At 38.4% G+C, this 115,394-nt stretch overlaps 14 protein-coding genes, 1 long non-coding RNA gene, 1 other non-coding gene and 2 pseudogenes across 19 annotated transcripts; 8 read left to right on the top strand and 10 right to left on the bottom strand.

Annotated features, from left to right (window-relative positions):
• Positions 1–677: 677 nt before the first annotated feature.
• Positions 678–3,764, bottom strand: LOC112182241 (receptor-like protein kinase FERONIA). The gene has a single exon (XM_024320682.2). It carries the CDS (start codon positions 3,532–3,534, stop codon positions 847–849), a length of 2,688 nt encoding a protein of 895 aa, XP_024176450.1. The 5' UTR covers positions 3,535–3,764; the 3' UTR covers positions 678–846.
• A 13,236-nt stretch (positions 3,765–17,000) lies between these two features.
• On the bottom strand, positions 17,001–24,505 carry LOC112182239 (dihydrolipoyllysine-residue acetyltransferase component 1 of pyruvate dehydrogenase complex, mitochondrial). Its single transcript, XM_024320680.2, has 23 exons — positions 24,253–24,505; positions 23,844–23,894; positions 23,380–23,434; positions 23,265–23,298; positions 23,110–23,156; positions 22,967–23,011; positions 22,682–22,755; positions 22,236–22,305; positions 21,646–21,825; positions 21,508–21,552; positions 21,327–21,400; positions 20,500–20,569; positions 19,849–20,244; positions 19,314–19,374; positions 19,189–19,233; positions 19,012–19,095; positions 18,751–18,827; positions 18,616–18,678; positions 18,276–18,346; positions 18,127–18,187; positions 17,753–17,813; positions 17,585–17,665; positions 17,001–17,410 (listed from the first exon to the last, which is right to left on the bottom strand). The coding sequence occupies exons 1-23, from the start codon at positions 24,345–24,347 to the stop codon at positions 17,352–17,354; spliced, it is 1,899 nt and encodes a 632-aa protein (XP_024176448.1). The 5' UTR covers positions 24,348–24,505; the 3' UTR covers positions 17,001–17,351.
• A 3,236-nt stretch (positions 24,506–27,741) lies between these two features.
• On the bottom strand, positions 27,742–29,092 carry LOC121049638 (putative disease resistance protein RGA1). The gene is made up of 2 exons (XM_040507481.1): positions 28,796–29,092; positions 27,742–28,566 (listed from the first exon to the last, which is right to left on the bottom strand). Exons 1-2 carry the CDS (start codon positions 29,090–29,092, stop codon positions 27,742–27,744), a joined length of 1,122 nt encoding a protein of 373 aa, XP_040363415.1.
• Positions 29,093–34,909: 5,817 nt separating this feature from the next.
• On the bottom strand, positions 34,910–35,974 carry LOC112169703 (annotated as a pseudogene).
• Positions 35,975–37,252: 1,278 nt separating this feature from the next.
• On the top strand, positions 37,253–39,357 carry LOC112173120 (annotated as a pseudogene).
• An 84-nt stretch (positions 39,358–39,441) lies between these two features.
• On the bottom strand, positions 39,442–41,219 carry LOC112178490 (bark storage protein A). Its single transcript, XM_024316632.2, has 6 exons — positions 40,877–41,219; positions 40,704–40,771; positions 40,393–40,548; positions 40,097–40,303; positions 39,806–39,985; positions 39,442–39,728 (listed from the first exon to the last, which is right to left on the bottom strand). Exons 1-6 carry the CDS (start codon positions 41,118–41,120, stop codon positions 39,558–39,560), a joined length of 1,026 nt encoding a protein of 341 aa, XP_024172400.1. The 5' UTR covers positions 41,121–41,219; the 3' UTR covers positions 39,442–39,557.
• A 453-nt stretch (positions 41,220–41,672) lies between these two features.
• Positions 41,673–46,512, bottom strand: LOC112182237 (3-phosphoinositide-dependent protein kinase 2). The gene is made up of 11 exons (XM_024320679.2): positions 45,862–46,512; positions 44,659–44,839; positions 44,481–44,533; positions 43,995–44,096; positions 43,809–43,917; positions 43,656–43,734; positions 43,278–43,443; positions 42,867–43,001; positions 42,606–42,766; positions 42,258–42,480; positions 41,673–42,088 (listed from the first exon to the last, which is right to left on the bottom strand). The coding sequence occupies exons 1-11, from the start codon at positions 46,060–46,062 to the stop codon at positions 42,005–42,007; spliced, it is 1,494 nt and encodes a 497-aa protein (XP_024176447.1). The 5' UTR covers positions 46,063–46,512; the 3' UTR covers positions 41,673–42,004.
• A 933-nt stretch (positions 46,513–47,445) lies between these two features.
• LOC112182236 (transcription factor 25) lies at positions 47,446–51,006 on the bottom strand. The gene is made up of 4 exons (XM_024320678.2): positions 50,719–51,006; positions 49,951–50,459; positions 48,163–49,074; positions 47,446–47,981 (listed from the first exon to the last, which is right to left on the bottom strand). Exons 1-4 carry the CDS (start codon positions 50,893–50,895, stop codon positions 47,696–47,698), a joined length of 1,884 nt encoding a protein of 627 aa, XP_024176446.1. The 5' UTR covers positions 50,896–51,006; the 3' UTR covers positions 47,446–47,695.
• Positions 51,007–56,627: 5,621 nt separating this feature from the next.
• Positions 56,628–58,137, top strand: LOC112182488 (uncharacterized protein C594.04c). Its single transcript, XM_024320979.2, has 3 exons — positions 56,628–56,981; positions 57,075–57,338; positions 57,449–58,137. Exons 1-3 carry the CDS (start codon positions 56,751–56,753, stop codon positions 57,926–57,928), a joined length of 975 nt encoding a protein of 324 aa, XP_024176747.1. The 5' UTR covers positions 56,628–56,750; the 3' UTR covers positions 57,929–58,137.
• Positions 58,138–58,695: 558 nt separating this feature from the next.
• Positions 58,696–61,858, top strand: LOC112182487 (uncharacterized protein C594.04c). The gene is made up of 3 exons (XM_024320978.2): positions 58,696–60,780; positions 60,873–61,136; positions 61,244–61,858. Exons 1-3 carry the CDS (start codon positions 60,526–60,528, stop codon positions 61,721–61,723), a joined length of 999 nt encoding a protein of 332 aa, XP_024176746.1. The 5' UTR covers positions 58,696–60,525; the 3' UTR covers positions 61,724–61,858.
• A 4,021-nt stretch (positions 61,859–65,879) lies between these two features.
• Positions 65,880–69,029, top strand: LOC112182234 (probable inactive purple acid phosphatase 29). The gene is made up of 4 exons (XM_024320677.2): positions 65,880–66,357; positions 66,980–67,374; positions 67,530–67,980; positions 68,709–69,029. The coding sequence occupies exons 1-4, from the start codon at positions 66,078–66,080 to the stop codon at positions 68,741–68,743; spliced, it is 1,161 nt and encodes a 386-aa protein (XP_024176445.1). The 5' UTR covers positions 65,880–66,077; the 3' UTR covers positions 68,744–69,029.
• A 96-nt stretch (positions 69,030–69,125) lies between these two features.
• LOC112182233 (pentatricopeptide repeat-containing protein At4g01570) lies at positions 69,126–71,899 on the bottom strand. The gene has a single exon (XM_024320676.2). It carries the CDS (start codon positions 71,696–71,698, stop codon positions 69,320–69,322), a length of 2,379 nt encoding a protein of 792 aa, XP_024176444.1. The 5' UTR covers positions 71,699–71,899; the 3' UTR covers positions 69,126–69,319.
• A 12,509-nt stretch (positions 71,900–84,408) lies between these two features.
• Positions 84,409–85,520, bottom strand: LOC112169692. Its single transcript, XR_005810565.1, has 3 exons — positions 85,450–85,520; positions 85,177–85,308; positions 84,409–84,690 (listed from the first exon to the last, which is right to left on the bottom strand). It is a non-coding gene; the product is annotated as an uncharacterized LOC112169692 (transcript).
• Positions 85,521–91,865: 6,345 nt separating this feature from the next.
• LOC121051113 lies at positions 91,866–94,361 on the top strand. The gene is made up of 2 exons (XR_005805177.1): positions 91,866–93,192; positions 93,891–94,361. It is a non-coding gene; the product is annotated as an uncharacterized LOC121051113 (long non-coding RNA).
• Positions 94,362–96,116: 1,755 nt separating this feature from the next.
• Positions 96,117–98,532, top strand: LOC112169683 (WAT1-related protein At3g30340-like). The gene is made up of 6 exons (XM_040507480.1): positions 96,117–96,325; positions 96,708–96,770; positions 96,865–96,981; positions 97,135–97,552; positions 97,645–97,910; positions 98,409–98,532. The coding sequence occupies exons 3-6, from the start codon at positions 96,941–96,943 to the stop codon at positions 98,530–98,532; spliced, it is 849 nt and encodes a 282-aa protein (XP_040363414.1). The 5' UTR covers positions 96,117–96,325; positions 96,708–96,770; positions 96,865–96,940.
• A 3,761-nt stretch (positions 98,533–102,293) lies between these two features.
• Positions 102,294–104,745, top strand: LOC112182901 (WAT1-related protein At3g30340). 4 transcript variants are annotated; one of them, XM_040507687.1, is made up of 7 exons: positions 102,294–102,508; positions 102,746–102,811; positions 102,923–103,039; positions 103,206–103,623; positions 103,708–103,859; positions 104,355–104,461; positions 104,552–104,745. In XM_040507687.1, the coding sequence occupies exons 1-7, from the start codon at positions 102,327–102,329 to the stop codon at positions 104,563–104,565; spliced, it is 1,056 nt and encodes a 351-aa protein (XP_040363621.1). In that variant the 5' UTR covers positions 102,294–102,326; the 3' UTR covers positions 104,566–104,745. The 4 variants fall into 4 exon arrangements, with proteins under 4 accessions (XP_040363621.1, XP_024177226.1, XP_024177225.1 ...); XM_024321458.2 differs by having other exon boundaries at positions 102,749–102,811; positions 104,355–104,745; XM_024321457.2 differs by having other exon boundaries at positions 104,355–104,745.
• Positions 104,746–106,908: 2,163 nt separating this feature from the next.
• LOC112182767 (ribosome production factor 1) lies at positions 106,909–109,894 on the top strand. The gene is made up of 11 exons (XM_024321309.2): positions 106,909–107,276; positions 107,429–107,509; positions 107,611–107,706; positions 107,819–107,902; positions 108,004–108,073; positions 108,195–108,277; positions 108,523–108,602; positions 108,804–108,902; positions 109,025–109,133; positions 109,387–109,476; positions 109,603–109,894. Exons 1-11 carry the CDS (start codon positions 107,049–107,051, stop codon positions 109,639–109,641), a joined length of 1,059 nt encoding a protein of 352 aa, XP_024177077.1. The 5' UTR covers positions 106,909–107,048; the 3' UTR covers positions 109,642–109,894.
• On the bottom strand, positions 109,832–110,905 carry LOC112182768. The gene is made up of 2 exons (XM_024321310.2): positions 110,771–110,905; positions 109,832–110,613 (listed from the first exon to the last, which is right to left on the bottom strand). The coding sequence occupies exons 1-2, from the start codon at positions 110,832–110,834 to the stop codon at positions 109,892–109,894; spliced, it is 786 nt and encodes a 261-aa protein (XP_024177078.1). The 5' UTR covers positions 110,835–110,905; the 3' UTR covers positions 109,832–109,891.
• Positions 110,906–115,394: the final 4,489 nt, after the last annotated feature.

The following is a 115,394-nucleotide window of genomic DNA, read 5'->3' as shown; positions in this document are numbered from 1 at the left end:
TTTGAGAGCTAAGTATATGTAGAAAGAGCACATTCCCAAATACATCCACGGACTCGGTTTAACGTGCTCTACAATTTTCATGAGGGAAATTAAATTGTTATCCTATAAAAAGTCAACTCTTAGGAACCCTAATCGGGAAAACAAAATCGAGGAAAGTAAAACTTAGAGTAATTAACTTGTATATTGTAACAGGGTAAATCTGATACGGGACGTATCACTACTGGTTTGTTGGTTGTTTGTATTTTCTTTTTAGTTGATCAGTTGGTTCATTTGGAGAAATGAAGCTTCTACTGTTTATGCTGAAATTTATTAATTTAATTTAGAACCACACTGAGAATAAGTAGGTCATCATCCTTTAAATCAATAGATCGTATGTAGAAATTTTTTTATCAACGTACAGGACAATTTCAATCGTACGTTGTAAAAGACCTACATAAGTTGGGGTAACAATGGGTATGTGCAAGTTGGGGTAACAATGGGTATGTGCAACTTGACAAAGCAATGAGATAATGAAGAGGGTCCAGCAATAAACATCCCATAAAGCCAAAAACTCAAAGAGACATCACTGAGATCCATCAACAACAAAAAACTGAACATTGTGTACAACATAATCTTCAAAATTACTTGCAAAATTGGAAGAATTCCTTTGAAATGGCAAAAGGAGACTAGGGTTCTGATAGGTGCACAAAAAGTAGGAGCAAATGATATATCCTTGTTCAAAATTACATCATCACACTACTCACTTGGATTGAAGCACACAACATATATAGTTACAAACTGAGGTGAGATCATTAAACACAAATGCACAACATTTACAATTTCACTGAACGATTATATATGATTGAATCATCTTCCATTGGAATCGATCTCAGAGAAGACTGTACCTGACAACCCTTTAATGGAATCACTAGCACTGGAATTTTGGTAACTACTACTAGTTTTGCTCACCTTGCTATTCTTCGAACTTGACGAGTCTTCCCATGTGCCACTAAACCCTGCATCACTATCATTCACCAGTGAAGCCTCATCTTCACGCTTTTTTCCAGCATTGAAATCCAAATCCGAACCCTCTGCGGTCTGTTGAAGTTTTAATGCACACTCAAGCGCCCATATAACATCCTTCATGGACGGTCGTTCACTCCTATTATCATGCATGCAACTAATTGCAATTTCAACAAACTTGTTCAAGCACTCATTTACAATCTCACCCCTCAAATTCGGGTCAATGATTTGGTCAAGCGCTCCGTTTCCATGACAGGTCTTAAACCATGCAGCTAGGTTCATTTGCTTCTTGTCCGCTGTACGGATCAAAGCCGGTCTAGCACACAACACCTCACACAATACTACGCCGAACGAGTACACATCAGACTTCTCAGTCAACTGTTGACGACGGTAGTACTCCGGGTCGAGATAGCCGAAACTGCCTTTGACCATGGTGCTAATGTGGGTCTTGGACATGGTGGTCGTGCCCATTTTCGACAACCCGAAATCGGCGACCTTGGCCACCCATTTATCGTCCAGCAAGATGTTCGTGCTCTTCACGTCTCGGTGGATGATCATACACTTGACACCAGTGTGAAGGTAGTGCAACCCACGCGCCGCGCCAATACAAACTTGAAGCCTTTGTTCCCAAGGAAGAGGTGGATTTTCGGAGTCGTACAAATGATCGCGTAGGGTCCCATTTTCCATATAGTCATACACCAAAATCATCTCACCGTTGTCGTCACAGTACCCGACCAGAGACACGAGATGGACGTGACGGAGTTGGGAGAGCAATTCGATCTCCGTCTTGAACTCAAGGGCACCCTGTGACGACTCCGCTTTCAGCCGTTTGATCGCAAAGGGGCTGGACGCACCGTTGATGGTACCTTTGTACACGTTACCAAACCCGCCAACCCCAATAACGTTCGAATCATCAAAGTTTTGCGTGGCGGCTCTGATCTCCGGGAATGAAAAGCGATGACACAGCTCGGACGGCAGAGATGAACCGTAAGACGTGGTGGACTTAGTAGTCGTTGGAAAAGAAAGCAGACCCCACTTTACTTGACCTGAGCTATAGTCCTTGGCCTTTCTCCCTCGCCGGAAAACAAAAAATCCGAGAAGAGAGAGCATAAGTAACCCCGAAACTACACCTGCAATAATAGCTGCCATAGGGGTAGACTTCTTCTTCGGTTGTACCTTTGCTGCGTCCACCGGGAGCGGGTCGGGGTTGGGTCCGGCAAGATTCCCACTCGAGTCGTTGAGCTTGAAGATTTCTAGCCCGTTCAAGATGGCATCGTTGTAAGTAGTATGCGAATCTCTCTTGAGCGCTGAGAGTACTAGAGAGAGGTTAACTTTCTTCTCGCTTCCAACCGGAGACGTGAACATGCTCACAACGTAGTCTCTGTAAACTGGATTCCCATTTGCTCCGCTCTCCGCGACAACATCAAAAATATTTTCTGCGATTTGATTGGCCATGAAGATTTGAAACGCTCGATCTCTGGACTCGGTAATATCAGATTCAAACTCACAGAAATGGAGTCTCACCAGGTAATAAAACTGGGGATCCAAGGGAAATACCCATGTGAGGTTATAGCGCTTGTTGATATTTTTGTACATCCCCATTGACCGACCTGTTATGTAAACTGGTTTCGGGGCAGAGTATTTTGGAACTTTGACAAAGTTGAGCTCGATTGTATCGTTCTGTGGTAGCTCGCTCAATTTTTTACTTAAATTATCCAAATAAATTTCGTCGGCGGTGTCCCAATTCCGGTACATTCCGGTGTCTTCTTCCGGCGAGATGGGGCCTCCGCCGACGTTGATTCGGTACACCATCTCCAGAGCTGTGTTGTTTCCGATCGGATATGTGCTTGCGCTGGTGTCGACGAAATGGGCTGAATTTGTATAGTAAAAACCGGTGGGCATGGACACGATTTCGATTCCGTTGATGAAAGCGTACGCATCTTTGCTTGGTATGAAGGTGATCTCGAGTCTCTGTCCTGTCTTGATGTTTACACAGAATTCTCTGACCAGCGGGGACCTGCGGGAAGCGTCGGCGGTGACGGAGGCGTTGAAGTCTTTGAGGAGAGTGAAGCCGGCGGCGGTGACGGAGAAGAGGGAATTGGAGCGTCGGAAGTTCGGGTTGTATGTATCTGGATTGAAATGCAAGCGGATGAATTTTTGGCCGGGAGAGAGGGGAATTCTGTAAGTGAATCGGGAGCGAGAGAGCCGAGCTTTGGTGTAAGGGACTTGGCTAGGGGTGGACGATCGCGGTGCATCGATGGATTGGGATGCGTTACCTATTGGGGTGAATTCTGAGTCGATATCTCCACTCCACTTTCTGAGGCCATTGGAGCTCGATTGGCCGGAACTGCCGCAGGCGAGGGTGATATTGTCGACCGGAATGTATGGTGGCGACTGACCGGTGACGAAGAGAGTGAGGATGTGGAGGAACAAGTAGAGGTAGAGACGAGTGATGATTGGTTTCATCGTAGGGAGAGAGATGATCGAGAGGGTAAGGATGAAGTTGGAAACAGGGGAAGTTACTCTGCTCATAGAATCATGAGCATAACAGTAATGTGTGTGTTTAGTTTTCTGATTCAAAATTTGGACTTTGGAAAGTCGAAGGTTGGAGGAGGATAATTAAGCTTAAAAGACTTTACAGGCGCTATGAAACAAGTTATAAGCACCGTATTTCATTAGAACTCCTAGATAAAGCTTGCATTAAACAAAAGAAAAGAATGACTGAGTTCTAGGATGGGTTGTTGTATGATTTTTTTGTCCAGCGTCAACGGCAGCGATTTTGGTCTTGGAAAGTTCAGAACTTTATTTTGTATAGTGTGTTCTATTATTGATGATGTGTTTTTCTTTGTTTGCTTTAGTTGTCCAGAACATTGTTTTAGTGGAGGTTTCCTTTTTTCTTTTGATGAATGAGACTAAAGCTCCTGGCCAAAGTAGGACGTAAACGTGAAAAAGTTACTTGGCAATGCAAGAAGTTTGTTGTTGTTCTAAATTGAAACTTTTCTTCTCAACAGTTTTCGAGCACAGGTGTGATTAGTGACTAAATTGACTTAAAGCTTTTGTTGTGTTGCACGCAGAGACTTGAATTTCTACATCAGAAAGGAAAATCTGTTGAATGGCACTTGGCTTCCCGTGGAGGACAACGGTGGTGCTTTCTCGACTTGGGATCTACTATCAACTGCTTCGGGGAAAAACTGAGTTGATGTCTCCCGTCCAAGTTGGAAAATCATAATTACTGACCGTGTTGCCGGAAAAGCCACAGTTAAGTGTGATATTATTGATTGGAGACTAGATAGGTGCGGGCTCTCCAGCCACCAGCAGGGTGACGAGTTTGCTCAAAGCTGGAAAGGTTAAGAGGAATGAAAATGGGTTTCATATAGGGTAATGATATATCAGCACTGCATAGAGCTGTGTATAGACGTAAATCCGCAATTGTTGGTTGGGTTCTTTAAGTTATATAGGCAGCAGAATTATAGAGAGAAGACAAATTAATTAATAGGGGTTGATATAATGTTGTAGAAAATCAAGTCTCTATTAGCTTGCATAGCTTTAAATCTTCTCTTGTACTGTTTGAAGCGACAAATTATAGTAGACTTTTGCTTTTTCCCTGACTTTCACCTTACCTTTTTTTCCCCTTCTAATGGCACGTTTACTTACTTGGAATGGAAAATAATCATGAATCGAAAACAAGTGGAATGTGAGAAGAAAGGAATCGGTATTGATTCCGGATGAATGATTCCTAAACCCATCTCCCCCATTCGTAATCGAATTCCTGAGTATTCAAGAATCGATTCCTGATAAGGAGGTGGGACTTACATCCATTCCGATTCCTTCATGTGTTAGTAAACACAGGAATTCTTTTACCCGGAATCATTCCTATTCCTTTATGTGTTAGTAAACGCAGGAATGTTTTTACCCCATAATCATTCCCTTTCCTTCCAAGTAAGTAAACGTGCCCTAATACTATTTATTGTAATTATCTGTACTCCAACTTATCTCTTAATAAAACTTCTTCCATATTGAAATCTTGTTCTTTGGAATTTTATTTTATAAGTTTAGTTTCTAATTAAATTTTTTTGAGATATTGCTTGTATGTGTTACTGTTATATAGGCTAAATACTAGTTAGCACCTTGTGGTTTAGGTCCAAAATCAATTTAGTCCCTGAACTTCTAATTTCATCAAAAACACTCCTGCATTTTCAATTTTGATCTAATAGGTCTAATTTGTTAATATTCTGTTATGGGTTCAAGTTATAGTTGGATTATTTGTTGAAAAACTATTTATTTTTAATAGTATGACTCACGCTTAAATTGACTATGCAGACCACCTCGACACCACATAATAAAACATAGGCCATATATGAGCCACATTAACAAGTTAAATAACTCAATTGTCGGAAAACTAACAAATTGAACCTATTAGATCAAAATTGAAAGTGCAGTGGTGTTTTTGATGAAATTAGAAGTTCAGGGACTGAATTGCTTTTGGACCTAAACCACAGGGTAGTAATTTATATTTAGCCCTTGTTATATATATGAGTGTTTACTCGTGACATTTACTCGGACTTCTCTCGTCTCATGATGCAAGACTTGGGTGCCAAATCCAGCGCAAAAATAGTAGTTAGTAACGGTGTCGTTTCCTCGCTGGTTTGGCGCGAAAATTGAAGTTGGTTAACGACGTGGTTCGCTACTTCGCTCGTATTCGCGAAGCCAAATTACCAAAAGCGACCCACCCTAGCTAGTATGCTCATCCTTCAGCCTTTTCGCTTCGCCCAAATCAAAACCCCCAATTCACAGCATCACATCGAAACGGCACCGTTTTGCACTCCAACGTTTGCTTGCCGAGACGAAATCGGAAAATGGGTAATCTGGGAGGAGTGCTGTGGTGTTCTCAGGAACTCAAAGTTTGTAGCTTTATTGGGTATCATCACTTCAGGGATATGCAGGTGAATCCCTGTAATTTCGATTTAAAATGCAAATTGGAAAAGCAGAAAATTAATCCTCTTTGCTTTTCTTAGAATTGAAATTATGATATGCATGGCGCTTTTCTGTATTTCATTACGATTTTAGCTTGCTGTGAAGTAGCTGCATTTTTGGGATTGCAAACATTATGCTGGTAATTGCAACAAGTGGATGCCAATTATCAAAGAAGTTGATTTGTTTGATTTATATTTATATGATGCTCTGTTGTGGTGTTATCTTTGATGTAAGATACATCCTTTTCCACAGATAAACGATTGATGATTTGATGAGCAGATTGTCAAGCACTACTATCTCTTGTTACTGCAACTGATATGTTTCTTGTTGCGTTTTCTCCTGTATCACTAATTCACTATTAAACCTTTCCATTACATTGTTCAAAAGTTTCATTATTCAATTTCAAGTTGGCCATTTGATAACTTAATTCTCGTTTCCAGGGCATATTGCAAGAGTTATCAGCGCCATTCAACTGAACTGTCTCGGGGAATGGGAAACACCACCGGTGTGTTAGTTTAGACCACCCTCTTTATTATGAATCATAGATTGGAGGTTGTAAAATTGTAACAGTTATAACTATATCCTATTATTTTTTTAACAACTTTCCTGATAACTTTTCTTATGTTACCAAACAACGGAATTAAAACTTCTAAGGAATTTTTTTTTTTTTTTTTGACTTTGTTAAGGGAAACCCAAAAACTTCCTAGGCTCAAGATAAACATCTTCGGCGCATGTGAAATGCTCCAATTGAACTTCTAAGGAAATTTCATTTCCTTTCCAATGGGAAAAATAAATGAATTACTTTTCTTTCCGCAAACCAAAGGAAGCCTACCAATAAAGACTTGTAAGTCAAAATTTGACAGCACGTAATAGTCTCTCAATTATAATTAAAGATTATTGGCTTTATGCCCTTCGCACTGGCCCAAGATTCTCAATCCACATCAATCTATCATTTCCTCTATGGATGACTTGACAAAATTTGCTATAGTCTTTGGCATTTGGCTCGACTCAACTTTTTCTTTTTTAGCTTGACCCTTTTAGGTCTTCTTCTTGTTCTTTCTTCCTTTCTTTTGGTCAACTAAATGGAAAGGGGATTCTTTTTATTTGAGTTAATTTGATTTAAGTTCAAAATTCACACCCCATATTGGATGTAGTCCTGATGAATTTTTTTAGGATTAAATTCAGTTTACCCTTCTGAACTTTGAGCCTAAAATCAGACAGGTCCTTAAACTTTTTTTTTAATCAAACTGGTCCCTATACTCTCAAACGACATCACCTGAGTCCAAATTTTGAATTTGCTTCCAAATGTGACGTCACTATAGCAGTTGGAGCCGACAAGAGGGCCCACATTTCATATTTTTAAACCCATAAGGAGGGCAGAATGGACATTTCCAATTTAATATAATTTCTATTTTTATTTTTATTTTTTCTCAAAACTCTCTCTCTCAACCTCCCTCTCAACGCTGCGTTTCACCTTCATCTTCTTCCTCTTGAATCTTAGACCGCCCTTCTTCTTTTTTCACTGAACTGTCCATCTTCCTCGTCAATTTACATGTAGTTAACGCAAATGCCATTTCAACTCCATAACTCAAAACACTAATACACTCACAATTGCTCATCATTCGAACCCATTCAATTCTTGCTTTCCAACTCAATTTCTCCATTTCTATCCCAAATAATCTGTGACTCCAATACAAAATTAATATAATCAACAACAATGACTTCACGAACAACAGTTCAAACCAATTTACTCTGTTTTGGGTGTTGTTACTTGATCGGAAACGGAAACAAGAGCCATGAAAACGCAGTAGCCACAAAACCCAAAACTCCAATTCTCCAAATTTAACCAAAACTGGAATTCAGTTATAATCAACAATAAGAATCACGATCTCATGTTCATATATATATAGTCGGAAATAGACCAACAAATATCAACAGACAATCTTGAACACTGAAACCCGAAATGAACAGTAACCTCAATTTTCAAAACATGAACTTGAAGTGAAATCCGGAGTAATAGACGGGTAGAGGTCGATAATTAAAAAAAAAAAAAATCATTCAATTCCCTTTCCTTCTTCTTCTTCTTGTTCTTCCGAACCCATCAACACCCAAACTCAAACCCAATTGCTATCAAATTCAAATCCAAAACCCAATTGCTATCAAATTCAAAACCAAAAACCAAACTCAAATCCAGTTGCATGCTATCAAATTCAAATCCACTGTCTTCATTCTCACCTTTGATGGCCATGAGCAGAGAGGGAGAGGATGGAAGAGAGAGAAGGCGAAGAAGAGAGAGAGACGGAGCCGAAGAAGAAGAAGCGGGCCCTGGTGGCCCAAGTCTCCGACGCCATAACCCGGCTCAGGAAGTTGGTGATGATGTCCAACGCGGGTCGGATAGGTGAGAGCTCCGGTGCAGACGGTGTCCTACAGGTCGGCGGTGAGGCACGTGGATCGGATCCGGAGTTGGAGGATCTCTTAGAGGATTTGGGATCGAATCAGAGACGTTGCAGCCTTCACCATGAGGACTGCGCGGTGGAGAGAGAGAAGGGAGGGGGAGAGAGAGAGATATAGAGAAAAAATAAAAACTATATTAAATAGGAAATGTCCATTCTGCCCTCCTTCAGGGTTTAAAAATCTTGAGGACTAATTTGATTTTAGGCCCAAATTCAGGGGAGTAAACTGAATTTTTTCTATTTTTTTATTAATCGTGGTCATTTGACTGAGCTGCCACGTTGGATTTGTTTCCTTTTCTATCTTACTGACTCAACACCTAAATTTTCCATTCCTAACATACCCTTATTTAATATATTCTACACAATAAACAGTAAAAATCAATATATTAATTGTAATCCTAAGTTATTGCAATCTTGTTAATGTAAAATTAACAATTTTAATATATTGACTTAATTAACATTATGAGATCCTTGATTGAATTCAGAAGAGGGATCATTATATATTAAGACATTATTTTTCCTTGCTATTGCCTATTACATATTGTCTCCGTCTCCTTCTCCTTCTCCTTCTCCTTCTCCTTCTTCTTCTTCTTCTTCTTCTTATTCTTATTCTTTTCTACCGACTCATCTTTCTTTTCTTCCATACATATCTTCTTTCTAACACATACTTCTTATGTTTTTCGTTTATTTGTTTTTCTCTCATATTTGTATTTTTTTGTGTGGCTTCTCCCTTCTTAATTCGTTTTTAGGTCTTACTAACATGATTTATTCAATTCGCATATACCTTTATTATAAACTTGGTAAGAAGTTTTCGTTTACGTTTGATATAGAATCGATTATGGTGTTATAGGTAATATTTGTCATAGAATTTGATCAGATATTTTTATTTCACATTTACATGCCTTATTTATAGGTAAGATTTCACAATTTTAAAAAAATTTCAAGTTTCTCTATATCTCTATATCTATGGTTCTCTCATTATCTCTCACTTTCTCTTTCATACCTTTATCTTTTAATTAGGTATAGGTTTTATATGTATATATTTGTATCTTTTGATTAGATTTGTAATATATTCTATGTTTCTTTTCCTGCTTCGTATGTCTAGGTATGTCAAATCTCTACTATACAACTTTAAATACCTACTATATAGATACAATTGAAGAAATAATGTTTGAATTGTTCTAATGTTTTTCATCCTATAATGTAGGTATATAAGTATTCGATACCGACATCTTAGGTATATTGATTTCATAGGAATGCATTTAATCTTATATGTCTGAAAATTATTCATTGATGAATTCTATATTTTGGAATTCGAATTTGAAATTTAAAATTGAGCTAAAATTTTGATTTAATAAGTGAATTTGAAATTATTGGGGCCGCGACCACTTACCCAATTTCAGCTTAAAAATTGTCCACTTGCTCCACTAAGAGTTTTCTAACCCCATTTACCCAATTCAATATCTACTGACAGTTTTGCCCCTATTAATCAAATTGAAACTCACAGATCTCTCTCTCTCTCTCTCTCTCTCTCTCTCTCTCTCTCTCTCTCTCTCTCTCTCTCTCTCTCTCTCTCTCTCTCTCTCTCTCTCTCTCTCTCTCTCTCTCTCTCTAGCCGGCAGTGGCGACCACGACTTCAACACCTTCTTCATCGACCTCTAGCCCGGTGCCCGCTAGCACATCCCAAGCCCCATCTTCGTCGACCTCAAGCCCACCGTCAATCGCCGATCACCGTTCTGGTGCCAATCACAAATCTAGTGCCAATCATTGATCTGGTGCCAACCACCCTCAATCACTGATCACTGATTTGAAACTCCCATCTCGCTGCGGTGCCGGAACCTCACCACACTGAAGCTCCGCACATGCCGCGATTTGACCGATGCAGGCATGCTGTTGTCCACAAAGAACTCCAAGGTTTGAAGAAGCTATCCTGTGGATCGTGCACCTTCGGAGCCAAGGGAATGAACACCGTGCTGGAAAATTGCTCGGCTCTGGAAGAGTATAGGTGAAGCAGCTCCGGTCGATCTAATCTGGTGCCCAGAGCACTTTTTTTTTTTTTTTTGGTGGTATACCTTGAGCTTCGAGAATGGGGAAGGACCATGTACAATTGAACATATAAATTAATCAATTGTGTCTGTAATATATTCATTTTGGTTTTGGGAGTTTATGCAATTCACTTGAGGGCAATAATATGATTATTGAAGGGTAATAATATGATTATCGGGGGCAATAATATGGTTATTGGGAGGCAATAATATGATTATTAGGTGGCAATAATAAGATTATTTATTTGAATAAACCTACAAAACCTTCAAAATTATAAACATCTTCATTGTTTATTAATTATTGATCCTTAATAAACTTGTTTCTAGGGGCAATAATATGTTCATTGGGGGATAATAATATCAGACGCCGAAATCCGATCACCAGTCCGGTAGTCTGATTCCGGTCACTAGACGAAGGACTCCGGTCACTGGGCGCCGGAGTCCGCTGCCGGCCATTGGTCACCGGAGCACATCAAGGTGGAGGATGACTTCTCTCTCTAAGTGAGAAAGAATGAGAGGGCAAAAAATTCCCAAAAATAAACAAAAAGAATAAAAATAATAATTAATTAGGTATTAGGGAAATAATCTCTTAGAGTGTTTTGGGTAAATGGGGTTAAAAAACTGTTAGTGGAGCAAGTGACAGTTTTTAAGCTGAAATTGGGTAAATGATCATTTCCCTGAAATTATTTACCTTATTTGGATCTAAGGGTAAAATAGACTATTAAAAAGAGCAAATAAACTGTAATTAACAAGAAAAGATGCGTAGACTACATCTAACTTTTATATAACAAAAAGGACTTGGATCTAAAAACGTCTTTTTTTAAATTTATTTATTTGTTTTAAAAAGAAAGCAATCAGCCCCCTACTATATTAAAAAGATAAAAGTAGTACAGGGACAGATAACCTTACCTCCTAAAATGATAAAGGGATTCGAGCACTCACAAAATGATCTTGTGCTATTTAAATTGTACCAAAGAGAGAGGGGGAAAAAAGATGTGTGAGTGTTTTGTAAGAATTATATGTGAACGCATCATTGCCATTAAGTTAAATAACACCGACTTCCAAATGTGGCTCATTCGATGGTCGCCGGTACCTGTGTCAATGCTGCTGTCGGATGGGTGGCTTCTATGACTTATCCTTTTGGATAGCTTGACCCAATGGCTGAACGAAAGAGCGTCGATTTTTTTCTGATCTGAACATCGCTATGGATGGAGCATTCATCATCATCATTGGTCAATGCAGATTGCAGGCGGCAAAGACGCAGATTGCAACAGCGGAGGCAATAGGACACCACCTATCGGGTCAGCGACGGCTTGAAGGCAGGAGGTTCGCACTTGGTTTTTGGGTTTGGGTTTCCATCTGTTTTTTCGAGTCATAGTCTTGCCTTATATGAGGCGGCGAGCTGTGGCGGTGAGCGTTGTGCTACTTGTCAAGCGGCAGCATTTGGGTGACTTGATGGACGACAATCGCGACGTGGTTGGCAGTAGTGTCCTCAATATATGGTGGTGCGGGACGTGAACTCCATGGGTGTGAAGATTGGATTAAGGCTGGGCCATGGTTTTGGGCCTAGTGTTTGGTTAACCTTGGGTCTGGGCTTCTACTTTGGGCTGGGGTTTTTTTGCTCTGGGCCAAAACTCTATGTTTTTTAGTATGTCTAATTACAATAATTTCCTTGTATAAGGAAGCTAAGCATTTGTGCACACTCAATGTTTCTCTAGCACCTCTGGACTAGTACCAAAGGAGGATTACCACTATGTATACATACATGAATATCTAATGATTAGGTCTATTTCTATGTACCACTGTGGGTACTGCCAGTATCTTCTTGTTTGTCTGTAGAGGGCAGCGGAAGGGTATGTAATGACCTTTTCTGGCTCTAGATGAATATATTGGCACCCGGATTTGAGTACAATGGGGTTGTATTGTGAATCAAATCTGGTAGTTCAACATGTAATCTGGAATGTTGAATATTTGAGAATCGTATAGCTATTTACTTGTGATAAGTAGTTTATGATATATGCAATAAGAAAATCTATAGAGAATATATTGCTTAGATATATTTTATGGGAGATATCTTCTGCAAAGTTTCTATATAAGAGCTTTGGTCCCTGCTTTCACTATAACCTGAGTACATAGAACCTTGACCTATAGAGAGGAACTCCATCTTAGTGAAAAGTAGAAGACCTCAACCACCACTTTATCGACAACATGAACTTTGAAGGTTAGTCATTTTCTTCTAATATGTTTGTCATTCAGGATAACATTTATTTGTATCTAAATATTTTGTGATTAATCCTTGTGTTCAGGGCCGATCCTGAATTTTCAAAGACCGAGAGCAAAAATCTAAATGAGGCCTTACTATTTATAACATTATGAAAAGAAATACACACAATAAGTAAGACTACGATTGTAGAGGAGAGTTTTAAGGTGCTAGGGTTTTTGTTCGCTCTGCTAGGGTTTCTTCGCATCTTCTTCTCTCGGCATCCTCCGTTCTTCCTACATGGTTGATCACGTTACTGCTCGTCTGGCAGCAGCTTTGGCGATCTCCGAAGATGGTCGGACATCCTTTGGTCCGGCTGGTGCTGCTGCTGTGTCTTCTCATCACTTTGCGGTGGGGAGACTCTTCTCTATCACGGCCAAGCGTTGGGCTGATCCCAAGGCTTTCTTGGGGACTATGACCTCCTTATAGGGGCTTGGAAATCGTCTCTCTGCACGTGCAGTCAAGGATCGGTTTGTTTTTCAATTTACAAAACCAGAGGATCGTCTGAGGACGGTCGAGGGAGGGCCGTGGTTTTTTGGTAAGTGGGTGCTAGCTATGGCTGAGTTCGATGGTTTGAAGGATCCGGTGCAAGTGTCGATCTCTTCTTTTCCAGTGTGGGTGGAGATTATAGGTCTCCCATCGGCCCTAGTTATTGAGGGTGCTGTGGCGCTTATTGGAGCTACTTTAGGGGAGATCGTGCATATGGATAAGGCTGGTATTCGCAAGAGTACGGTGGCACGGGTTCGTATCCGCCACCTTCTGTCGGCTCCACTTTTGATTTCACCTCTGGGGCATCTGCGATGATAAGGTTCCACTATGAGAGACTGGTCGGGTTCTGTCGGGTCTGTGGTATGATGGAACACCAGCGGTCGGGTTGTGCTGGTCCTCTGGAAGCATTGCAGGTCTCTATCGCCGCCAACCCTAACCCTAGCTTGGTTGGGTCTGTTGCTCCGAGTCTTGCGGAGGTTTTGGCTTAGTCCACAGTACTCAAACTCTTTACTTCCGTGGCTAAGTCGTCATTAGGTTTACTCCAAGGTTTCTCGGCATTGGCTATAGCGACCCAACTGGCCGACATCCCATCTCCGGTTCAGGGGGCTAGTGCGCCCATGCAAGCTGCTGCAGCTGTCCCATCTCTCAGTGGGAAGAAGAGAACTGCCTCTGCGGCCCTCATGCAGTATTCTAAATGTAAGAAGACAGTTGAGGAGGTAACTCAGGTGGAGGCCGTTGATCTTGGGTTTGAGCCTGAATTGGCCCTAAAAAGCAAGAATGGGGTTATCTTAGTTTCCCCAGCAAAGAAGGTTAAGTTGGGACGTCCTCTTGGGTGCAAGAATAATCCGAAACCCATGGGTCTGAAACCTAAGAAGCTGATTTCTAAAGATCCAAAACCTCGGAGGAAGAGGAGTTTTAAGGCAGTGGCATATCCTTCCTCTGGTGAAGGCAGCTCGGGTCTGGCTGCAGGAATACCAACCCTTACTGGTGGGGAGGTTCACATGTCTTCTGGCAAAGGTTCTAAGTTTGAAGAATGCACTCACATGGGTGCCCTCGAATAGGAAACGTCGAAGGGAACAAGAATAAATTGGGATGGTCTTTTGTCTTTTGTCGGGGACCATCCTAGTAGTGTCGAACTTTGTTTCTATAGCACTTGAGCTTCATCTCATGGATTCATTATGTTTGATTAGTCTAGGTTTGTCTTAGATTTTTCATTCATGACTCTTTCTGTCGTTGCCCGGAGTCCAGGTGAGTTATCTCTTGTAATGTTTCCTACTTTACTTCAATGGACTGACACCCCCCGCGTTAAAAAAAAAAAAAACATTATGACAAGAATGTATTAAAAAAAGAGTTAATTAGATCTAAGTCCAAAACTCACAGCCTATATTAGATGCAATCCAGATGAATTTTTTTATTAATCGCAGTTCTGTGACTCAGCTGTCACATTGGATTTATTTCTTTTTTTATCTTGCTGACTCAACACCTAAATTTTTCATTCCTAACATACCCTTGTTTATGTAAAATTAGCAAATTTAATGTATTGACTTTAATTTATATTATTAGTTTCTTGATTGAATTCAAAAGATGAATCTATATATATTAAGATATTATTCTTCCTTGATCTTGCCTATCACATATTGTCTTCTTCTTCCTCCTTTTTTTTCTACCGAATCATCGTTTTTTCCCTCTTCTTGTTCCATGCATATCCTATTTCCAACACAAAAATGAGAAGTATCTGTTTATTTCTAGCTTTTTCTTTCACATTAGTATTTTTTTTTTTGTGGCTTCTCCCTTCTTAGATCATCTTTATGTCTTACTAACATGACATCTTCAATTCGTAGCTACCTTTATTATAGATTTGGTAAGAAGTTTTTGCTTACCTTTAATATAGAATCGATTATGGTGTTATAGGTAAGATTTGTCCTAGAATTTGATTAGACATTTTTATTTCACATTTACATGTCTTATTTATAGGTAAGATTTCACAAGTTTAAAAAAAAAAATCAAGTTTCTCTATATCTCTATATCTAAGGTTCTCTCATTATCTCACATTTTCTCTTTCATACATTTTATCTTTTAATTAGGTATACGTTCTATATATCATATTTGTACCTTTTGATTAGATTGGGAATATATTCTTTTTTTTTTTTCTTGCTTCGTATGTCTAGGTAGATTAAATCTCTACGATACAACTTTAAATACCTATTATATAGATACAAATGAAGCAATAATGTTTGAATTTTTGTTCTAATATTTTTCATCCTATAATGTAGGTATATAAGTATTAGACCTACATCTTAGGTATATTGAGTTTATATGAATGCATTTAGTCTTCTTTGTCTAAAAATTATTTATTGATGAATTGTAAATTTTGGAATTTGAATTTAAAATTAAAATTTAAAATTGAGCTAAAATTGTGATCTAATTAGTGAATTTGAAATTATTTACCTTATTTGGTTCTAAGGGCAAATTGAACTATTAAAAAAAGCAAATGGACTGCAATTAACAAGAAAATATGTGCGGACTAGATCTAATTTTTATATAACAAAAAAGACTTGAATCGAATTAACTCTTAAAAGAACTTAGCCATATTGATATAATAAAATATATATTTAACTCTTTTAAATAGAAAATTTCATGAAGTTCAAAATATCGAGGAGAAGAGAAAATGTTGAAATGAAATAAGAATAAAAAGGAAATATAGGAATGAAAAATATATGATTATGTAATAATCAAGATTGAATAAGGGTGCGGCTATTGCCACCCTACGATTTTCTTGATTTTTTTAGTTCACCCTACAAACACTTGAATTATTAAAAGACTATATAATCCAAGTGCAAAATAACTAACAAATACACTTAACTTACTAATGTTTTAACATGGATTGAAATAGACAAATATTTAAATTGAAAGAAAAATTAAAAAAATAGAAGTAAATCAGATTATAACTTTATTAGGAAACTGTAATATATTTTAGTTTCTTTATTAGTATACATTCAATGAGAAATTTGCATTAATTTTTTTTTAATTGGATTATTTCATATAAGGATATTTTTGAAAAAAAAAATAGGTTAGATAACAACTAAAATTAAAATGTAGGATGTAATAAGCAAGTAGGGTATGAATAAAATGGGAGGATGACAATAACCTCACCCTTGAATAAAAAAACAAATGAAAAGGCATGAATAAAAAAAAGGGAATATAGAAGATGATAAAAATGAACAGAACAGAAATAAAAGAAAAGAAACTAAGATTCCAACGGAAGTAGAGATCGAACCCATGTCCTAAGAAGCAAAAAGATAACTAAACCAACTGCGCTACTCTGTAATGACTGACTGTTCGACATTTTTTAATTACACATGCCTACTATTGATAAAAAAAAATGAAGTGGATGGGATTACCATTATTTTACACCTAAACAAGAGCTGAATAGCGACAATGACAGAGAAAGTAGGTTATTAAACACTAAACCCAGTCTAATCACATTCAGACAGATTATCATACTTCAATAATCAATCAAATGGTACACAATGTTTCAAAGAACAATCATCAGTATTAAAGTTCTGTTCCGTTCCTTCAAATGGCGGATAAAATTGCCAGCTGGTGCCATTTGCGAATTGTAATCACATTTTACCCATTTTTCATCTTCAGTATTAGGAGCTAAGACTCTACTTTGGAATTCCCTTGGTCAAATTTGTCAACGGAGATTGCACATTGCAAGTGAGGACTGTGTGGTAGAGTTAAATTGGAAAATACATAGAGGCAAAAAGAACCAAATTCTGCACATTGCAAAGGAAACTTTATTGATGAAAAATCGTGATTTTTTCGTGCCAAGTTTGTACATTATTCCCTTTATTAAAGGGAAGAAAATTTTTAGAATCAGATGGTAAGCAATGCAAAATCTTGCACCAATTGGTACCTCAACTATATTGCTGTCACAAAACAGAAAATTGAATTTGAAGTGACAGCAACAGTTCTGCAAACCAAAAGATGGCACAACAAATGCGAATGTGCAGGGAATGGATATCCCTGGGAACAAAATATTGTGATTTTTGAAAGAGAGTCACCATCATGGCTATTTCTGGGAAATCCCATAGCTTAAGTTAAGGCTTTATCTCACTTTGTCATTTACAAAAGAAGTCTTCGGATGTCACTGAAGTTTGATTGTAAAGCTGAGAGGAATGTACCTGCAAAATGGATTGGCATATATATCTCATAAGCAAGTAAAAAAAAAAAAAGGAGCAAACAGTGGTGCTCATCAGCCCATTGACCTCTTTCTCTAGTGAAGTATCTCTTTGAACACTTAAATTGGCCTTTTTTTCTCGAGTGCAATTTGGAATAAAGATTGTAGCATCGTGTACCTCCAACTTTGCCATCAAAAACACGATGATCCGCCGATAACGTCAAGTTCATTTTTGTGACAACTGCTGGCCTTTCAATTCCTATGGGAAACAGATGTTCACTTTATTAGCCTACTCAATAAGAGCATGAATACTTAAAACTGTAAAGTTGAATAAGCAATATTTTACCATCACTTCCAATTACTGGTTCAACAACTTTGTTGCCTCTGCCTACAGCAAGGATACTGGCCTGAAGAAGTAAAGATAAATATACATAAGATATCGAACTATCTACTCATTTTCAAAACCGAGATCCCACGCAAAAATAAGCAACATCCAGCATAGAACAGTTCAAGATCAGTAATAAGAAAGTTTGTTGTAACTTGATCATTAACAAATTTGTTGTGCCATTTTCAAGTTCTCAGTATGTAACATTAATCAGAGTACGCAACAAAACAATTTACAAAAAGCAAGATAAGAAACCGAAAAATAACTAAAGATAATGATCTAATATATATATATATATATATATATAGAGAGAGAGAGAGAGAGAGAGAGAGAACCTGAGGTGGATTTATAATTGCACAGAAATGATCCACCGGAAACATCCCCAAGTTTGAAATGCTGAAAAAGAAATAGCGACATAGTTTGTACCTACTTACTTAACAAAAGAAACATGGGGAAAAGCAACTAGGATTAGAAATAAGTTCACCTGAAAGTCCCTCCTTGGAATTCACTTGGCTTAAGCTTTCCTGCCCGTGCCTTCTCAGCTAGTTCCTTGACCTGACAAACAAAGAGCATAAAATATATTGAACTACGGAAAAATAATAATACGACTATTTTTCAAATAAAATTTTTGAGAAAACATTAAAGGATGGCCTCCCTAGACCAAGTTTGGTTGTCAATCTCATACATAAGATGGGCATATCAAGCCAGTGAACATTATATTAAGTAACTTATGTACCATAACTGAGCACTGTCTTTATCAGAAAGATAAAAGGAAAATAAAAGGATGGAAGCAATTCACAAGAAACAACTAAAATTCCTAATACCTCTGAGGAGATTGCTGATATTGTTTTCTGATCCGCATTTTTCACAATTGGAGTCATCAGACCCTGTATCAAAACCCTATCTTGTCAATGGGTGCTGTAAAATACTTTCTTGAAAGCTAAAAACCAGCCACTTACCTTGTCGGTAGCGACAGCAATTGATATATCAACAGAATCACAAAGAATCACTTCTCCCTTTTCAGCATCCCAGTAAGCTGTTGGGAAAGGAAATGTAACTTATCAGAAGATTATTTGACAGGACCAGTTTGATTCCAAATGAATACACCTTTGTACAACAGCTATTTTTCTCGTAGCCCTCATGCCCACTCCTACCCCCAATAAATTCTACGGTCAGTAACAAATTTGTTTGAACCAGAATGACTGTTCAAATGTCATTACCATTTGCTTCCGGTACATTTCTCAGTGCAATAGCTACAGCTCTAATGACAATGTCATTCACTGAAACTTTAACATTATGCTGCTCTGCAATTCAGGAACCCACCAAAAGAAATGATTAGATCCAAACAATCCTGAAGGGCAAGAATAAGAAGTAAATTTTGAAGTGCTTCTTTATACCTTTAAGATCCTTTCTAAGAGAAAGAAGAGGATCCAGGATAACATCTGAAAGACAGCAGGAACAAATTTTAGATAAGGATTACGTTGTAGCAACAAGTGAAGGTTTCACCAAATAGTTACATGACCTGAGGATAAATACAAGTGTGGTATGTTTTGTTTTGATTCCAGCAACCTACTAGCTATCACCTGCAAAACAGATTGTGAACACTTCAACAACATCTTGAGCAAAATGACATATTAGCAATATTAATATCCCAGCCAAAATGTTTGAAGAATTAGACAATATGCAACAGCTTAAAAGAATATTGGAAAACCAATATACAGGATGATACAATTACATAAGACAACCTAAGTTTAATTTTACCCCAAACAATAAATCAGTAATGATCATCTCATTGTTTTGGCATGCACTAAGTTGCACTAGTTAGCAACTGTAAGATTCAAAAATTCCATCATTTTGGCATCCGCATGTAAAACGTCTAACATCCCTTGTAATTCATGTTGGTTTAAGCATGGCTGGCTTTAGATGTTGTGCACCTAATTCTATAGTTTGATAAGTAGTCATCAATTATATAGATCCTCGAGGCTAGACAAATTAGTGCAAAACTGAAAGGATAAACCTTATTTCCCAAACCTACTAATCCTGTCAATGAAACCTACCTTGCGAATTTGACTGTTGGGAAACTCTTCAAAATCTGTCTGCTGTAAAGACCTTGACTCTGGAGATGCTGGAGCTATCTTTATATGTGCTTGAGAAGATGAAGGTGCCTTCTCTTTAGAAGATGAAACTTTTGAAGATCCAGTTCCTGACTTGATTGCCGCTAAAACATCCCCTTTCAGTAGCGTACCATGAGCACCTGATGCCCTCAATGACGATGTATCTAATCCGTGTTCTAGAATTAGATTCTTAGCTGCTGGACTGATCCTTTTGACACTGGTTGTTTTTACTGCTCCACTTTCATGTTTAGTATCATGATGAATTGGTTTTTCCTTTTTGACACTTGAACCAACACTGACACCATTCTTTACAGTTTCCAAATCAGCTGCATCCTCAACCTTGCCAAACAACAAGAATTAGCATTCTTGTAAATTAGTGTTGTTATATGTCTTAAGACACCAAAAATTTGTTTGACATCATGAAATCAGTAGTATATTTCATCAGTTAACTGGCTGAAATAACTAAACTAGTTCGCTACTTAATTAATTGACTGATTTGAAGAAGCTCTTCATATTATAAGGGCTTTAGACACAAACTTCCTCAAGGATGAGTAAAAGGCAGATTATACAGTCCTACAAGATTTTTGCACTTACTGTTACTGCAATTGGTTGGCCAACAGCCACATCCTTTGAACCTTCAGGTGCTAGTATTTTAGCCAAGTATCTACAACCAGAATCCATTAAAATAAATTATCAAGATTACCTGGAAAGAGTTATTCATTAAAAACTATGTATGCACTTTTTCTCAACTATTCACCAAAGCATAAAAGAAGAATGATTGTAAGAAAATAATTGAAAGGAGTAGAACCAGGATTTTTAAAGCTGCAAACGATCCCAAAACAACCAAGGGGAAAACATAGCAATAGACCAGTTGACATGTTTAACCAGCAGTAATTACCTAAATTATAGGCAAAATTAGTAGCTGACTATATGGTGTAATTTAACTGTATACCTTCCTAGTCTTCCACTCAAAGTACCCTTTAAATTTCCTTTGCCTCTAGTATTCTTAAAAGCTATCTAGAACGAAAATAAAAGTCAACATTCCTCATGTTCTCTTGGTTAAAATTTTAGAGTTACTGTTCCAACTCAACATGGTTTATAAAACAATGATTCCTAAATTCTATTTATCATGCTGAACACATGGTACAACATGGTTTATAAAACAATGATTCCTAAATTCTATTTATCATGCTGAACACATGGTACATGCTAATCAGACATTCCATCCACACAGCCACGGTTACAAACTTTTAGTACATGTCAACTGCATAAAAAAAATGTACTACTATCAAATTCTTCAATTGCGATCTACATAACAACCAAATAGATAATGCACTAAAAACACAGTGACACTAACATAACCCAAAGTTCATGTGCTCTACAACAGAAAACTCAGCATGAGTACAGATTGTAAATGTTACCCCTCTTCAAGGCATTCAAATTCAAGGGTGGCTTTGTCCGTCTCTATCTCACACAACACATCACCAACTTCTATCTGTTAATATATATTCAAGAAAATAAGTCATTTTCATTGGTTAATGACATATTCAGTTCAAAAATGTGCTGCTTGGCAATCAAAATCTTACATTAAATATAACTAACCTTATCTCCTTCTTTCTTTCTCCACACAGCAATGTTTCCTTGGCTCTGAACAGGAACACATGAAAAGCAAACATAAGCTCTACATGATAGAATTCAGCCTGATAATCTTGGCACAAAGTACAAATGAAGCTTCCTTACCATTGTTGGAGACAAAGCTGGCATTTCAACAACAATGTGAGGAGGAAGGTCTGCCGTGTTTATCCCCACAGAACTTGTATCTTGTGCCTCATCTTTCTGATGTTGTGGTATGTCCTCTTTCACCTCAGATCCACCCACAATATTAGCAGGGATGTTTTCGATTTCATCTTTATCCTCGACCTTGTGAATGCAAAAAATTTAGTGTCTACAATAACTAATTGCTTGAGTAGTAATCAAAGTAATTCTTAATAATAAAAAATAAGAAATAAAAAAAAAATTAAAATCTGAATGATGCAGACTAGCAGTACAAAAGATATGAAACATTATGAAGAAGTAATAATTATCAAATAGAGAAGAAGTGAACTTGGCACTAAATTGGCTTTTTAGATAACATAACGATTTTCTCTTAACTTCAGCTTATGTGTGTTTTTGTGTGCATGGGTAAGTGATACGCCAGTTAGCACAGGTCTTCATGAATAAGAGAAATAAGGCAATCAATCAAGGATAAAGATTATTAGTGGCTAAGCACAGGTCTTCATGAATAAGAGAAATAAAGCAATCAATCAAGGATAAAGATTATTAGTGGCTACCGTTACTGCAATAGGTTGTCCCACAGGCACATCCTTTGAACCTTCAGGTACCAGTATCTTGGCTAGAAACCTGCAAGAGAAAGTATAAATAAATATAAAATATATACTAAGATAGTGTAATAGGGATTATAAAATTTGTCAGAATCGCATGATTTCAAATGGTTCTTTTTCCTCTTTAAAATCCTCTCCAACGATAATAATAATGAAATACAAATACCGACATCAGAGATGAAAAATACTAATAATGGTAATATCAATAATGAATTGATGATAATTAAAACAAAGAAAAAGATAAACACTTCAATTGTCTGAGACTAAGTCAAACTACCTGAACAGCAGATTTGAACCAGATAAAGTATTACTCAAAAGCAAATGTAAACCATGCATTATTTCCTAACCAAATCGAACATATTATTATGCAAAGATACAAAAAGAATAAGACTTACCCTTCTTCAAGACTTTCAAATTCAAGAGTAGCTTTGTCAGTTTCAATTTCACATAGTACATCACCCACTTCAATCTGTTAGATTTAACCAGCAGTCAGAAAACGGAATTTACTGATGAAACAAACAAAGTCTTATTCAAAAAAAAAAAATATATATATATATATATATATGTATATATATTGTCATTATCTTTATCCTAAGAAAGATAGGATATGTCTTCTGCATGTATATATCAGCTCACATGAAACCTAGAACCTCAGTTTATGAACGTTTTGCATAACTAACCTTATCTCCCTCTTTCTTCCTCCATTTCGCAATGTTACCTTGACTCTACCAAATAAAATGGTATGTCAGTAATAAACATGAGAGAGACATTAAACTACTAATTAAGATGTTAAGAAGTAAAGCTATTCCCTGCTGAGGCTTACCATTGTAGGAGACAAAGCAGGCATATCAAGGACAGCATACAAAGGATCTGAAATAACAATCAACGTGGTCAAAATGGAGTTAACTATACTACTAAGAACCCAAACGCCTTAAGTTTATAATAAAAGAGATATGTAACTAAATGGTAAAGCCATACCGGCAGTTGAGTAATGCTTGACACCCGTCCAAGGCTGAAAATGATAACAGCATCAGCATTTTATTATACATGGATAGGTATGTACTATCTACTAATAGACATTTCAAACACTAACCTTGAGGTATGAAAATTTATACTGGACTCCGGTGAGCATGGACAAAGATGCAGGCCTGATCCATTTCATTGTCAGTAAAATGCCAGCACACACAAACACAGAGGATAAAGTACTACTGAAGCAAGCTATAACCCAACCCAACTAGACCTAGCTTGAATAAGTATTACTTGGGTGTACGAGAAACACAGAAAAATAGCATATGTTTAGACGAATCAGGAAGGATCTATGATGCCATTGTTGATTCCAGGATTTTAAGTTTTAACCAAAAGTGCTAACATGTGACCCTGACACTATTAATATGGTAGTGGAGACAACGAGAATCAAAATAACCCTCCTCTGGTTGTTAAATGATAAACCACTATTCCTCAAATAAATGACAAAAACTAAATGCAGTAAGAACAATTATCATGGTAACAAAGTAACCAGAACTCAATTTCGCAAGTGAAAAGTCGACAACTACATACCTTAAAAGAGCACTATCACCTCCCACAGTCAAATTCTGCACACTGGAACTTCTGCATCATCAAGCAAGAACAGAAATCACATCGCAAAACCACCAAAAACCCATTGCCATATCATGAACAGTGAACACACATTTCACTATTTACTCCCAAACAAAAACTCCCACATACCAATCCTCAATCCACAATCCCAAAACCATGCTCTCTTAGCTCAAAGAACCAAGCTTTACAAAACCAAAGCCACTCTAACACACACCCGCCAATACCCGACACCCCAAAACCCAAAATTCTCATCATCCCAAGCTCAATTCAATCAAACACCCACTAACCCAGAACACAGAATTCAGTGACGCAATCAAAGACCCTTCCTTTAAAGTTGATCAAAATGAGCCAATGGAATCGAGAACCATACCGAGTGAGTGATCTGGTGGACGAGGAGAGAAGGCGAGCTCGGAAGAGAGAAGGGGCGCGTGAGATCACAGGGTGTCGAAGCCGTGAGAGCGCCATGTTTATTTTTCTCTATACACACAGAAAGAAAGAGCCTTTCTTTGTCTCTGTTCTTTTCCTCTTTGTATCCTTTTGGCTCAATCAAACAGAAAGGTGCATATGTGAAATTCGTGATTGAATTAAACACATAGTTATTTTTGGTGGGCTGCGCTAGTTTGACCCAAGAAACCAACCAAAATATAATTAAGGAAGGTCAGATTCGCAAGTGTTGGCGAGCTCCTCCTAGTACGCCTTCTTTCGACGACTCACTTCTCTACCTAACCTTGTGTCTTTACACTTGTATATTTTTAGCGTTGCACATTGCCAACTATGTTGTTCTGATATTTGAATAATAACGTGTTGTGAACTTGTGATGGTAACCTATCATTGTGTCACGTGCGTGTATACATGTAGGTTTTGTCTTTATTGTGTAAATTGTGTCATTAGGGAGATACTTATATGGAAGATTGGTATTTTGTTCGACTTTCGATCTTATAAGTTGTGTCTTGATTGTTGATTTTATTTTAGGGAGGGGACCTTAATCTCAATTATTTCTCTGTTATTGCCTTAAAATCTAAAGGATTGGATAGTGAAGAGGGTAAAGACCTAATGCGGTGTGGTGGTTGTTGGGTGAGGTGATGTTTAGTATGCAAAGGTTGTAAGCCTCGAGGTTAAATATTGGCATTCAAGATCTGCTAAGAGTGGATTCTAGGTTGATCATTGCTTGGCTCAATCAGGCTGTAATCAAGAATTGTTGCTTCATGGCAAATGTGGAGGATCCGATTACAGAAAAACAAAATATTAGAGAAAGATTTCATTTTGGGTAAAAAAAAAAAAAAAAAATCTATCATTATATTCTCAAAGCAGATTTTGGATGCTCTCCAACATTTTTTTAAATTTAAATTCTAAGTAAATTTGCGAAAATTTATAATTTTCACAGTATATATGTAGCTCTTTTTCTAATCTCCAAATAAGTAATATGTGGATGGATGAATGATTTTTAATAGTTGACACTTTAATCTTTCTTATCTATAGTTGTAATCATAATGCTTTGCAGTTACCTGTATCTTGGAGAAAGCAAGCCCCTGTTGGATCAATCTTTAGATTGTTGACAGTTTGACATGTTGAATGCTTAATTCTTGAGTCCTGGCCTTGTGCTCTCCAACATTTACATCCATTAATCTTTCTTCACTTGCAACAGTCTCTGCTTGAAGATGGATTCTTTGAGAAAGAACCTCAGACGCATTGATCCCTACAAATATAATGGTAGGACCGGGCATTGAAGTCTGATTTCTCAGGAGCCCAAGTATGAAATACCCAATTAAATCTGAAAATGAATTTTGATGGGGCTTGTGATGTGAAGAAAGGAGTGTGTGGGCTGGGAGTGGTGTTCAGGGACCACCTTGGGAGGTTGAAGGGTGCTCTTGCAGTTCCACAACTGGGTAATCTTCCTCCCGGGTCAGTAGAAGCTTTAGCTCTTTTACATGGACTCCGGTTTGCAGCGCATGTGGGCTTCTCCAACCTTGAGGTTGAAGGTGATGCTCTCTCTGTCATCAATACTTTGCATGATAGTTCGGATGATTTAAGTTTGGAAGGTCACATCATCGATGAAGTTAAGTCTTTAGTCAAGTCTTTTCTTTTTTGTAGTTGTCATTTTGTGAAACGGGAAGGCAATAAAGTTGCCCACCGGTTAGCAAAAGAGGCGTTAAACATTAGTCAGCCTTTGCTTTGTTTGGAGTCTGGGCCTTATTGGCTTCATCAGTCTGTCAGGATGGATTTTAAATGCGAAGTCTAGTTGGGTCAATTATCCTGTCATGGTTGTCAAGTCGGTGAACTGTTACAGATTATTGCTACACAACCCGTTGTAATCTTTTTCATTATTAATGAAGTTCCCTTTCATCAGAAAAAAAAAATTAAGTAACAGTAACTATGAAATATTATTGAAGGTGCAATATATACAAACCTTTTCAATCTTCAGGGTTCTTCTTGGTGTATCTAAACATTGATGGTTGGGATGTGAGAAATCTTAGCCCACTGCTCACCTATTCCTTGTTTGTATAGTTTCTGGAGAATTCTAGATCGGCTGATGTGCAATTTCTGAAGTGGTGTCTTCCACAAGAATTCCGGCAGTGCTTTTAGCTTATCGCACCTAGAAATTGTCAACTCAGAAAGGCATGGCATTATTATTGCCATCTTGTCAGAATCCTCCTTCACTCCTTCCCACTCTTTCCAGTCATACATGTTATTGAAGGTGAGTTGCTTCAATTTCGGGAATGACGTTTGCATGCTCCAACTAGTTTCTGATTGATCATGATCATGTATTCCCAAAAACTCAACTCCTACCTTACTCACATACATGTCCCTAATATTCAATGACTCAAGGGATGCCAGATTTCCTAAAGAAGGCAAAAAGTCACAAAATGAAACTTTAAGCAGTCTCAGGCTGTGTAAAGACGACCACCAATCGGTCGACAAGATGCATCCATCAGTACTCGAAGACTCCAAACTTGAACGTGGTTGTAGGGCCTTCAGATCCCATTGGCCATCGAATCCAACAGCAAGGACCAAATGAAGGAGGTTTGCCTTATTAACAATGACCGCTGCATCTCCCTCTCCCACTTTCTCTCCTCCCATATATGTAATAGTAAGACGTCCTTGAAGCTCGTTCAAGTTTTTCAGATGTTCCAACTTGTTTCCTTCATCACCAGCTTGGACATAAAACTGATCTAACGTTTGCAGATTTGTTAGTCTCTCTATACCCTTTAGCTTTAGCTTGTCACAGTCGCGGACACAAGATGCCTCAAGTTAATTAGCCTTCCCAAATCTACTCTCTTGAGCCGATAACTATTAACAAGTCGCAAAGTTTGCAGATTGCGTAAGCTACCCATGGTGTCCGGTAATTCCTCCAACCTCCAGTTTTCCGATAAATCAAGATACCTCAAATGGATCAATCCAGTTATCTCCTTTGGAATTGCCTCAATTCCAGTTCTCAACCAAGTTAATGTCCTAACGTATTTCAACTGCACAATCTCTCTTTGACCAATGGAAAAATCAGAACCATGACTATAATCCAAAACTACGAGGGTACGCAAATTTTCACAGCTGCGAAAATTATCCAAAATGTCGGAATGATCGAAATTGATTAGAGTCAAATGACGAATCTTTTCGTTCAAATGACGAACCTCTTCATTTACACTCGGGAGGAAAGGTTGCCCAACATTCACAATCAAAAATTCATTTTTCGTCATGAACAACATAAAGTCATGTATAATATCATGTATTTTACACTCTGTTTTCCCATATTCATCCACCTCAACTTCTTGGAAAAAAATCGCATTTCTAATTTATCAAAATACTTTTGACCAAGTCTTTTTATTTCTTTACTTGCTTCCACATTCAAATAATTTTGCGACATTCACAGCTCAACCAAATTATCTCTATCATACACATAATCTTTTGGAAAGATAACACAATACAAAAGACAATTTCTGATTTCTTGGGTCAAATCATTATAACTCAATAATAGTGGTCGAAAAACTTGTTTTTCAATATCTTCAAGCTCCCACAATTTACTATTTAAAACATCTTCCCACTCTTTAAATGTTTTTTTCTCGCGCATGAGGCTACCTAATATCTTTGCAGCAAGAGCCAAGCCATTGCACTTTTTCACAATTTTTTCACCAACATCTTGTAACATTTTAGACTCACCACCTATGTCTATGCCCGCATTGTAATAAAACAATGACGAACAAAATTCTTCACTCAATTGCTTAATATGGATCACATGAACAGTTGCTTTCATCAGAGTAGCAACTTCCTCATTTCGAGTAGTCACTAGTACTCTACTACCCATTGCACCATCACGAAAAGGTTTAACTAATTCTTCCCATTGAGTGTGGTCTGGGTTCCACACATCATCTAAGACAAGTAGAAACTTTTTTCCTTGAATCAATGTATGTATACATTGCATCAAAATTTGCAAGCTATTTGAAGTTTTTGAGGTATTATCTTTGTCTAGACCTTCGACAATAGCTCTAGCAATCTTGACCTCGTTAAAAGGGTCTGACACACAAACCCATATTCTCTTATCAAAATGGGCTTTCACTTTTTCGTCATTATAGACGAGTTGGGAAAGAGTTGTTTTCCCCATTCCCCCCATCCCTACAATAGGGATGATAAGAGGGACCTCACAATCTTGACTACTCTCACTTAGCAACTTGCTTAGTATAATGTTATTTTCCTTTTCTCGACCAAATATCTTATCACTGGGAAAAGATGTAGTTTCTTTTCGAGGTATTTTAGGGCCTCTTGTTGTGTTGTTTTGAAAGTTAAATCTTTGTTTTTCCTTATCAATCAAAGCTAATTTTTCATCTAGCTTTTTTATCCTCACAGCAATATCACGACGATTATTCAACCGATCGACTGACTTGGCCAAATCTAAAGCAAGATGAAAAAGAGGGGCAACATACCTTCTTCACATTTTCACCCTCCATTTTTTGCTTTAGGACTTGGGTGCTCCACTCATCCAACACATTATCCATCTCGTGGGAAACTTCTTTTAGTTCATTCAGCCAATGTCCAACGTCGGCCTCCACTGCTTGTCTCGCCTCTGCGTTCTTGAGCACAGCTTGAATTGCTTTGAGATTGCGGGTAAGAGTTGTGACTGCTTCCTCAACTCCAGTGACCATTTTTAACTCTCCTAGGAACTTGTCCATGGTGATGGTAGCCAAACGTTCTAGGAGAACGCTAACTAGTGCTTCAGCCATGTTCTTAAAGTAGGCTTTGAAAGCAATAGAGAATGAAAACCGAAAAGAGAGAAATGTAGGATAGTGGGTGTGCTATCGTCTTTGTTCCCCCCACTCTATATAGTAGCTTGATTGATTGTCTCAGCTGTTAATTGATACCCACTCCAGTTTAAATTAGTCGAAACATGACTTAGTGGACAAGGCAAAGATGATACAAAACCTCCCTCACGAAGATGCCCCACATAAATTAGGCATCAAGTACAGGTAATTGAAAAGAGAAGACGGTATGGAAAAAGTTCGTAATTGTAAGATTAATTAACAGTTTAAAAGCGCGCATTAATAAATAGTAATTAATTAATGTTTGTTCGGTTAGATCCCAGCCGTGCATATTTGGGCCGGTTGATGCGTTGCGTTTTGTAGGGGTGGGCGCGGTGCGGTTCGGTTCGGTTTGAGGCCCAAACCGCAACCAAACCATTGTTTCCGGTTGGCCTATATATCAAACCGCAATCGCATTACAAAAGGGCTTAACCGATTATTTCGGTTACACCATTTTTCGGTGCGGTGCGGGTCGGTTTCGGTTTGGAGCTATTTATTAATTTCAACTAGAAAGAGAGGGCCAAAATCAGGCTTATTTTTATCTAACAATGTCAATAAGGCATAAATAAATTTTGAATGCATTTAGAGTCCACACAAATAGGCAAATGTCACCCAAATATCAAGCAACTTGCAGAAAGACCATAGCAACTTATTACACACACACACACACACACACACACACACACATATATATATATATATATCAATCATCAAGCAAACATAGCAACTTATTACAAACTGAAAACCTAATCAAAAATGGATTTCTTATATATTGAAAACCAACATTTCCATCAATAGAGAAATAATAAATAAATAAAATGTAATTAAAATAAATTTGGTGTGGGTCGGTTTAAATCGGGTGGTTTATGACCCGAAACCGCAACCGAACCGTGCGGTGTGATCATAAAACGACATCGTTTTAGTTCTGTGCGGTTACCGAATCATTTTTTCAGTGCGGTTCGGGTCGGTAACCACATTTTCGATACAAAATGCCCACCCCTAGCGTTTAGGTCTCAGAAAGTAAGCCTAATGTTCGGAATCCTTTCTTTGTTAAAAAAATAATAATAATAATAATAAATAAAACCAGTATAACCAATAATTTAGACATTAAAAGTTACGAATTAAATGTTGACTTTTATTGAAATTTTTGGAGAAATGACTAACACGACTGTCTTCATATCCAACCATTAATGAAATTACATAATATAAAAAAGAGATACGGTGCTTAAATCCCGTATTTCACCCCAACTAATTAATTTTTTTTTTCAGAGAACGGATAACGACACCCCAACTAATTAGAAACATTATACAATAGGGAAAAAAAATCAGCTTCAATGAGCTCTATCAACCATGGAGGCCCATTGCCAGTAATATATTCATTTCATTTGTTGAACAGAGGAAAGTAAGACTTGTTTAGTTGGGCTCCTAACAAAAATTGGCTTGCATTCCTCACATCCCACCAGTTGATTTGTCGGGGCAATGCACTCATCGCCGAGTATGTGAATGTTCAAGTTATAGTTTGTAATATTGACAGGCCTGCTCACTTGCAGGACTACTTTCTAGGGTCAAAAAGGGACAAATCAGTATCAGCCTTATAATTTTGTGGGCTTGAGACACTTTTTCTCGTTGGAGTAGATGAGGGTTTGAGCCTCTGTGGCCTAGTAGTCAGTATGTTTCTTAGTTGAGTGGAATAGAAAGAGTCAGAATGGGATGGTTTACCTTGACGTCCGGCTGCCTTTATAAAGGTGATGACTTACTTGGGTAACAATCCGCCATTATTCCCACCTTTATGGCTGCAATTACTTACTTACTTATGACGATGATTAATGCTGCATTAACGACGGTTAATCATGATACATTTACGACGATCATTCATCACGTATTCATAGTTGTAATCATTGCGCGTAGTTATTATCGTAGTTAAAGCCGTAATAACCACCGCTTTTATGACCGAAATTTATCGATATACTAACTGCAGAATTAATTGCCTTAATTGCAGGTCTAGTGGTTGTTTACCAGTCCCACAATGCCCCCAAATTTTCTCCTTGGGAATTCATCCCAAGAGAAAATTTCCAAAGCTCAAATTTCCTCTCTAGGCTCCACATCTTTAAATTTATCTTTGGGTACCCTTCTTTGAATTTCATTTAGGCCCTCCTCGTGTTAAAAGTGTAGATGTGCTCCTATAAGAAGATCCTCGTTCCTTGTTCAGAGTCTGCATCTCATCTCGTCGACGACACCGATGTCAACGCGCTCAAACCAGGACTCAGATCTGCCTCTGTCTTGCAGCCAGTCCCGTACCGAGTCTTCGCGTCCCGACCTCATCTACTCATGGCGTCTCCAGCGAAGCGTCGTGCCCCTAATGCCTCACCCACCGCGCAGGAGCCTAGCTTCCTGTCTAACCTGTGCACAATGCCCCCGGCGAGCTGACTCGTTCCTGAGCCATGCCCCCAGCGTAGTTCAAATCAGACAACGAGCCTAAGGCACCTTGCTATGAAACTCTCTCTCTTCTCCCTGTGTTTTTTTTTTTTTTTTTCGTCTCTTGACGCCATCACCGAGTACTGTCAATGCATGATATTGAATTTTCCTGGGATAGACAAGTCTCTCTTGCCATACTTCTCAACCGCTTAATCCCTTGAACGTTTGATTTCTTTAGCCATGATTGTTAGTTCTGACGTCCATGACACTTATCCCGACGACGGCGATGCTAATCTCGATGGTAACGCCGGCTCTAACGCCTATCTTGATGACTGTGATGCCAGCCCCAACATCAATGATGCCTTTTCCGATGATTGCGTCGTCAGCCTCGATGTTGGTGACATGACGCTCATCCCGACGACGACAATGCTAATCTCAATGGTAATGCGGGCCCTGACGTTAGTGATGCCTTTCTCGATGACGGTGACGCCAGCCCCGACGTCGGTCACGCCTTTCCTGATGATGGCGTCCTCAGCCCAGATGTTGGTGACGCCCTCCTCAATGACAGCGACGTCGACTCCGATATCAGTGATGACTTTCACTATGACGACGACGCCAGCCCCGACGTTGGTGACTTCTTTCTCAATGACCACGACGTCGACTCCGATGTCGGTGATGACTTTCACTATGATGACGACGACGCCAACCCCGACGTTGGTGACTTCTTTCTCAATGACCACGACGTCGGTGACACCCTTCTTGATAAGGTGACCCTTGCTTCGACGTCGATGACACCGGCCTCGATAACCGTCATCGGTGTTTCCATGGCTGCGACGTATATTTCACTTCCCTACATACTCCCTTGTTTTTCTTTTCTATGGGCGTAGACGCTCAGAAAGAAAAACAAAATAAAAACATAATGCATTAGGGAATTTGGAATTGATAGCTAGAGTTTTGGGTGATGAACCGACCATCAGGTAGTCTTTAAAAAAAAACAATGTATCGAAGAATTCAAAACCAAACCGTATAGGACGATCCTCCTTCAGTAGAAAACATCTTATAGGGCTTTGAGGCGATGGAATCCCATGGGATTGCCCTCCCTAAGTGGTTCAGTTCCATTATCGATCTTAGAACTTGCCTTGCTTTATCTCCTTGTCCCACTCCCGCATCCAGGGAGGGTGAAGTATACCAGCCCACCCTCGCCGGTGGCGAGGGTGGGGTCCTTCATCCCGCCTCGCCGCCAGTGAAGGTGAGGTATACCAGCCCACCCCCTGCCGGTGAGGGTGTGGTCCATCATTACCCCCCCCCCCTCCCCCCGAGGTGGCGACGAGGGAGGGGCCTAGGAGGTCGCGCAAGTTAAGTAAATAATATCTTAGTCACTCGGGCCAACGGCCTCAATTGCATTTCGAGATTAATTGTAAACGTTAATCACAGGAGTAATTGCCAAATACTAGTATGTGTGACCTGGGTTGATGCCTATTTGCTAATTTGAAGAGAGACTAACCGACGCCCCCCTCAAATTTCATCTGCGAGCTCTCGAGGACCCGCTCGCTTGCATTCATCGATCACTTTCTTCATCTTATTGTGTCATGACTCAATGCACACTTTCTTGAATTGGCATGTACTAGCTCATCCAATTATTCTTCTATTCAGTGTGTCGCCTGCCCCCTCGACGAGAGGGGGCAGGCGACACCAAACCAATGGAGTAATAAAGGCGCCCGCGTTTATTACTCCATTGGTTTGGCAAGTGTCACCGCAGCCTTTGCTACTGCCTCAATCTTTGCATCTCGTCGATCAGAGGCAAATTCAGATCTCTGATTAGGTTTGCGGCAAATCTGTTTAGGGGTCGGATTTCGTCACTACCAGTCCTTGGTGATAGAAATGGGCTCCTTGGGATGCAGCTTCCGCCATCACTTTTTAGGGAAGTGTTTCCCACAGATGGCGCCACTTGTTGGTGACAAAAAATTCTCTAGAGGATTTTGACTCACCAATTAATGCAGACTGGAGTGGGAGCTTAGGAACAATCGAGAAGCTTCCTCGGAAGTTTGACCGTCGGCTTGAAGAGGTGGGGGGTACTTATAGAAAACTTTCTGATGCCTAAGTCAGTACGTTTCTTAGTTGAGTGGAATAGAAAGAGTCAGAATTGGATGGTTTACCTTGACGTCGGGCTGCCTTTATATAGGTGATGACTTACTTGGGGAACAAGCCGCCATTATTCCGTTGGTGAATTGAATAATTTTCCTTGAGTGGTTTTTTTTTTTTTTTTTTTTGTATGAATCAAATAAAGGGCTTTGGGGAGACTGGCCAATCCTTTGCTTATGGTACCAGTCAAGACACACTAAAAAAAATGTCAACGAAAATTGCCAGGCTTCACTATCATGCCTTGATTACATAGTGGCGTAGTCAAAATTTGTAATAAGAAGGGTCAATTTCAAATTTTAAGTTAGGGTTTACATTTAAGTGGAATTGGTGTTATTGTAAGGGATTTTGTTGGAATAGTTCATGCTACATGGTCCACGTCACTGGTCTCTGTTTGTTCTGCATTCTAGTGCGAGGCTGAGGCCTGCATAGCGGCCTTGTTACTTGCAATACACCAAGGATGGAGAGAAATCGAAGTTGATAGTGACTCGGTCATTCTAGTTAATGCGTTGAACTATCAAGGGGAGGATAACTCAAAGGTTAGTCGAATTATTGATGATTGCAAAGATTATATTAGTGCTTTTGATACTATTGTAATTCGACATATTTTTAGAGAAGCAAATAGTGTGGCAAATAGATTAGCCCACTTTGCTAGTTTAGGTCACGTTGTTGACCTTTCTTTAGAAGAGGCTCCTGATTACTTACAGGATGTCCACTATGAGGATTTTTGTAAAGCTTCTACGGGCGCTCGGGATTCAGGTATTACCCCCCCCCCCCCCCCACCCCCCCTCGATGCGTCAGTCTATAATAAATAATAATATGGGCGTGGGGCTGAGCCTCCCAGCTTGACTGGGTTCCAAACCCCATTTCAAAAAAAAAAAAAAAAGAATCTTAATTCTTTTTTTTATCGAGATCACACGGTTATTCAAAAATCTTAATTTTCTTATAGGTGTGACTTAAATCTATAATACATGGAGTTTTTTTTTTTTTTTTTTTGAGAATGGATATAATACATGGAGATTTTAATCAACAACTGGATAAAAAAAATCATGAAAAGCGAAAGACATACGAAGAGTTAGAAGGGTCTACAAGAACTTTACAAGCAAAATAAAGCAAAAAATTTAAAATATCCATAACATAAAAGCTAAGATCAATATAATTTGATGAAAACTTCAGCCCTAAGTCCATCTAATAGGGACCTTCAGTAATTTCTTTTTGCTCTATTGTCGTACTTGACTTGAGTATTAAGATTATGCATACATATCCTGCCTCTGGCAGGTCCTTGATTAACTGTACAACTACTTTGCAAGCATTTATAGCTGCAAGTAGCCCAAAGGTCTGAATCGGGTTCTCTCCTGCTTGCCTTCCTGCTAAATTTGATAACCCTCGGATCACAATCACCGGGAAGCCATTTGACAAGCTTGTCTGCCACAACCACCAGTTATATTAGCCAAGTTTTAGACAAAAATGGGGGAAAATATCAGTTCAGCAATTGGATACTAACCATTACTACAGCCGAGCTTTCCATGTCCACTGAGGAAACAAGAAAAGTTTGAAAAAGGAAGTTCCTGTAAGCTGCATTGTCCACAAAAGTGTTGCCTGTTGATCCCCTCAGACCAACAACTAGCGTGGCTTCTGTGGTAGACACAAACTCGAATTCACACATTGCACCAGTTCGATTCCCTGTTGCAACAAGACACGAGTTACAATTATAATTACTATCAGTCATTTTCTACAAGTCTGCAGTGTGATCTTGCAAAGACTTAAATAGCAATGAGGTTATCGATGTCTAACCTCCAAATGGCAGCAACCAGAAGCCACTAATTTCGACTAGTCTTTGCCCAAAACAATGGCCGAGCAGTATTTGGATTACCGGACTCAGAATAGAACCATTCATTTCTAAATCCAATGTGTCCCAACAGGTTCTCTCCTACTTTTGGTTCATTATTGTATACTTCAAAGTCTAATTGTACGTGCAACATCTTCCGGATCCAAAGTTCCATTGGGTTCTGTTAGTAAAGAATTTGATGCAATCATGAGGAAAAACAAATGGTAGAATCACATGAAAGATGAAAATGTGGATAGAATATAATTTACCACCCAATCCCATATGCCAGTGTGAGCAAACTGTTGAGGAATGGTAACATCACCAATAGACATAGAGTTATTGGCATTGCCAGCTATGCCAAAGTGAACAATTCCGACAACGTCAAATAGATCCAGCATTTGCTGTGTTGCTCCAGCAGCATTTACCTGATAAAACAATCTGATGGCTTAATCATGCATGTTTCATACTTGTTTAGTAGCTTAAGGAACAGTAGGAAAGTATGGTGTACCATTCCAACTCCACATCTCACATAGACGACTTTCTTATCATGGATCTTTCCCACTTGGAATTTTGGTGTTGCACAATGCCAACTATGTTGTTCTGATATGGGAATAATAATGTGTTGTGAACTTGTGATGGGAACCTATCATTGTGTCACATGTGTATACATGTAGGTTTTGCCTCTGTAAATTTGTGTCGTTAAGGAGATACTTAGGGTTGATATTTTGTTCGATTCTTGATGATCTTTTAAGTTCTGTCTTGGTTTTCATTTTATCATAGGGAGGGGACCTTAATTTCAACTATTTCTCCATTATTGCCTTAAGATCTAAAGGATTGAATAGTGGAGAGGGCAAAGACCTAATGTGGTGCGGTGGTTGCTGGGTACGTGAGGTGATGTTAACATGCAAAGGTTGTAAGCCTCGAGGTTAAATATCGGCATTCAAGATCTGCTAGAGAGTGGACGTACTCTAGGTTGATCGTTGCTTGGTTCAATCCGGCTGTAATGAAGAATTGTTGCTTCATAGCAAATGTGGAGGATCCGATAACAAAGAAACAAAATATTAGAGAGAGATTTCATCTTGGGTAGAAAATTAAAAAGCGAATTTTGAATTGCTAACCAAACATTTTTTTTTAATTTAAGATAAAATTTAAGTAAATTTGGGCCACCCGGCCGATGAATCGTCATGCGTAATTTGTTTCAATCAACATAAATTAACCTCTCTGCTAATCATGTAATAATAATAATAATAATCAATACTGGTCTCTTTTTTCTCTTCCTGAGTGAAAGGTTGCCACTTTCACTTCCATAGAAATTCTATATTTGTGGTGTGGTCTTCTTGCTCTCCTCAGCCTTGGCTAGGGTCTGGCGTTTCCCTAGTTTCCTGCCTACCATGGTTTGGCGATGAGAGTCGATCAGGGTATCGAGGGAATGTCCCTATGTAGCATATAGAGTGAAACCGGGTATTTTATTTTTCCCTTTTCTTTTCGTTTTATTGTTTTCTTGATCCAGAAGACATTAGGATTTATTGATCCACTAGACTCTAAGATTTCTCTAATAACAAAAGGAATATTAATTAAGATTAATCACCGACCCGCAAGTTACGACACTTGATCCCCAAGTAAGAAAAACCTCTTCTGTTGGTCGACATCAGCCCTATATAATATATATACACCTAACACCTGAACACCTCTACCCACAACCAATTTGTCAATTGTTTTCTTCAAATCATTTGAAACGTTCTTGTGAGACTAGGTCATTAGACTGCGTGTCCAGAATCATGAGTAATAATAATACAGAAAGATCCCGCAGTGCTCTGGCCAACACTCTTGAACGGCGCTTCTTTTACATCCCTTCTTTCAAGATTTACGGCGCCGTTGCTGGCCTCTACGACTATGGCTCGCCCGGCTGCAAACTCAAGAAGAATGTCCTTTCGCTTTGGCATCAGCACTTTGTTCATGAAGAGGGAGATTGACTGCCCTTGTCTCACGCCAGAAGCTGTCTTGAAGGCATCTGGCCATGTAGATAAGTTCACTGATCTCATGGTTAAGGATGAGAAGAAAGGGACTTGCTACCGGGCAGATCACTTGCTCAAGGATTTCTGCAATGAGAAGCTTGAAGATCAGGACCGTCGCATTAGTCCAGAGATGGCAATGGAGCTGAAACAAGTGCTTTCTAAATTGGATGGTCTATCAGCTGAAGAGCTGGGTGCATGCATCAAGAAATATGGGATTAGAGCCCCCGAAACAGATAATTATCTCTCAGATCCTTTTCCTTTCAACTTGATGTTTCAAACAACAATTGGTCCGTCTGGTTCGAGCATTGGTTTCTTTCGCCCAGAAACTGCACAAGGCATATTTGTGAATTTTATGGACATTTACTATGACAATGGGTGCAAGCTGCCTTTTGCCGTTGCTCAAGTTGGCCAGGCTTTTCGAAACGAGATATCTCCTCGCCAAGGCCTGTTGAGAGTCCGTGAGTTCACACTCGCGGAGATTGAGCACTTTGTTGATCCTGAAGACAAATCCCACGTGAAATTCCCCACCGTTGACAAGTTGCAACTTCCTATGTTCCCAAGGGATGAACAAAAGCCCGGCCAATCTGCAAGATTAATCTCTCTGGGTGAAGCAGTGCATTGTAAGATTGTGGAGAATGAAACTCTTGGCTACTTCATTGGGAGAGTATATCTCTTCCTCACTCGTCTGGGTATAGACAAGAACCGTATAAGGTTCAGGCAACACCTTGCTAAAGAGATGGCTCACTATGCTGCTGACTGCTGGGATGCTGAGATTGAGACTTCTTATGGCTGGATTGAGTGCGTCGGTATTGCAGATAGATCTGCATATGACTTGAAGGCTCATTCGGGGAAAAGTCGTCTTGAGGCACATGAACAACTTTCAGAACCAAGACAAGTGGAGAAATTGGTTATATCTCCGGTAAAGAAAGAGATTGGCCCTGCTTTCGAGAAGAAGCAAAAGAATGTGCTTGAAGCTTTGGAGGCTATGGATGAAGAAGAAATTTCAAAAATGAAGGCCGAGTTAGACTCCAAGGGGGAGGTGGACTTCTTTGTCTGCACTCTTGGGGAACATGTATCTATTAAGAGCAGTATGGTGACTATTTCAAAGGTTAAAACAAGAGAACATCAAAGAAAATTCACACCCTCAGTAATCGAGCCTTCATTTGGTATTGGGAGGATTATATATTGTCTCTTTGAGCATTCCTTCTACACCAGACCAGATAAAACTGGGGATGAACAATTGAATGTGTTTCGGTTTAACCCACTTGTGGCGCCTTTTAAGTGCACAGTTTTCCCTCTGATTCGGAACCAACGGTTTGAGGATGTTGCTAAGGACATTTCCAAGTCATTGACTGCTGCTGGCATATCGCATAAAATAGATACTACAGGTACCTCGATTGGGAAACGTTACGCACGTACTGATGAGCTCGGTGTACCCTTTGCAATCACGGTTGATTCTACATCCTCGGTCACAATTCGAGAAAGAGACAGCAAAGATCAAATCCGTGTTAGTGTGAAGAAGGCAGTATCTGTTGTGAAGGAGCTCAGTGAGGGGTTGAGGACTTGGGAAGATGTGTGGTGGTCACCTAGTCAACGGTGGAAGAGATTCTGGCGTTCCTGCTTCAGATTTATATTGTCTAGAAACTAATCTTATTGTTCAGATTAGTTATTGTATTAGTTACTTAAATCTGTTAATCTACCTTCATTACTGGAAGAACAATCCGTCATTCTGTGGACAACGATTTAACTTTGACAGCTACATAGTCAACAGTTCTTCGATCACTCATTTTATGTCCTATGGTCTTTGAATGTTCCATTCAGTCGCTAAAGGAAGATGCAGTGGTTATGCTATAACATAAAAGCTAAGATCAAGATAATTTGATGAAAACTTCAGGCCCTAACTAATTTGATTAATTTGATAATTTTTGTAATTTCTTTTTGCTCTACTGTCATACAGTCATACTTGACTTGAGTATCAAACTATCAATTAAGATTATACATACCCTGCCTCTGGCAGGTCCTTGATGAACTGTACAACTACTTTGCAAGCATTTATAGCTGCCAGAGGCCCAAAGGTCTGAATCGGGTTCTCTCCTGCTTGCCTTCCTGCTAAGTCTGATAACCCTCTGATCACAATCACCGGGAAGCCATTTGACAAGCTTGTCTGCCACAACCACCAGTTATATTAGCAGTTTTAGACAAAAATGGGGGAAAAGATCGGTTCAGCAATTGGATACTAACCATTACTACAGCCGAGCTTTCCATGTCCACTGAGGAAACATGAAAAGTTTGAAAAAGGAAGTTCCTGTAAGCTGCATTGTCCACAAAAGTGTTGCCTGTTGATCCCCTAAGACCAACAACTAGCTTGGGCTTCTGTGGCAGACACAAACTCGAATTCACACATTGCACCAGTTCGACTCCCTGAGGCAACAAGACACAAGTTACATTTAGAATTACTATCAGTCAGTTTCTACAAGTCTGCAGTGTTCTCTTGCAAAGACTTAAATAGCAACTAGGTTATCGATGTCTAACCTCCAAATGGGCAGCAAACTGAAGCCACTTTCGAGTAGTCTTTGCCCAAAACAATGGCCGAGCGATATTTGGATTACCGGACTCAGAATAGAACTGTTCATTTCTAAATCCAATGTGTCCCAACAGGTTCTCTCCTCCTTTTGGTTCATTGTATTCTTCAAAGTCTAATTGTGCAACATCATCCAGATCCAAAGTTCTATTTGGGTTCTGTTAGTAAAGAATTTGATGCAAATCATGAGGAAAAATAAATGGTAGAATCACATGAAAGATGAAAATGTGGTTAGAATATACTTTACCGCCCAATCCCATATGCCAGTGTGAGCTAACTGTTGAGGAATGGTAACATCACCAATAGACATAGAGTTGTTGGCATTGCCAGATATGCCAAAGTGAACAATTCCGACAACGTCAAATAGATCCAGCATTTGCTGTGTTGCTGCAGCAGCATTCACCTGATAAAACAATCTGATGCCTTAAAACTTTTTCCTCTCACCAACTAAGATTTTAAGATTTTGGGGATCGTGTTTCATACTTGTTTAGTAATTAAGGGATAGTAGAAATATTCTCAAAAAAAAAAAAAAAGGGACAGTAGAAAAGTATGGTGTACCATTCCAACTCCACATCTCACATAGACGACTTTCTTATCATGGATCTTTCCCACCCGGAATCGCCTACCTGCAACACAACACTACCTTTTATACTAACTCAAGTACTGAACTACTGTGAAATTCTTGTTCAAAAGGTTGGAAAGAAAGAAGGGGAGAAAACAACTGTACCGACCTGAGAAATCCAGAAAAGGATGCTTTGGATTAGGCTTAAAAGCCCCGGTGTTGAAAAAAGCAGCCTCTTCTGGTGGATAGACTGTGATGAGGCCAATGTAAGGCCCCTTCCGGTTTATTTCTTGGATGAGCTTCAAAGATCTCCTATTGAGTGGCAAAGAAAATGAAGAAACAACTAGTAGATTGATCATAACCAGAGTCAGCAAGCATTCTGCAACTTGTTTTGGAGCCATGGTCGTCTCCATGAAATAAATGAACAAAAATTATTGAAGTCGTTCAGAACCACCAGCCATGGAACACTAGTATATAAGACACTTGATTCTTGACTACACTTGTGGATGGCTTTCATTTTAGAAATGCGGTTTGGCAGAAAGGTGGCTAGTTCTTTACATGAAACCAGTCAACAGCCACTACAAGGACTTTTTGTCTTTGCTGTTCAACATTAGACTAGTCAAAAAAAGGCAAATGCATGTTAGACCATATCAAAATTACATAATAAATCATGGTGACAACGACAGAAACCGTAATCTGAGACGGCCATGGATTGAGCTGATCAATCTCAAGAATCAAGCGTATGCCCTTCATGAATTCTCAACTCTATGGCAACCCGTGTTCATGGAAGATGCACTCTATATAGTTTATTGTTTTGCTTGATAATACAAATTTGCACATTATCAATCTGTCACGAGATTTGCAATCTATCGCATTCCGGTTTCACTAGAGTTGCCAATTGTGCCATGCTGTAGTTCTTTTCTAACAGTAAACTGCATCTGCATTGATCTCAAGAAGTTTAAACAAAATGAAAAATGATCTTTCAAATGTAAAGATCTTAAAACTTTCATTAATGGATGGTAGTTTTCAATACAATAAACAAGTAATGATCCCAGCCCCTTTACAGACCCTACAATTAGGACTTCACATAGTACAAAACTATGCCATACAAGGCATGAAAATGGGTGGAAAAACCCTTCTCACATACTAAGTTTTAGGCATCAACAGAAAGATGGAGCTTTGCACATTGAAATGATGAATCTGCAGACCCCAGCACCTCTTTCATTATCAGTGGCATCCCTGTTCCTCTGCAATACCATAATCTCAAAAAAATATCTGTCAAAACCATGAGCAGATTTCACCTATTTTGAAGCCCCTCAATTGCCTTCTTCCATTGCCATGCTCTTTGTTTTGCATCCTCAAATGACAGTACCTTTTTGGGCTGGGTAAAAGGAAATGCAACCAATTAAAGACTCAGACGCAGTTTTATCAACATGTAGTCGATCATATTTCTTGCCGCTCCACAATTTTATATCATATTGTTCTACATAAATTACAGCATTGAGATGAATACAGCAAAAGCTGAGAAAAATAAGGCAAGGAGAGCATACCGTAACAATTTTGAACTGTGAAGGACTAGCAACTTGGACATTGAGATCATTAGAGTTGTCAGACCAAATTATATTTCCCTTCATCAGCAGCTTTGCAGGATCCACATATATCAACTTTGGCTTGTTGGTGAGAATAAGCTGCACCTTCTTGCTTGTCAGTTTTTGAAGTTTCTTCACCATTGAGATCATGAGAACAGACTCACCGGGGTCAAGGAATTGTTGCCTGTTAACGACAGAATTTATTATTATACTTGAGTTCACAACAGATTTTGAAATTGAAAGAACTTCGGTCTCTTGAAACTGAAAATTAATGATGCTAAGTAGGAAGCATAGATATTGAGACCATACCATTTTGAATCAAAGGAGTCAATTGAAGCTAGCCTAGTTACATGACCAGATGCTTCAGAAGAGGATGCTGAACCAGTGTTACCCTCATTTTGTCTTGCTGCGCCATCTCCAATATGTGAAGGGTTCCATGAGTTATCACGGACATCATCAGCCTCACCTGACTGAATGTGAAAAATGATTTTTTAGAAGCAAAAGAGGAACAAGGCAAGGAACAGTTGGATTTTTTTATAGTAATAAATTAAAGCAAAACAGAAGCCATACCCCCGGCTCCAAGGCAAGTTTTGGAGGGGTTTGTGCTCTTAAATTTTTCCAGTCGACCCCCTTAAAGAATGGATGCATCTTCAGTGCAGCATAACCATCACGTCCAGCACCAGGCCTCCTACTGGGATCTAAATCCTGCAACAGTTGTGCAGTAATTGAAGGCTTCATCTACATACTAGTTGCAACATCTAAAATAACTACACATTCTATGTACATATACTGATAATTGAAGTCACTTTGAGAACCACACTGTCTAGTTTCTACCATTATTAAGAAGGATGTATCAAGAATACAAAGGTATATCATAGAGATAACATAAGTATGAAGAATGGGGGGAGGGGGAGACTAAGTCAATAGCAAAGCATGACTAATAGAAACTAGAATAACGACAAGTATAAGTTGGTAGCTTACCAATAACCGATCAATAAGGTCTTTAGCTTCGTCTGAGAAATTATTTGGAAACCTAATATCTCTTGCTATAATTCTTTGAAAAATAAGCCACTCGCTTGCATCTTTGAAAGGAGAAGTTCCTGAAAGCATTTGGTACAAGGTGCAGCCAAGTGCCCAGAGGTCATTTCTGTGTTGATATGTTCAAACGAGAGGGAAAAATGTTATCCTACATCGGTCATATACTAACAAGAGCAGAAACAATGAACAGAGAGAGAGAGAGAGAATAAGACAAACTACTTCCCAAATGTTAGTTAAGAGATCTACAAATTTTACACTAAGTTGAACATATCATTTAGAAATGAAGTACAGGGCTTCGCAGCTCAAACATAAATCCCTTACCCAAAAGTTGCAGGGGAAGAATTCAGGACTTCTGGAGGAACATATGCAGCTGTCCCAACAAATGTACAAGCCTTATCATCTACAGATGACATCAACATATCAGTTTCATCATATTGTTCAAGCAATGCAGGCTTATGATTAAAATTGTAATACCTGATGCTGCATTGGGAAGGACTGTAATTTGGCTATCCTGCATAGGCTTTACACTCCCAAAATCAGCAACCTTGATATTACCCTCTGCTGTAAGTAACAAATTCTCTGGCTGCCGTTTGAAATCAATTAGAATATGCATAACTCCATGTGACCTTAAAGTACACAAGCATATTCTTAAGAAAATACCTTTATATCTCTATGTATTAATCCCATACTGTGTATATATTCAAGTGCGTCTACAACTTCGGCTGCATAAAAGCGAGCTTCGTCCTCAGACAGACGACCTTTCTGCACACAATTTAACGAAATGATGCATACAGTAGGATGATCTAGAGGGATAAAGCACCATGAACTAAAAGTGTATTAAAAAACAAAAACAGAAAGTGAAAATAAAGAAAATTTTCACACTATACTTTGGCATGTTCTTATATCTTAATACTTGGGAAATCATTTGGAGCTCAACAGACATGATCAGTTGTGCAAGAGTCAACATAAAAAAATTGGAAAGGTAATAAAATTTCAAGAATAAAACACAAATACTGCAGTAAAAGAATGAAGTTGAGTGAAGAAAAGACCATTAAATGAACTATTCTCATGGAAAAATCAGATGCAGAGATAACTCCACAATAACCTGAAAAGAATGTGTGGTAAGCAATCAAGGTTCAAGCTTACCCTTGTTATTTGATCAAAGAGTTCTCCACCTTCACAGGATTCCAGCGCCATATCTTCACAAAAAATTAAGGAGACAAGTGTCAATGAGATTCCAGAATGGCACACAAACAATAGAGAAAAAAATGTGCTAAAACAAGTACATAGGGACTAAAAAGAGGTAAAGTCCAAGAATACCTACACAGTGAAAAGGAATCCTGAAAAGTGAAAAATAACCGCACAACACCTGGATGATCCAGCTGATCAAGAACAATACGTTCCAGCTTCACATAAGCTGTTTTATTTTCTTTGGTGATGAACTTTTTGTCCATGATCTTTAATGCGTAGACAATTCCTGAATCCTTCTTCCTTGCTCTCACAACCTGCAATTTATGGAAACAACAGACATATAAGAAACTACAAATTTGAGCACTGTAAACAGTTCAGCAACCTCAAGCAGCATATGAGAGATAAATTCTTTCTTTTGAAACATGTTCACTAAAACAGTAACCACATAACATTTCCTTTATAGAGAGTCAGAAATCTCGTGTGGAAGTGCCGCTCATTGAAACCAAGATATGGTACTGCTTTTGCACATCAGTTTTCATCATCCTCTCATTCATAACAAAAGAAAAGAAAAGGCAGGAAAAACCATCAGAAAGGAAAAAGGGAAGAATGATGTTAAAAACTCAAGGAATATGCTCTTCTCACAAATACAGAGAGAGAGAGATATATATATATATATATATATATATATATATATATATATATATGAGGGAGCATGTATGAATTAAACTACACCAAAAAAACAAAAAAAAATCCATTCTACATAGAATGATGCACACAATCTACATTTTTTATTTGTAATAAAATGCTTAATTTGTCAGTTACGCAGCAAACTATTCATACAAATTAAGTGAAATATCACAACTGAAACATCATTCAGGTCCCCCTCCATCTCACTACCAGACATACCATTATCACAAACTCATATGTCTTTTAGTTCTCTGTAAGCTCACAACAAGCATATGCAGATTAGGAGCCCTATCACCCTCAGAGCTGAGAACTCGAAACGCCTGTATCCCAACTCATGTATCCTTCCCAAAAGACAAGGGCATGACCGCCCCTCAAACCAGACGTTTCTAGGTTCTAAACAATTAATACAATCTACAAGTGCATATAAGCGCCTATTAAAAATCCCAATACCTCCTTCCAGCAAATCATACCATGCTTAACACCAAAGCTACCATTTATGCAACATGCAACACATTAATTTTCAAATCAATCACATAACTACCAAACCATACCATGCTAAAACCAAAGCTACAATAGAACCCAGATGACAAAACATATTGACAAAATGAAAGCAATAAAAACCCAAAAGGAAATTCAATAAAGCAGAGACCTTTGAATAGGAACCAACGCCATAGATCTTGCCCAATTCAAAGTCTTGGATGGTGAAATTCTCTTGGGGAGCCCTGAAAGCAAAGTTCTTGGCTCTCTGAACATTACTATTAGCACCACCACCAGCACCACCACCACCATTAGAAGAAGAATTCCCCTGAATCTTCAACTTGGCATCAAAATCTTTCTCCATTGCCAACATATCTATTTCTCTTTCTCTATCTCTATCTCTATCTCTCACCCAATTCGTCTACATAGTAACCCCACTTTCTCTCTCTCTACAAACCCATTTTCTCTCTCCTTGGGGGGAGAACAAAGACCATGAATTGGGTGTGGTTAGAGAGCCAAGACTCTATCTTTTCCTCTGGAAAAGGAAAAAGGTGAAGAATTGGATTCCTTGTTGTGAAATGTGGGTTAATGGGTATGTGTGTATGCCCTATTTTCTGAGGAGGTGAGCAGCTTTAGCTTTGGTGATTCCAATTTCAAAACCCTAGAAAGTAGAGAGGAATTGGGTAATTGGGAAAGGAAGGGAGTTAGAGAGAGAGAGAGAGTGTGTTGGAATTGGGAGTTATATTAGTTGTTTTTGTATGGAGGAGAGGGAGGTATGGGGATGGAAGAAGAAAAAGAGAAGTGGGCACATGCCACATGGGATTCAATGATGAATGGATGGATGGGGTATATGAGTCCCAATTCAATTCCAAGGCCTAAACTCTAAAAAAGGAAATTGGATGCGATGCATATGCTAATGCTGGGGTTATGATTCTAAAGCTCTTTAGGCCTTTTATGGGACATACATAGAAAGGACCATTCCAATTTCCCCATTGGGGGGGTCTTTGTCTAGAGTTTTAAGACTCGAGCTTCCTTCTCCTCCTGAAATTCCCAAGTCTCAATTCAGGCCAGGCTGGTATAGTATATTCTGGTGAACTTCTATACCGAATTGTGGTTGCACTATATTGTCATGTACCCCACATCGAAGGACAGGTCGAGATCAAGAAGCATTCTTAACCCCTTGTTTTACTTTGTAAGGTGCCTTTATGTTAGTCACTTCAAGCAATTTGGTCGGACACTTTTAAGTCGCTCTCTCAACATAGCTAGCTTGCCTATGACAAAGCCTCTTTGCTCGAAATTATCGCTCTATAATGTTTTAACAATTGCTTAGCACTTCAAACATTTGACAAGGCAAATTGCCAACTTGAATCCGCCACCAAGCGCTAGGTCGTATGGGAGTGCGCCTTTGAGCAAAGCAGTGACATATAACAATTATAAGGCAGGGGGTGAGTGGATTGAACTCCCATCTATCAAGGAGTTTAATCAATATCAATTATCAGTCCAACATTCAAATCGAATGATCCATGTGTAGAACAATTTCTGTTGTTAAGAGAAGAACTTTCGATGCAATGTTTTTTGGCCACACCACTTTAGTTGTAGCCTTGTTGGTTAGCTATTGACTTCATGCAAACAGCTGACAAATGAACTGCAATAATGCTTTTGCAGTACATTTCAAGCTGTCCATGCAAGAGTGATGGGATGGTCCTGCTACTTCCAATTCTCTTCTAAGATAAGAGTTGTCGGAAGTAGATAGTGATGCAACAAGTATAAATCCAAATGTAAAAGGTTAACAGGTAACACATAAAAGGGTATTCTGAAAAGAAAAAGAAAATTCATATGGTACTTAGTTTCGATCGAATGATCCTGTTAGCAGCTAAAGTATGATAGGTAATACCGCCACAGAAAAGAGAATTGCAAATATTTTCCCTGAGTCGCCTGTAGCAGAAACACTTAGAGCTTTGTCTAAAATAAAACTTGCTATAGCATATTTTCAATGTCATTAACACTCAATGTTCTTGATTGCCCGGACCATGGCCATTTTGTTGGTCTTCCTCCTCAACAAACGCTCCTTCCCCATAATGAACCCATGGTAACACCGACTCAAACAAGACCGCTAATGGATTTCGATTTGCAACATCACGGGGAACATGGCCACCCTCATTTAGATTGACAAGATGCTGCTCATTATGCACAACATCCTCCATCCTTGCATTGGCCATAAAATGTTGTAAATTTTCAGGTGGGGCAGCAGGCAATGTATAAGAGAAGTCTGAAACCAACAAGTGGGAATACCTGTATAAAACAACAAGCAGGCGGTCAGTCATAATCATTCTCTGAAATACACAACAGTCCCAAATTCAGGCATAACTATCCACATATAAACTTTTTTAAGTTGGTGCAAAAATATTTATTAAACTACTACTTGAAATAGAAAAGGGGTAGCTGAAGTGCAACAATGTGACAGCATACTTACTCATTCTTGTCAGATGAGAATGCTTCTTTTCTCACACATGCCCAATCATTCTTTTCGCTACTATTCTGTCTTAGAGTCTCGATCACCAGCTGTGCTGCTTCCCGCAGCAATTTCTGCAATTCTGGAAGCCTCCATATAATATGATTACTCTCAACGTATATGTTAATCAGGTGGTCCAAGGATGGGATTCCTACTTCATCTGCTTGGAAGAATGCATTTTTGAGTATATCCGTCCACACCCGTTCCTTCAAAGGTACTTTTGCCACTAGTTTCTTGAGGACTGTGGGATGAAGCATCAATGCCTGCTTCATAAGATCAGTCGAAGTAGCCTTGGTGGTTTCCATAGCTGGATCTTTGGAAGATTCTGCTTTCTCAAGATACAATCGGCATACGGCAAGGGAATATGAAAAATTTGGAAACAACCATAGGGTGTTATCACTTTTATATTCTTCAGAGAAACGTTCTAGCCATGCATACTCCTCTGCCCTCACCGCAAAATAGTCAATACAGAACATGGCCCCCATTGGATCGTCAGTATCTAGTGACAGTAAAAACTTGCAAACTTCTAAAGCAGATCGATGACAGCCACGTCTGTCCATACTTTTCATGTGAGTAAAAAGTGCAACGAACAGAGGTTTGTTTGCTTCATGGCTGTATTTCACTTGGCAATCACCCTTAAAGGGGGTGAACATTGGAGACCATGCACATTCCAAAGCATATAAGCACTTCGAGATAGCATCTGCTGACATTTGATGCTCACCCACAAACTTAAAGTACTCTGCCATGGTTAGTAGCGAATCCAAATGGTAAGGATAGTATAATAAAACACTTGCAATGGCATTGAGATCATGTATAGCTTTGGCAGATTCAAATGCACTCTGAGCTTGATGGTAGGCTGATGAATAGGTATATCTGCAGATAAGAGAAATCAAGAATGTGATGCATGCCAAACCAAAAATTTATAAGATCAAATAGCACAAATCATGATAGTACTGCTTCTGAGCCTGTTTTGAAAATTGTAATGTGCAAAAAAAAAAAAAAAGAAGATGAAGAAGAAGAAGGGACTAACAAAATCTAAAAGAATAAAAGAAAGAAAGCAACCACAAAAATCTAGGTTGAAGTAAAAGATCATTCTCAGCCTTGGGATTGTTGCTCAACCAAATACTATGAAAAAATACACCAAAGTGGGATCTAAAACACAGTTACCATTGCCCACACATCAGCACTAGACAGTTGTCTTAATAGCTGGATCATGATTATGGAACCAATGATAGTTTTGTGAAGAGTGCATTCCTTATCGGTTAGCATTTTGTAACCTGACACAAGAATTAGCCAATTTGATATCGTACAAGGTTCTGCATTAAGTATCACCAAACAGAAAATTGCATCTGATTCTATTTTTCAATTGCAAAGGCAAAACATTTCTGTGATAATACAGGTTCAAACTTCAAGTCACATTATGATTTTGTATTTAAGAACTTTCCTTGATGATACTCCACATTCACATGAATATGACGCCAAACACAATTAACCCCATTAAACTAGTCATATTTCCATTTGCAGCTATTTTCTACCACAATCAACATAGGTCCAACCAAATATGGCTATGGCTTTGGCTTATACTACCTACTTGAGAACTCTTTCTTGATAATGGCAAACAATATCTACAAAGTTTAAGCCACTACAGTAACATTAAGTAACTTTTCATACTTGCAGAAAAGTTGAGATAGCTAACAAGTCATGCAGCTATTTCAAATTACAAGACTGAGCAACAGACCATGCTCTTACCGGTAAGCATAGTATCCATTGGGGGAGTGAAGGAGTTCCATGTTCATAGCACCGTCCCAGCGAGGCCAATGCTCCAACGGAGTGACAAGGAAAGACTTCCTATGAACCGCGCCGCGTCTTCCACCACGCGCCATTCTAGAGCTACCACTCTGTTGATTCTTCTCAAACGACTTGACCACCTTAGCCCCAAAGATTCTTCGCATCTCATTGTCAGCATTCAAGTACTTGGGATCCACTTGCAATATGAAGGGCACATACTTTTCATACGAATGCTTAACCGCATCACCACTAGCCCTCGTCTCGGCTTGTCTTTCATGCGCATACTCATAGAATTCTTCCAGAACCTCATCCGGCGACTTTTTAACTCTTGGTGCAGCTGCATTAGAAGAAGGGCCCTCTTTGCCTTTCTTCTTCTTCTTCTTCTTGGATTTTTGACTGGATGTCGAAACCACATCAGCACTAGGCTTCACCACACTCGAGGGTTCATCAACAGTTTCTGACTCATCCTCCTGCACCCACCCGAAAACCAAAACTTAACATCCAAACTAACCCTTCTACATAATCCAACAGCTTAATCTCACACACTAAAATTCACAACTTTAATCTCAAATTCCCTTTCAGTTTCTTAAACCCTAAATTGAATCAGAATTCACGACTAAACCCTTTTACAGAATCCAATAGCAACCCAACAACCCTTGGACTATAAAGTAAGGAAATTTGAAACCCTCAATTGAATGCGGAAAAAAAAAACAAAAACAAAATTCGAACCTGGTGGTCGTCGGCATCGTCTTCCTCTTCGTTGAGGAGGTCGAAAGGGTTGACCTTTGCTTTGCCGTTGAGCTGGCGGTGGTCGTCGTCGTCTTCTTCTTCTTCTTCGTGGTCTGATTCCAGTTGTCGCTCCTCTTGTTCTTCCTTGAGAACTTTCTTCAGATACCGAGCAGACATGATTACAGAAACCCTAAATTTGATTTTAGCGAATTCTCAAAGGCTCTATAAATCGAATCAGCTTCACAGCTTCACACAATGAGAAGAAGGAGAAGACGACTTCAGTAAGATGGTCGTTTCCTAAATCTGCCACGTTATATTTATTTTTTTAATTACTATTATTATTATTATTTTTTTTTTTTTTAACAAATTGACAATTCAAAAACATGTTGGTCGGTTTCCTCGGGACTATAGCATTACTTTCACTCATATAGTCGAAAATTTCAAACACATCATTTTTCCTATTATAATTATGGATTATATAAAATAGCGTTTCATCGATTTGGTGTGTGAATCATACAACACAATTTAATTTTTATTTAATTTTCAATATAATTCCTTAATTTAAGTTAAGGTATTTCTAATATACACCAAGAGTTCTATATTAAAATCTAATTTGCGCTAAAAAAATGAAGTTTATGATTTAACTCACAAGGCCAATATATCGCCATGATTAAGATTCAAATTCAATAAAGATGAAAGGTTTCACAGGTTGATTTAGAACAGCATAAATTTTTTAGAAAATTACATAGTAGCACATGACCAAAGATATAAATACAAAAAACCTACCTTCAAATAGATTTATACAAATAAGGACAGGAGCCCAGGCCCAAAAGCCAAATGATGCAAGCCTGACTCCCAAATTTAATGCAAAATTACCAAAATGCTCAAGTTTCATCAGGATTTACGGACATTGCCACTGACTCCTATTTACGGGCTTTTTCTTCTTCCTCTGCAACTCAGAATCAGCCATATCCCAAGAAGAAGACTTTGACCTAGACCCAGAAGCACCCTTCTCCTTCTTCAAATCCCTGTTGTTGTAAAATCATAATTTCCCTCCTTGGCGTTTTTGGACCACTCACATTAGGTTCCTCCAGGAGCTTCGTGCTCATCGAATTCAGAGGCCAACATCGACGGTGCGTCGTGGTCTTTGAAGAAGAGCTTCTTCAGTGGCGGCCTTAGAGACGAAGAAGAAAAGGCCTATTTTTGGCTGGAATAATCACTGTCATAGGCATTGGCGAAGAGGAGTCTCGGTTGAAAATCGGATATACCGGCAGGATCTGGCCGGATCTGGCTGTCTTGGAACAAGTCGTCAACGGAAATCTGTTATCCGTCGGGGAGGGAGGGAGGGAGCGGTCTGGCTCTACTCCTCCACCGCCTTATCTTGATTTCATTTTATTTTATTCTGGATTTATTTGCTTGTTAGGTTTTGATTGATTTTCTAGTTTTGTTAGCATTGCTAAATTTGTAGAGGTCTTGATGGTTGTTGGGTTCTCTGATGTTGATGATTAGGTAGGTGATTTTAGCAGTTTTTTTTTTGGTCTAATTTTTTGTGATTTTAGCAGTTAGTCATTTGGCTTTGTGCTTGTTTGAGATTTTCAATTCGTGATTTCGTAGCAGTAATTTGTCCTAGTATTAGTAACTATGGTGGATTTATTTCCATTGCGAAAAACGTAGCTGGATATTACATAAGATCAATGACTAGCTATTGTTTGGTGAATCGAGTTTTATCTGTTTTTATGTATCATTGTGCGTGTCTGCTCCCATTGCTACTTCATTTGGCCAACTAAAAACTATTATTAAGCTCTTGGATACCACATGCAAAATTGTTATTAAGAAAAAGAAAATGTAGCAGAACATGAGTACAAGTGCAGTAGCAGAACTAGATGAGTAAGAGTGCAGTAGCAGGATTAAGCAATGACAAGTGCAGTAGCAAGATTAGGCGATGACGAGTGCAGTAGCAACACGAGTACAAATGCATTAGCAGAACTGGACGAGTATAACTGTAGCGAGTGCAGTAGCAGGATTAGGAGATGACGAGTGCAGTAGCAGAACACGAGTAGCAAAACTGGACGAGTATGAGTGCAGTAGCAGGATTGGACGAGTGTAGTAGCATGATTAGGCGATCACGAGTGCAGTAGCAGAACACGAGTATCAGTGCAGTAGCAGAATTGGAAGAGTGTAGTAGCAAGATTAGGCGATCACGAGTGCAGTAGCAGAACTGAACGAGTATGAGTGCAGTAGCAGGATTAGGCGATCACGAGTGCAGTAGCAGAACACGAGTCCAAGTGCAGTAGCAGAACTGGACGAGTATGAGTGCAGTAGCAGGATTAGGCGATCACGAGTACAAATGCAGTAGCAGAACTTGACGAGTATGAGTGTAGTAGCAGGATTGGACGAGTGCAGTAGCAGGATTATACGATGAGATGAGAGTAGTAGGAGAGTGAGGTTTTGTGAAGTAACATAAATGAATTATTCTCAAGAAAAAAAAAGAGTAACATAAACTGATTGTTCTCAGAAAAAAAAAAAAAAAAAAAAAAAAAAAAAAAAGATTATTCTTAGAAAAAAAACATAAATTGATTTATCAGAAAAAAGAAAAGTAACATAAAGGGATTAAAAGTCAAAAGAAGTTGTTAAAGATAAAAAAAATAAATTAAATCATGACATGTGGCAAGTGGAGAGCAAATTGTCCTTATTTGTAAGATTTAATCCTTGTAAAGAGATTAGAAGTCAAAAGAAGTAGTACGTTAAGGATAAAAAAGTAAATTAACTCATGACATGTGGCAAGTGGAGAGCACATTGTCCTTATTTGTAAGATTTAGTCCTTATATGTTTAATTCAATCTTTAATGGATTTATTTGTTAAGTTATCTTTTATCAATAACTTATATGTAATTTGTTATAAATTTTTTGCTTCGGGAGGTAAAGCATCTTACCTTATTTTCTAATCCTAATTGGAACTGGAATTAAAAGAAAAGCCAAGTAGCATCCTAGCAATGCCTACCGCTATCATTCTGCAGTCTGCGTTAATAGATTTATTTAGTTAAAAAAAGTTTCCTATTCCCATGAGGAGGTTTTCCTTCATAACTCATCTCCTATTCCCATGAGTAACTCATCTCCTATTCCCATGAGGAGACATTTCCTTTATAACTTGTTTCCTATTCTTAGGAGGATGACTCCCCTTCGTAACTTATCTCCTATACCCATAGGAGGACTTTCCTTCATGACTTTTACTATTCTCAGGAGGAAGACTTTCCTTCATAACTTATTTCCTCTTCTCAGGAGGACTTCTTTCCTATTCTCAGGAGGACTTTCATTCAAGAGTTGTATAAATAAGGCAGTAACTAAGCTGTAAGTTCACATATTCGAACTCTGTTTTGCTCTCGATTCGATCTACCTAAATACATTCTCTTTTATATTGCCATACCATCTTAGTTTTCTTATAAATCACTCCTCCTCTGAATCCCTATACGGTCTATACCAGATCTTTAAGATGATGATGGCTGGTAATCCTGGTATTGAGAATGAAGAGTACTTCACACCACCACGAAGCTTCTCATCATCATTGAAAATGCCGAATAATCTCTCAAGATCTGATGATAATGAAAAGACTCATAAGCTTTGGAGAAACAAGTACTCCAAAGCAATTTTGAAGCACTTAAACAAGGCTAAAGCCATCAAAAAGCCAATAAACCTCGCAAAACGTCATGAGCTTCCTGGGATTAAGTGGTCCAAGTCGATTTTACAACATGTAAAAGGTTGTGTACTCATCAAAAAGGCAACAACAATTGGTGATGACAAAGAAACTGGCAGTAACAACACCCCTACTCTTTCCAAAGACAAATACTCCGAAGCGATTTTGCAGCACTTAAACAAGGCTTATCTAGCCATCAAGAAGTCAATAAGTAAGGCAAGATGTCATGAGCTTCCTGGAACTAAGCGCTCCAAGGAGATTTTACAACACAGTCAACACTTAAAACAAGACTAGTGTACCCATCAAAAAGCCAACAACTACATGTGGTGGTAACGAAGAAAGTCCTGAATTTCCTGGGAATAAGCCATCCAGCAATAACTCTACTACTGGCTTGATCAATATGACGAAGACAATGACTATGAAGCTGAAGACGAAGAAGGAGAGGATGGAGATAAACATGATCAACCATCTAGTATGTACTTTATTTAACATCACAATGAATCCTTGAGGAATGCCCTTTGAATTTGTAATATTCTCTGTACTGCTTTTTGCATTTTGTAACGTTACTCTAGAAATTAGTCTTCTCTTTTTCTTTTTTTTTGGATGGATGATGTTCTAAACCAACACAAAATCTGGATCAATTCGATCATTTTGTGGACGATTAATTAGACAAGCTTGAAAATGGTCATACTTCGTCTTTTCTCGGTCATTAATGTTAATCAGGTGAGACATACATGCTAAATATATATAGGATGACTTCTATAAAGATCTAGCTCAATATTGACGTATCTATGTTGTAGATGGACCAAAAAAGCCATCTTAAAATTTCTAGCTCGCTTCTGCTTGTGAGACTTCATAACGAGAGGGTTGCACTAAACCTTTGAAGGTTTAATCACCTCCATTGCTTAACCATCGGGGATTTTGCTATCCATAAATAACATCCTTCATCCAACACCCTTACCCCTTTGATGATTCGAGGTGGACAACACTTGTTCCCCGCCACGAGGTAGGTTTTAGATCCGTCAATTTGATGATTCGAGGACGAGAGTGACAATGAGAACTAGGGACCAATGCAGTTAACATGGGCTGGTAGACAAAACGAACAAATTAATATTGAGCAAAGTTGAAGGCCAGAGCTGGTAAAACTTCTCAAACCATCGCTTTTTATAAGTTCTGCATTAGCTTGCCAAGAGCAAAAGGGAGAGTAGAAAATTAAAAAGAAAACTTTAGGCATTACCAACTCGATCGATCTCATTTCAAGTGGATGCTTTTCATGAAGTGCTTTTCTATGGATGCTCGATCAGCCATTGAAGTAGCTGGCATATGCATATGCAGATGAAGCAAGCGCCGCATGCTATATTTATATGGTTACAGCTTAGTTTGCTTTAACTTGATCTGGTGCGGATTATAAAGACTAATTAACGAAGAAAAAGAGCTAGTTTGAGGGGGACCAATTGTAGAGAAGCTATATAGTGTGTGACTGATCGAGTGCGCAGTACCCTACCCAAGTGAGGTATATCATTGCTCACAACACGTACCCATAAGCTACAAAGTAATTAACATCATTGCAGACACCATATATACATGGTAACCATCTCATAATTTCATGGTTTGTATATGGCACAATTTCGATTAGTTTGCAATGGCTGCCTCAGTTCTGTTTATATGGTTATTATATGTTCTAGACTTCTAGTTACCATAATATCAAGATGCTTAAATTCAGTTATCATTCCTATTTCAATACTTTATACTAAAAAATAACACTTCTCATTTGAATCAGAATGTGTGTAAGTACTATTGTTGAGTATTTTCTTTACATTGAGGTTTGGAAGGCCCAATTTCAAGTCCATGACACTATTAAAAGGAGCAATACAACTTTGATCTAGAAAAGTAGGAAATAGTTGTTGTCTGAATCATTCTTGAGTTCAACTCAAGATTTCCAAGTTATTAAATGGACAAAATGCATAATTTCATTATTCCAACATGAGCAAAGAGCTGAAAGAATAGAAAAACTTATTAAGTACCGGACACTGTTGAAAACATTATATTTTCACATCAAATGACCATGCTTTTAGAAATTATACGGTTGAAAAACTAGTAAGGTAAATATAGATTATTTTTAGGTAAGTGAGGAATGGTTACCAAAAAGTCACCCAAGATGATTTTCTGAGCAGATTCCCAATGGACTTGACATGATAGGGATCTCTAGCAGACCCACCAAGCAGAAAGATAAAAGCTTCAATACACATTTTCTTGTTCTACTTTCTCACCATGAAAAAATAGGAACCAAGACTATAAAAACAGAACCCTGTTCCTCTGTTAGTGATGCGCTTAAACCCCAAATGGCTTCTAATAACGTCAAGAACGCAGTGGTTGCATTTCTAGCTCCCCTTCCCTCCATTCTCTTCTACCTCACATTCCTCCACAACCACCAAACCAGTAGTAGCCCTGAGGCTCTCTCTCCTATTTGGGCATGGTGTTATCACCACCCTCTTCTTCTAGCCAATGCCGTCTTCTTCTTCAACGTCAATGTCCTCTTTTGGGTCATCAGCCAAGTCCTCTCCAGCCATTGGGTACCTCAATTTCCATTAAAAATCTGATCTTTTTGGCTTTGACCGATTAAAAATGTGATCTTTTTGCTTATATGATCTGGGTTTTTGGTGCAGATGATCGATTTGTATTGGACTGTGATACCTGTAATGCTGGTTCATTACTACCGGACTCACCCTCTGGCTGATTTTAACTGGTGGCGGTCAACGATTGGAGTGGTGTTGACTTGGGTTTGGAGCGTAAGGCTGACCCATAACTATTTTAGGCGGGAAAATTGGCAATGGGGAGCCAGAGAGGACTGGAGGTTCACCGATATGAACTCACAGTACGGCAAACAGTGGTGGTGGATTTCTTTCTTTGCTGTTTATCTTTCTCAGCAGGTAATGGTTGCTTTGTGTTTTTGTGTATGTTAAGTGCTTGATGAAATGTGTCAAATGAGATTTCAAGCTTAGTGGAAATGACTGCTTATTGTTGTTTTTAATGTATGTAGGTTTTTCTGATTGGAATATGCCTTCCTTTGTATGTGATCCACTCGGTTAATGTGCCATTGAACATGTGGGATTTTGTTGCCATCATTGTCTGCATTTCTGGTATTGTTGTTGCATACATTGCCGATACGCAGCTCCATGAGTTTGTGAGTAGAAACAATGAGTTTAAGCAGCTTGGGAAGCCGGTTGTGCCCAATCTTGATGAGGGGTTGTGGCGTTATTCGCGACATCCCAACTATTTTGGAGAGCAGTTGTGGTGGTGGGGACTGGTTGTGTTTGCATGGAACCTGGGACAGGGATGGACCTTTGTCGGCTCTTTTGTCAATACAATGTGTTTGGCTTATGTGACGACGCTTGTGGAGAAGCGAATGCTGAAGCAAGATTTCAGAGCAGAAGCATACAGGCAGTATCAGAAGACTACCTCAGTGTGGATCCCTTGGTTCAAGTCATCTGCAACTGGAGAAAAAGATAAGAAAGCTTAATTTGATGTTTCAGTATGCTTTTCCAACTGTTTTATCCGCTCCATATATCTCTTTTGTTGTCTTATATTGCCCCTATGCCCAGAAATTGTCATCAAATCTTCTTTAATTGAAAAAAGTGAATGCAATTTGGAATTTATTTGTGCATACTTTAACATACTGTTGTAAGAAATTGTTCTTGAGAATATGTATTTCCATCAGATTCTGGCTTCCTTCTTAAACTTGGTTGTGTTATGAAGTCCTTAGCTTAATATAGAAGTCTATTCTGTTCAATGTTTGTATATGACACAAAACATATGTCCTTGCCAGTCTTCTGATCGAGTTCTTTAAAACATAATGCCTTCCAATACAGAATTGGATGCATGGGTCCACTGCTTCAGTTGGCATATTGGAAGTTTGGAACACAGAAGAAATAGATTAGAAAAGAAAAGCAAGCATATAGGAACTACTAAACTAGGATATCATTTGCCTTGTTCTGTGAAACTCTAGAAAATGGAGATTGGGGTCATAAGTTACGCAGGTAGGGAATTTTCGAACTTTAACAGTGTTGTCTATCATCATCTTTCTCTAGAGAATGTTGGATGGATTATAGTCATTGTACCCATTTAAAGCACTGATGTGATAGAATATTACCTACAGAAGTGGGATCTGCTTGACTCATTATTACCTATTTTAGCTGTCTATATTGAAAAACACATGCTTGACCTCTCATGGACAGCTATCTGTTTAGCTTTATTTTCATATTTGGGAAACAGTTATAAGAAACTTTTTCTTTTAACCTCAAGATTCCACTGATGCGTCTGCTGCAAAGGAAGGTGATGTGTAGTCCTCCTGGCATTTATTTAGCCAGAATTAGTGGGGAATTATGGTAATGGACTATGGTCTTCCTTTAGAAAATTCTTGTTTTTGTGAGAAAATATGACAGAGCATCTGAATATAGTACAGAACTACAGACGCGTTTTCACCTTATGAGCATGGTATCATTAGAAGGATTCTTTTACAGACGAAATCTTTGAGTATGTTACATACCAAAACAATGTTTTATAGTGAGGTAATTCAATGAGCTTAGGCTTTTTGTTACCCTTGGAATGGTGCTCAACCTTCTTCGAGTATAGGGGCTAAGAGCTAATCGTTTCTCTCTCTATTTCCTTTGAGAGCTGGAAGGTTGCAGTGTTGGTGGTTTATAATTTTATGTTGTGAAGATATGATTGAGTAATAAAGAATCTGGAAAGACTGCCAGAAACATGTGAGCCAGTGAAAGAAATGCATGGAAACGGCCTTCGAAATTAGATAGACTGGTCAGAATTTTACCTTTCTTAAACTATTCATACACAAAACGCTGTGCAATCTAAGTAGAAGTAGTGACCATGAGAGTTCAGATGGTATGAAACCTTCAGTTACAGTACTGAAGTACGTGCATTAGCAGCAGGAAACTTCAAATGAGTCCATGGCAGAATAATGTTTATGGTTGCAAACAATTATCAAGACATTATAGTGTGTCCAACAAAATGTTGTTTTAGACTTTTAGTACAGTGGTGAGTCTAACAGCCTGTTATGCGGGTGACCTGGGTTTGATCTCTGGCAACGGTGTCTTTCTGTGTTAATGAAGATACATAACACCACCATTCTGCATCTTGTTTTCTTTAGATTCATATTTCTTTTCTTTTCTTTTCTTAATACGCATATCATGACAAAGAAGCACAAGATCCTAGATAATGATTACAAGACCCCACATGAGTTGAAGATATACATAAATTCCTCAGTGTTACGGTTCAACATCATTGCAATCACCAGTCATGGGAGCCATTTCATAATTACATGTTTTGTATGGAGGAGTTGGTTTTTATTTGCATATTGCACACCCGGGGCACGCCCCTTATGATTGATGATTGCTTAATTACTCAAACACGCATGGTTAGAATTCAAATGTCAATTAGCATTTAGAACTTGTGGGAGACACATTTACTTTGTACTTTTTTTTTTTTGGTATTCACATTTACTTTGTACTTTGATAGATAAAAACGCTCACAACATAAGCATTTGCTTGATTTACCTTTAGATAGATGGTTTTAATTATTGGACGTTTTTGGTCTGTTGAATGAGTTCCCAAACCTCAAATTTGTATAATGAGATTCCTGAAGTGAATAGTTGTGATTAAGGAAGTTTTGATACAAGATTGGTAACCGATATAAGGTCAATAGATGCTGGATTTACAAACTACATTTGTACACTCATTTACATAGGTGGGTGCTCTTTTTAATTCTACCATGGTGGGTTCTATGTGGACAGGAGTCCAATAGTTTATTCTTAGTTAATTGCTGAAAAATCAAGGTGAAAGAAGAGAAGAGTGCTTTTCGTTAAGAACAGACAAAAACATGGTTAACCTTATGAAATGAAGAACATCTTTAATGGAGTGAATGCATTTGAGATGATTAGTACCTGTGCTAATGATTATATGGAGGGATCTTGCTGACCCACCAAGCAGAAAGAGAAAGAATCATTCTTATTTTTCTACTATCTAGTATCATGGATGGGCCTCTTTTTATAGTAGGGAACTAGGAAGTAGGACTATAAAAACAGGCCTTCATTCTCTTCTGGTGATGTACTTGCAAGTTACAACCATGGCTAGTAGTAACTTGAAGCATGCAGTGATAGCATTTCTAGCTCCCGTTCCCTCCATTCTCTTCTACCTTTCATTTCTCAACAACCAGAGTCACCAAACCAGTAGTACTGGGAGTCTGTCTCCCCTTTGGGAATGGTGCTATCACCACCCTCTTCTATTAGCCAATGCCCTCTTCTTCCTCAATGTCAATGTCCTCTTCTGGGTCATCAGCCAAGTCTTATCTAATCACTGGGTACGTAAATCTTCATTTGAAATCTTTTTTTTTATTTTTTGGTTCTTAATTTCTTATGAATTGAATTGTTTACATGATTTGAATTGGTGCAGATGATCTCTTTGTATTGGACAGTGATACCTGTAATGCTAGTTCACTACTATAGGGCTCACCCTCTGGCTGATTATGATTGGTGGCGCTCCATTATTGCAATTTTGATGACTTGGGTTTGGAGCCTCAGGATGGTTCACAACTATTTTAGGCGGGAAAATTGGCAGTGGAGTGCCAGGGAGGATTGGCGATTCACCAATATGACCTCACAATACGGCAAGCACTGGTGGTGGGCTTCCTTCTTCGCCATCTATCTCGCTCAACAGGTACTGATAGATCTGAATTCAGCCTGGTTTTTATGTGTTCGTTGAAATGTCTAGATGATCTTTCAAGGCTACTGATTGTTTTTGATGGCCGTTTTCAATCTTTGTAGGTTTTTCTAATTGGACTATGCCTTCCAATGTATGTAATCCACTCAGTTAATGTGCCACTGAACATATGGGATTTTGCTGCCATCATGATCTGCATTTCTGGCATTGCTATAGCATACTATGCTGACACACAACTCTACAACTTTGCAAGTAAAAACAAGAAGCTAAAAGCGCTTGGAGAGCCAGTTGTGGTCACTCTTGATGAGGGGTTGTGGCGTTATTCACGGCATCCGAACTACTTTGGAGAGCAATTATGGTGGTGGGGACTCGCTATATTTGCATGGAACCTCGGACATGGTTGGACCTTCATTGGCTCTTTCCTCAATACAATGTGTTTAGCTTATGTGACAAAGCTTGTGGAACAGCGAATGTTAGAACAGGACTACAGAGCAGAAGCATACAAGCAGTATCAGAAGACAACCTCAGTTTGGATACCTTGGTTCAAGGCATCCCCAATTGGAGGAAAAGATAAGAAACCTTAGTTTGATATCTGTTTCAGAGTCTGTTTTTGTAATTTTGTTTAGCTGCATTATCAGTGTATCTCTTTTCTTCTGTTGTAATGCCCTACATCCTGCTGTTGTTGTCAACTGTTCTTTAATTGAAAGAGATTAATGCAAGTTGGATTTCAATGTAAGAAATTGCTCTAAAACCAGTTTCCTTTAATAGCTGAATTCCTTGAAGCCTATGGTGTTCCATGAGATCTCTCAAGTTAAACTGTCATAAAGAACTTATAGTAGAAGTCTAGGGTTTTATATATGACAGCACACATGCTCTTACCAGTCTTTCAGATGGTTGTTTGACGAATCATGTCGAGATACGTACATACATTTCATTACAGAAAAACAAATCAATATCCGTGCATATGGAACAAAATTGCTTGATTCTGCGCAATGGAAGCCAGAAGGAATTTGAAAAGATAGTTTTTTCAATAATTTTTGTAAATAGTACTAAAGTAAAGTGGGATATCATTTCCCACTCTTTTTTAACTTTACAGAATGGAGATTGGAATCCTAAGTTATAAGGATAGGCAGGCTCCTTTGAACTTTGACATTGCTGGATATCATTTTTCATCTCTTCACTGGAGAATGTTGGATGAACCATTGACTTCTACAGTTACAGTAATAATTTTAAGGCACTCATGTATCATACAGATGTGGGAACAGCTTGACCCACCATTACCAATTGAGCTTGCAATATTTCAATTGCGCATGCTTCTTCTCATTGACAGCTAGCTGCTTTAGAAAACAGTTCAGGAACCTTTTGTTTGACCTCAGGTCCTCTGGAATCTCACTGATGGATCTAATGCAAAGGAAAGACAGGTGTGGTCCTTCTGGACTTTGCTTACCTACATGGGAATGGGATTTGTTGTCCCTCATGATACAATTCATGGTAAAGTTAGAAGGATCATTTTAAATACAGAAACTTTGAGCATGTTGGAAGTCAGGCTTGTTAGGTCTAACATTTAGTAACCTTCTGGCTTAAGCTTGAACAGTTCTGTTACCCAGTTTTGGTTGTTTCAGTTTCTTCTGTTTTAGAGATCTGAATGAGGATCTCCGAAAAGGGCTAAAACAGCGAGCTGTTTCCGACTTTCCGATCTAGAATACAAAGCAAGGAACCCAATTTTCATCACATTTAAAGTAGTAAGTAAACATCAAAGCCAGTCTGCATTTCGTTTCGGCAAGCTTAAACTTTTTTATTGGCTTCTGGTTTTTAGTATGGATCTCATGACAAGCAGAGACTATCATAGTCACAAGACACCATGCCACCCCACATGAGTTGAAAGGTTAACAATAACTTTACATAAATCCCTTCCTCTTTGTGTGTACTGTTCAACTTGTGAAGGGCTAAAAGCCAAAGTACTTGAGTACATATAGCTGGAAATGTATCAAACTATCAACCACCATTATTATTGATCATATAAGCTACAAGGGCACGCAAACAACTATGCAGCACGAGTTTTTTGATCCGTTACCAATATCATAGGGTGGAAATAGTAGGTTTAGTAGTGTTTTTCATGACCCAAACCAATCAATTAAGAGAAGTTTTTTTTTTTTTTTTTTTTGAAGGAAGTAGGTCAGCCATTTCATTATAATTCAGCAAGCAGTACAAAAACGAAACACCCCTATGGGGTCGACAGAAAGAATCGTTCCTTAGAACCTCCTGAAGCTCTATTCTAGAAGAATAAAATCCCAAAAAAATCCCGAGTACACCCACCTTTTGGTAAATTCACGCACTTTTATTCTAACAAAAACCTAGAAACCTCAAAGCTTACATAAAATGGTTCCAACTAAGGCACTGGTTTTTGCAACCCAAAAACAAAAATTAAACAGCACTATGGGCCATAGAGACCCAATCCATCCAACCCCCTAGCAAAAGGGTAATCCAGCTCGCTTGAAACCCTAGCCCAGTGTGCCCAAATCTAAGGCCCAGGAAGCCCAGCAGCACCAAGAGCAGGCCCAAAGAGTAGGGTACACCACAGCCCTAGCTCCTTGAGCCCACACGTGTTCGTCCACCCAACAAACACTAGATGCGCCATCGCCGATGCCAGTCGAGGGGAACACCCCCCAACCGCCGCCGCCACTAGCGCTACTGGCAACATCATCAACGCCAAAAGCGAGCAGATCAGACCCGCCCTGTTCAAGGAACCCAGCACAGCCCCGCCAGAAAGGATCGCCGCTGCAAGGAGAAAGATGTAAACCAAGCTTCCCACCGCTGTAGCGCGCCCGCTAACCACCAACCCAGAGCTTAGATGCGAGACCCAAATCGGGAACATGGTCACCATAACTTACTGCTGAGAACCAGCCATGATCCAGGAAGGCCCCGCCTTTGGGATAGAGAACACCATCAAATCCGACTGTGATACTCTTGCCACGGTTGCCCGCCCCACGACCTCGGTCCAAGATCCAGACACGCCGATCTGCCTCAGACCACCACGGCTTCAAACCATCGGATGTTAGCCTCAGATCAGCCATGAAAACACAACGACCGTCTTTGACAGGAATCACAGGGCTCCTTGTCCATGGTGGTACCCCAAGCGCCAAATCGAACGTAGCAAGAAGAAGAAGGCAATTAGCCACAAGGCTACCAATGGCCATAACCATTGAAGTTTGAAAGTTTGGGAATTTTTTCGAAGGAGGAGGCTGACGATAAACCCTAGCAGAGCGCTAGGTCGAGGAAAAAAAAAGTAACTCTAAATGATCTTACTTGCTTAATTAAGAGAAGTTGATCCAAAGGAAGTCTATTTTGTATTACAAGAATATGTTAAGCAAGAAACAAGAATTTTTGGCTGTTTGCTGTTGCTATTTACTCATTGTATCCCTTGAAACAGTTGAAATATCGAATCATCTTCTCTTTGTGCTATTAACCAAATGTTAGTTTAGTTTTGTCAAGTTCTGAATTTTTAGTTCTTTTAATAATTCCAAGCATTTGTTAATGGAAGAGGTCGAGGAGGAGGAGGATTTCATGTAAAATACAAATAAATACTCTTACACATTAGAATTATAAAACCCAAAATTTATATAGATGGATTTGTTCGGTTTAGGACTTTCCCTCGGTAAAATTCTCATTTCCTGATCACTACGTAATGCAATTCAATGATCTGAACTATTCACTTATTAGGTTGTAAAGAAAAAGAAGGAATAGCATTCAGGTATGCTTTACAATCTTCAACAATGCAACCTACCTCAGAGAAGTCCTCCATGCTTCCATTAAGTGCATTAACCACCGCAACACAATCGGTGTCAATGTGGACCTCTGTCATGCCTTAATGAATAATTAGAAGATTCCATACATATATAATCATCAATAATTAGCAAACTAATGAAATCCGTTTGGTTATCTAGATTGGTTTCATATAAAACTAAAATGAAAACATGATAACCATATAATTAAACGAGATTTGGTTTAGCTAATTTATTTAGAAAATTCTACGGTACATTAATGTACCAATACATCAAGTAGACTAGATTAGATATAGAGGTAAACTAACTGCATACATAAATAGACTAATCTATACTTATACCGAGTTAGTTTGTTTCTGTATTGAACTAAGATGTATCGATACATTAATGTACCGTAAACCGTAGACGATCCCGCTTTATTTTTGCAATATTGATTGTTGCACCAAAAAAAAAAAACAAACAAACAATGAAACGTGAAATTACCTTCCGTAAACAATGTCTTCTGCTAAATTTAACCCTACATAATTCCATGACTTAGTCAAAATTCGAGCAGCAAACCACTCCTATTTATTACAAGACAACAACAGTGACACAATCCTATTTATTAGAAGACAACAACAGTGACACAATCCTATTTATTACGTGTAGGTGTAACCGTCTCTAGTACATTCAATACCATCACCAGACAACGATTCCTGTCTCTGTCATACATTTCCTGGTCGATCATGGATGGAAATTCCAATGTGGGCTGTGTCACGTGTCAACAAGATGATGCAGCAGCCTATTCCCTTCCCCAGAATCACAAACAATTTGAGCATATGCTTTAGGTGTGAACCCAATTATTCTTTTTTGTAACGTATTTATAATCTACTATTTCTGATATTTTACCCAAAATACAAATCAGACACAGGGAGAGACACTGCAAATCTTGTTTGGGTTGTCAAAAATAAAATATGGGATAAAAAAAAAAAAAAAAGAGAGAGAAACATTTCTGATTTTGAAAGATTTCTTGTTTTGTTTTTGTGCTGACAAAACGCCAAGACCATGCAAATTGTGGTTCACACGCTTATATAAGTTAAAAAGGTTGCAGCTTTGCAACAATGTCTGCTGTGAGGAGATAAAAGATAGAGACTTTGAAGCAGTGAAAAGGGTGTAAATGGGTCCTTTTTTCACGGCGGCGGCGTTGGTGGTGTTGCTTCCGATCTGGGTTTTGGCGGCGGCGAAGCACCATGAAGAGAAACCCATGAGGCTGAGGTTTGGGGGTGATGGGCAGTTTAAGATACTGCAAGTGGCGGACATGCACTATGCCGATGGGAAAACGACGCCGTGTGAGGATGTGCTGCCGTCACAGGTGGCGGGTTGCTCTGACCTTAATACGACGGCGTTTGTTCAGCGGATGATTCAGGCTGAGAAGCCCAATTTCATTGTTTTCACCGGTATTGCTTTCTCTCATTTCCTTTGTCCTTATTATTGTTCATTTTTCTTTTTTCTTTTTTTTTGTTTTTTTATTGTTGATGCTTAATTGCTTATAGTCAATTACTAATACAGCACTATATACTAATCAAAAATCATTACTTTTTTGCAATTGCTAGAAAAACCCATGTCTGAGAAGAAACCTGTAGCGTGTAATTTGCACAGTGACTTTGTAGTAGTTTGTTTTGTATACCAAAACCCAACAAGTTCAATAATATGACTGAAAACACAAGGTTCTATGCAATATTAGGAAAGCTCGTACTTTCAGAACAATACTTGATGATGTCAATGAGGTTGGTGGGTTGTTGTTTATCTGATTTGCATTGAATTTTACTTTGGAGTTGTTGGAATCGGATACTGAAGAGAAATTTGTATGCCCAATGGATTCACTAATGTTGTTCTTCGATACATTGTAGGAAAAATACAGATGATGTCAATATGGGGTGGATGGGTTGTTTTATCTGATTTGCAGTGCCTTATAAATTTTAGTTTGTTAGTGCTGCTTTGCTTGGCAAGTTTTGAGTTTGCTCGAGTCCTTAGCTCTGGCCCTTTGATTGGCTCTCTGACATGACCTGTGTGTAATAGGAGATAACATCTTTGGGTTTGATGCTACGGATGCTGCTAAATCAATGGATGCAGCATTTGCCCCAGCAATCACGTCCAACATTCCGTGGGCAGCTGTTTTGGGGAACCATGATCAGGAGTCGGACCTTTCGAGGGAAGGGGTAATGAAGCACATAGTTAAGTATAAAAGCACCCAGGCTCAACTCAATCCTTCGGATCAAGATGTTATTGATGGTTTCGGGAACTATAACCTGGAGGTAGGTGGAGTTCAGGGGACTGGTTTTGAAAACAAATCGGTTCTCAACCTATACTTCCTTGACAGTGGAGATTACTCCACAGTTCCCTCTATCCCTGGCTATGGTTGGATCAAACCCTCCCAGCAATTTTGGTTCCAACAAACTTCAGCAAAGCTAAAGGTACTAATCACATTGTTTCATTCACCAGTTTTCTTAATCTCGTACCACATTTACCTCACAAATTGTTGCTACCAACCCATGCACATAATCCCCAAATGTAATTACTTGATGATTAAGATCTGTATTAGGAAGTAATAAAACATTTTACCCTGCAGAAAGCATATATGAAAAAGCCACAGGCGCAGAAATCACCAGCTCCAGGGCTCGCATACTTTCACATACCGTTACCAGAATATGCTAGTTTTGACTCATCAAACTTCACAGGAGTGAGGCAAGAAGGCATTAGCTCTGCCTCTGTGAACTCTGGCTTCTTCACAACTCTGGTTGAAGCAGGCGATGTAAAGGCAGCTTTCACAGGCCATGATCACCTCAATGACTTCTGTGGGAAGCTAACTGGCATAAACCTTTGTTATGCTGGGGGATTCGGATACCATGCATATGGGAAGGCAGGATGGGATAGGAGAGCAAGGGTGGTAGCAGCAACCTTAGAGAAAACAAATACTGGAGGTTGGGGAGCAGTCAAGTCAATCAAAACATGGAAACGCCTCGACAATCAGCACCTCAGTACTATCGATAGTGAGGTTCTCTGGACCAAGAGTTCTGCGGGTACGTTTTCTTCAAAAGACAATGAACAGTTTCAGTTCCCTGCTCCTAAATCATTCTAGATATTAATAACTGGACCTCTAGGAACATACAAATCTTCTTTGTTGAGATATCAGCTACACATAAACATAATCCCCGAGTCTTTGGTTTCTGCATAAGATAATGCTGTAATAACAACCCTATGGAATAAGTCTGCGTGATCAGTTACTAAATACTCATTGCATCTATGTATAGAATGTTTACCTGATATACATCAATCATGATCAGTTTTTATTTAAACTATTTGCTCTTCATTGTAAAGATGCTTTTGTCCAAAATTTCTTCTCATTCCCCGAGTTGCAGTTGTTCGCTGAAAGAACTTATGAGCGTTCAGACCTATATGTTATATCTGATAAATTGTTCCAAAATTATTGGCCTCAGTGGGCTGATCACAAGCTGACTTGGCTTGTTGCTAAGATCTGTTGGTAGTAATGTCATACACACATTTACAGTTTCAGTTTCCTCATATTTTCGCACCACCTTAATTTGCCAATTGCTCCTCCCAATTTTGCACTCGAAACTAGAAAAGGGAATCGGATGTGAAACATTCTCTGTATTATGATTATTCATGTCAAATCATACTGTCATTCCATAATAATCCTTGTTACGAAGGTCAAAATGCACTGCTATTCCCCACATGAGCTAGTTCCTTTCTTTTTCTTACTTCAGTCTCGATTGATTATTTTGAACAGGTGCACGTAGAAAGAAACCCATTGGCGGTCCTTGAGAGTAATGAGCATATACAAGACCATTGTAGGAAGATAGCGAGGAAGTAGACATGAAAAAGTCGTGAAACCACTTTGATCTGGCGGAAAATTGTCATATGCGTTTTGCAACTGAACAGACAATAAATGAATACAATTCATGGAAGAAGACAATGTATCAAGAAACTGTATGCTGTGTAACTGTGTTTTGAAATGAGCTAACCAGAAATCAAATGAGATACAACTTTTCAATTGTACTTATACGGAGCCTGTTGATGATATTAGAAGGTTGGTTATCATTTCTGTTCAGTTTATATATTCCAGCTGTTCCAAACTACCAAATTTGAGGCATGCTGATAGCTTAGACAAGGCTCAATTGCATTTCTGAGTCTTGAAGAAAAGAAATATTCTAAATCACATTATATTTCTGTTAACAATTTGAACTACATCACATACAATTTCAAGAAGATGATTACAGAAGAAAATTCCATGTTACAGTAGGTACCTCAATATGGAATGGCCTTCAAGGTCTCATCAAACAGAAGACTTGAAAGTCACAACTAATTGACTAGAATCAAACTGGACCAGAAGAAGATTCTTCAGGAGTCATCCTTATTTCGTACAAATGATGCCTTTTGGTACCTCGATTTCTCAATCTCCTTCCCCAGAAAATCCAAAGTGGTGTCAGTGACATGGTTTGGTGTGCAGCCTGAATCCAGCATCATTTTCAGAAATTTATACGCATCTTTCAGTCGACCTGCTTTACTATGAACTTCAATAAGCGTATTGAAAGTGACAACATCAGGATTTATTCCACTACTCTTCATCTGCTTAAATAGCTTGTTTACTTCGTCAATCCGGTTAGCCTTCCCCAGCGCATTAATCAAGGTGTTGTACATGACAACATCAAGATAACCACCCTGCTTCATTAGCTTATCCAGAACACTACTGGCTAGATCGGCCCTTCCCATCTTCCCCAAGCCTTGAATTATCATATTGTATGTTGCTATATCTGTGGGGCAAACTTTTTCTCCCATTTCACTGAGCACACCCCATGCCTCATTGAAGTAGCCCTTCTTGACAAACGAACTCAAGATGGAATTATAAGTGTAACTCACAGGGTTTGCACCCGCATCACTGAAAATCTCAAACAATTTGCAAGCTATGCTCAGCTTCCCCTTGGCCAAAAATAGGGATAAGAAAGTATTTACCATATCAATATCAAAAGTGCTTTCTCCTTTGGCTTGAACTCGTTGCCCTCTAGATAGCGAAAACAGCTGAGAGGCGTGGTCAGTGGACTTCAATTGATTGGCCAAGTGATCCATATGTGGAGATGATGACCACTGATCAATATCTGTAGACGAATTATTATCATCTTTAACCCCAGCATCATCTGATTCAATGACTCCATCCATTTTCGAGGCAGCAGAACTTATTAGACTCAAAACATCGCTGAAATCACCTTTACTTGGGAACAGTGGTGTAAGGTCCTTCTTCTTGCTCTGTGGAGCTTTCATTGTAGCTTCCATATCGACTTTCCATCTAAGAACACTAGGCAGCAGATTACCATCCCTAATACGCTTCATGAGCTTGTCTGTCCAATCCCATCGACTATGCTTATACAGCCCAATCATGAGTGTTGATATAGTAACCAAATCAACAGTAAAGCCTCGCATTTCCATTTCTTCCACCAATTCTAGTGCCTCCTCGAGCAGACCCTCCCTACAAAGTTGCAGAGCAACAATGCTATACGTAACACCATCCACAAACTGACCTTTCTTCTTCAAGTCACAAAATATAGTGTAAGCAGCCTCGGCCCTTGCATTCCTAAACAACCCATCAATCAGAATATTATAAGTCCACGTCGAGGCTCTCACCCCATACTGAACCATCCTCTCAAACATCTGACACCCTTCATTAACTTTCCTCGCCTTGAACAACCCATCCATCAAAGAATTATAAACAACCGTATCCGGATTGTACCCATTGTTCTGCATTTCACTAAAAATCTTGGTAGCTTCCTCTATTCGATAACACTTACAACACCCCTGAATAAGAATCCGATATGTAATGGCATCCGGCTCATGACCCGAACACTTCAACTCCTCCCACACAGTAACAGCATCATCCACCTTCCCAACCAAACACAGCACATGAATGAGGCTATTATAAGTAGATAAATCAGGAAAAACCGAGTCCGAGTTCAAGTCTTTCATCTCCTTAAAGAGACTCAAACTAGTACCCAGATCACCCCAACACCCAAACGCATGAATACAAATATTATAACCCCAAGTATCCATCTCAAACCACTCATTCCCCCTAAGCTTATCAAACACCTGCTTAAACTCTACCCTCATGTCACCTTTCCTAAGACCCACCAACAACTCATTACAGGCAATGCAATTGGGTACTTGAGAAGACCCACCTTCTAGAAGCTTAACCAAAATAGACAGAGCCATACCCAACTGACCCTTCCTAACTAAAGCAACCAACACCGAGTTGTACATATCCGTACTCAGCTCAGCACCCAGTTCTTGCATAATGTCTAAAATTTCGATTGCCATGTCAAACTTACCTGCCCTGATGAAGGCGTCCAGCAAAGACTTGAAGGTTCCGGAATCGACCATCACAGCATGTTGTTTCATGATGTTAAGTAGTCCCGGGATTTCGGAGAGGAACCCGGCGCGGCAGGCGGTGCGGAGGATGTGGGAGAAAGTGGCGGGGGAGTGTTTGATGGAATGGGTGAGAGAGGACCATTTGAAGAAGTCGAGTTTCTTGGAGGGGTGGAGGGATTGGGTGCGGAGGATTTGGAGGAGGAGAAGGTCGGAGAGAGGAGGAGGAGGGTGGGGGAGGTTGCGGGTGCCGGACTGGGAGAGGGTCTTGGTGATGGAGGCCACCAGGAGTATGTCTCCCAGTTCAGAAGCAGCAGCAGCGCCGATGTGGGGTTTGGCTTGGAATAGAGGCCTTCCATGGCGCATTGCATTTCCAAGAACATATAAAGATTTGATCTTTCTCACTTCATGGGTGCCAAAGACTCGAGCTTCAACCCTCTTGGAGAAACCAAACAACTCTTTGAGCCTTTGGACAACCGCAGCTTTAACTCTTATATGGTTTTAGTGTTTTGGGCTTACGCTTGTTCATGATGTATAAAAAGTTTTGATTTGATCATCAAAGTATTTTGGCCTAATTGTATGATTTGTATCGCAAAGCTCGTATTATTTTAATCTTGCGACTACATATAGAATTTGTGTAAAACTTTTCGTTATTTTAAGGATAACATTATGTGGTGTTAGTTCAGTGGTTAGAGCATCCACTAACTATGTACGAAGTCATGAGTTCGAGTCACTGTGGGGGTAGGAGTGAAATCATTTGATCATTTTTTTTAAAAAGAACAAGAAAAAAAAGGATGAAATTGTGTCTGGGCCTGCAATAGATACTGAAGTTGAAGCACAAATGTTGGGCCGAGACAAGTCTAAGTCGATTTAGAAGGTGGGTCACCAAACAAGGGGCCTAGCAAGTCTGCTCATGCTGGTTACTTGGTGAAGAAGGTTATTGTTTCTCCTCAGAAGAGTATAGGGCGTACTCCTAAACGTCCTTCCGTGATAGGTCCTGTCTCGACCCATCACAAGTCATGAATGTGATGTGCTAGAACTGCCAAGGGATCGGGAATCCGTGGACAATGTAAGGACTTAAAGGGTTGATTTCCCTCAACTTTCTTGATGTTATCCTCCTAAGTGAGACACGTTGTACCACGCAAGAGATGAAACAACTTCGTTTTCAGTTGGGTTACCAAAATGTGCTACCAGTTGACTAATGGCAAGAAATCTAGGGCTGGGGGACTTTGCTTGTTTTAGAAGTCGGAGGTTGATGTTTCTCTTAACACAAATTCGGATTATCACATTGATGTTATGATTGGTGGTGCTATTGATCAAAAGAGATGGAGGTTTACTAGGCTCTATGGGCATCTAAAGCCTGAATGCTGGGTTTAGGGAACTGTTATCTAGATTAGGGCAAAGCAGTTATAGTTTGTGGCTGGTGGGTGGAGATTTAAATGAAATTCTTTTAGCAACTAAGAAGGTAAGGGTTCCTCCTCGTTGTCGTAGACAGATGGAAGACTTTAGAAACTGCATTGAGGGATGTGGTTTGCGGGACTTGAACTATTTTGGTCCGAGTTTCACGTGGAAAGGGAAGCGTGGGGGTGAGATGATAAAGGTACGGTTGGACCAGAGCCGGCCCTGAGGGTTGCAACCTGAGGCCGCTGCCTCAGGCCACCAGTCTCCGGAGGGCCTCCGACAGTTTTATTTTTTATATATATATTGCAGTTCAGTACGACTGTATATATATTCTTTGCCATCAGAATAAATGGGTGCTGCTCTAGAGTAGCGGTAAGTGTGCATTGTGGCTTTTTATGCCACCCAAGTTCGAAACAAAACAGTTCTCCCTTTTGGTTTTTTTTGTATCTTTTGTATTAAGTACCTTTTTTTTTCTTTTCTTTTTCTCATTACTAAAAATAGTTTCATTTTAAATTCTCTCACTTTTTTTTTTCCTGTTTCTTTTGGTATTAAACACTTTTTTTTTCATTTCTGGTTTTTTACTAATGTCCTTTCTAATTTAAGAATACAATAAAGATGTTTTTTTTGGTTCCTTTTTTTTCATTGCTATTAGTATATTTAAGTTTCAATTTATTATAGGAAAAAATTCGTATGAATGTTTGCCTCAGGCCTCCAAAATGTCAGGACCGGCCCTGGGTTGGACAGATTTCTGGCCTCCAAAGAATGGTCCTAGCTTTTCCAGGCATCACGTGTTCTGCACCTAAACCCCTCAAAGTCTGTTCAATTGCCCATAATGATTGAAGTTAGAGCCTGCAAGCCCAAAAAGAAGAGGAAGAAAAAGCGATTCCAGTTCGAGGAGCAGTGGTTGCTAGATGAGGAGTGTGTGGAGCAAGTCATACGTGGATGGGAAGGTGGTGATGACAGTAACCCTTTTATTAGGGTTCAAAAGAAGATTGAGAACCTGAAGACAATTTTGATAGCTTGGAGTCAGAGGAAGTTCACTAAACTCAAGTGGGAGATTGAGGAGATTCGGAAAAAGCTAGCTCTTCTTTTGTCAGCTCCGTTTGAGTCTTACTAATTTTTATTAGTTTGTAGTCTTTAGTCTTTGAATCTTTGTTTTATTTTGATTTTGCTAAGGGACTAGCAAAAGCTAAGTGTGGGGGAGTTTGATAGGAGCATATTTATGCGTTATTATTATTATTTAACCCTATGCTTTTCTTCGTTAGTTTATATTATTTTTAGATAATTTATTTATTTTTGTGTTTATTAGGTTTTTTGAAGAAAATTAGGAAAAGAAGGCTTAAAGAAGGAAAGTGCGTGGAATTCTGATTCAATGAGGATTTTCAATGGATTATAACTTTTCTTTGAAGCAAAGAGTTAGAGATCCACAAGGAAACAAAGTAGTAGAGTTTTAAGACTGAATAAAAGGCTTCTAGACGTCACAATTAAGGTCTACAACGCATAAGAGAAGCAAGAAACCATTCAAGCAACTCAAGGAAAAGAAGTAAAGTTCAGAGCCCAGAAACCCCAAAAACGATCGATCGTTGGAATCTAGAGATCGATCGATCATTTGATATTTGTAATAAGCGCTGTCAGAGATGTAATTATTTTTTCAATGAGGAAGATTACACAAGGTACCACCCCAATTACATAATCGAGAACTACGTGAATGAGGACACATGCTCTATTTGGTATGAAATATGAAGATTTACCACTTGCAGAACACATTTGTCGTCAATTTTGTAAAATAGTTCATAAACTGGTATATGTTGTCTTAGACCTTATAATTACCACAAACAGGACATTTATTATAATATTTTTGATCATTTGTCCTTATATTCGTAATAAGCGTTGTCAGGGATGCAATTATTTTTTTAATGAGGAAGATTACACAAGGTATCACCCAATTACACATTCGATAACTCTATTACGTGAATGAGGACACATGCTCTATTTGTTATGAAATATGAAGATTTACTACTTCTACAACACATTTGTCGTCAATTTTGTAAAATGGTTCATAAATTGATAGATGTTGTCTTAGACCTTGTAATTACCAAAAACAGGACATTTATTACAATATTTTTGATCATTTGTCCTTGTATTCGTAATAATCACTATCAGAGATTTAATTACTTTCTCAATGAGGAACATTACACAAGGTACCACCCAATTACACAATTGAGAGTTTTATTACGTGAATGAGGACACATGCTCTATTTAGTCTAAAATATGAAGATTTACTGCCAAAAAGAACACATTCGTTTTTAATTTTATGTAATGATTCATAAACTTGTAACTGTGGTCCCAGACCTTGTAATTACCACAAAGAGGACATTTTTTACAACATTTTTCGTCATTTCTGTCATCTCATTTTCAGCTCCACTCAACCTCTCTCGTTCTCTTAGAGTCTCTTTCCCTCTCTCATAGTGTCTTCCACGCACTCTCTTGGTCACTTAACCAAAGATTGGGTAAGGTTTTGAAATTTAGGCATAGTTCAATATTTGATTGAAATTTGGGTTTCTAGGTTGCATTTTTCTGGGTTTCAAGTTCATATTAGTTTCCATCTGGGTTTTGATAAGAACCATTTTTGTGACATGGGCTAGGAGCATATTTCTTGTTGAGGAGCATATATTGTTTTGAGGAAGAATATCTCATTCAGAAGTACATATCGTGTAGGAGGGTACCTCATGTTAGGAATATAAATCTTGTCAAGGAGGTGTTGAGGAACATATATCTTCTCTAGGATGGAACATCTTGTCTAGAACCATATATCTTATCTAGGAGGTATGCTCTCTTCTAGGAGCATAAATCTTATGAAAGAGGTGTAGAGAAACATATATATTGTCTAGGATGGAATATCTCGTCTAGCACTATATATCTTCTCTAGGAGGAAATAGCTCGTCTAGTAGCATATATCTTGTTGAGGAGCATATATCATATTGAGGAAGAATATCTCATCTAGAACTATATATATATGTTGTGTAGGAGAGTAGGAAGGTATCTCTCTTGTAGTAGCATAAATCTTGTCAAGGAGGTGTAGAAAAGAATATATCTCGTCTAGGATGGAAATATCTCATCTAGATACTAGAACCATATATGTTGTCTAGGAGGGTATCTATTTTCTAGTAGCATAAATCTTGTCAAGGAGGTGTAGAGAAACATTTATCTCGTCTAAGATGAAATATCTCATCTAGAACCATATATGTTGTCTATGAGGGGATATCTCTCTTCTAGGAGCATAAAACTGACGTAAAGGGTTGTATGATTTCATAGACCTATTCCATATTATTGATAATGGGTCTTATTGATAACCAACAACAAAATCATGCATGGTTGTATGACTTTATAGTAATTAATAATTAGAGGCTTAGAGCTGTCTCCAGTATTGTAATTAATTTAAAGATGATATATATAGAAACAACACACAATTAATGCTCAAATGTATTGTTGAACAATTGGTTTGGATGCCTAGTTATTACTATATGGGTCTGAGGTTTAAGCTCTACCAACACCAATGCTTTTTGTTCATTTTAGTCTTCATAAACAGAGAAGAATCTCACTATTCTCTGAAACTCTATTATGAAAGACTTTCCTTTATGTAGACCTGTAAATGGACCGGATTTTGATCCGGACCCGCTCCAGATCCGCAGCTATTAAACGGGTTTGGATTGAACATTTTGATCCGTTGATCCGTTAATGATCCGAATCCGTTAACCCGTTTAATAAACGGATCGGATTTGGATTTAGGTCGATCCGATCCGTTAATGATCCGACCCGTTTTAGTAATAAAAAAATATTATTTTTTATTAATATATATATTTTTTAAATATAAAATATAAAATATAAAATATAAAATATAAAATATTAAAGATTTCTAATATTACTTTTTTGCAGAAATCTAAGAGGCAGTCTTCGTAATTTTATTTTTGGTGATACTCTTCATGTAGATCATGTTATTTTAATATTTTATTTATATCTTATGATATAAATTTAATATTACTATTTAAAATTTAAAAATATTTGAAATTATAAACGGATCGGATTAGCGGATCGGGTATCCGTTAATCCGACGGATACGGATTTGGATCGAGGTATCAATGATCCACCGGGTTAATGGAGCGGGTTTGGATCGAATTTTTTTTTTAGTAAACGGATTTGGATTTAGGTCGATCCGATCCGAACCCGGTCCATTTACAGGCCTACCTTTATGTCTCTTTTTGAAATCCAGACATAAATCCACAGAAAGGGTTCCAGATGATTTGCTGCAGATTCATTACATTCATAGATCAGTTCCAAGAAACTCAAACCAAAGATGAGTAATATATAAAAGAACATCAATCATTCAGCTAAAATTGATGAGTAATATATAAAAGATCATCAATCATTGGTACTTGGTACAATAATTGTATCAAGTCCAGGAATCCAAGTTTTTTGAATAATACAAAAGCATCGTTGATGCCTTACCCAAGAGTAAGCATAATGACATTCATTATCAAAAACAAATAAGCATAGATGTTCACATCTGTAACCATTGCTCTTTAAAAGTACGTTGCAACATGCAGCTTTTATTGGTCTTCTCGGCTACATCAAGCTTTCAAATGGCTCGAGTTGTATAAGAAGTTAATGATAGTGTGTATCTTGTTATTTAAGCAAACCCACAAGGATGCTAGTTACCCACAAGGATGCTAGTTGGGACAAGAAATCTCCAGCATCTTTCAATGACTGGGATCTCCACAACTGTATGATGGTTTTACATTCCTTTCCACCCTATCTGTAGTGTAATCTCTATGCAGATGATACGACACAAAGATCTTAATTACTATTCTGGCTCAGCAGAGCTCAGTGAATTAGGTTCTGTTGACAGGGATGGTCATAAGATGAGGTACAAAGCAGGGCCTAAAAGCGGCACCAGTGACAAAAGCAGAAGCCAAGAGCCTTTGTCAAACCATTTTCGTGAAGTCATATCGTTGTAAACCCAAAATGGAGCAAATGCAGATAGTTTCCTCTACCAAGCCATTCTTGGATGGCTTTTACTCATATGTGACGTAGTCGGAAAGATCACCTAGGTTTACAAGTAATAAACCTAAAACAAAGGTTTTGGAGTCCACCAGAGATAAAAGAGATAATCTCAATTTGATTGATAATATAACAAAAGATAGTTCTGTAGCCATTTAAGATTGCTTATATATGAGAAAAGAAACCCTAGGGCGACTAACAATGAAACCCTAAAGCCCACGGGTAAAAATAAAACAAACCCAAAAAAAAACTAGGAAAACCGAAAATTCGAAAAAACAGTAAATTGCAGTTTTGAGGCCCTAAACGACCTCGAAAGCCCGAAAAAGCCCACACGTCGTGGCATAGCGACGAGTTTTGTTCCTGGTGTGATTCCCTTTCCGGAAAGCTATGGCGCGCTCCAATCGGACACCAAGCTATGGCGTGGCTACTAGTAACTTTCGTTTTCCTCCTTTTGCACGATCAAACTGCTCTTCGAATTGGGTTGCCATCCGTTCTGCATCAATATGTCTGATCAGTCTCAAGTGTCACTAGATCATCAAAAAGGGTACTAGTTATGGGACACACAAAGTCCTTAGGAGGTGTAAATTTTCCACCACTAGATTGGCTTTCAAATCTATCATGAGCGGAATTTGGAGATGAACTATATACAACAAGAATCCAAATACTGATAAGCAATGATCATAGCTGTAAGTTTGCCCTAGATATCGTAGTTGTAATTGGAACATCATTTACAAATAATCATATAGTCATATATACAATCAAATGATCAATAATGTCAACAATTTGACCTTAAGTCCATTTTAGAACAATCTGACCTTAAGTCCTTACGAGAGCAATCTGACCTCAAAGTCTCAATCTAACAAAGTACCAATTGAAAAATCTAATAGAACATCACAAATTTGAAATTTCTATACATAACATTATAGCAACAAGCCAACAACAGAAACAAAAACGCAGAATTAAATATCCAGAATTCCAGCTTCACCAAATTTCCAAGTTTGCAGCATTAAGCCTTTACCGTATTTCCAATTGATATCAGTAAGAAAGAAATAAATTGATTATCAGTAATCGTAGAACTAAGGAACAATACCAATTCAAAATTTCAAATTTCAATTTTCCAATTCAACCTCAGTTCAATAATTCCCATAACCCCAGATTCTCAATTTATCAGAATAAGAAGATTCAAAGAAGTCAAGAACAAGAACTTACGTGGAGAACCCGTGGGCTGGAGGCTGAAGGAGCAGTGGAGTGGAGGGGCGCGGTGGAGCAGAGGGAGACTGAGGCAGAGTCGCGCAGAGAGAGAGAGAGTCGGGGTGGCAAAGTGAAGCGGAGAAGCGCCGCACAAGGAGGCCCGACGCAGAAGCTGTGAGGGTCAGACTGGTCGAGATTGAGATAGCGAACTGACGCAAGCGTTTTATTTTTTTTTTATTTTTTTTATTTTAAGAATAAGTTAGAGCATCTCCAACGGTGATAGCTATCTGGATAGCTAAAAGTAGCTAAAATTGAAATATAGCTAGTTGAATATTGAATTATGCTCCAGCAAATACCTAAAACTCAAGTTAAATTTAACTTTTAGTTAAATTCTCTCTCCTCTCTAGCTAAATATAGCTAGGTCTTTTAGCTAAAGCTAAATTTAGCTTTTAGCTAAATTTAGCTTTTGTTTAGCTAGTCTGCTGGAGATCAAACTTAGCCTAAAACTAGTTAAATTTCAAATTTTTTTTAAAATAAGTATTCTGTTGGAGATGCTCTTACTTGCTAAATAGGTCAACTATTTTCAAATATCCATGACCATTGGATATATTACGGATTCAATGATCACAAATATTCACAAATCACACAGTATAGGATACCCCCCAGTACCGTAGAATTTTCCAATGTGTTATACAAAGAGTAATACTTCACAATCAAGTCCATGTATTGGGTGAGATCGAAACACCAAGGCATACAGTATTACAGTTATTGAATTTTGAGTGAAATACCTGGTACAAGTGATCACTGTTATTAGACTTAAAAGAGGCATATCAAACATGTCATGCATGTTCTGAACACCAGTAATAGTAACCTGAGGGATTGAGTCAAAGAGCTCATTAGAAATACCATTTTGTTTTCACTTGTAGATATAAGAACAGAAAATATACAAAATTACTAGCGACCTGCAATCAGTCACTAACTCGAAAATATAAAAGGGAGGAGTTTTGTCTTTAAAACCGATTTCTTTCCCTCTATAAAAAGTCCAGTCTTTATTTCTGGAAATACATTAAAGAATTTAAGTTGCTATACAGCTTATTAGCAGAAAAAAGTTGAAATTTTTTCACATGCATGACTCCTGTGTCACTACGTCGTCCTTCATCCATGTAACAAGTTCTAACTTCTAAGCCTATAAGAAACAAGAATCAAACAATTAAGTATATAAATCAAACTCATACTGATACGAGTAACCTGCTAAATTAGGCAAGGCAGCATATATCGGTCAACTGTCTCTTCCTTCTGATCAACTAAATCAGGAGAGATTCGTACTGTTCTCGTTGAACATACTTGTACATGCATTTCTACTTACGTAACCGAGTCTCTAATATGTAGTCGTAAGGCCAAGTCATCTATGTGGTATTCAGCAAAATCAATCAGGCATGAAGCACACAAGGCAAAAGAAAGAAAATTGTAAAAGGAACATAAACTTGTCTATTTGTAAAGAAGATGGCCGGGTGAGCAACCATGCATGCAGTTGAAATGCACAGAGCAAGCCTCTCCTAGTTAAGCTTTCTTTTGACTTTTTTATCTCTCACTACTCACTACATGCTTTCAGTAGTGATTTGAATCTCTTCAAATCCACCAAAGTGGACTCTCTTCATATTCCATCTCTTCATGTTGAATTATGGTATCAATCACGTACTCACTCCTAGGCAATTTTTTTTTTTTCAGCTGAAGCAATTATTTTCATCTTCCACTCACTCCAACAGTGTCCTGTGTTCATTTTATTGCCTATGGAACAGTAGGGCTTAGTTACTGCAAAAGTGCCTCTCTCCCTCCCTCCCTCCCCAATCTATGTCTCTCAGTGAACTATCTTTTTCCTGCAGCTTATAACAGATGTGAACGTAGCTGTTGCAGTTGAAGCTATCCAAGCTCTCGGCAATCTTGCCAAAATGCCAAGTAGTACTAAGAACTCACTTTTCTGGGAGTTCGTGTTTTCTATTGCCAGGTTTACTTGTAAGTTTATTTATATGTGTTCTCATTGGGCAATGAAGAAGCATACTCTGATAAGTTAATTCTGAGCGTTTCAACTTTACAATTCAATACTACTATACAGGATTGTACAAATCAAATTGATAAATTAGTCAGTGTGTGTAATATATATTAAGAATACTTATGGTCAGATGTTTTTATCATATAGTATCGTAACCACTACGAGCCAGATAGTCCTTTAAATGTTTACTTACTTTTTATTTCTTAAACTCTCATTTTGGCAAATATGGAGGGCATGCACCAAAGCTTAACGTACTTCTTGCACCATCACCCTTTTAAACCATATCTTATGTTTTTTGGTAGTCTGTTTGATTATTTTTCAATGTGTATGTATGATATTGTTCAAACGGTCTTTCTAATATATTTTCAGTCTGTTAGGTTATTCAGTTCAACTTAAAGTATACTATCGTACGTTTACTGACTAGAAGATCTAGTTCATTGATGCTTAGCCAGACTCTTCAAGCTATGCATACAGCTGCTGCTTAAATCTTGTTGACATTGTTGAAGGTTTCATATTCAGTAACTTATGCATGATTTTTTCATGCAAGTAACAAGTAACGTGGTTTTGGAATGCTCCGCCGGTAACTGCAAGTGCAACCAGTAATTTGTTTCGGAAGTGTTAATTCTTCTGCGAAATTCATCTCGACCCTGTTGATGGGAAATTCTACGGTACCTCTTGATGTTGATGGTGATGATCATTAGTACTATCGCTGTCGCCAACTTCACGTTTGAAAATTGAGTATATGATCATCTTCTTCTTCATGATCGAAGAAAATGAGACGATGACAAATTAGTAAATATATCTAATTTGCTGCGCAAGTTTCTCGATCAATCAGTTGGCCCATCATACTTCTGCTGACTTCTGATTTCTGAAACAGTACTACTGAATGCATGAAATGAATATATGCATACCCGGCCCACTTCTCTATCAATATGTTGATGTTTGCTTTAATTTACGGTTAACAAGCAGCTCTTCTCAGTGGTGCTTTACCATCCCTTAACATTAACAAAGTCCGATCCACTGGGATGTTGTTCAAATATATATATATATATATATATATATATATATGAGGCCGGATCAAGAGAGGACGTCCGTACTTTCGCTAAAGTGCGGACGACGGCGCTGCAGCCCTCTCAAGCGTCGACGGAGAGGCGAATTGGTATGACTCTACGAATGATGGTATAGTAGCTATAGTGACCAAGATGGAGACCTAACCAAAATATCCGAAAACAACATTAATCAACAAGTAAACAAAATTTAAATTGTGGAAAACTTAAAATATCACTTTCATAATACGACAAGATAAAAGGGAAGGCATATCCCACCATACTGGCATACTTACTCTGATAAAGATCTTTCATGATTAACCAAAGCATTTAATTACTGACTTAATTTCTAATACGACTCTTAAAGTTGACTGTAATTATCAATTTACGCTCCAAATATACAATTCGTTTACCATAACTTCATGTAATCAATGTACCCTTACTTCTTTGTGGTTGTGGCACAATGGCACAACACAACCAGCTAGTCAACCATGACAAACCCAGATCACTAACTTTATTTTTATAGAACTAACTAGGTTAATGGATGGGTGGTTGAAGCACAAAGTAGAAAGTTTTGAAGATGGAAAATAACGGTTAAGTAGAGAAGCACTAGTGTTTCCCCCCTCGTAAGTTAAACCCTAGCTATTTGTCTCTTCACCCCATTGTTAAGCTACTCCATAGTCCATGCCCTACCACCACTCACGGGCTTCCACTACACCAAAAACTGCATCACACGACGGTGAAAAAACGTCGTCTGATTTGAAGACTCACCGTCGTCTATCTCGATGTTGTCTGATGAAAAATCAGACGACGGTGAATTCACCGTTGTATGATACAAAATCAGTCGACGTATATTTCTTAAAACCGTTGTCCAAGAACTCGACAGATGCCGGACGCACCTACGCGCAGCACTTGTGCGCAGCAGTTCACACAACAGAATTTGCTTTTTTGCCATTGTGGGTTGAGACTTTCATACAATGGTTTTGTAGTATAGCTGTTGTGTGATTTAGACTAGGACAACTGAGTTCTAGTCTTTTCTGTTGTATGAGATTAAAACTAGACGATATTACTTATTAAAATCCATTGTGTGATATCTATGAATGCGTTGTGTGAATACCCAAATTCTGAATGGATATAATAGTGATCAATTGGATGACAAATTGAATGCAAACCATCAAATGATCAATATTTGTACCAAAAGCATTGTGATACATCAATTCATCAAATATTGAATTTAAGGAACATTGCTAAAGCTAGCATTCATACATATCATAGACTAAGAAGCTTTTAAGTTTCCTAAGTTTTGCATGATGAAAGAAAGTATAGCTTTGTATTCCATGCTTGATCTCCCAATGACCCTTGCTTGATCTTTACTATTCTTTTTTTTGGTAGCTTCGGCTCCTGAGGTCTTTCTAGCTCCGGCTCCTTGGGTCTCTCAGGAGCATTGAAAAGAGCAGCCAAAAGTGCTTTTTGTAGATCAAATCTCTCCTTTTCTTTTCCAGTAGATTCTACTGCATTTGTATTTGAAGCCCTATCTCCATTACTGTAAGAAGACAAACATAGATAAGTCAGACTTAAGATTGTATAAGCCAAGTACTTTAAGTGCTCACCATCTCCTCCATTCCCCTCTTCGCATAGCAAAGACGGAGATAATAATTAGTAAGTATAACAAAAGTAAGGATACAACAATTATCTCAAATAAGACAGAGAGGTACTAGGTACTAGAATAGCAATAACTAATTTGTTCTTGACAGATTTCTACCTCTTCTCTTAGTTTGCATTTTACTAGTATGTATATTGTATGATGACATAAAAGTAAAGGCTACATAAATGAGATCCTCTTAACAAGCAGTTTATACAAATCTATAACGTCTTATATCTCCTTAAATCTGACGATGACAAACTGATCAGATTTTCTATGCTCAGTAGACAAAACAAAACAAAGAAAGAAAGACACAATAGGTGTCAAGATCGAAACTGCCTTTGGGGTAAATTGCTGACAACCTAATCAACTATCCGCAACAAAAAGCACTAGACTCCAGAATTCTAAATGAACTAAAACATAGCTTCAGTATAGTTTCCTCTCAACTCCATTAATCATAACACAAACTCCAAAACGAAACACGCATCAATTAAAACTTGACCAAAAAGGCGGACAACATTCCTTGCTGGGTGTGAGACAAGTAACCAAAAGGTCAAGTATGAAAACTAATATACTGCTTTTGAAGAAACAAAATGAGGCCTCAAGATGACAAGTATAGAAATTTCCTGGAAATATGAGCAAGACTATATTGCTACCAAACAAGTAATCAAAAGGTCAAGTATCATTAATCTGTATCCCATTGAACAATCCATTGACAAACCTAATCTCTTCAGCTTCAGGGCAAACTTGAGAAGAAACAGATTCACAGTTAGTCTTGACACCCTTACTAGACCAGGGAATACCATGTCTCGCAACAATGTACCCAAGGTATCTGAGTTGCCTATAAGCTCTAAATTCCTCCAACGAGAACTTATTCTTTCCATCTGAAACCTTTGTATATATATCTTCCAAGGAAATACTAGTATCACTACCATCCACGAGAAGCAAAGCCCCTATTTCAACCAAATACCTATAAAAGGATTGTTACAATATACTAATAGTTCAGTAACATGACATGCAAGGAAGGGCCTGAAGGTAGTGAATAAAATTAGAGCTTTCATGTACACAAAGCACCTACTAAATATATTTGACAGTCCCAAATTTTTCTTTAGGGCAGGTCAATTGTAGCTCACATTAAAATTTCGTTGACCTCATAATGATAACTACAAGAAAAACCATTGAAAAGGAAACAACTAAAAGGCCACATACACCATGGAAGTTTGAAAGGAAAAACTTTAAGCTATAAACAAAATGTTCAAAATTTAATCTCTGAATAAGTCAATGAAATCAGTTGTATGAAGAATGAACAAGTCCAGCTCTTTCCAGTCAAATCTATATCCCCTATTTTTCATAAAGTTTAAAATCCTAGTAATTTGCCAGAGAATCCCACCAAAAAAAAAAAGGATGTAATATCAAAACAAGAATCACAACAAAAAGAAGTTCTCTTTTCACTTACAAAACTTCCTCAATGGAGATATAGAGCTTGCCATTACGAGAGATTCCCATGGTCCTCCAAATTCTACCCTTTGGAAATACGACAGCCATGCCCATCTCATCATCCTAGTAAGCCTTGGATACACTAGACCTCCTGCAAGAGATCCTAGAAAGCTCAATATGTGAGCATATATAAAACTCTCCTGTAACTTTTTCACTGAGATGGTCAGTTTAAGAAAACCAATAGTTGAAGATAATGATCGATCTTGAAGTACTGATTTAAGTAAAAACCTACCTGGGTTGCATCTTGGATATGGCACGAGAAGCATAGTGGTTTTCCTCTTCTTCTTCATCATAGTCATTGGTATATTCTTCATCTAAACATTCTTCATTCATAATCATTAATTTTTCAGCTACCTGTGAAGATTGAGAGTAAATCTATAAAGTATAAAATCAGGCAAAACAATAGAAAAATATTGGATCAATGATATCCAAAAATAGCCACATACAAGCAAGAACATGAAGGACTTCAAATAAATAAAATCAGATGAAATTGGTATCCTAATTTCCAATCCAGGAACACATGTGAGCAAAATGTTGTGCTATTGGAGATGCAGATGAGAATCAGCTGGTGACAGCTGATAAGAGTCGATAGAGTATGTTAAGGTCCACCGTGAGACTACAGAATGTTCTTGCAAATTGTGGCCCATACCAGATAAGCAGTAATTACAAATCCAGAGTTTAATCATACTCTAGCAACGCCATTCGAACTAATTCGATTGCTGATGGTTAGGCACACATGTAAGAACACACACAAACTTACAAACCTATATATTCACTTTAGTACTTATCCATAGAGAATTCTTGAGTTTCCCCACCAGAAGCATAATATACAAAAGCTCCAATATAACAATCCATTAAGATACAATCAGGTGCTCTCTAATGTTACAAATTAGAGTAGCAAAAGCCCACCTCCTCATCGCTTCCATCCTCTGCCATAGTGTTGAAAAAGAGCTCATCGTCATTCAACATCTGTTCAGAATCATCTATGTCAAGAGGTTCACAATTTGCTTACCCCTTGAAGATTTCTATGGTGTCTGCATCCAATTTAGGAGACAATCAATACATAATCTAGAACAGCAATCACTTCTAACTTGGAATTAACACGATGTAATAGAGGGTTACTGCCAAAACAAGAACAAAGAAATCAAAACTATTACTTCTTAACGACAAAGAGAAAGCCTTCAACAGCCCCGGAATGAGCTGGAGAACGAGTCGAGGTCTTCGATGGAGACTATGCCAAAACCCAAAAATGTGGTTGTAGAATGAATCTGTTTCTGCACATCGAGGTCTTTGACGGCAATGACGATAGCTAGACTTAACCCCTAATTCCATAGCAGAGAACACTACGCCGACGAAAACCCACTCAATCAAAACAACGAAGCATTAGGAAAAAGGGGAAAATCTAGGGTTTTGAGATGGAGAGAGAAGAGTACCTGACGGCGAGGGGGTTAACGGAGTGGCGACAACGTGCGGGGAGAGGGAGGAGAAGTGCTTGGCGAAGTGGGTGGAAGCGGTAGGGAGTAGTGATCGGCTGTTGCAGCAGAGGGGGTGGTCGGATGGTCGGAGAATCGGACGGTGGTGATGGGTTCTGAGAGCAGAAGAAGAAGAAGAAGAGCGAGAGAATCAGAAGATGAAGAAGAGATGAGTGGTGCAGGAAAGAGAGGAGCGAAGGAGAGCTGCTCGAGAGAGAGAGAGAGAGAGAGAGAGAGAGAGAGAGAGAGAGAGGCTCGGTTTCGTGGAGGCTACAAACTGATGTTGAGACAGAGGGTCGAGTTTTTTTTTTTGGACGCGATGTGGAATAGGCTTTAAACCTCAATTAATTCTGAAAGTCACTCCCACAACAGAAACGTAATAAACTGTCGTAAGAGTGTACTACTGAAAACAAATGCCAAAACATGGAGAGAAACATGCCGCCTGCTTCATTTTGGCTCAAAAATTTACCGCCTATGTTTCTAGTTCAGACAACAGAATGGCTAAAATCCGTTGTGCAATTTCTGCGTCTTGCACTAGGTATACCTAGTAGAATTTGCAACCAAGACATTCAAGCGAGTTTCCTCAAAATTTGGCGCCCAGCTTTCAATCATACAACAGAAATAGCTATACCGTTGTACCTAGTAGCCCAAATTTCATACCATCTGAAGGGAATTATGACTCGAGAGTGGAGGGAAATCTGCCGCTAAATTTTTTAAGACTCAAACAACGGACAATACTTAATTGTGTTGTGCAATGTAGTTCTGAGAAAAAAGTTATCACTTTGTTGACATTCACACAACAGAACATCACTAGTACCGTTGTACAATAGAGTTCACTTAAACATACAACAGACAATTTCTGTTCCGTTATGTGATTAGTGTTGTGTGATGCAGTTTTTGGTGTAGTGTTCATATCTCTCCAAAATAACCCGGATATTTCAATGCCAAGAAGAAGAAGAATAAAATGGAGAGACTATGCCACTAGACTAAAACGGAGTCATGAGTTAAGCACAGAGCGAAATATTCTTTTGTTTTTTAATAAATAATAAAATATGAAGATAATTTAAAAATGAGGACAATTACAAAAGAGTACAGAAGAAGATCAACTCTCACTGTAGAAATGGGACTGTCAAGTCGCTGTTCTTCTTTTCATTGCTGCCTCTCTCTCTCTCTCTCACCAGTATTTAACGTTGAATCACATCACCATCATCTCAGATTTCAGAGTACTTTCCTTGCTTGTTTTTCTTTTCTCCTTCTCAGAGCAAGTCCACCCGTAGTCAAGAAAAGGCAAAGTCGAGAAGTCAAGAATTCGACCGGTCAAGTTACTATTCACTGCCACTGGACATGGGTTTACACCCGTTGTTTTTCTTGCCCGGTCAACACTGTTCACCCAAAATTCACTGTTCACCAGTTGGTTTTACTGTTTAAATTCACTGTTCATTTTTAAAAAATGTTCATCGGTTTTTTAAAAAAAAATTTCACCGGTAGGGATAAGGTGGGAATCCACCGGTTAAAGGAGGTTGTGGGAATGCATCGGGGTAAGGTGGTTGTGGGTATGCACCGGGGTAAGGAGGTTGTGGGTATGCACCACCAAAATTTAGTTGTGGGAATGCACCACCAAAATTGGGTTGCGGATAGTATCCACCCATAGAAGGTGGCGGCTGCTCGTCAAGATATTCTTTCTCCGCTATATTCTTTCTTAAAGGAGGTTGTGGGAATGCATCGGGGTAAGGTGGTTGTGGGTATGCACCGGGGTAAGGAGGTTGTGGGTATGCACCACCAAAATTTAGTTGTGGGAATGCACCACCAAAATTGGGTTGCGGATAGTATCCACCCATAGAAGGTGGCGGCTGCTCGTCAAGATATTCTTTCTCCGCTATCTTCTTTTGTTTTCTTGACCAATAACGCTTTTTATTTGGCGTCATTTTACTTGTATCAATCTCCATAATACGCTCTTCCCTCTCTTTATTTCGCTCTTCCCTCTCTTTAATTCAATCTTGCCTTTCTTGAAATAGGAGTTGCTCTTTTCGTATTTCGATTTGCAGGAGGATACATGCTCTTTTCTCTTCCTCTTGGAGACTTCGAGTGAATTCGTCATCAAGTTTTTTCTTGCCCTTGGTTGCCTCTATTTGGTTGTTCACTATACTCTCCAGACTACTTGACAAAGGACTTTGATCTTTCGCTGCCTTCTTTCCTTTCCGTATTGCTTCTTTCGCAGCCTTCCTTCCTTGAGGCCTCACATTAGGATCTACAGTTTGACCTGCAATTACCTCATCTACATCCATGTCCAAGTTGATGGGGGAATTTTCAGCAATTGGTTGTGTGTGCGTATGTTGACTTCCTACATTTGATGGTCCTCCGGATGTATGGCTACGAATGTCTTTAAATTGTGCAAACCCCTCCACAACAGCGTAACTATCAAAGCTCTGAAAATTGTGTCTTTTGTCCTTCCCAGTTTTTCTCTTCATCCCGGCATGCCACAATTTATGTGCTTCATCTTGCTACGTAATTAAAAAATAAAAAATAAAAAATTTAATTAGTACAAATATAAACGCTATTATGAAGGGTCATCTATTATAAAGCTCATAATTTTAAATGATTTAATTATCTCAACGTTTTGCGTTAAAAATCAGTAAGTACAAATATAAAGGTCATAATTTTAATAAGAAAATATCTCACCGTTTTACAATAAAAATAAATAAGAACAAATTAAATATCGTTGTAATTACAACATTTTTATCAACTAATTATTTTAATTATAACGAAAAAAAATTATTTATATTAAAACGATATTATAATTACTACATTATTTATCAAGACATATTTTACTATAATGTATCAACAAATTAAATGATTTATCAAAAAATATAAAGTTCATAATTTTAATAAGAATGTATGTCACCATTTTACAATAAAACTCAATAAGTGCAAATATAAATAGAGGGGTAATTACAACATTTTTATCAACTAATTATTTTAATTATAACGAAAAATAATTATTACAATTAAAACGATATTATAATTACTACATTATTTATCATGTAATATTTTACTATAATGTATCAACAAATTAAATGATTTATCAAAAAATATAAAGTTCATAATTTTAATAAGTATGTATCTCACCGTTTTACAATAAAACTCAATAAGTACAAATATAAATAGAGGGGTAATTACAACATTTTTATCAACTAATTATTTTAATTATAACGAAAAATAATTATTACAATTAAAACGATATTATAATTACTACATTATTTATCATGTAATATTTTACTATAATGTATCAACAAATTAAATGATTTATCAACAAATACATACCTCATCAACCGCATTCGAACCGTTCTTGTACCAATTTTTCGCTTGCCTTAATGCACAATGCCACTCAAAGAGTTCAATCTTCAAAATTTTCCACCTTCCCTGCAAAGATTGGGCTGATCGGCTCTTGGGCCAATTTGCGTCGAAGTGTCGCTTCACACGCAACCATAATTCGAGTTTTTTCTGATTTGTGCCCACAGCCGGACATCGGCTTACAACTTTCCAAGACTTACACAATTGAACATCTTCCTCATCCGTCCATCTCCTTTTATCTTGGGTATCTTCACTTTGATCTCCCTCTTGTCCGGCCACTGGACGTGTGTTTCCCCTTTGTTCGGCCATAGTGGATAATGAAAAATATGGATGATTAGAGCTATATGAAGAGGAGGAAGGTGTAACTATGAACTCTAATTTTTTTGGTGTGAGATGTAAAGAAAATCCTAGGTATTTATAGAGAAATTTTAGAATTTTTTTTCTTACCATTTTGTTACCGTTTATTAACGTTACATATATATATAGTGGTTATTAATTAGTTACCGTTGGATCCTCTTCTTAATTGAAATGGACGGATCAGATTTCATGACCGTTAGGCAGCCAATTCGAAATGACCCAACGACTCTGCAGCATGTGGCACAGGCTGGGCCTAAAACAGATCCACTACACGACAAGAGTCTGGAGTCACTCGCCCGGAATTTGCGGCGCCACGCGTCTTCCATTCGTGACCCAGTCGCTGCCTTCAGCGCGTTGCAGTGGAGGGCCTGCTGGTGATGTCGCTTCACGTGAATCATCGGGCCGAGCTGGCAGCCCCTCTTCCCCAGTCAAGAAAAATGTCACTGTGTTGCCTTTTTTCTTCCCCTCAGTCAAGAAAAGCCAATAAATGGCTGGGCAAACTTTCACCGGTGGAGGACCAACTTTGCTTGTGACCGGTCACCACGTCGGTTTTCCTTGCTTTTGCCCGGGCAAAGTGCAACCGCTGCACTTGCTCTTAGAATTAAATATTTACACAGAAGAGTTCAGGCCTCAAGAAGAAGTGACTTAGTGACGAGACGTCGAGACCGATGTGCTTCTCCTTTGCATGCTTGCTCTCCAAGTTTCACATGGTCCATTCTGCACTATCAAGTTTATTAAATTCTTATCTCCAAGGAGATTAAAAAATTTATTTTATTTTATTTATTTATTTTGAAATTTGAAGCAGATGGGTTAGAGGCAACTTTTCCCATTCTCATTCAGAAAACTTTCACATTCGGAGATAAGCCAAAGATTGGTTTGCCTGCTAAAAACAATCCCCTTTTTTGCCATTTCCTTGTTCATTTTCTGCCTATCGATCAAATAAGAGGGTTAGAGGATCCCACTATTTCATGGGCAGGTCTGGTTCCTATAAATCTTACCAAGGAAAACCACCATTTTCAAATTAATGGGAAAAATTTATGAAAGAAACCGATAACACTGATTGAGCAATAGTGACAGCCTCAAAAGGAAGTTGGTGACAGCAACAAATGAGAGAGAAGAGAAAGTCTATGCAGTTTCTTTAACACCAATTTTTTTTTTTTTTAGCCAATACTGAAATTTGACCCAGTATCTTCATTATTGGTTTATTTCTTTATTTTAATTTGTCGGCATTAAAGTTGGTCTTGGTAGTGTTTCCCTCCAATGTATCAAAAAAAAAAAAAAAACGCTGGTCTTGATTAGTCCTAGCCATTAATAAAAAAATAAAAAATAAAAAAAATATAAATTTAAATTTACTTGTACAAAACCGACCTACAATCCTAATACAACAACCCATTGTTTTCCCTTTCTTCCTTTATAGCTAAGAGAGAGAGGGAGACCCACACACACACAGAGAAAGATAAAGGAGAAATCTCTATTCCATCCACTCCAAAGAGCTTTGAAGAAATGACTAAATATGAAGACTTTAAGCTTCTCAAGATCCGGGTATTTCCTGCTCTCTTAACCCACATTCTCTCTTTCACTCTTGTGTTTGTTTATAGATTCTTTCTGTACAGAGAGCAAAGTTAGATATTGGTCTTTTCCCGGAGAATCTTTGTTCTAGTTTTTGTTGTTTCTTCTCTTCTTCTTACATTTCATTTCTCTCTCTCTCTTTTTTCGTGTTCTGAAAGTGAACATGCACTGTGATGGGTGTAAGCAGAAAGTAAAGAAACTGTTTCTTCTACCTTCTCCTTCTAATTGCTGAATAACTTGCTGCCACTTGGCTGTTTCTCTCTTAATTTGTTGGCCGATTGTAGAATTTATCTAAAAAGTATGCAAAGTAAAATTAAATGCAATTTGATGAATTTGATTAAATACCTTGTGAAATCAGAACAGGACACAAACACTAAATTGTGAAGGTTTGATTTTTACTCAAAATTGTTAAATTTCTAGTTATAAAGAGGATTTATACTCTGCTCTCTGATGTATATGTATAATCTTCATGAGTCTCTCATCACTGTCTCTAAAAAAAAACCTAATCGACAGTTGGCCAACAAATTAGAGAGAACAGCCAAGTGGCAACAAGTTATTCAGCAATTAGAAGGAAAAGGTAGAAGAAAGTGAGCACCTTCAATTCTGTGAAGCAGTTTCTTTACTTTCTGCTTACACCCATCATAGTGCATGTTCACTTTCAGAACATGAAAAAAAAAAAAAAGACAGAGAAATGAAATGTAAGAAGAAGAGAAGAAACAACAAAAAGTACTAGAACAAAGATTCTCTGGGAAAAGACCAATATCTAACTTTGCTCTCTGTACAGAAAGAATCTATAAACAAACACAAGAGCTTAAAAGAAAGAATCTGGGTTAAGAAAGCAGGAAATACCCGGAGAAGAACCTAGCGCGGTAGGCAATGCGAAGGATGTGGGAGAAAGTGGCGGGCGAGTGTTTGATGGAATGGGTGAGATAGCACCATTTGAAGAAGTCAATTTTTTTTTAGGGGTGGAGGGATTGGGTGCGGAGGATTTGGAGGAGGAGAGGGTCGGAGAGAGGAGGAGGAGGGTGGGGGAGTGTAAGTACATTAGACTATCCCTATTCAACACATGACTTTCCCAAAGCCACAAGGAAATCAAAAAATGCAAAGCCTAGGAGAGTATCTCTTCTACTTGTTCGGAGGCTTAAAGAAAATCAAAGAAGTCTGCAAGATCAGATCATCAAGAGAAAATCAAGGAGGATCACTCTCACTGATCTTGAGTATAAGTGGTATTCATTTCATATCATGCTAAATGATTTAAATTTATATGCATGTCGATTAAATTGATTTGGTATACACATTTGCATTAAAGATTTTTGACATGCATGACCGATAAATAGGAAGTGTAGATTTCAGTTTTTACATCTTTCCATATTTATCTTATTTGCTAATTAAGAAAAGATTTGTTTGAGGGGGAGTTTTTCTCCCTTATAAAAGGTTTCGAAACTGAAACTAAGACTGGGGTTTTTTATGCATAAAATTGTCCTCTCTTGAACTATTAGTTTTTTTGTTCAAATTAGTTTCAAAAAACTCTCTACTTGTTTCATGTATTCTATTGTTCTCATGTTCATAATTCACTCTCAAGATCAGTGAGACGTTGAGATCGAGGAAGATTGGTTGATTGGCTCTTGTTGATAGAGTGATGATTAAGTAAAAAGTTAGATCAGTAATAAATCAAGTTAGCATTTGTTGCTAAGTGAATGTGTTTGTTACGAACAACACTACTTGTATACTGTAAACTCATTTGATTCATATTGGATTGATTTCTCGTGTTGGCTATGTTAAAAGCCACGCAGTGAAGTTTCCTCAGTGGAGAGATTTACACTGCGTTAGCAAAAGCTTGTGTTCTTTTTACTTGAGTTGTTTGATTATCTGGTCTTGTTATTTATTCAAATCATTGAGTTATTGTTCCATCTGGTGTTTTCAGGGAGGTTGCGGGTACCGGATTGGGAGAGGGTTTTGGTGATGGAGGCCACCAGGAGTATGTCTCCAAGTTCAAAAGCAGCGGCAGCAGCGCCGATGTGGGGTTTGGCTTGGAATAGAGGCCTTCCATGGCGCATTGCATTTCCAAGAACATATAAGGATTTGATCTTTCTCACTTCATGGGTGGCAAAGACTCGAGCTTTAACCCTTTGGAGAAACCAAACAAGGTTCTAGTCTTGAGCCTTTGGACATCCACAGCTTCACTCTCATATGGTTTTTTAGCGTTTTGGGCTTATACTAGTTCATGATGTACAATTTTTGATATGATTATAAAAGTAGCAAAGAGTAATATTTTAGCCTAATTGTATGATTTGCGATGTGGGCGAGCTCGTATTATTTTAACGTTGCGACTACATATATAATTTGTGTAAAACTTTTCGTTACTTCGAGAATGAAATTGAGACTTTTTGAACAATGAGATGCAATGTAAATGACGCGGTTGTACTTAGATTTGTGCTTGGTCTTTGGTATTTCTTATTAGTTGGATTTGTGCTTGGTCATATTATCGATCAATCTGTTGTTACATGTTAGAGCGGATTGATCTATAGTTAGTTTTTGTTGTTTTGTCCTTTTAAATATATATCACAAGGTTGATTCTTATTAGTTTATGCAATAAATGTTGGTATGGCGTATCATTCTACAAAAATGGCTAAATGACTGAAAAATTATTAGTTGACTGAGTGATTCATAAATATCTTTCGTAAGAGATTTTCATGTTCCATGATCCTAAGAACTTTGAATATAATATATGCTTAATAAAAGACATAGTTGCTTGTTGTTAGAAGATATCAATCTGTAGTGGTTGGAAATGATGAGGGTATGGGTATTGTGGCTATGGCTTGACTTTTTGTGCATGTGCACTCGGCTCTTAACATGGAAGCGGAGGCGTGTAGAGATGGTCTTCTTCTTGGTATACACTAAGGTTGGTCAGATATAGATATTTGATTGCTGCACTCAATTGTGGGGAGAAGATTTTTTCGGAGACAAGCCGAGTTTTAGATGATTGTAAAGATTATATGTCTGCTTTTCAATTAGTTAAATTCAACATATCTACCGTGAAGCAAATAGTGTTGCAGATAGGCTTGCACATCTTGCTAGTTTATCTTTGATTGATGAGGTATGGATAGATGAGACTCCTGCTATTATTCAATATGTTCTCTATGAGGATTATTGTCATTGTAATTCTGGTGTACGAGGTTCAGGTTTTATGTCCCCCTCGCTGCATAATATTAATATAATAAATGGAACCATGCGTGGGACTAAGCCTCTCATTTACGCTGGGTTCCAAACCCCTTATTAAAAAAAAAAAATCAATGTTTGGTCATTTATCACGAGATTCAGTTATGGTTCTGAGAAGTCTTTTGTTTGGAACCTCCATAGCCCATGTACAGTCCTCACTTATTGTTTCAAAACCTAGGCCAAAAACAGGTTAAAGTAAATTATCTCCATATCATCTTCATATTTTCCATGATATTTCCTAGTGCCCATGTACCATGTATATACCTATGCTGACACAGAGTATATATCAAGTTAATCCTGGAATATAAAGTAGATACTAGTATTCTTCATGCCACTCAAAAAATGGTGGAGGCATGATGGCACTTATTTCTTCAAAGTGGTATCTAACACTCCTTTACCAGAAAGTATTAGTGCATTATTTGGGTGAAAATGTTAATGTTCATTGCTATTGGTCATTTGCATACATTGTTTAGAAGAACAAATGATCGAACAATGTGTCAAATCTTAATTAGAATAAGATATAAGCCATATTGTACAGCATTACGGTTCTTGCTAATTTTTTATTAAACTTGAAGAAGAAATGCTCCTGCTGCTTGTTTGAACGGTTATAAAACAAACACATGTTGAAAAACATTCTAATATAAATACAATATACATATTCTAAAATTAGGAACATATGTGAAAATGGAAACTCAGAGAATATTGATGACTTATCTGAGGTCGACATAGATGGTGGTGCACTATTATGGGCTTGGTAAATGATTCTATCACTGACTTTATGGCAGGCATGTCGACTCTTGGCATAGTGTTGAAGTGATGCAAAGCATTAATCAATGTTTTAGTCAAAAATTGAGAGAGTGATTCGATCTCTGCTATATATATAAGCACAATGAGTCTAACTTCCTTATTATTTAAATCATAGTAATCAGAGAACTGAGGGGGATTCATATTAGAGATGGTGAATTTCTATGGACAATGGAAGCCAGTGGTTGCCATGATTGGCATCAACCTTGCTTTGGCCATAGTCAACGTACTTCTTAAGTTAACTCTGGATAAAGGAGTGCACAATTTGGTTGTAATTACTTATAGACAGTCAATTTCTTGTGTCTTCTTGACACCCATTGCCTTCTTTTGGGAAAGGTAAGACCTGTACTTAAACTCACATCATCTTATTGCATTCTTAGTAATGAGTTATGCTTCATTGAACTTTTGGGACCCCTTTCCTTTTAACAAGATATAAAAGTTTTGTTTGTAAGAGAAACCAAAATCGAATCTTCGATCAATCTGTTCATTATATATGTATGTATGTCTGTATATGCTTGTCTTTCTACATGCAGGTATAGGATGTTTGCTTCATCCATATTATTAGCACATTGCCAAGCAACAGTACTACCATAAAATGCCATCATCTCGAGTTGAATATCAAATTCACAATACTGCTACTCAGAGTTTTTACATATGAACTTCATGGATCCGCTTGAGTTAGCTTTTCAGTAATCTGATACAAATGAATTTCTTACAGAAAAAGTAGACATGAACTTACAGCTCCACTCATATGCCACCTTTTTTTCAGTGCTCTAATTGGGTCAGTTAAAGTTCTTTTCTTTTCCTTCTTTTGGCGTGTAATTATTTGAATAATTTACCTAAATCTATGACAAATACTTGATATTACCTTTCAGGGTAACATTCGCACAATACATGTTTCTTCTTGGACTCTAGTACACCTCAGCTACATATTCTTCTGCCTTCATCAACATGGTGCCTGTTAACACTTACCTGTTGGCACTACCATTTGGGTAAAATTTAGTGGATTACTTAATAATCAATTATATATTGCACTCTTCAAGTATATGTTGTTTTCAACATTGCACTTTGTTATTTGAAAGTCTCAATTTCTTCCTCAAAATAGCCAAAAAAAAAAAAAACTTCATTCTATCAAACTTTTTCAGTCTAGAGAGAGTGAGCATTAGGAGCAAGGGAGGCAGAGCTAAGATATCGGGTGCTTTGATATGCATTGGTGGAGCTTTGTCATTGACCTTTTACAAAGGAATGCCACTGACCAACCAACACTCACATGCCACAGCTGAAATTGAAAACCATGACTATATACTGAGTGCAGAAAACAAGAGAGTGAGGTGGGCACTTGGTTCAGTGTTTTTGGCAGCAGGTTGCATGTTGTGGGCTTCATGGTTTCTCATACAAGCCAAAATTGGGAAGAGCTACCCATTTCAGTACTCTAGCACAGCCATCTTGTCATTCTTTGGTGTCATTCAGTTAGCCATCTTGACCTTGCTTACTGAGAGAAGCATCAGCATGTCAATGTGGGTTTTGAAGGGGAAGTTGGAGATACTGAGTGTCACATATGCTGTGAGTATTTAGTTCTCTTCAGTCTTCATTGACATGCATTCATGTTTTGCCTATCTTCAAGAACTCAGAAATTTCTTATTGGGTTTGCACAGGGAGCAGTTGGATCAGGGTTGACCTATGTAGGCATGTCATGGTGTGTGAAGCAAAAGGGTCCATTGTTTACATCAACATTCACTCCCTTAATCCAGATATTTGTGGCTATGTTTGACTTCTTAACCTTGCATGAACAGATCTATGTCGGAAGGTTGGCTCAATTATATGTTCAGATATTGATCATGCTTTCACCTCCAATATGTGATATGTTATGTTGTAAATTGTTAATCCATGCAACATGTGATTTGGGTCAAAACTGGAAACCGTTTTCATTAATGTCATCAATTTTAAGGCTTTTTTTTTTTTTTTTGACTTTGTCAATGGGAACCTAAAGGCTTCTTAGGCCCAAGATAAATCCCTTCGGCGCATGTGAAATGCTCCAACTGTGCATTGCAGCACAGTGCCTGACCACTTTGATAGCTTCGGGGTTCGAACCTAGGTTGGGGAGCACACCCAACTAGGTAAGAACCACTAGGCCACTTGCAATTGTTAATTTTAAGGCTTATTTTAATTCTGAGATAAATAAGCGATTACAAGAGTAGTTTGTACTTCCCAAAAATTAATCCTGTCAAAACATTTAGATTGACTACTGATTGAGATATTATTACTTTGATGAAACTCAAACTTTTGAGCAAAAGGATGCAGTATGAAATTTAAATTTAAAATACTATAGTATATTAAAACTTAAAACACTATAGTATATTTTAAAGCTGCATAACATATGTGACTATTCTGTTGCTAAAAGTTTGGCATTATTGACCAGTGTGGTTGGTTCTGTCCTAGTGATAGTGGGAATGTATGTTCTACTGTGGGGGAAAAGCAATGATGCGAAGGAAATTGTGGTGAAGCAGACATTAGCAGCTGAAGAAGGTGCAGATGTCCCTTGATATGGATTTGAACAAACCTGTTGTTAATCCAAACCTACCTCACCAACAGCCTCTTTAATTATTCTTATTAGCAATTGAAATTTTGAAGTTTATAGTACAGTAGACCAGATAAAATGTTGTTAGCTAGCCGAGTGTTAGATGAAATGTATGAGAGATCACCATGTAAAGAAGTTAAGAGTTTCTTGGAGGCGTTGAGGAATTGGGTGCAGAGGATTTGGAGGAGGAGAGGGTCAGAGAGAGGGAGGGGCTGAGGAGGGTGTGGGAGGTTTGCGAGTGCCAGACTGGGAGAGAGTCTTGGTGATGGAGGCCACCATGTATGTCTCCCAGTTCAGAAGAAGCGTCATTGTGGGCTTTAGCTTGGAATAGAGGCCTTCCATGGCGCATTGAATTTCCAAGCACATAAACTCAAAAAGATTTGATCCTTTTCACCTCACGACTAGCGAAGACTTGAGCTTTAACCCTTTGGAGGAACCAAATAAGCTTCAACTCTATAGTCCGTTCTATGGTTATAGCTTTTGTGGTTTCACCATGAATGTATCAAGGGGTCTTCACTTTATAGTAGTTACTCATTACATTTTAATTTGATCGTCAAATATATCAAAGGGCAATAGTTCAGCACTTTAGCCAAATTGTATGATTTGAGATTTGAGATTTGAGCTGAGGTAAGCTAACGCTTTAGAGCTCTTTAGTTCATCTTGGTAGAACAAGGAAAAACCCTATGTGTTGGGCTACATGAGCGCACATTAATTACCAATCAGCTGCTTTTCGTTAAAGGAAGAGTATGAAAAAATCTACAATTTTCTTAATCTCATTAATACAGTTGAAAAATTAGTGTAAAGTGTTACTTTCATTATTTTGATGATGAAATTAAAACTTTTTGAACAATAAGATGCAATGGGAATGACACGCTTATAGCTGGATTGTGCAAAAGGTGTGGTCTTTAATATTTATTTTCAATTGGAGTTTGTACTTGGTTCAACTATGATCCTTTGTTGTTACAGCGGCTCATGTGTATAGTTAGTTTTGGTTGTTTGGTGATTTTTGAAATTTAACATTTAGTAAGCTGTTCTCACCTCAATTGAAGAATCCTTGGCTGACTGGTTGTCTTTTTGCCCTCATGGTTTGGGTTTTAACAAGTTTCTCGAAGACACATTGCTCCACATCTAGTTCTTTGACATCCTCCAATTTCTCCATGGACTAAACTTAAAGCAGATAGTTTGGCTAAGGGAAACCCTGGACCAACTACTTGTGGAGGAGTGTTACAGCATAAGCATGGTTGCTATCTTGGTTTTGGTTTTGTCAAGAGTTGGGTTTTTAGATGGCTTTCTTCTCGAAATTTATGAGTGCTATTCTGAGAATTGAAATTGCATTAATTTTAACTTTGTGGAATAATATTTGGCTTGAGAGTGCTTCCACTAGTGGTCTTGCTTGCAGTACTTCTCCTTCTTTTGTTCCACTATGGCCTTTTGCTTAATTAGTTAACTTGTTTAATGCGTATTCCCTCAATGACCTTTCATTGTTCTCATGTTCTATGTGATAGGTATACGATTGCCGATAGGTTGGCAACCTGCGCTTGACATTTAGCATACCTTTCCTCCACGTATATCTCTCTCTTTTTGCATATGGACGTTATGGGGTTTCCTTATCAACATGAGCATTGATTGATGATATGTTACTATTTTAGCTATGTTCTTGGTGGTTGATTTATATTTATAAGGAGGCTTTTCTATGAGTCTATAGTTGTTGCATCATGCAAATTTGCACCACTTCATAAGCTACATCATGCATAATTTGCATCCCTTCACAAGCTACTGTTGTAATAGAGAACTAGAGGTCTTAGGGTTATTTTATTCTCTTTTGCATGGTTCTTTAGTTACAGTTTTTTGAAATGTGAGCTTAGTCTTTCCATCTTCTTCTTTTTCTTACTTTGTACTTTGGAATGTTCCCCATACTGGGGGAACCCCCCCCCCCCCCCCAAAAAAAAAAATCTTTCTTTTCTGTTTTAAGGGGACAGGCAGTGAGTTCTCAAGTGTGGTGGCCTGGACTCTTCTTTTTTGGGATTCAGGGTGAAACTTGCTCCCTATAATGTCTGTCTCTAAGAAACTAATATCACATAATCCCTTATTCAATTATATAAAAATCCCAAGAAACTATGGAGTATAGTAATACTTTTTTTTTCCTAAGTAAAAGAGGATCAAATTTATTGAAAGCTCATAACATCTCTAACGAGTTCAGGAACACAATCAGTTCATTCTAAACTGCCTATATATTCACATGGCCTCACTTGCTAATCTGTGTGCAACTGCATTTGCAGTTCTAGGGGTATGGGAGATAGAAGCACCTTGCTTACTCTTCATCCAAACTTTGATATCATCAGTGATGTTACCATGCTTGATAATCTTCCATGTGGATTTCTGATACAACAACTAGGCGATAATCTCCACTATACAGTTTGAAATTTGTCTTCTTCAAAGCAAATCGAAACCAGCTTTAATAGCTAAGAGCTCAACCTGCAAAGCTAAAGTGACAAATTCACATGATGAGGAGTATAGTGATACTTAATGTATGTGAATCCCTATTTATAGGTGTATTATTCCATAAATGTCGTTAGAATGTCGAGAATGTTTTTGTAGACGGAGTGATTCATGATCTCACGAACGAAATCTCCATGTTCAATTCCCATAACTCTTCTTTATAGTATTTACTTGGTGTATATCAAGGACGATATCCAAAAATATTAATGTAAATAATAGAGATTACTTTTGAGATCGATTTGAGCTTTCAAGGATCAATATTTGGTCATGTAAAACTATTAAGTTATGGCTCCACGAAGTCTTATTTTTGCAACCTCCGTAGCCCATGTATCATCCTCACTTATTATTTCAAAGCCTAGGCCTAAAACACAAGTGTTGTAAAAATTAAAATAGATGATTTGCATATTATATATATCTTCATATTCCTAGTTTTGTAGTCCATGTACAATACCAATGCTGACACAGCTGAGTTCAAGTGAGTTCCAGAATATAATCATTTACGTTTGGTTAGAATATGCCCGTGTAATTATAATTTATATCACAATGTTTTTCAGCATGTGTTACAAGCATCACTAGCATTTCTTCAGATTTAATAAACAATTAGTAATAACCATAATGCTCTACAATAGCTTGTATCTTTTTCTAAATAAGATATGACACTAAATAAGATATGACACATTGTTCATTTGTTCTTCTAATAATGCATTCAAATGACCAACAGCAATGAACGTACATTAACAGTACGTTTCACCCAAATAATGCACTAATACATTCTGTAAAAGAAAGTATTAGATACCCCTTTTAAGAAATGAGTGCTATCATGTCTGCCTCCACCATTTTTTTGAGATGCCATGACTTGTCAAGAAAAGAAAAAAACACTAGAGTGGGATGAAGAATACAGTTATTTATTATTAGGAACATATGTGAAAATGGAACTCAGGAGAATTTTGATGACTTATATGAGGTCATGGACGGTGATACACTATTATGAGTTTGGTAAATGATTCTATCATTAACTTTATGCCTTTATGGCAAAGTTCCAGTAGAAAGACAGCAACAAGGAGTACTAAACAAATTATTAAAAATTTGCATGTTGATTATTGGCATAAAGTGTTGAAGTGATGCAAAGCATTAAACAATGGTTTATCATGGAGTTTGGGAGAGCGGTTCCTCTTCTATATATAACCGCAATGAGTCTAACTACATCATGCTTTCAATCATATAATAACCAGAGAATTGAGAGGGAGACTCATATTAGAGATGGTGAATTACAGAGAATGGATGCCTACTGTTGCCATGGTTGCCATAAACCTATCTTTTGCTGGAGTCAATGTGCTTCTTAAGTTGACTTTGGATAAAGGAGTACACAATTTGGTGGTTGTTACTTATCGGCAGTTGATTTCTTGTGTCTTATTGACACCGATTGCCTTGTTTTGGGAAAGGTAAGATCTATACTTGGACTCCTCGCGACCATCTTTTCAACATGGTATCCGAGTCTTATTTCTGAGAGATTTTGAGATTAAAGCCCTAGTTAATCTTTTAGTTTCCGCCAATGAATAATTATTATTCCACCTTGAATATCAAATTCACATTAATCCTACTCGTATCTTTCTTATGTGACATCTACAAACTCGCTTGAGTCATCTAATCAAATAAATGTGATGCATGAAATTTTCCAGCAGAAAAAGCAGACCCGAACTTGCAGCTGGCATCATATGCCACCTTTTCTTCAGTGCTCTAATTGGGTTAGTAAAGAAAACACCAATTGATAAGATCGATCTTGTTGTTTAATTTCTGATAATGGTATCGTGCATCGAGTAACTAATCCATGGTAAATACTTGATATTATCTTTCAGGGTAACATTCACACAATACTTGTTTCTTCTTGGACTCCAATACACCTCAGCTACCTATTCCTGTGCATTCATCAACATGGTTCCTGTGAACACTTTCCTATTGGCACTACCATTTGGGTAAAATTTATTGAGTTACTTTGATTAATGCTTGATTGATTTTCTTTCGCGCTCTTAAAGTATACATGCATTGTTTCCGACATTGCACTTCGTTGTTCGAAAAGTCTCAATCTCATTTTTAGAGTACCGATAAATAACTTCTACCCCCATTGATCTTCCGATCCAGTCTAGAGAAAGTAAACATTAGGAGCAAGGGAGGAAGAGCAAAGATCTTGGGTGCTCTGATATGTATTGGCGGAGCTTTGTCATTGACATTATACAAAGGAACGCCACTAACCAATCAGCATTCCCATGCCACATCTCAAAATGAAGACAATGACTATATGAGGAGAGCAGCAAAGGATAAAGAGAAGTGGGCAGTTGGTTCACTGCTTTTAGCAGCAGGTTGCCTCTTGTGGGCTTCATGGTTTCTCATACAAGCCAAGATTGGCAAGAGCTACCCATTTCAGTACTCTAGCACAGCTATCTTGTCCTTCTTTGGTGCCATTCAATCAGCCATCTTGAGCTTGGTTACTGAGAGAAACATGAACATGTCAATGTGGGTCTTGAAGGGGGAGTTGGAGATATTAAGTGTCCTATATGCTGTGAGTAACTCAATTTTGTCTTTGTTAAGATTCATATGGTTGCCTATATTCAATAACTAAGAGGTTTTATTTGGGTTGAGACAGGGAGCAATTGGATCAGGGTTGTGCTATGTAGGGATGTCATGGTGTGTGAAACAAAAGGGTCCATTGTTTACAGCAGCATTTACCCCCTTAACCCAGATTTTTGTGGCTATGTTTGACTTCTCAACCTTGAAAGAACAAATCTATCTTGGAAGGTTGGCTCAAACATATTTTTCCTTTTGTACATATCGATATGGGTCATATACTTGTTTTGACATGTTATGTTGTTAATCAATACATATTAGATGACTCACATTAACACAACATGGTAACAATATTATATCTCTTTGTGACAACAAAACAACTTTGCATGAATTAAAGTTGATCATGTCATTTGGGTTATATACACACACTGTGCATCCAAGTATAAGGTGCTTTTCACATTGTAACTCTCAAGTTCATCTTCAAAGCAAACAAAAGCAACATATTAGCCCAAATTGTGACATTTGAACTAAGACTTGAGACCAATTTGTGTTGGCGTGTCAATACGTGAGAATCAATTTATGCTAAATAAATAAGCAATGATATATGGGTGATAGCAGTCTGGAGTTAGATGCAATGTATAAAAGACTCTGTAGGAGCAAACTGTAGTTAGCACTTAGCAGTTGATTGTGTTATCCTGCTGCTAAAAGTTTGTCATTGTTGACCAGTGTGGTGGGATCTGTCCTAGTCATAGTGGGAATGTATGTTCTATTGTGGGGGAAAAGCAATGATGCAAAGGAAACTGTGATGAAGCAGACACAAGCAGCTGAAGAAGGTGCGGATGTCCCTTGATATGGATTCAACATGTATCAGTGTTATTAATCAAATTCTTAGTAGCAATGAAAAATTATAGTTTGTGCAACAGTGATGTCCAGGTAAAATGCTGCATGAACCATTAACCAATTGAAACAAGAGACAGCAGAATTTTGCAACCTGTAAACTCCCTGGCTTTAAGGTGTCATAGTCCAGAAGTTGGATAGTGGATTGCTCTGTACTGCTACAGATATTCTTACCAAAAACTATTTGTCAAAAGGGAATTAGATGCTGCTTCTTGGTAAATGCATATAAAAAGAGAGATTATCTGCTTTTTACTTTGTCAAATTCCTTACATGATGTTCATATATGATATATGGAGCACACCTGGATAACGTTATTATTGGGGAGAACCTGAGTGGTTTACTTGGACCTATACATAAGTTAAAGATACTTTAAGTGTTTAGCTCTAGCCTAGTTAGTCAATTAACGAATTTTTGAAAAAAAATTCCTGTTTTTCAAATTATTCTCAAAGATTTGGAAAAATTGGCACATTTTTGAAATCAGCTGAATTATTTCCGAATTTTTCAATTAAAAAAGGCTAAATTATAAAAAAAATAAAATACTTTTTTTATATACATTTTTTAATAAAAAAAAGTCATGTTTAAGATCAATTTTAAATTTTAGTTTATTAATTTCTTCATTTGAGCGCCTCACAGTCACATCCATATACCCTTAAATTTGATCAATACGTATCAACTATCAATTTATAACCTTAAATTGTCCTAAAATGTGACAAACGACAAAACTACCACAACATATTGAAAATGAAGTCAAACTATACAGTGAGATGCTAATAACTTTTTTTTTTGAAATAAGGCCAGTACGGCTGCCCTCAAGCCTTGATCATTAATGAAACCTTAGAATACATGGGGGGGACATGATACCTGAACCCCAAATTATAATAAGCATAAAGAGAACATCCCGAGATAATAACGAGAGTCTCAACTAAGAATATGTATTCTATCATGCACCAATTAGCGAAAAGTGCATCATTGGCTACTCTATTCGCTTTACAAAGGTGGTGACATATCGGAAAGATATTGCTCACGCGGAGCCATAATTTACTATTACTATCAGCTTTCCCACTATGTTGCCACCGGAAAACAAGTCCGGTGACACTTAGTTTCATCCTGCCACTGGGAGGTTGCGACCATTTGACGAAGCAAGGAACTCGCCGCCTAACCAGAGCAGACAAGGCACACAAAGTGCGCAGTCCGGGACAGAGCCCACGTCGCCCTACCAAGTGATAGGGACTTATTTCTAGCATTAAGCCACATCTAATTAAAAAAAACAGCAATAAAACAATAAAGAAAAACAATCTAGGCCCAAAGCCGAAGCCCAAGCCCACAAACAAGCATGTCCAAGCCCAAGCACCAGACGTCGGGAGGCACGGCACCAACCCCATACCTGCACCACCCATACTTTCGGGCCACTGGCAACCCCGCCACCACCACCAGCTTGACCCCGCGTGATCGTGATCCACCCAGAATACTGGAAAGAGGCGGCCGCTCCTCCCCAGATCAAAACGCCAAAAGCAAATCGGATCCCACAGATCCGATCTGAGAACCGTCGAACCCAGCGATGCCGTCTCGAAGACATCACATCCAGGCAACCTCCGATCTTGCAGCACCAACTCCAACCAACCCTCAGGCCTACCGCACTTCGATCTCGGTTCAGTCGACACCATCCCCAACTCAAACCCATCAGATCCCTAACCGTCCTGGGCAGTACTGTCGTCCCCCAGCAGCCCTGGCTTCTACTGGACCACTTTGCTATGGACACCAGGTCCCCTCGAGCCCGTCCGACGACAACGCCGCGCGGGCGCGCCGTCGGACAGGGCATAAGTCTCTCAAACGCGTCTAGGTTTTCCTCCGCTTTTTATGGAGCTCTCTCGGGTTTTCAACTTATATCGAAATGAATTGATCCCGAGATGCTAATAACTTTAGGCATTGAAGAATTGAAATAATGTTAACAACATTTATCTCACATTTGATAACTCATAAATATGAAAAGGAATTAAAAAAATGATTCCAATATGACCTCACGCGGTTTGCTAATATAAAATGTATCGAAATGCAAGTGGATTCTATATTAAAAACTTATTAAAAATTGTAAAATTCTCTTATTCTTCTCCTTTTTTTTTCCTTTTGTCTTTCTGAATTCTCTTATTCTTTCAGAGGTTCTCTTATTCTTTCAAAGGCTCAATAAGTTTGCCAATAGCTTATTCCAATTCATCTTGATCCTCTAAATCGTGCTATTAGAATATTAGGGTTTCCCGTTTCCAAAAGCACAAAAAAGAAAGAAAAGAAAAAACCAAAATACATAGCCAATTGCAAAAGAAACCAAAAAGTGGGGAGGAAGGGCAACAACGTAAAAACACCACAGAAAACGTATAAAACCCAAAACGAGAGTGAACACGGTGCGCAGGCAAAATCCCTAAAACCCTAATCACCGCCGTAGCCGTAGAAAAACCCCCAATTCCGATTCTCCGGCCGAACACTCCGATTTGGCTCTGCTCCCAATAGCAATCGAAGAAAATTACGAAAATGGGCATCAAGAGGAAGAAGAGCGAGAACGAAGGAGGAGACGAGCCCAAACCAGTAGCAGTGGAGATCGAGAAGAAGAAGAAGGGGATACTCCCGTCGATGATAAAGAACAAGGACAAGAGAGCCGCCGTCCACGCCAAGCTCAAGCAAGAGAAGAAGCTCGATAAGCGCAAGAAGGTCAAGGCCCGCGACGCCGCCGAAAAGCGAGCTCTCGAGCTCGGCGAAGAGGTATAGGGTTTAGCCCCATTGCTGCTATTTCCTATAAAAATTGAATCTTTTTGGTATTCGGCTAATTGCATTGGTTTGTACTTAAGATTTCGGAGTTTTTTTTTGTGGAAAAATGTAGTAGTTGATTTCGATTTGGTAATTGGATTGTGTAGCCTCCGGCGAGGAAGATTCCAAAGACGATTGAGAACACCAGGGAGGAGGATGAGACTGTTTGTAGGCCCGACGACGAAGAGGTTTGTTGAATTACTTGGTTGGGTTCGTGGGAATTTTATGTTTTTATGGATGGAGATGAAAATGAAAATGTTGGGGTTTTTGTGGTGTGTGCAATTTGCAGTTGTTTGTTAGAAATGACGCGGATGAGTTTAGTGCGGTTTTGAAGCGTGAATCGAATCCGAAGATATTGATCACCACTTGCCGATTTAACTCTTCTGTATGTATTGGTATTTTAGCTTTTCTTGGTTACGGAACTGATATATTTTATGACAAGGTGATTGCCAATGTGTGCTAAGGTTTATGCTTTTTGTTGTTTTGGTGGTTTACAGAGGGGTCCTGCTTTTATAGAGGAACTACTTTCGGTGATCCCAAATGCGCAGTACTATAAACGAGGCACTTATGACTTGAAAAAGGTACCGTTTCTGTCTTTTATATCAATTTGTTTTTCACTCTTTCAATGTAACAATCATGGAGTTCAAACAGTTGATATATGTAATCTTTTTTCTTGTTGCAGATTATAGAGTATGCAAATAAAAAGGAATTCACTTCTTTAATTGTTGTTCATACCAATCGCCGGGAACCAGGTTGGTCTCTCAGACTTTGCTTCTGATGTCTTTAACTTCTAAATTCTGTGTGAAATGAGATCGTCCCCATATTTTCCCTGTTGTTTTTTATCTGACTTCAACTACTGCAATCATTTTTCAGATGCTCTCCTAATAATTGGCTTACCTAATGGACCTACTGCCCATTTTAAGCTCTCAAAGCTCGTTTTACGGAAGGATATCAAGGTTCGTTGCTATATGTTGCATGTATCAAAACGGTACCATCTTTATACTGTTTTGCCACATATTGCGATGAAAGGTTTTTATTTTCTTCGGTTGGTGAAAAGAGGAGTCATTGAGATTTAAAATCTTGAAAGAGTCCAAAAGAATAAAATTCTGCAAAGTATTAATTTTTCATCTCTGGGGAATTAATGTAGGGTGTGTCTTAACTGTCATTATCTTTCCTTATTCTTTATTTGGTATGCCTGCAGAATCATGGAAATCCAACCAGTCATGAGCCTGAGCTTGTATTAAACAACTTTACAACACGCCTTGGTCATCGTATTGGGAGGTTGCAATCCTTAACTTGTTTGAAATGTTCTCACATTATATTAGATGCATTTAGGACTTTTTGGTTCAAATACACCTCATCACACATTGTGGTAATTTCATTTTTTTTTTCCCTGTACAATTAGTTTCAAGTGGTTTCTTATGTAAGGATGGATTACCTTCAAGCTCCTAATGGTTTTCTTCTTTCACCTGCTTTCTTCAGATTAATACAGTCACTTTTCCCTCAAGAACCAAATTTTCGTGGTCGGCGAGTTGTAACTTTCCACAACCAGCGAGATTTTATATTCTTCCGGCATCATCGGTGTGCCTCCTTTGCTATTTTTAGTTCTTGCAGTGATTCTTTCTTATACTTGTGATCTTATATACTCTCCTTTGCTGTAGAGCTTTTTGTTTACTGATGATCATTAAATTCTATGTGTTCAGGTACATTTTTGAAACCAAAGAAACTAAACAGCCTGAAGTAAAGGGCAAAAAGACCAAGGATTCCAAAGCTGACGCTATTACTGAAGCAAAACCATTTGCACGCCTACAGGTTGGTGTCAATTTTTATTTATTCCTCTTGCATTTGCTTTCTTGTCTCGATCTGGTTTGGCCCAGGGCCCTGACTGAAATTCCTCCACCACTTGAAATGTCCTTATGTTTCGTTCTTGGTCCATTTATGTGACATAGGAAGGCAGGGTATTGCCACATCTACCATAGCATGCAGTTTATGTTTATGTCTTTATTCTTTATCGTATCATTTATAAATGTAGATCTTAACGGTCTTTCCCATCTTAAACACTCAGGAATGTGGTCCTCGCTTTACCCTTAAATTGATCAGTCTGCAGCACGGGACATTTGATCCTAGAGGCGGGGAGTTTGAGTGGGTTCACAAGGTAATCCACTTATCAGTCAATTCATTTCAGTATATTGGTTTCATATCTTTATCATAAGAAAATATTAAAAGATATCTATATTGTTACTCAATTGTTTGCAATTTTCTCTTCTCTTCTCTTTTTTAGCCTGAGATGGACACTAGCAGAAGGAGGTTTTTTCTGTGAGTTGCTCTGGAATATTACTCGAGCTCTTCTTCTGGTGAAATGGAAGTGTTGAAGGTGAAGAGTTGCTACACCCTGCAAGAAGTAAATCAGCCCAGAGCATTTTTGATTTATGTTAAGATCCGCTTTGTGCTGTTGGATTACAGTGATTTTGATAGCTTGCATATTGAATACAAGAAAAAGACTAGTTAAGTTACTCTTGGAATAATCTTCGTATGATTATAGTTCATTGGCTATGAAAATATATGTTACATCATTTTGTCATTTCTATCTTGCTTCTGTTGCAGACATCTGCTGCCCTACTTTTATACACAGAATGTAGTTGTGTGATACAGGTGCATAATTCTCTAATTACACAAAGGCAAATCAAAACAAGTATGCCTCCAAAAGCAGCAACTCGCAACATCAATCTCTCTGGTGGTGAGTTTGTGGTGAGATAAACACAATCTATTATCATCAAGATCCAACTTGAACCCTCCAGCAAAGACCTAATAATAAGTATGAACTTTCCTAGTTTCTTTCCATAGAGCCTGCATACCACTCTCCAGCACAGGGTACCCACAACCAAAAAAGTGGTCAAGGACCATCCTGTGTAGGATACCAGTGTCCCTCCCACTACCAAATCTTCATTTCGACATACACAAGATGGACACTCACCCGAAAAAGTTGATTTCACTAGAGCATCAAAACCAGTATAGTAAGGTAAGATGACAGCATCCAGGTACATGCTTGCATGTAAAATTCCAGAGATGGTTGATGCCTCGAAAAACACATACTTGATGTCGTTGTCACCTCCATTGGTGAAGGTTAGAGCAGAAATCTGAACCAATTGGAGGATGGCCGGACCAGTACTTGAGAGAGGGAACGTGGTGTTGATTCGGTGGCCCTTGGCTAGGGCCAAGATGATCAGCGGAAGGGCAATTGGACCAGAAGGAAGCAAGTATCTTTTCGACTGAACACAACTTTGCGCTCTTCCTGCAATGTGCATTACCGTTATGACCAAGGTTGCCAAGTATGTAGACACTACGAAGAAAAGAACCAGATTATCCACAACAGGTGAATAGTTTCCGGGATAAACACTATCGCAGTAGTAGTGGTAAGGGCACTCGATTGGATTCAAGGTTTCTTCTACCTGCCATTTTAAACATTTGAAGAATGTTAGTCGAATATCTCCGCGGCTCCATTCGGGTTGCCATGCTGGATATTCAGGAAGCAAGAGATTCCAATTCATTGTGTTTTTGGCCTAGTGTGCTGTGATATATTCCTGCATGATCCCCTCTTCTTCCCTACATAAACATCTAGATATATAAATGAAAACTTTGGCTTATTTTGTTGGTTGAGAGGTTTCTTCTAAAGCTCACTTTGAAGAAGAAAGGTCAACTAACTATGCTCTTATTATATCCACATCCAGAAATGGGTCTGGGGTTTATTTTATTGAAAAAATGGTATGTAGCTTTATCATGGTGTTGATATAATTTGTCAAACTTGTAAAGTGTACAACGAGTTTTCTTGAAGGAAAAATCATGGTGGTTAAATTTCTCTTGCTATACATGACTTCAACTCTTTACAATAACAATATCAGCTTAATTAATATTTTAGATCGACAAAATGACAACAATCTTCTTCGATAAATTAAGAGCGGATTAGCGTCAAATTACGCTGCAGAATTTTGTGGAGTTGCTAGGGATTTATGACTAGAGTCGAGTATGAAGGAAATGTCTCCACTCTAGAGAAATATTCAGGTTGCGAATTCACGTGTGCTTTGTTAGCATGAAGCAAGGATGATTTGGTTCCTAAGAAATACCCCTTGTGTTTGGTAGGTGATAGCAAATTCGCAACCGATATCATTGGTGATGGATTAGCGGAGCATTATACTGACACTAGTGGAAGAGAGTGATGGATCGACTATTTGTAAATTGTTCTTTAATTTTGTTCCAAGCAAAGGATTCTTTTAAACACATAATAGGTGGGATTTAAACTCAGCTGAGAACTTAAATACACATTCTTTGGGTCTGGTTTGAACTTAAAAAGCACTTAGGGAGTATTAAAAATATCACTTGCGGTATTTGGAGTAGTCATCCAGTTATCTATAGAGTATTGGCAGAGACGAAAGGTAGGTGATTGGCTTGTCAGTACCGGGATTAAGACAATATAGAGAGACCTAACTGAAGATTTGGTCGCATTTGTTGAAGGAATATCGATTTAGTGTGCCTTATCAAACTAGGATTAGCAATAGGAGAGAAGGTTCTAGATTTCCCAATCCTACACGGATTGGTATTCCTTGTAACATTAGAACTAGTACTTTGTAATCCCTATATATAGGGCTCCTATTCTCAATAATAATATATACAATTTCTCTCGAATCTCTTTTTCCTTAAACACGTTATCAGCACGACTCTAACCACAAAACAGAAAACCAAAACTCATTCACAAAGCTGCCCCTAGCCCGAGCTAGCCGAGCCTTTGCTGCCCGCACGCCCGTGCGCTTGCAACCTTGCACAGAAGCCCCTGCTGCCCCCTTTCCTGCAGCCCTGCGTTCCAGCCTGCTGCCATCGAAGCATCACTGCTGCGCAAACAAGCCAACGCACACCCACTGCATCTTTTTCCCGTTCCTGTGCACATCCGTCTTCTTGCAAGCCTCGAAACGTCTAGTTAGGAAGCTCAGATCGAAAAACTTTCTTCATCAAAGTTGTTCGTATATGTCTCTTCCATCTAACTTCCGAATTTCAGCCTTATCGGAGTTATATTGAGATCTGTACACCAATCGAGGTACAAGCTGTTCAGAACAGAATCTGCTCCGAATTTTCAACAAGTAAGTTTTTAAATTAAAGTTCCTGTTTTCGAATTTTAATTTCTCCTTCTTTTTCTTCGGGGACTTGCAACCTCCCTTCTTCTACATCCCACCTTTCTTATAACGTGGGTTCGATTCTTGAGAAAGCGGAATCGTGGGGATTCACGCAATTAACGAACTAAGAGCGTTCGTAAGACTTCGGACTAAGAGCGTCCGTAAGCATTGATTTAACGAACTAAGAGCGTTCGTAAGCTGCGGACTAAGAGCGTTCGTGAGCATAGATTTTGACCATTTAAACATCATTGTTTCAGTCTAATCCAAATTTCTTGGTAGCATTACTGCTCAGAAATCTCATATTAGTTTTCGTGGAAGCATTGACTCTGAAACTAATACGTTCTTGCTTTCCTTTTTAGGATGTAAGACTTGAACGAGCTCGATTTTACTCCATTGGATTCTACGGGCACAGAATTTTCATGTGGACTCAAAATGTTGAGCTCCACCTAATTGCCCTTGATTTATTGCCTACAATCCAGGAGTCTTGTTCTAAAAGAACCACTCAAGGCCCTCAAACTGAGATAGATAATTCCAGGGCATTTACCCTGATGAAGCGCCACATGAAGATGGCCCTCCAGTTTGAGTACATGAATGAGGATAACACTAACAACCTTTGGGTTGCGCCTCGTGAACGTTTTAGTAACATTCACAATTTTCCGGACTTAGAAGCATAATGGAATAATATCCGCTTCTCTAAACTTTGAAAGAGTTATGAAATATTGTTCGGAGGCTCTCTACATCATATTATTGATGCATGATTGTGAAAAACACAAAAGAACAAATTGATTGAGAAGACCCTAACATGACCATAGGAGTCATGACTTTGAGGGTATAGGGTTGGACACCATGGCGCCACTTTTGGCCATGGTTGCACTATTCCAACGCCATTAGTCCTAAGGACCATATGTATTGTGTCAATACATCTCAATCAAGAGAGCATCCTCTTCATGGTATTTATGGAGTACCTGGTCAATGGTAATCAAGATATCGAGCTATAAAAGACTTTAAATCTGGCGATGAAGATAGAATGCCGCAGATTTTTATTTAGAATAGTCTTTTAATTTCCAAGAATTATGTAATGGCAATTATGCCTTAATCAATAAAATGACTTATTGGATTATCTCTTTTCCTCTAGGCGTACTCAATTAAGTATGATGTCTAGGAAAGTAATTGAGATTAGTGGTACTTAAGAGAGCTTCGCTCCACCGACATCTCTCTCTACTTCCCTGGTCATATTTAATTGGAATTACCGAACGAATTGAGTGACTACAATTTGTCTAATGTTTGATTTTACTTTGGATTAGATTATGGTCACGAAACTTTGATGTAATCATTGGCTATTATTAATAAAGTATCGATTACTTAAAAGATATAAGAGCCAATGGTTTTCATGCGGAAACGCATTGTGAGAATGGACATGAGTTCCTTTGCATCACCTCTAATGACTACGGAAATAAAAGAGTCTTAGAGAAACTTATGTGTTGATCTAGTGGGTTGTATGCAACCACTATTCGAATAATTGAATCCAATCATGTTATTAGGGATGATTTATGGGATTCCGACACATATAGGCTTTGGCACGACCGTTTGGGACATCCAAGTCGTGATATGATGATCCGTATATTAAAGACTTCACATGGACATCCATTTTTCAGAACGAAAAGAAGTAAAACTTGAAATTTGGATCAAGGAGGAGCACCTGCGCCTCACGGTGCCTTTCCCCTTCAAGTTCGGCCATCACAAGCCGACGCCGCCATCCCCCTGCGGCCCAAGGGTGGCTTTGACCCCACCTCTGCTCCCCTGACTCCAATTTCTACTTCTCAAGTCCATTGTGACTTCGTGGCTCAACCAAAATCCTCATTGGTTGTTTCTAAAGCCCATTATTCGTTCTGCAAAGCCTACTCTTTAGCAAAATTAGGATCGAGACCATCCTATGCAAAGGACACTAAAGAAAATATACCATTCTTGCAAAGAATCCAAGGTGATATTTGTGGACCTATTCAACCACCATGCGGACCATTTAGATATTTTATGGTATTGGTTGATGCATCGACACGCTGGTCACATGTCATGCTATTGTCCACAAGGAACGCTGCATTTGCTAAACTCCTAGCACAAATAATTAAGTTACGGGCTCACCACCCTGATCATCCCATTAAGTCTATAAGATTAGACAATGCTGGGGAGTTTACATCAAAGACTTTTGATGATTATTGCATGTCCATTGGGATTGATGTTGAACATCCTGTTCCTCATGTTCATACCCAAAATGGTCTCGCAGAAGCCACCATTAAACGACTACAAATGGTTGCTCGAGCATTGGTGATGCGCACCAATCTCCCTATTTCTGCTTGGGGCTATGCAATATTGCATGCAACTGTGCTTATTCGTCTGAGGCCCACTGCCACTCAACCATTTTCTGCGTCCCAGATGGTGACTGGGTATGAGCCTAATGTCTCACACTTACGCATATTTGGGTGTGCAGTTTATGTGCCTATTGCGCCGCCACAGCGCACCAAAATGGGTCCTCAACGACGATTAGGCATTTATGTTGGATATGATTCTCCAACCATTGTCCGCTATTTAGAACCCTTGACAGGCGATCTCTTTACCACAAGATTTGCGGATTGTCACTTCGATGAGACAGTCTTCCCGTCATTAGGGGGAGATAAGAACATAAATGTTCAACATGAACGACAGGAATTGTCGTGGTCTGTCCCCACTCTGTCTCATCTTGATCCCCGAACCGCACAGTCCGAAATTGAAGTGCGGAGAATTCTCGATCTTCAGAACGTAGCAGAATCGATGCCTGATGCGTTTTCTGATATCGCTAAAGTGACGAGATCACACATACCTGCTGCAAATGTGCCTGCAAGGATTGATGTCCCTAAAATTAGAGGACATGACGCCA

Source organism: Rosa chinensis, chromosome 1 (genome assembly GCF_002994745.2).
Source record: "Rosa chinensis cultivar Old Blush chromosome 1, RchiOBHm-V2, whole genome shotgun sequence".
In the NCBI taxonomy this organism is placed as follows: Eukaryota; Viridiplantae; Streptophyta; class Magnoliopsida; order Rosales; family Rosaceae; genus Rosa; species Rosa chinensis.
The sequence above is the reverse complement of the archived record's forward strand: the minus strand, read 5'-3'. Positions and strand labels throughout refer to the sequence as shown.

Bases quoted from the DNA above. Each gene is read 5' to 3' on its own strand.
- LOC112182241 (XM_024320682.2), bottom strand. From the start codon at position 3,534: ATGAGCAGAGTAACTTCCCCTGTTTCCAACTTCATCCTTACCCTCTCG.
- LOC112182239 (XM_024320680.2), bottom strand. From the start codon at position 24,347: ATGGCGCTCTCACGGCTTCGACACCCTGTGATCTCACGCGCCCCTTCT. The intron at 23,435-23,843 runs GTATGTAGTTGT...GAAATGGATCAG, and splicing joins GGTGATAGTGCTCTTTTAAG to GCCTGCATCTTTGTCCATGC. The intron at 22,306-22,681 runs GTAAGTCTTATT...TTTCTCTTGCAG, and splicing joins TTTGAAAGTCTTGAAGAAGG to GTTTCTAGCCAAGATACTGG.
- LOC121049638 (XM_040507481.1), bottom strand. From the start codon at position 29,092: ATGGCTGAAGCACTAGTTAGCGTTCTCCTAGAACGTTTGGCTACCATC. The intron at 28,567-28,795 runs GTATGTTGCCCC...GGTCGAGAAAAG, and splicing joins AGGGTGAAAATGTGAAGAAG to GAAAATAACATTATACTAAG.
- LOC112178490 (XM_024316632.2), bottom strand. From the start codon at position 41,120: ATGGAGACGACCATGGCTCCAAAACAAGTTGCAGAATGCTTGCTGACT. The intron at 40,304-40,392 runs GTAAAGTATATT...CTTTACTAACAG, and splicing joins CTGGCATATGGGATTGGGCG to AACCCAAATAGAACTTTGGA. The intron at 39,986-40,096 runs GTTAGACATCGA...TTGTTGCCTCAG, and splicing joins AGTTTGCTGCCCATTTGGAG to GGAGTCGAACTGGTGCAATG.
- LOC112182237 (XM_024320679.2), bottom strand. From the start codon at position 46,062: ATGTTGGCAATGGAGAAAGATTTTGATGCCAAGTTGAAGATTCAGGGG. The intron at 43,444-43,655 runs GTAAGGGATTTA...ATATCAACACAG, and splicing joins TCTTCCCCTGCAACTTTTGG to AAATGACCTCTGGGCACTTG. The intron at 43,002-43,277 runs GTAAGCTACCAA...CAACTGTTGCAG, and splicing joins ACCTTATTGATCGGTTATTG to GATTTAGATCCCAGTAGGAG.
- LOC112182236 (XM_024320678.2), bottom strand. From the start codon at position 50,895: ATGTCTGCTCGGTATCTGAAGAAAGTTCTCAAGGAAGAACAAGAGGAG. The intron at 49,075-49,950 runs GTAAGAGCATGG...TCTTATCTGCAG, and splicing joins AATGGATACTATGCTTACCG to ATATACCTATTCATCAGCCT. The intron at 47,982-48,162 runs GTAAGTATGCTG...TGTTTTATACAG, and splicing joins TTCTCATCTGACAAGAATGA to GTATTCCCACTTGTTGGTTT.
- LOC112182488 (XM_024320979.2), top strand. From the start codon at position 56,751: ATGGCTTCTAATAACGTCAAGAACGCAGTGGTTGCATTTCTAGCTCCC. The intron at 56,982-57,074 runs GTACCTCAATTT...TTTTTGGTGCAG, and splicing joins AAGTCCTCTCCAGCCATTGG to ATGATCGATTTGTATTGGAC. The intron at 57,339-57,448 runs GTAATGGTTGCT...TAATGTATGTAG, and splicing joins CTGTTTATCTTTCTCAGCAG to GTTTTTCTGATTGGAATATG.
- LOC112182487 (XM_024320978.2), top strand. From the start codon at position 60,526: ATGTACTTGCAAGTTACAACCATGGCTAGTAGTAACTTGAAGCATGCA. The intron at 60,781-60,872 runs GTACGTAAATCT...GAATTGGTGCAG, and splicing joins AAGTCTTATCTAATCACTGG to ATGATCTCTTTGTATTGGAC. The intron at 61,137-61,243 runs GTACTGATAGAT...CAATCTTTGTAG, and splicing joins CCATCTATCTCGCTCAACAG to GTTTTTCTAATTGGACTATG.
- LOC112182234 (XM_024320677.2), top strand. From the start codon at position 66,078: ATGGGTCCTTTTTTCACGGCGGCGGCGTTGGTGGTGTTGCTTCCGATC. The intron at 67,375-67,529 runs GTACTAATCACA...TTTACCCTGCAG, and splicing joins AAACTTCAGCAAAGCTAAAG to AAAGCATATATGAAAAAGCC. The intron at 67,981-68,708 runs GTACGTTTTCTT...TATTTTGAACAG, and splicing joins CTGGACCAAGAGTTCTGCGG to GTGCACGTAGAAAGAAACCC.
- LOC112182233 (XM_024320676.2), bottom strand. From the start codon at position 71,698: ATGCGCCATGGAAGGCCTCTATTCCAAGCCAAACCCCACATCGGCGCT.
- LOC112169683 (XM_040507480.1), top strand. From the start codon at position 96,941: ATGGTGCCTGTTAACACTTACCTGTTGGCACTACCATTTGG. The intron at 96,982-97,134 runs GTAAAATTTAGT...AAACTTTTTCAG, and splicing joins CTGTTGGCACTACCATTTGG to TCTAGAGAGAGTGAGCATTA. The intron at 97,553-97,644 runs GTGAGTATTTAG...GGGTTTGCACAG, and splicing joins TACTGAGTGTCACATATGCT to GGAGCAGTTGGATCAGGGTT.
- LOC112182901 (XM_024321457.2), top strand. From the start codon at position 102,327: ATGGTGAATTACAGAGAATGGATGCCTACTGTTGCCATGGTTGCCATA. The intron at 103,040-103,205 runs GTAAAATTTATT...CTTCCGATCCAG, and splicing joins CTATTGGCACTACCATTTGG to TCTAGAGAAAGTAAACATTA. The intron at 103,624-103,707 runs GTGAGTAACTCA...GGGTTGAGACAG, and splicing joins TATTAAGTGTCCTATATGCT to GGAGCAATTGGATCAGGGTT.
- LOC112182767 (XM_024321309.2), top strand. From the start codon at position 107,049: ATGGGCATCAAGAGGAAGAAGAGCGAGAACGAAGGAGGAGACGAGCCC. The intron at 107,903-108,003 runs GTACCGTTTCTG...TTCTTGTTGCAG, and splicing joins GCACTTATGACTTGAAAAAG to ATTATAGAGTATGCAAATAA. The intron at 109,477-109,602 runs GTAATCCACTTA...TCTCTTTTTTAG, and splicing joins AGTTTGAGTGGGTTCACAAG to CCTGAGATGGACACTAGCAG.
- LOC112182768 (XM_024321310.2), bottom strand. From the start codon at position 110,834: ATGGCAACCCGAATGGAGCCGCGGAGATATTCGACTAACATTCTTCAA. The intron at 110,614-110,770 runs GTAGAAGAAACC...TGCACATTGCAG, and splicing joins TCAAATGTTTAAAATGGCAG to GAAGAGCGCAAAGTTGTGTT.